Source organism: Mytilus edulis, chromosome 5 (genome assembly GCF_963676685.1).
Source record: "Mytilus edulis chromosome 5, xbMytEdul2.2, whole genome shotgun sequence".
Classification (NCBI taxonomy): domain Eukaryota; kingdom Metazoa; phylum Mollusca; class Bivalvia; order Mytilida; family Mytilidae; genus Mytilus; species Mytilus edulis.
In genome coordinates, this window is record NC_092348.1 from 21,354,896 (window position 1) to 21,499,074 (window position 144,179).

The 144,179-nt window shown below is 31.4% G+C and overlaps 4 protein-coding genes across 11 annotated transcripts in view; 2 read left to right on the forward strand and 2 right to left on the reverse strand.

Annotated features, from left to right (window-relative positions):
- The first annotated feature begins 8,573 nt into the window (after positions 1-8,573).
- On the forward strand, positions 8,574-16,459 carry LOC139523186 (fatty acid hydroxylase domain-containing protein 2-like). Its single transcript, XM_071316999.1, has 5 exons — positions 8,574-8,685; positions 10,088-10,209; positions 12,638-12,843; positions 13,611-13,883; positions 14,771-16,459. Exons 1-5 carry the CDS (start codon positions 8,655-8,657, stop codon positions 14,850-14,852), a joined length of 714 nt encoding a protein of 237 aa, XP_071173100.1. The 5' UTR covers positions 8,574-8,654; the 3' UTR covers positions 14,853-16,459.
- A 1,574-nt stretch (positions 16,460-18,033) lies between these two features.
- LOC139523187 (calbindin-32-like) lies at positions 18,034-79,131 on the reverse strand. Of its 6 annotated transcripts, none has more exons than XM_071317000.1 (12): positions 78,453-79,131; positions 70,427-70,512; positions 47,623-47,712; positions 39,386-39,472; positions 32,663-32,719; positions 31,990-32,073; positions 30,335-30,390; positions 27,787-27,832; positions 27,273-27,323; positions 22,385-22,441; positions 21,511-21,582; positions 18,034-19,392 (listed from the first exon to the last, which is right to left on the reverse strand). In XM_071317000.1, the coding sequence occupies exons 1-12, from the start codon at positions 78,574-78,576 to the stop codon at positions 19,228-19,230; spliced, it is 975 nt and encodes a 324-aa protein (XP_071173101.1). In that variant the 5' UTR covers positions 78,577-79,131; the 3' UTR covers positions 18,034-19,227. The 6 variants fall into 6 exon arrangements, with proteins under 6 accessions (XP_071173101.1, XP_071173103.1, XP_071173104.1 ...); XM_071317002.1 differs by lacking the exon at positions 27,273-27,323 and adding an exon at positions 25,894-25,914 and having other exon boundaries at positions 78,453-79,090; XM_071317003.1 differs by lacking the exons at positions 27,273-27,323; positions 30,335-30,390 and adding exons at positions 25,894-25,914; positions 30,224-30,279 and having other exon boundaries at positions 78,453-78,884.
- An 11,489-nt stretch (positions 79,132-90,620) lies between these two features.
- LOC139523188 (protein-glutamine gamma-glutamyltransferase K-like) lies at positions 90,621-117,113 on the forward strand. Of its 3 annotated transcripts, none has more exons than XM_071317007.1 (16): positions 90,645-90,778; positions 96,613-96,697; positions 101,480-101,776; positions 102,347-102,607; positions 103,221-103,339; positions 103,743-103,856; positions 105,058-105,232; positions 106,873-107,017; positions 107,282-107,385; positions 110,187-110,346; positions 111,346-111,458; positions 112,538-112,620; positions 114,515-114,716; positions 114,900-115,060; positions 116,121-116,260; positions 116,472-117,113. In XM_071317007.1, exons 2-16 carry the CDS (start codon positions 96,613-96,615, stop codon positions 116,611-116,613), a joined length of 2,301 nt encoding a protein of 766 aa, XP_071173108.1. In that variant the 5' UTR covers positions 90,645-90,778; the 3' UTR covers positions 116,614-117,113. The 3 variants fall into 3 exon arrangements, with proteins under 3 accessions (XP_071173110.1, XP_071173108.1, XP_071173107.1); XM_071317006.1 differs by having other exon boundaries at positions 96,613-96,742; positions 116,472-117,110; XM_071317009.1 differs by lacking the exon at positions 96,613-96,697 and having other exon boundaries at positions 90,621-90,778.
- A 12,349-nt stretch (positions 117,114-129,462) lies between these two features.
- Positions 129,463-144,179, reverse strand: part of LOC139525416 (GTP-binding protein GEM-like) — a 19,677-nt gene continuing 4,960 nt past the window's right edge. Inside the window, exons 2-4 of the mRNA XM_071320738.1 lie at positions 142,646-142,731; positions 135,068-135,251; positions 129,463-130,072 (exon numbers count right to left, since the gene is read on the reverse strand). Coding sequence (XP_071176839.1) covers positions 129,810-130,072; positions 135,068-135,251; positions 142,646-142,731 — 533 coding nt within the window. The 3' untranslated portion in view covers positions 129,463-129,809. The remainder of the gene's footprint in view (positions 130,073-135,067; positions 135,252-142,645; positions 142,732-144,179) is intronic.

Genomic DNA, 144,179 nt, shown 5'->3' on the forward strand with positions numbered 1-144,179 from the left:
AAGAGTTGGTATTGCTTTGCTTCGTAAAAAAGAACGGCCAACGTAGATACAAGTATCTTGTCTCAGGGAGGGATAAATCCTACTTTGTAAAGGATCACTCTGATTCGAACAAACAATTCTCTGACACTGATAATATCAAAATGCTTGATTTCTTGATTGACAACATATTTGTTACGTTCGGAGGACGTGTTTTTCAACAGACTTTCGGCATTCCAATGGGAACAAACTGTGCCCCTCTACTTGCCGACTTGTTTCTTTATTATTATGAGGCTAAATTCATGCAGGAATTTCTTAGGAAGAAAGATAAGAAGTTAGCACTATCCTTTAACTCTACTTTTCGCTATATAGACGATGTTCTTTCACTAAATAATTCAAAATTTGGTGACTATGTGGAACGCATCTATCCAATCGAGCTAGAGATCAAGGATACTACAGATACATTTAAGTCGGCCTCATATCTTGACTTACATCTAGAAATTGACAATGAGGGTCGGTTGAAAACAAAACTTTACGACAAAAGAGATGATTTCAGCTTTCCAATTGTGAACTTTCCATTTCTAAGTAGCAACATTCCAGCAGCACCTGCATACGGGGTATATATCTCTCAATTGATACGATATTCCCGTGCTTGCATTTCCTATCATGATTTTCTTGATAGAGGGTTGCTGCACACAAGGAAGCTATTAAACCAAGAGTTCCAAATGGTGAAGTTGAAATCATCCCTTCGTAAATTTTACGGACGCCATCACGAGTTGGTTGACCGTTATGAAATAACCGTATCACAAATGATATCGGATATGTTCCTTACGTCGTAACTACAATCCCCTTCCCTTTCCTCAATGTGACCTACCGAATTAAACTATTTACCGGATTTGTTATCACATAAGCAACACGACGGGTGCCGCATATGGAGCAGGATCTGCTTACCCTTCCGGAGCACCTGAAATCACCCCTAGTTTTTTTGGTGGGGTTCGTGTTGTTTATTCTTTAGTTTTCTATGTTGTGTCGTGTGTGCTGCTGTTTGTTTGTCTTTTTCATTTTTAGCCATGGCGTTGTCAGTTTGTTTTAGATTTATGAGTTTGACTGTCCCTTTGGTATCTTTCGTCTGTCTTTTTTTGACTCCTGTACCCACATTTTTGACATTTTTATCTATCGTGTCTTGTTTTTTTTTTTGCATAACGTTTTAAATAAATTGGACTAATATGCGACTTTTATACAAGTGACAAGTTTGACTAGCTATAAAACCAGATGTAATCTATCATTTTCTGCATAAGGAAATGCATATATACAATGCAGGGTAAGGAATACGACAGTTTGACGTATTTGAGCTTTAATTTTGACAATTGATAAGGTACTTTTCGGTTTAAATTACTTTGCAGTTCGGTATTTTTTGTTATTTCACTTTTAATACATGAAAATGAATATCGTGCATATGAATTAAACCTCAATGAATAGAAAGAAGAAAATAAAATTCTCAAATCCACTCCAAATCAAAACAAAACTATCTTAACATTTTGTTGAAAATCAGTCATGTATTATCAATCTATAAATATTTCGAACTTTGTCCTTGGTTATGACAAAGTGAGCAAGATATACTAAAAGGGCAATTAAAACCCACATCGAAGAAACATTTACCATACTATGGCCAAAATAAGATTTGGAAAAATAAGTCCACCAAAACACTACACATATCCTCCAAACTTTGATCACCATGATCTTTAATCAATAAATCTATGATAAAATGTAACTCATCACTTGAATGTAAATAACATGAGCATGATTACTGAGTATGATGTTAATAGCATTGCTATCAAAGTCAATATTCAAATTCATATTAAGAAATATTTTCTCAATTGTGTAGCAATTCAAGTACCAAGTCGGGAATATGAAAGTTGTTTTTCACTCGTTGCGTAGTACATCAAAATTAACTTTCTTTAAATACATGCACCTATTTGGTAATTATTTATATTAAGGTGTTTTTAAAAGTAAAATAACAAACAAAAACTCCTAGGAAAATCGACAAGAGAAAGTCCGTAATCAAATGGTGAAGTCAAAATCTCAAACACATCAAACGAATTGATAACATTTGTAATATTCCTGACTTGGTACAGGCATTTCCCTACCTAGAAATAGGTGGAAGTAACTGTGCTTAGCTTGCTAACCGTCTCACTTGTATGACCGTTTCATAAAATTTCATTTTATTGACAACGGTGTTCGAACAAAACAAATAATCATAATAGGTAAAAATGTCAAAAAAAGGTACAGCAGTCAACATTGCGTTATAATCGAAATCACTTTAAAAACAAAGAAATTAAACACAAATAGGCATATAAATAGAGCACATGATAAAAATACAAAATTGTACCATAGCACAATAACACACTGACGGGATATAACGAATGCATCAGCTTATAACCCGTATACAATATTCAAGATATCTAAATTCTCGACCGGCAAAAAAATCATGAATTTTTTTTTAAAAACATCCTGAATAACTACTCACACTTATGATGTAACAAGTTAAAGTGATATCATTGAAGGATCTTGCTATTAAAGATAATGGTACTGTTGTTAATTTTGTTAACGTCGAATGGAAAATACAAGATGCATATCAGTAGGAGAGGATTCTGATGGGAAAATAAGCACTGTAATATTATAGACCGACGCTTTTGAAGTGCTTGTTCATCATTCAATAGTCTACAAAAACTGCAAGTCACAAAAACCGGAAACATTATAAACCAAACACACAGCAGTCTAGTATTGCACTCTTGCCTACTATTCGTTTTCCTAAAAGCTGCCAGGACTATGACCGTTGCTATCCATTCGCTTACGTTTTTGATTTTGAGATTTGATTTACTGTTTTGAAATTTCGGTATTTGATTTTAATTTTCGTTTACTTTTTCCATAGTGGGGAAACAGTAAAAAGTAAAATCACAAAAATACTGAACTCAGAGGAAAATCAATTCGGAAAGTAAATGTCAGTTTCAATAATGATTTGACCCGGTCGCGATAGATCCGAAGTCCTACACCATTCGATAAATATCACGGAACCCACAGACGGCATGCAAAAGTAATATGAAGAAGAATGCTGTAGTTTTTAAAGTTTAAAGAAATGATAGTATATTATCACCACAATTTAGCAAACAGGCTTCTCTTTTCATGAAATGCGAAAATGAAATAAAAACAAAAACAGAATTCATTTTGAAATAAAAAAAGGAAAATATACTTGTGATCGTACCGGTACAATAATCTTATTTCCATTTGAAATTAGGTTCAGTATTTTCATCATTAGCCGTTTGTATCAATAAAAACTTAAACGATTTCTTACATTACGATCATATAGATTTCGATATTTTCCAATTCGAGGATTAAAAAATCATAATTTCCAATTAAAAATGAGGATATCACTTGTGTGATTTTTAAAAAGCATTTTCATTTCCATAAAGGCCTTTATTAAAAAAAATCGACACAATTGGTGTTTTATTTAATTAAAGAGATGTTTGTTTATCCCCTTCTACGAATTTAGGCTCGGAAAAGTTCGCCATTTTTTTCGGTCATCATATAGAATAAAGTTAGACAATCTTATTGTTATTTCAATGAAATCGTAATCACTATAACCTATTTTGTTTAGCATATGATTCCAAACTTTTCTTTATATATGTTAAAATATTATATTAGTATTGAAATTGTTCTGTTATTATACGTATAGATTCTAATTCATTACTGAATTTAAAACAGTTACATGTCTTAAATGAAATTAGTCCTAGAGTGGAAATGTGAAAGCTTTGCAAGATATTCTTTTTATGATTTAAATATCTTGATACCAATTGTTAGGTTTTAATACCCACGGAAACAAATCTAGGTGAGTTTTGCTTCAGTCGTAAACAGAATCCCTCATCTTTATATGAACTTTCAGATGTTCGCGTCATAAAATTGTAACAGTAAAATATGTGTTGACGTATTTTTCTTTAACTTTATTAACACAAACATGTAGTGATATATATTTTTGATCATGTCACTAAACAAATATCAATTTAACTTACCTTCAATAAGAAAAATGTAAGCAGTGTACAAATTTAGAATCCACAAATATCCAACATACTCCATTTCATATCAGACTTTTGTTTTCACTTTCTTCTTGTTAAGGAATTGTTTAGATTGTCAAATATCTCGGGACTCTACTTTTAATGATTAACTCTATTCTTTTTAAAAAAAAAACCTAATTAGCTCAATACGTGTTACAATATAACTACATTCGACAATGATACAATGGCAAATATACTTGTATTTTTGGCGAACCCTGATAATGATATCTTCTTAAAATTAAATAATGTACGCTCCGATGGATAATATTAACAATAGGTAGACACCTTTCAAGAAATGACTGGCATCGAACCGATCGATAGCGGAATGGTATTACGGCATCTACGGATAAAAACACTAATAACCATCCTAATTACTACAAATTGATACCAGTGAAACCTGAAGAAATAAAAAAAATAACCGGTTATATGGCTTTGATAATATGATTATTTATTTGAAGTAATTACAAGAAATGACCACTTTTAATCATTTTTCGATTGAAATTTAAAACTCTAAGTTTTTTCTATATTTTTCTGTTTGATCATTGAATATTTAGTCATGATTTGCTGTTTGTTGTTATTTTGTTTTGTTTTCTTGTTTTGAAACCGTTGAAGACCATCAACATTAAATCGTCTATCAGTAATCACGATCATTTATTTATCCGAATTAGACTATTTACCGGATTTGTAATCACATAAGCAACACGACGGGTGCCACATGTGGAGCAGGATCTGCTTACCCTTCCGGAGCACCTGAGATCACCCATAGTTTTTGGTGGGGTTCGTGTTGTTTATTCTTTAGTTTTCTATGTTGTGTCATGTGTACTATTGTTTTTCTGTTTGTCTTTTTCATTTTTAGCCATGGCGTTGTCAGTTTGTTTTAGATTTATGAGTTTGACTGTCCCTTTGGTATCTTTCGTCCCTCTTTTATCTGTTTATTGCAATGAACACCAATCTTTAAAGCTGCAGAATTTACGAAATTCATATTGTGAAAACTGAAAAGCCGTGTAATATATAGATTTCAATTAAATCGAGTTTCCTGTCATTTCCATGATTCTTAGGAGCATGATTAATTATGCAAGAATGTGTATCACGTTACTGTTGACGTTAAAAGCAATGATTTATATACCTTTTTAAAAAAACATATTTACAAATTCGAAATTTAATATAAGTAATTTCAATTTTACCTTTGTATCCGAATTGAATTTGTTTCATTTGCCAAACGGACTCTTTTATTTGTTATTTTTGATAACCAAAAAGTAGAACACACTTTAATAATATCGTATGTAAATAGGTTAAAATTTCCATTTTAAGCATTAAAGTAAAATAACAAAATTACCGAACTCCAAGGAAAATTCAAAACGAACAAATGGCAAAATCAAAAGCTAAAACGTATCAAACGAATGGAAAACAGTTGTCATATTTCTATCAGTCCCCGGTATGGTAACATCGGCTCAGTAATCAGTACCGAATGCTTCCATGATTTATAACAAATCTTTCTTAAATAGAATAGACCGTTTATAAATAAATAAAGTAAGGTTTTAACACTCTCAAGCAACGTCACCTTATATGGATTTGGCTATTTTTTTCAAAGTATTTTTCGTCATAAAGCTGTTCAACTGTTTCGGTATTTATACACCCTTGCCTTTGAAATATTCGGCTTTCTGCGTTTCTGATGCAGATTATTCCACAACAGTGCTTCGAAGGCATGACATTATTTAACGTTTTTTTTTTTTTTTTTCTTGTTTTTCATTTGTTTGGTACAAGCATTTATTTATGTAAATAATGATGAATTAAGGCGGCTCGCGGGTACAAATCTTTTTTTTTTTAATATAGGATTTCGCTATATTTTTCTATAAATGAACTTTATCAAATACTAAATAGAAAACTGAAATAAAAAAATGGGGTTACCGTTCATTTAAGCTCACAATTTGCCTCCGAAAGAATGTGTTAATGTCCTTTTTTTTAACTAATAGGAGAAAGAAATAGAGGTAATATCGAAAAAAAGAACTTAGTTACAGAAATCGCTTAAATTTTACAATTATTTAGTTTATGTACAGCTTATTTGAAAACAATAATAAAAAATATAGGTCACCGATGAGTTAAAAAAGGTATTTCAATTTTAATGCCAAAAAAATGCCATCTTTGCACGAAAGGGAGATAATTTTGAGCTTTTTCAATGATATGAACATCTTAAAAGTCATCTTGGGCCAAACCGAAGTGATTTCTTTGGTTGATATTTGTATCATATCAAAAAGTAATAACTAATAGTAAATAAATTTGTAATGAAAAAACAAACGTTTATTTTTTTGCTGATTTCTTTGTTCCCGCGAGCCTCCTTACGCGGTTTTTGTTATTATAGAACTATTTACAATGTCTGGCAAATATTTAATACCGCCTTCAAATGCATATATCGAAAATAAACTGACGACGCAATGACTGAAAAAGGCGAAGCAACACGACCCCACCAACAAGTGGGGGTGTAGCTTATACAATGAAAAACAAATAATTCTCATTGAACATATTTGTCCAATTCCACTTCCCAAACATTCAAAAAAAATTATCATCATAAGAAATGAAGCTGTGTGGTAACTTAAAAGTAGAGACGATATAATAATAAAAACAGGAGATAAAGGCAGCGTTGGTGTCGCTATGGACAAATGTGATTACATTCTAGAGGCAAAATGTCAACTTTCTGACAAGAGATTTTATTAGAAACTATACTTGGACACTACCCTAAAATTAAACAAAGTTGTCACCACTAAATCGTTACAAAAATAGATTCATGTCTGTTCACGTTGTTATGCTGCACTACTTTTTCATATAAAAATAAAGATTAGCGCATTTTTTAACGTTGAAACCCGCTGCATTTGTTTGCACCTGTCTTAAGTCAGAAAGCAAATTCTCAGTGGTAATTGTTTGTTGATGAGGTTCATAAGTGTTTCTCGTTTCTGGTTATATATATAGACTAGATCTTTGGTTTTCCTGATTGCAATGTTTTACACTAGTTATTTTTGGGGTCATTTATAGCTTGCTGTTCGGTATGACACAAGCCTCCGTGTTGAAGGCCGTAATTCGGCCTTTAACTGTTTGCATTTAACACATTCTGACTTAGATAGAGAGTTTCCGCATTGGCATTCATACCCAATCTTCTGATTTCAATCATATAAGTAGATGTGTTTAGAACGATAAGTTGAAATGTTACGGCATGTTGACGTAAATGATGGATATCCTTAAGAAACAAACTGATTGATAAGATGGACAAAAACACTTTATCTCGTTAGCTTATCATTGAATATCTCATTTCGATACTCCTGATTGTTAAGTTTCGAAAAAAATATTCATTTGCTGAGTTCATTACAAATTTATTGAATACAGTGTCTTCCAGCATACTTTATGTCATTGTTTTGTGAAGTCTATAATGAAGCACATCTACCACAGATAGAGGAGTGTATGACAGTATTTTGTTTTTTTGTATTTTTGTATTTAAGTGCTTTCAGTTTGTTATTATGACTGCAAACATTCTTTGATACTGCATTGTCATTGTTTTGTTTATAGTTTCTTTTATATCTTAAAAAAAGAATTTTTACTTAACTGATTTACTTACTAACGGTGTTTCATTTGGTTTTTTTCTGTTCAAAGGAAGACAATTCAAATGGTTTAAAAGTCGAGACTTCCACATATAATCCATTACAGGTTATAGTATACGTAGGAAATATAGAATATGTGCAATATAGTAAAAATTGGAGATACCAGATTTTAAAAACTGCATGCAACGTATTCTTATTTACATAAATGTTTGATGTTTTTCTACTATATGTTCAATAGTTTACCTTAGTTATAGTTCGGTAGACGCCTAATCAATACTTTTTTATACATTATATAAACTTTAATAAAACATAGAAAAGAATACGGTATTTAGAGGGTAAACCTTGGTTCAGGTCAAATTTGAAACGGTGTCCCAAACTGAGCTCTAATACGAATAATGGGGCACTTTTATAAATGCTAAGGGTACTATTGTTTTATATTGTCATTCGTCTGAAGTCTACGAAGGCGATGGTCAGGATTTGTACGGTACGTTATTATTATAGAAAGGATATTTGAGATTATTGTCTCATTTATAAATAAAGGCAACAGTAGTATACCGCTTTTCGAAATTCATAAATCGATTGAGAAAAAACAAATCTGGGATACAAACTAAAATATATCAAATTTGAGAGGAGAATTACGATGTAAGATACTATTACGCCAAGTATAATAAAGAGCAGGTTTGTGCTTGTCAGTCTTCTGTAATATGCAATTGCATTAATGATTGTAATGCAACAGAGGTCAAGATTTGTGTCTGTTCTTGTAAAATGTGTAGTTTTTGCAAAATATAAGTGTGTATTGCAGGTTTTGATGTTGCACCAGATAAAACATGTGATTATCCAGTTATTAATTTTGATGTAAATCCATGTGAATCGTTCACTCGGTTACTACCTCGTACACAGTGATTGTTTTCTTTCGTTAACTGATAAAGGTTATCATGTCGCATATTCAGTTGAGATATTTAAATATATCACCTATCGTAAAATGGAGTCGGAAGCATTAATCAATATTGTAGGTTAGTAATTATTTATTTTGTAATCATATATAATTTTTACCTTTTATCGATAAATCTCGAAGAGAAAAAAGCGCAGTAAGGGAGTGAGTAAGCAACTATAAACATATTATATAAATATATAATCATTGATGATATGTCATTACAATAATTGATATCATAAAAGAATTTCGACAGATTAATCCCGTTTAATGTATGTTTATGATAGGACAGCTGATCTGATCCCATATATATACATATGTTTAACAGCATTTGCAGTCAGCTGCTATTTGTTCTCCAAATTTGTAACCACGCAATTTGGACTAGTCCTATTTGTAAACGGGCAACTTATCAAAAGAACGACTTGTTTTTTTCTGTTTATATGCTTTTCAAGAAGTGTATACCAATTTTGTACGTCTATTATTATTTGCAGATTAATAACATTTTTATTTGGGGTATTTACCGTCCCATTCTTATTCACCACTTGGACTAAAAATCTCATATTTGATGTTTAACATACTAAAACGTATATCCAAAAAGTCTAAGGGGTTAGATAGAGGTTCAAATGAATACGGATTCACATGATGTCGATTTATTCACTTGCAAGCGAATAATACATCCACACTGTTTTATAAATTATTATGAAATATTTGGGCTAGAGTTATTGCTTATTACGATATATCATTTCAAAATTCTCGTATTATAAATGTTTCCCAAATTCATGGTTAATGAGCATTTTTTTAAAGATATAAGCTGAATCAAGGAAAAGAAAGAATATAAGCTTTAAGATCTAAAGCGCGAGTTATGTTGTGTTTACCAATTACATGATCGGCTATAAAATCAGACCAAATTTTCGGTTTATTTATGAACCCAAAGAAATAAAGAAAGCAAGAAAACTGGTCTACCCTAAAACTACACGGTCCAATGGCAAAACTTCAATTCCGTCGATTGACGAGGTTACTTCAGCTCTACTTTATTATTTAGGAAATGCCATATTATTGTACATGTTTGCCTTGATATATATTTAAGGCGAATATTTAGATTTCAGACAATGCAGATGATTATTCAGCAATACAAATTTATATATATTTGAATATAGTTTACCATACACTCAAAGGCAATTCCTAACCATTTCTACATTATCAAAGCCATATCTTACCCAACAGCCATAACACTTATTGGTCACAAAAATTATTACAAACAAGCAATATGAGCAAACCATACCACATCTTCTTATTTTTATACTTTAATAGATGAGTTTAACTTTTATTGAGGACATTTTATGTTACTGCTTTTGTTCTTACACCTCGTTGGCTTTCAAATATCGGTTTTGAAAAATCCTGCTGAAGGTAAAACCAGAAAAGCGCTTCTGATATTAAAAGTATTAATTAAAATAACATTTATATTGTATTTATATTGATTACAGGTATGAACATAGTTTTTGGGACGTCTTTCCTATTAGTTGGAGGATTTTTCCTATACGCTGATTTATACCAAAAGCCAAAATGGATGATGAAATACAAAGTACAGGCAGGCACAAATACACCGGTATATAGAACACAATACTATAAATCATTACATAATCAAAACGCAAATACATATTATTCCAACGTAATATGAATTACACTTAAAACATATATCTAATTTATAGCTGTAGGTTGCATTTCTGTAAATATTGACATTGCAATTTCCCACTGTTACTATGAAGTTTCGTAAAAAATTATATCCCAAAACGCAAAGTTGAAATGCACTACTATTTTATTCAAAGGTCAAAATATAGGACTGTGCGGCACATTTTCAACATTAGTATTCCCTGAACTTCTAAGAGTTGAAACTTATACTAAAATTCTGTACTACCCCTACGGCACTTTTAGACCTCCTTAGAATAAAAATTATAGGCGCTACCATGTTTTCTATACTGGTAACATTCGCAAGTTTTGCTATGAGATGAAATACAAAGATCATATTTGGAAACCAGTACGTTAAAAAATTAACATATCTATGAATATTATATATCTCCCCAAAAGAGGCGTGGTTTAAAAATCATATGTATCAAAGTGCAACCTGTAGCTTTTAATATACACGGAATAGAGTGTTATTTTTATAGAGATATAAAATATAATAACTTCTGCATTTAAAGTAATATCGTTATTGCCTTCATGCTTCTACATCCCTTCTCATATCACATGACGGTCATAGGTGGCAAACAAATTACGTTACGATAAATCAAATATATATGATTGTTTTGTATTGTTTCCAGCACGCTTTTCTGTACTTTCTTTGATCAGGCATGCATACGAGACAATTAAAAGGCGAGGATGTATTATTTCCTAATCCCTTGAGGAGCTATATTCGTCGTTTTAAAAAAATGTCGAATTTGAAATTGCAAAATTGATTCACAGTTACTTATTCAAACATTCCTCATCACTAGCAAATCAAAGCAAACAATACTAATAGAACAACATATAAAAAGATGCAATCTTGATTATGTCATACAAGAATATTTTGAAACATTTTTTGAAAGGGGGTGCAATATTTTGTCTCTCCTGTTACCATGTTCAGAAGAAATTTTGGGTTATTTAGAAAATGGTTTTCAAGAGTAAAAACGTCTATATACATACATTCTGTGAAGTAATAGATTGTTTGTCAATTTTCCATGTTGTACTTAAAAATGCCTCTGAAAATTGGTTTTCAAAGGTTATAAAAATAACAACCAGTAATGCAAGTCTAAGATAGCAATATATTATGTTCCGCATTTTCTCTTTCTTTCAAATAAACCCAACATGAAGTAAAACCGTTGCATGTTGGTTTACTTTGAACTTATTTTGTTGGTAACAGGAACGTACGTTAATGATATATCACTATGCAAAGGTCTTTCCTGTTACCTTTTTTGTCTATCCTTTTACCGTTAGAAGTATTGCACTTGTAAATGATAAATTGTAAAGATCAAGACTTTATAACCTTGAGATGAGTTCAAAGAACGAAATACTTCATTAAGTGTGCAGCTATATGTTATTCTAAACTTTTTAAAGAAGTTTCTGTCTACTATTGTCTATCCTGTTACTGTAACCATAGCAGCCATTGTAACAGGATAGACATAACAGGATAGACAAATTTCTTCATTTTTGAATGCTTTTATGAGATAATGATTTTCTGTTGTGATTTTGGTTTACAAAACGTTATTGCACTTTTTACAAGTATTACATTTGTGTTATTAATCAATATGTTGGTAACAGTATAGACATGACAAAAATGTACCCCAATGATTTTTCACTTAATGTCTTGAAATATCTTTTATCTTCACTGTTATGCATGAAAAGTGCTGTTTTCAATGTTTAGTTTTCTTTCCACTTTTGAAATCATTACTGTCTAGCTCAAAATTAACACGGAGACCAATTTAACGGCTGATTTAAGTAGCGGTACTTCATGTACGCTGATTGAATTTAGTTTGTTGACAAAATGATACATATAATAATAAAGAAGCTACGATTTTTCGTAGAGTTATTATTAACGTTCTAAGAAAGTCCCTTATGCCGATATCAATTCTATCAGAAAATAGCAAAAAAATCATTTGAAATGGGTTACTCTGACATTGTATGCACACGAATTACCCAAAAATCGTACTTAAATATGTTTGAATTTATCAAAATAGATCTAAATCGTGTTTACTATTAATGTCCTGACTCGTAAATCCTTCAAACTTTCTTTAAAACCCTACAGCTGCAATTTCCATGAGAAATTAAAAAAAATAGCATGGGTGTACTGAAAATTCGACATTTTTTTGAAAATGACACATATAACAAAATAAGGCCTTTGAATAAAACGAAACAGCGACTTCAAATAACGTTCACATGTAACAACATCAAATTTTAATTTTCTTTATTCATTTATAGTGAATGTTGGACCATATCTCAATACATCGCGCACCTTACCGTGCTGATGTCTATTATAACCTGTTTTACCTCTTGAATTCCAGGTCAGCAAAGAAAAGTTAAAGAAACTTATTAACGTGTTGAACGTTAATTACATAGTCATCGGTTTACCATTCAGCATTGTGCATTACTATTTGCAACGTTGGAGAGGATGTGACGTCACGTTGACATTGCCATCTTTAACAATGCTGATTACACATATTGCCCTATGTATACTGATTGAAGAAGTAGGATTCTACTATACACACAGGTTGTTTTTTTGCTTTTTTTTTATATCGGCCCTAACATTTTTCGTACTATATCCTAGAATGAAATTCATAACAGTGTGGTCGACGGTAAAACGTTTATTGGTAATTGTACTGAAAAGTTAACCTATAACTTGTTTGTCGTGGGCGATGATTTTATGCTCACTCAGTCTATCGGAGGCCTTCAAGTGGGGATTTAAATAATCATTTGTTACACATTTTGATACATAAAATGAAACTTTCTTTTCACAAATCGTTTAAGGAATTTATTTTAAATAATTGTTATACCATCACTTACAACAGTTTCACTTTTAAGAATATTAATGTCCAGAGCTGATATCGATAAATAATAATAATAAAAAAAAGTTTATTCATGGTAAAAAAAACAAAAAAAACTTTTAAGTTAATGGGGACCCGAGTTATTTCAGAAAATATCTTATTGATTAAGAGAACAAAAACTTCTACGTTGAGATGCACAATAAATTAGCATCATTGAAGAAAATGCCTACGAATATAAAAAAAAAAGTTTATATAAAAAAAAACAAGAAAAACACACATACATACACAACAAACAAGACAAAAATAACAATCAATTTCTATATATTGTTGTATTGAAAAATATGCGTAAAAAACTCTTATACTTTGCCAGGCTTATGATGCACGTTTCGTATACAAAAGACACATCATTGACGCTTCTAACTTGTCAAAGATGTTTGGCGGAAACTACTAAACATTTATGCAATCAATCAAAATTTCCCTTTTACAATTTTAGGTTACTACATTCGCCTTTATTGTACAAAAACATACACAAGCTCCATCATGAGTGGACATCACCTATCGGTATCGAGGCAGTGTACGCACATCCATTTGAGTACATATTCTCCAACCTATTACCAGTGGCGGCCGGGCCATTTCTCTGTGGTAGTAACCTGGTAACTACATGGACATGGTACATCCTAGCCACTGCTGTTACTATAATACATCATAGTGGTTATCATCTACCATTTTTACCTTCTCCAGAGTTTCATGACTTCCATCATCTTAAGTAAGTTATACTCACACCCGTTTGTTAAAATGTAAGTATATGCACTTGTACACTTTTAAACTCTTGCACATTTGTTGCAGTAACATAGGTAGCGTTTGGTTTTAATTCTAGTTATTTTGTTGCTGTTTTAACGACCAACCATTAAAGTGTTTTAAAACCCTTATAGTAAGAACAAATGAAACAAGTTCTATTATGATTTTAGGAAAAATATATATTGATAATATAAAAATAAGAAGATAAGTAAGATTGTCAATGAGACAACTACATATACACGTTAAACCTAAAGTGAAGACTGCAACTATAGATACTGGGCACTATGCTAGTTATATGATTGAGCAAAACTTAACCGTTTAATAAATCTCAGTTTTACATAAAGTTAAATATTGTTAAAAATTTCGACAGACAAATAATACAACAAATATGTAACGTACATTAAACGAAAAACAAGTACGACAACAACTGGGTTACAGGACTTTAGTAATGGACTGGCACATACTAAAGGTGCGCACATAATAAACAAAAAGCATGAAACTAAATAAGGAATACAAAGAAGTGAACTTAAATATGTACCATGTTGCCTTAATAGTTATGTTCTGTGATTGTTCTGCATGTTCTGCATGTGCATTTGTGGGGCACTCTAACAAAGTGATGGATTCAGAAAATTTTATATTAATTAATGTCAAAATTCTTTAAAAATATCAACTTCAACTAAAACATCGTCGTCTTGATGAAGTCGCTAAAAAAAGGCACTCTTTTTCAAATTATAAAGAAAATATCTTATTCACCTTTATTTGATTGTGTGCACTGTATTTTAGAATTTGAACAATTATTTGATGAACTCGCGGCATATGTACCATATCATAAAATAGCTATTGCATGTTTTTCAGATTTATCGGAAACTACGGTGTTATAGGACTATGTGACTGGATACACAGTACAGACCGAATGTTTAGGAAAAGTAAGCAGTAAAAACGGCATAGAGTTATCTACTCATCAAACGAAATGACACGCATGAACAATTAAAGTATTCATTTGCATGTACTAAAATACAATTGAAAATAGGTCCAAGCTTACGTTTATAATCCAATTGTTAGTGTGTCCAATGATAGTTTCAAAGCTTACAGTTTGCAGTTCATTCAACAAATGAAATTTATCCCACAATATCTTTCCCACTATTAATGATACTGCCCACACTTAGTAATTCCACTGATGAATGTATATAGTCCACATCATAAATTCGCATTAAGACATTAAAATATTTTATTAAGAGTCTCTGTATATACTGAATATATAGAGTTCTAAAATTCGAATATGTTTTGTATCTGGATTAATCTTGAAATTGCCAATGTGATGTTAAATGATACTTTTTAAACATTCTTTGAATATTTTTATATTTCAGAATTGTAAACAATGTCAGTAGAGCATGAAAACTGTATGCGCCATTTTACATTTACAGAAAAATGAGCGAGCTTGAAATCAAATTGCTAATCAATTCCGTCATTTGATAATCAATATGTTTTTGATACTTGTGTCATTTGACATTCTCCAAGATGCCTGATTGAAAAATGTAAATGTGTGATGAAATATTGTTCTGGGTGAGGTTTATAACCTATTTGTCCTTACACTCTAAGTAAAATGTCCAATTTGTATCAATATGTCCATTTCACAATCGTATGAAATAATAGTGACATACCATTATCTAAGCAATCAAGTGAAAGAAAAAAAAATATTGTTTTAAATCATTATTATAACATTCTGTTGTGTTCATTTCTATCAGTTGTTTTCGTATACCATATATAGCTAACAAGTGTTTACAAAATCAATACTTACACATAACTTATACTCTCACATTTTTATTTTGAAAATACCAAGTAATTGTTTCAAGTTAACTCAGAAAATTCCCTGATAATATCTGCTCAAATGTTTTATTAAAAAGAAATTGTACAATCCCCCTTTAAAGAGGGACGAAAGATACCAGAGGGACAGTCAAACTCATAAATCGAAAATAAACTGAAAACGCCTGGCTAAAAATTAACGAAGACAAACAGACAAACATTAGAACACAACATAGAAAACTAAAGAATAAGCAATACGAACCCCACCAAAAACAAGGGGTGATCTCAGGTGCTCCGCAAGGGTAAGCAGACGAGTTCATACGGCATCACTGAACTACCAACCAAGTATTGTCACAGAATGGACGCCAAAGTGTGTCATTTACATATTCGACTAATAGATGGACACCGTTTTTGTTTTGTTTATTTGTTTATTTTTTTTTGGGGGGGGGGGTCACATTTTGACGAGATATAATTTTGTGAACACGTTTTGGGGGAATAGACATACTTAGGGGGAATGACATGTTTGGGAGTGTTACATATTTGTTATTCTTTAATTTGTGTTTGTCTTCCTGACTTGTATTTTCTATTTCAATCTATCTACTGTGTCAACATTTTTCGTTGATTTGTTATACGCATATATTTTGATTATAGTTAGTAGTTTTATTTTAGTTTTTAATTGTTTAACTGCGCCTGTATAATGTATTCTATTATTTGTTGGAGATTAAAGTTATTGCCAATTTACCAAGCTCTACGTTTCTTACAATATCAAATACAGAGACGTGATATGATTGCCAATAAATTATGTAAATAAACAGCTATCCACCAGAGTCAATAAGGCGTATCTAATTGAATATAGGTAAAAAAAGACCTCTTTAACAATTAGCTAAAACATACAATAAAAACTAAAAAATGAAAAGACAGACACTTCCAAAAGATACCTTAGGGACATTCAAGATCATAAGTCGAAAATAAACTCACTACGCCATGGTTAAAACGGAAAAGGATCAACAGACAAACAACAGTACACACAACACATGAGCCCCCAACAAACACTGGGAGTAATCACAGGTGCTACGGAAGGATCACCATATTCAGATCCACATGTGGCACCCGTCTTGGTGCTCATTTAAGTAAAACCATTAAAATTTCATGAGAAAAATAAACAAATATTTGTATCAATTCTAGATCATTATTATTTGAAAACGTTTATAATATTTGCAATTTATTCAACTGCACAAAAGCATTTTGCTAAGTTGCACTTATCGTTACATTACATTAGAAGTATACATAGGGATAATATAATAAATATTCGTCATCGAGCTTATTTCTTTAATTTTTTTTTGAATTTTTGAAATGCTAAAGCTTTTCTTCCTCCTAACTTGATACAGGCATTTTTTTTTATGTAAACGAGGTCGATTGCACATCTGACTTTAGTCATATGTACATCAAGATGTTCTATTTGTTATGTCCGGATCCTTTAAAGTTTCTATGCGGTTCGAATTTTTTTGATGTTGATTTCCATACGTTTGACTCATAATTGCTTACATCTCCATCATTTGATCTCTAGCGGATAGTTACCTTGTAGGTAATCATACGAAATCTCCTTCTTAAAATGTAAAATCGATATATTAGATTGTTAGTTATTAAACATTTGTAAGTTATCATCAGCTGAATCTATTCGAATTTCAACGATCAATGTTTTGCCACGTGATGTAGCTCTGTAGCTCACGACATTGATTTTGTTTTTTACTACTTACTTATTTGTTTATTTGTTATTTTGGTTGGGTATTTTTTCAAAGGTTTCTTTTCGGTAAATTTACTATAAACCAATCTAAGTCTTAATATGAATAAATATCTATACTTCACGAAGTCAAAATTATTAAGAAAATGCATTATTGTATAAGCAGATATCAACAATTTTATTAAAAGTTTATGTAAAGTGTATTTTATTTGAATACGACTTTATCATCCGAACAGTGTTTTTAAAAAAAGTTGCATTAAAAGTCCAATCCCATAATGGACGTATATCTCCTGACGATTCGTAAATTATTAATATTACATTAAATGTATGTGTACAAAAATGTATGTGTCATTCATCGAGACTCCTAATTAATAGGAATTTCTTTTTCTTTCTATTAACATGTTTTGAAATCTCATCATTTTGGAGGTAATGCATCTTTTTGATTTGTTTTCGTCTGTCTGAATTTGTTGTGATTGTATGCTGTTTTTTGTCATTGCAATTATTTTGTATGTTAAACAATGTTCAATCTTATTACCAAGTTATCCCGCAATGCTTTTTTGGTAATTAAACAATATTTTGATAGCTTGCAAAAAGATTTATTTTCATGAGCATCATTTAAAATCTGACAACATATTTCGACAAAAACTTACAATCTGCACCGTTTTTCATTCGTTGAATTAAAGTGCATTATTTTTTTTAGGTTTACGTACATAACAAGCAAGCACAATTTAAAATCAAAATTTAAAGTCTAACAACACAGTACAACAGGTTCTGTAATGATATTATAAAAAAGTGTAGTTTTATTTATCAATTTGTAAATGTAGAGTTATCTCTCTTGAATCGCTGTTGATGCATAAATAGCAAAATATGTTATTCTTTCATTACGTATAAAATTAAAATATAAATTTAGCATAGAACATGTATTAATTTACTAATAATTTTTTCAATTAAAAAATGCAATTTGATGTAATAACAACAAAAGTAAAATTAGCTTTTCAATTAATGTAGTGCACTTTTTTACAAACCAGATGGATTTTTGAAATTTCTCGCTTATACCGACATCTATAGATACGAAAAATATGTAGCTTTGAACAAAACACCAATTAATAATATGTAAAAACCAGACTAATAAATCTATAGATACCAATTTTGATTATAAGTTATCAATCAATATCCTATAAATCTAAAAAAAAATCAAAAAAAATCAAGGTAATGTTGTTTTCTTATACGCAGTGTCAAGTTCCCATCATTCAAAACGTGTGATGAAGAAATGCATCCAATGATTCCATAAGTAAGGACCAGCCTCTCTGTTCTTATAATGTTAATATGAATATTGTTATAAACATAAAAAGATACACGAATATAGTATGCACTATGCAGATGATTAAAAATGTATCGTCTCAATCAATCTTTAAAGCAATTCTGAAATGCATGCCTCAATACCTGCCTTTTTCTTTTAAGTTAGATTAAACACATCAATGTTCATTTAAAAAAATCAATATGAAGAATCTAATAAAAGTTCAATTAAATTGTTTTTTTTTAATCTGTTCAGATTGATATATACATGTAACCATAAAAAATGATATTTCATTCTATAACTATACTGCATTTTAAGTATAGTATTTCTTTTAATTTCTTCTTTTGATCAAAATAATTTTCAAATCGTAACATTCATCTTGACAGCCTGAACAAATTTGACAATAATAAAAATATTTTTAAACATAAAAGAAAGAACAATAAGCAAACATATTAAACAAAAATAATATCTTTATCCCGACTCTTCGTTGAGATCCGGTTCGTCAGAGGTTGGGTTCCGGTTATATGACATAAGAACCATTGCCAATTCTTTTTTGTTGATCTTACCATCGTGATTCAAATCACATTTTTCCAGCAGTATCTCTTTGCATTCAAGAAGATCCTCTTCGTCATAATCCTAGCAAGTGTAGAAAGCAAGGTTAGTTTCATTTATGTACTATAATAAACTAATTTGGCATCAATTTGGAACAATTATCTACATCAAAATATTGTTAAACTGATTTATATATGTTTTGATATTTTCAATCAAAATTGATTTGTTACTCTCTTCATTCAGTTTAAAATTTCATTGGAATTCATAACTTTTCCAACGTACCTGGTAAAAATTTATATTTTTGAAATATATATCATCATTATTATACATGTCCATTTATAAATGCTTTTTGTTTAAGACAAATTCCACCTTCATATCTCTACGTTTGATCTATAAATAATTAAAGGACTTAACTATTGTTAAGTGAGAATTATGTTCATGTGCTTCTTTCGACGCTACATCGATTGCAATGGAACATAATCATAAATATTTATTTCCCTTGTTTTACATATAAATTATCAGATTGCATTTCAAGCTAAAACTAGTGGAGTGAAAATTGAAACGTAAATTAAGAAATCCAAAGTTCCCAATTCTTCCTTCTTTAGTCATAATAACAAAGTTGGTGTATGAACAGGCTGCATCAAGTCAACTAAATTAGGAAGGTCGTAGCCGAAGAAAGAAAAAAAACTGTCACCATTAATCTAATTACAAATAAATTAATACCATACCTTTGGGTTCTGTATCAAATAATCATTTGCAATTATGAAAATATGAACACTTGTGTACCCGAGGTATATACTAGTATAACAGATCAAAATTTATCTATTTTCAATAATTCTGAGTTATATATATTACGAGTTTTCGCATTTTATAACTAAGAAATAATATTTAGTCGTAAAACGGACTGTCTGATAAATTCTCCCGCAATATGGATATGCTCATTAGAAACATGGTCTGACTATAGATGTCATGTTTGATAATCGGTGTTGTAATACTATTGTTTTATTGATAGTTACCGTTACCTCTTTTGTTAATAGAAAATACATTATTTTAATGAGAGATGAATACAAAAAAGTTTTAATTAGCAACTTATACATGTAAAATCTCTAAACAGTATGTACAACACCTATCGTTATTTCAGCATTTAAAATAAGCAGAAAAAAACAAGGAAACAGAAGTCAAAGCAAATGCCTAAAAAAGAATAACTAAGAATTGCAACCAGTCAACACATGTCAGATGACTAAAGATTGAACTATATGAAAGCAAGCATACGACGAATGGTTACACGGTGAGCCAATTCACACTACTAGTGGAATTTAGTCCGGTTGATAATGACAAATCAACGTTTGAAGTTGTGGATACGAAATTGAAACATATTCTTGGTGGTCTGTGACAAATATATTCCATAAAAGTCAACCATATTATGATAACGTCCGAAAACTTTCGAAGATAAGATTCCTAGTAAGCAACAACACTCTATCACGGAGGTCCTGACCAGATGCACAAATGAATCAACTAGGAGATACATACTCTATATGTGGACGCTGGTGACATGTTGTTACATTAGAATGAAAGTTTCACAATTTGAGAGCATCTCCTTTGTTTTGTTTCAATTTTCCGATTAAAGTCAATATTTGCAGCAGACTTAACCATAGTTGTGGAATCCTTTTCAATGAGGATCTAATATATACGTTATCAGCTTCAATAGCATATACAATTTCTCCCATAATACGATGTGTTTCATATGTATACATATTGATAACATTCCTTTCAATTTTATGTCAGTTGAATTCACGTTTTATGTGTAAGCATTTCAAATTTCATGGTACTGCAATATCTAATCACCAAATCATTGTTTATGTATGAAAAGCGTCCTTTTTTTCAAAATACGAATAATCGTAAACAAAATTTGGGAGAACAAAAACCAAAAGAGACATTAAAAGAGCAGCAAATCAAGCAAAGTCAAATGTTTAAACAAAATGATCACGAATTTGATAAGATGTCTAACCATATCACGTGTATAAGACTGATAGCTAAAATTAAGATTTTGTTCACTCTGACTTGTTAACCTTACAAAGCATAAATTGAGGTTTTTGGCATGAACATCTTTAAGTGTTTATTTCAAATGTTCTCTCTTACGGTTTTTTTACATATTGTTTAAGTTTAGAACAGTTAAAATATGTTGCAAAAAGCAATACCTACTTCTTCTACTAATTCCATAAGATCTTTCAAGAACCCACACAGTTCTTCATCTTCAATGTTTCCATTATTATCCTGTATAACAACATTTGATATAAAGTTTTGATCAGAGGTGTTATATCAATGCACAAAATAAAATAACAAAAATACCGAACACCGGTATAAATGGTTAGTCCCCTGGGTAAATGGGAAAATCGAAAGCTCAAAAAATCAAACGAATGTAAAACAACTGTCATATATTCCTGTCAAATAAGACAACACAGATTGATGAGTTTATGTTTCCTATAAAGCAAACCCTAGTATACAATGAATATGAAATTAGAGTCAGTAATTGCCTAGATCTTCAGCTGGATAATTGTATCTTTGTTTTAATAAAACTTGATAGATACAAATGACAATATAACAAAAAGTTCTGCTAATATGACAAATAAATCAGTGGGAACACTATATGATGTCATTTTACGAATGCAATGGAGCAAGATCCTAAGACAAAAAAGACAAAAGCCCTAAGCATTTTTTTTTTTATCAAACTCTCAACTATTATTTCTTATTTACAACACATTTGTACAGCAAATGACAATCAGAACAATATATTTTACTGTTTATAAAACCTGAAGTATACGACGAGTGCTATTTGTGGAGTACGTTCTGCTTTCCTTTCTTGATCAACCCTAGTAAAAAACGGTTTCGTGTTGCTCAGTCTTTCCTTTTTAGGTTATGGTTTTTGTGTACTTTCGTCTGTTCTTTTTTTTTTTTTTTTTTTCCTCTAGCCATGAATATCATGTAAATATACAATGATTCAAATTAGATGTTAATATCAATGTTTCTAATTTGACATTATGTACAGTATAGAGGCCTGACAGTTATTAATACTTACACGATCATATAAAGAAAACACACGATCTATATCATCTGTTGTTAACCTATTGGCGTTCTGTTGAAAATAGAAAAAACACTTACTGTTTTAAAACTTTTTGTTTTTCAAAAATTTTATAGAAATTAAAAACAAAAATCCCCTGTATTCACTTTTGTTCAAATTAACTATGGTAATCGATTTTCAGTCATTTCATGGTAATATTAATTATGATTGCTAGTTTGTTTTTAAAGGTAAATAACATCCGCTTTGATATACATCTTCTTGAGAATTCTACAGATACCATACTCTATATTTCATACTAGCTACAAAATTACATGAATGATTATTGTTTCATTGAGTTTGAACGTGCTTATGGAAACCTGCCTTCATTCATTTAAATAAAATAAATGCTTGAAACGTTTAATACCAAACAATGTATTCATCATCGCTAATTCATATTTGTTTTTAAAACATACAAACATGTAGCATCCATCCTACTGACAGCAAAGTCAAAAGCATTTGAAATTTTGATAATAAATTGCAAATCAATGAAGATATATATAATTATCTGCAGACGATTTTGACACTATATCAATAAATAATTTATTATATAAAATTATAAAAACACCTTTATCCATTCCCAAATATGCAAAACTATGTTCTGCTTCTATAATAGTTTCCTGTCATGGTTAATACAACTATTATTACTATGTATAGTTTTCCATTTTGTTTATTAAGTATAGAAATGGTTATGTAAATGCTTTAAAACATTTATGTAGTCCTTTCCGCTTAGTCAGACAATGAAAATGTGTGTTCAAGATAAACGAAAATATTTGATTTGCACATACAAAAATATATATATATATATATATGTATGTAATATGAATCGATGTTATATTTGTGCACAACATATATAATTGTAATTCTTTTAAAAGAGCTTTCAAACATATGTCAGTGTCCTTTAGGGAACGAACCACTACAGTTCAAAACAAATGAAGCACAGATTGAGGTATGCTATACGTAATAATGAATAAAAACAAATAAATTAATGGAAAACATGTACATAACAGGTCAGTATTTATTTCATACAAAGACCAATTATAAAACAGTTCTTACTTGCAATTAGATTACATAAAGTGTGGTACTAAACTTCAATCTACAAAAAATATTAGCCTACGTACTGGAGGTTACACTTTTGTCCCTGTTGACGTTTGGAAATATTGCAAAATATTGCCAAATTACGTCGTATTTGAAACATCAGTACGCATTGTCCTTTGAAAGCAAATAACAGATGACAAGAGGACAGCTAAGTATGATTTATCTAGTTGTAAAAAGTTGGAGGATGTAATTACTTGATATAATAGATGCGGTGTTTAATAGTATACATACTTTCCGATTTGACATAACGTAAGCACTTGTAGTTTAATGAGATGCAAGTATTTTGAAATGTTCTTGCATAACCTATTTTCTTTGATTCCTGTTGGGTGTATTTAAATATTCGTCAACTGGAGTAAAAAGCTTTTGCTTAGATATTGAGTACCTTCATTCTTTAAACGTAATACCACAGATTTTGTCATTTGACTCCCTTTCACTTGAAATTAATTAGTTTTAAGCTTCATATAAAGGACTTTATATAAAGAAACCACCAAAAATCATTCCTTTTTTTTTTAATAATCTAGACTACAATGTATCGGTCTACCATCAAAATTTTTTAAAACGAGCAAACACGAAATTTAATACCACTACTTTAAAAAAATCATAGAATGTCATCTATCAAACTAACAAAATTATTTCATTCGGTGCAGTTCGTATTTTTTCAATACTGTTTTAAATTTCGTCCAAATCATATATCGTTATATATAATAACCAAAAACGTTATGTAGTATATTCAACAATTTCTCTGCAATTGTATATACTTGAAATAAAATAAAACAAAACCGAAATCTTCCCCTATGAACGAATTGTTGTTTGTCTTCTCGTCGTTTTAAACTTTGTCTTTATATATATGACTTTGAATGTCTCTTTGGTATCATTTGCCTTATTTGTCTTATGCTGAAAGCAACACAATAACTTATATCGAATTAAAGAACTAGGGGGATAATTTACATGCATAAAAAGGTGAAGAAATGTGCAACAATGAAAAAAGTGAGGTCAATTAATTGCAACTCCTGAAAATATATAAAAGTGTGTTTTAAAAAGGTGCTTCATAAAAAAACAACGGTCAATCATTGACCTTTTACAGATCCGAAATACATTATTAGTATCCTATATGGTTACACTATTAAGACAGATCAGTCAATTACTGACAATTAAGGTGCTCAAGACTACAGGTCCTAATTTATGTAGACTTTCTCAGTGAGACCGCAGAGAATATGCTACCCACTGCGATGCTTTGTCTCATTTTCCGTACAAAAGAGTCCTTATTATTACTTTTTTTTTAAATTTACCAAATGGCATCATTTATAAGCCAAGTCGCAAAAGTTTAGGTTTTATCATTTAAGTCAGATGACTATGTATATGCATGTGACTTTCTGTACCAAACTAGGTTTGATATTAGCAAATGAAACAATAGCAGGCTAATTTATTGTTTATAAAAAGATCGAAGATAAAGGTCACAGCAGCTTTTGTTAGACGGGCATGTTGGCGAATATTTGGATAAAGGTGTGAGGTCACTTCGTCAAAAGTAAAGGTTCAATAAGAAATATATTTTCACTTTTATGTACACACTACACTATAATAAAAATGACATTACCCATTGATCGTCACTTATAAAAAGTTTTTGTTTTCAAGAAAAACAAATGTTGTGCCCTTGTTTTGATTTTCCCAATTTTTTATGTATCATACGTATTTAGGGACAATAAGTCTATTGATTTTGAGTTCAACAGGTCAAAGGTCAAAGTCATAACAGTACAGACTGAAATTTGCGTAACAATATTTACAGAACCAATCTAGATTAAAATTTCTGTGACAATTGTAGCATGCGATTAAAATAAATCCTTAGTGTGTGAGTTAATGGTAATGCTTCGTCAGAAATAGCTTCAACAGTTAAATATTCCCTCAGTCACATCTTACAGGGAACATAGATCGCTTTATCATTTTTCGACCTGCTTGTTCACGTAGCTACACAAATGTTTTGCAAAAGTGTCTGTGTGTTAACTTGCTCCAGACCTGATTTTGCAATCATTCATTTTTAAATACAAGAACACTAATCATATACAAATTTACCGAATATTTTATTTCTTTCCTCATGACAATTTGAAACGGAATTCTAATTATTGATCATCGGCACACTTCTGATACTTTCATTCGACGCAATGGAAAGAGCAGGAGTAGTTGTTAAAGGGTAAAAAATGAATGTTGTAACTTATAACATGCATAAGACGAACAGGATATTTTCTTTAGAAATGAAAATGAAAACTTCTCATTTCTTAACAAACGAATAACGTACAGTGAAATAAAATAAATGTTTATAGAATGTAGTTAAATGTAAACAACACAATGTTGGTTAAGCACATGTTCATGCAGCTCACCATTTTCTTCCCCAAAGTGAGCTAAATTTATAATTTGTTAGTATTTATATTTTTTACACAGATTCAATCAATAACAAAAATCTGTAAAACTTTATTAAGACAGGCTGTATTATACTTCTATGTTGCGCTATCGAAACAACGGTCCAGATCTTGCTTTGAATGTGGCTACCTAATAAGTTCTTTGCAAAACTGTTTCTGAATTGTTGGTTTTGTTTCATACTTTACTATTAACTTAAAAGAAATTTTGTTAATATCAAGAAAGCAGTGTTTATACACATGTTGCATTTTGAATGATTAATATAAAATTTTTAAAGCATTTAAACCTTCCAGAAAACAATATTTTTTTGATGATGATTATGCCTCAACATTAATCCAAAACAGTTCTTTAATTAAAGTCTATTTCAATGTCAACAACGAATAACCTGCTATGAAATAAAATACAAAATAGATTAGAGTGCTGGTAGCAAAAATAATCAAAAATGTAGGCAAGAACGTGTCAGAACGAAGACAACTAAGACGTTTTATCTAGACGTATTTGGTTATGTCAAGTACGATGAAATATTGGTCCAGATTTTTTTTATATGTAAAAAAATTTTCATTTGATTATAGATAATAGCAGATGTCTTCATTATACTATTTTTTCAAAAAGGTGTTATGCAGTAACGTAATTTTGTTAGAAAAAGAATCGTAAACCATCAGTTTATTCAATAAACGTATACAACAGAGACTCGTTTTAGCTATATATATGAAATGAGACCCCTGTGACATAATGAATTGTTCAACTCGCGTAAACTATCTAAAGCTAATATGAATAATGCAAAAACAAACTTCAAACTGTTTTTATAAAACTCTGGCCGTTTTGTAATGCAAGTAAAAACATATTTTGTAAACAAAACAGTACAGATTGTTCTGACTAATAATAAGGATTACATAAGCTATTGTCTATACCAATAAGTTTCTTAACCATTTCCAAGTTGATTAATAAAACATTTATTTTGGGGTAAATAACCAAAACATGCTATTTTATTGACCAATATCACTATAGGGTAACCCTAAGGACAAGAACCTGAACATTATATGGACGACAGTTTTTTAGCAATAATAAAGTTTATCTTATTCAGAAACAATTGTCATGGGTTGCCTTTTTTTGAAAACCATGAACCCCTGGAAAGCAACTAACATCAAAGTTATCATATTTTATAGACAATTGTCAAAGGTTACCCCTTACGCCCAAAACCAATATTTGTTTAGTATCTCAAACCCTCGGAAAGCAAGCAATAATATTGGTGTAAACTAAATATATAGTTATAAGCTTTTATATTTTAAACCTATTCCAAAACGCAGAATTATCGGAGCATGTAAGCGACAAACAAACTTACTGGTGTATGGGGACGTAATGGCTTTTTGTTCACAAGTTTACACAGTATTTTCTATAAAAAACAGAATTTCGCACAGCTTGAATTAATGTCAAAATAGTTGAAGGATATGTATATATTTCTTTACAATTTTTGGAAATCGTTCTTTTATAGAAACAAATCTACCAAAGAATCAACTTTACATAACTCTAAAGTTTTGTCTAAAAATAGCTACATGTACGTATATTAATTAATACCAGACGAAAGAGAACAAAATAAAACAAACGTTTAACAATTCTCAACATTAGTGACGTACTTTCCATAAGTCTATTTGCCTTTGTTTTATATTTGGTTGCTTTGTATCTGCTGCCTAACTTTACATTTACCCTATATATCGGTAAAAAACGGGTTAAATTTTACTATTATTATTATATTCCGAACTGAACAAATATCACACAGAACACATATAATTCCTAATAAATGATTAAGTATGAACACAGAATGAACAGCTAAAATAAAACTGGCCGCATCAAATTACCTTGAAAACTGGACGACAAAGGAAATTTTCTTTTACTGGCAGTAACCTAAAACGAAAAAGACAATATCTTAGTGCAGCTTATTTTGCTTGAAGATTTAATGTTTTGTTTATTATAACTCACATGATGCGTGGTATGGGTGACCACGGACTCTTTTCAAGAAATACAGATTTATATTTTATGCATTAATAACTGTATTTCCACTCCAATTCAAAAATAGCCAAAACGTTCAGTTATTGTCATAATTTTAGGTTTAAACAATAAAAATTAGATATTCCTCGAATTTAAATATGCATTTAAAAAGATGCGTTATTTTGGCAAAAGTAAGAATTTTTTTTATGACCTATAAATCATACATCTCTGTTCATATCTTGATGTTTTGCATGTCGTCAATGACTATAAGAATGCATAATTAAAAAGTCCAATTTGTATTTTACACTTGCGAATAGCATTGCCAAACTAACGCAATTGTTTTAATTCTTTTTTAAGTATTCATTATTCCGGCAACACATAACGGGCCACAACTATAAAAGAATGCACTCTTTCAGTTTTGCTTGTGTGTGTGTGATGTATGTTTACACTGTTTTATTATTATTGCGTTAAACAAAATTCGTTGCTATACAGAAAAAGAAAATAAAGTTAAAATCTAGATAGACAAACATCTAACAACAATTTTATCCTATAAGTTGGACAAAAAATAGATTTATATATAGTACATTTGAAACACACACACGATTCAAAATAGAATTTTATCTTTCTTATATGCAAGTATAAGGCGGTAAAGAAGTCAAGTTTTAATACTAATTTATGTGCTGTTTTTAATGAATTATTATTTTTAAATCTACTCAATAAACGCACGCCAATGTTAAATCCAAAAACAAATACCGTGTTAAAAGCAACAAAGTTAGTAGTTTTCATATTTTTTATATAAAAAATCACGGTTTGCAATGACATGACATCATTGTTATATCAATACAGCTTATGTGTTAACTCTATCAAACAAGGAATCAGTTGTTTTATAGGGTTTTGATATTCCGTAATTTTGCCAATTTTTAATTATTGTGAAAAATATTTACTGTTAATTTTAGTTGGCGGAACAGGTTTCTGTATAAGAAATATGCACTGTTCGAGGTACTTCCCATGTGATTACAATCATGCAATGGCATTCTTACCAAAGACAGGACAGACATGTGTTTTGTCCAAAAATATGGTGCACATTTTGGCGAAAGAAATATTTTTCTCAATTATTTTTTTTTGTATAACAGATACACGTGATTAGTTTTTGTCTCGAAACATATGAATATTTCAAGAACATGGAAAGTGTTTAATTAGATAACCATCTGAACAACTTCTATATTGGTTATATGTCCTAAACTAAGTGTTCATGCAGTACTAGTAACTAGCGATATTGGTATGTATAACACATATTATTGTACAGTTATATAATCAACCGTTTATTTGAAAGTTTATATGCGTATAAAATATAAAGAAGATCAGAATAGTAAAGAATATATACATAGAAGACACACGTATAAAGTTTAACATCTATCATGCTAGCAAGAAAAAGATGTATAGAATAATATATCGCGTAGCAGTACGAGAGCAGCACTATCAACACACGCCTCACCAGTAAATCTATTTAATACTGAAACGACCATTTTCTATTCCTATTTTTTACATTTTTGCCTATTATATCTGTTTATCTTGATCACACATCGTTGTCGAAAAAAATGGAATTTGATGCGACTGTCATACAAGTGATAGGTTTATCTAGCTATAACACCAGGTTTAATCAGCCATGTTCTACAGAAGAAAATGCCTGTACCAAGTCAAAAATATGGCAGTTGTTGTCTATTCGTTTGGTTTGTTTGAGATTTTGATTTTACCATATGGTTGGGGACTTTCCGCTTTGAGTTTTCCTCGGATTTCAGTACTTTTGTGATTTTGCTTTTTTTTCATTAAATATACTCGTAGAACGCTGCAACAGTAAATATGTAAGTACCGTATTCGGCCTTTCTGTCAATTTTCAACTTGTTCAATGAATTAAGTACTGTTCAGGCATTTTGATTACTGTCAATTGAGATCTATTTATTCTTTTTCAAAATCCGATGCATCTTTGTAATATCTTTTTCAAAATGCAATGCATCTTTTTAATAACTTTTTCATAGCAATTTAAACTCGATGTTGTTTTAAAATTGCTGGGTCAAACCTAGACTGATTGCAAACAAACGGTTATTTGCACCAAATTAATCTTGAGCAGTATATATATAAATTAATGTGAACAAGACTTAGCATCTGTATGTTCAGATGTTTCAGATGAAGATGAGATCGAAATGGTCGTTCCAGAGTGAAATTTATTTACTAATGGGTGCAACAAGAAATGACAATAGGCACAAAGAAATGCTACAAACGCGACAAAAACGACAACTTTTGGCTTACTTCGCCATTTCGCTAAGCTGCAATTTGCCGTCTTTATTCCTGTCAAAAAGTTGAAGCTGAAAAAAATAAAAGATATTTTGATATTTATGTCTAACTGTAGTAATTGCTTACTTGGCTAATTCACTAAACTGTAGTTTGCCATCGCCGTTCCTATCAAAAAGTTTCAACTGAAATGAAAATAGAAATACAATGTTCAATTTAAAGCCAGATTGAAATCTCAACCGTGATAAGAGCAATTCAATATTTTTTTCTTGTGTAATAAATGGTACCAAAGTATTATTTTAGTTTTCTACAACAAAGAGGTATTCATCCTATATTGATTTTGTACGAGTTTTCAGAAATAGTAAATAATAACTTAATTTCCCTGCATGCAAAGCCATCAATCAAAAAGATAATTGAACTAGAAGAGGTAAAAATAATCATTATTACTATTTGTATGTACATTTATATGATTCATTTTCATTGCTTGACATTATTTTAATTTAAAATCTTTCCTATTATTTTTCTCCTTATTGTGGACCCATGTACTTAATCAACTTATCTTACCTTATGCAGATTTCTCTTTTTACGATTGCATTGATTCCCATTCTGTTTTGGGGTAAATTGAATATAAACATGTGCATTTGTTTGTTTTCTTGAATATGTGAATGACTTCATGAACACATTTCACTTTTTGCGATTGCAATTGATTTCTGTTTTGGGGTAAATTGAATACTAACATGTTCATTCGCTTGTTTTCTTGAATTTGTTTCTGACTTCATAAACGTACTCCATGTCTTAATCTGGAATTGTATGTGTACTTATCCCGTTTTTGGCAGATATAGAGATCGTGAGAAAAAGTAATTGATAGCTTCAGGTGTGTTTAAACATACACATATCTGAAGAGTAATTGAATACACAGAAAATACTATTTTTTAAATGCTGTAGACAAAAGTGACATCACAAAAATACTGAGCTCCAAGGACAATTCAAAACGGGAAGTCCATAATCAAATTGCAAAATCAAAAGCTCACATTAAACAAATGAATAACAACTGTCCTATTCCTGACTTTGTCGAATTCGATCTTGTTTTAAAGCTAGCTAAACCTCTCACTTGTATGACAGTCGCATCAACTTCACTTTCAATATATACACTGGTATCGCATGTCTTTTATTCACTTTTTATCATACGCAATTGGTTTGTTACGAACCTTTGTACCTATATACCGCTTCTTTCCAACGATTCCTGTAACTTTATGATACATCCACAAATGAAAACAAAACGACGTTATGTCAATGGTTTTACGTAATGTAAGTCATTCAGGGAAAGTCACACTTTTTTGTACAGTGTTGATCAGTACTAGCCCTTATCATCGATTTTATTCATTTCAATGACACTTGGAAATATGTTATTAAAATAGTAGTCAAACTTTCAGTTATATCAAATGTTTAAATGAAAAGATTCATGTGTCTTCTCTGTTCTTCGTTTACAGTTTCAAAAACAAATTAAAGAGTACGAAAGTGGTCTTTTCAACAAGAATGCTACTAGAGGAAAACCAGAATAAATAAAATACATACCAATATAAATGCAGTCATTCTTGAGAAAACGAATTATCATACTTTAAAAAAAAATAAAAAGCTATAACGATTTAAAATCAATTTCTGGCTATATTTTCTTATAAAAAAGACTTGTTATTTCCCTTTGGTCATTTGTCATTGTTAAAAGAGTGGAAATCTTACATCAATGGAGAAATTTGTATTCAATTAAGGGTAGATGATTATCTTACCACAGTATCTGTATATGTTATCATTTGTTCTTCGCTGACGTCAGCTTGTCGTTTACATCTTTTCAGAAGATCATAAAGAAAGGTCTGAAAGAAAAGAATGCAATAGTAACATAGAATATAACACCAACCTTGTAAAAAACAATTAATGGTCAACTACTATCTTACTTGAACTAGCAAAAAATACTTTGTCACTTCTTTCTTGGTCATGAGAGTCGGAAAGAAATATTTTAAGTAAAGAATAATTTCGTATACGTTGCCAACTGGAATTTGAAACTTTATTTCCTCGACTTTTTCTCAGTGTTAACCTACGAACCCAATTTAAAGTGATTTATATATTCTTATCAGTTGTTGAGTACTAGTTCGGACACTAAAGACACAGAAAAAATATCTCAGTTCTGTTAATACCTCAGTAAAAATGTGTTTTATAAATTTAAAAGTTATTGTTTTCAAAGATAAATCTATTACCTTCAATTGATAATTACCTACATATACTAGACATTTTTGGTTAAATTTTTAACGAATATCATATTACTTTTATTCTTGATAACTGACCTTTTTGTAGTTATGATTTGTTACGTCAAATGAGACAAGTGTAGTCTCCGATGTGTCTAGTTTGACATGATTTATAAAAACCAGTGTTATCTTAAATATGAATAGCTCTGAACAAACTTACCTTCAACTCGTCAGCTTCTATATATCCACTTCTGTCTTTATCATATTCTTTCCATACCTAAAATTATACAAGAGATAATATATTATTCAAAAGTTAACGATATCAGTTATAAATAATTATAAATAAAGGCAACAGTAGTATACCGATATTCAAAAGACATAAAAAGATTGAGAGTAAAACAAATCGGGGTTACAAATCAAAACGTCTAATATAAAAAGGAAACAAAAGAACAACAGGAACACCAAAGTGCAACAAGAACAAACGCCAACACCTAAGAAACGAACTGTAACAACTGGCATATAAGACATGACCAGATACCGCATCATATCTATTGAAACATATTTCTTTTGCACATGACTTCTATGATCGATGACAAGTTGAAACATACAAAAAAAGAAAACCGGTGTTCCAATCACGTAATATATTGGGAATACAACAGAATACAAATAAAATGGAAATGAAAATGGAAAATCACATAGACTTTACGAAAACAGACTAGGTAAGTTGACATAGTGAGCTTCTAACGTTAAGAATGTTTCACACCCCTTGCAAATGCATGGTCGAGCGCGTTAAGACGTTACTACATCTTAACGTTTAACCAATTAGCAATGTTGTCGTGTGTATATATTTGTTCATCTTCGTCGCCCTGGTGCAGTACTTTTGGGTCATACACATATTCCTGTTGATAAAGTCCGTATAACGTGATACAAGCACGCGCTTCACATATTATATTAATTGAGGTGTTTAAACGTAAAACGAGAAGACATAGCCCTGAGTGAATATATTTGATGCAAATGATGATGTAGGTATACAAAAAGTGTTATATTTCAATTTTTCATGTATCATTATTGTAAAATATTACTAATGTTGATATCAAAATACTAGTTCGCGATTTTTTATTAAAAGCCATGTGTTTTTTGTCGTTATTCGTACAAATATAAACAAAATAAACAAACGGGTTTAATAGCATGACAAACATGAAGATTGAAAATTTATAATTTCAGATTTAAAAATAAGTAGTCAATTAGCTTGACGCTTACATATGTGTGCACTCGAAAGACAGTTCCTACTCAAGAAGAAACTTTCATTGTGTTAAAAACGAGGTTTCACATTGCAGTTATCTTTTCTATTAGTCCCACTTTCAGTAATTAAATGTTTATTGTCATCTTAGTAAGATACTGAAACCAATTATTATCATTTTTACTTCATTTGTGTGGCAGACAGAAATATTTTATGATTGGCAATAAACTTAAAATAGAATTCTGTCCATTTCCAGTTGAGAATATTGACTATTGAGAAGACTGATAAAAACGTATGATTTGTTTAAGTTCTGATGGTAAAATTATCGTTAGTTTTACCAAAAAGTTTAATTATACGAAAAACGCTTTTTAAAAGCTGAGTCTATTAATTACCATTTTGAAAGGAACATCAAAATTAGAACATTTTGATTGGTACGAGCGAATATCGAACTGAGCATTTCTTACTTTATTTGCGTGGCAGACAGAAATACGTTATGATTGGAAATAATCTAAAATTAGATTTCTTTCGATTTGCAGTTGAGAATATTGACTAATGAGAAGATTAATTATAACGTATGATTTGTTAAATATCTGAATGTAAAATTCGCGTTAGTTGTATCAAAAAGTTAAACTCTATGGAAAACTTTTTATCTGAGTACATTGACTACCAATTATATAAGATACACTAAAATTAGAAAATGTTGATTGGTACTAGCAGATACCGAACTGAGCATTTAAATACCTGTTGGGTCATTAAACATTGTCTAGACACTAACTGGGACAATCATATTATTTCATAGCCCATTAGGACTAATATCAATACAGCAACATGCATATTTATCGTCTTTATTACATAATCAATATATCAATACAAACTTCATTCATATTTCTTGTTCATATTGTTATCATTCGCAGACGGATGTTTTTCCTATCATATTTTTTTTTTGAATCATGATCAATGTCATTCATTCTTGTTTCATCATTTAACATAGTAGCAAAATACGCTGTAAAGCTAATTATAATCCTACTGATTCTAATCAAATAACAAAATTGTCAACAGATTATTATAATTTTAACTTTTACTATAAATATTTCAATTCGAAACTATTTGAGTATATATCAAGAAAATAATTTCCAAAATAATTTATTTAACAATTCTGTATTTTCAACTCCAAGGGAAGGTATCTGTAGCACACCCTCATTTCCTAACGATATGTATTCTATATTAAATGATCCTACTATAGATAAGATAATTTTAAGTCTTCAACGTAAATTTCATTTCTGCTAGAAAGAAAATAGATTGAACAGGTTCCGTTTATTTCTTAAACTTACACACAATACCTTCTAATTAAGAAAAAGCTTATAATTTGAAAAGACATATAACACAATTGTTCCAGTTATAAATACAATAGATCAGTGTTGATTCATGAAAAAAAATCATTCGTCCTCCTGGTCCATGGGTTCTTTTGCCAGGAAACAACGCTTATCCATTGTATCTATATAATCCTACATACTGTAATAAAAGTAAACGTGACTGTTGTTTATGTCTCCTTAATGTATTAGTTTAAACAGGGTGTGAATACTTGTGGTTCTTCTGGGAAATTTGTTAGTTGCAGATGTACAGATCGTTATTGAATACCTGGTTTAAATGTTTTAGACATTTAGACAAATTGATGTTCTCGAGGAAAGCAAATGAGTAACGACTAAACGACATTTATCTATCAGAGGTTCTCTACAGATTATTTTCAATTGTAGACTTTATGATTATATTGGACATTTTTTATGCAACGTTTAGATCGAACATTCTTATTGAATGTTTTCACACTAGTCATTTTGGGGCTTTTTATAGCTTGCTGTTCGGTGTGAGCCAAGGCTCCGTGTTGAAGGCTATTCTTTGACCTATAATGTTTTACTTTTTCAAATTACGACTTGAATCTTCTTATATCTATTATATCATTTATGAATTTCTAACAGAATGAAACAAAACTAGATGTAACAATGATTTGAGGTTCCAATAATTAGGGAATACATGTATATTGTATATCATGACACTTTTCCCCCGACCTAAAGTATATGTGCTAGATGAAGTAAATAAAATGAGACATGGCCACTGTCAGAAATGACTTGAACAAGAGATGTTTACGGCTGACACCTAATGAGAATGTATTTAATAAATGTATAAAAGAAATAGACAATAGTTTAGGGTTCCAAACAGCTTGTATTGGAGTAAACTGTTTTTTGTATACCACTCTGTTAAATAAACTCATCATAGATACCAGGACTAAATTTTGTACATACGCCAGACGCGCGTTTCGTCTACAAAAGACTCATCAGTGACTCTCGAATCCAAAAAAGTTGAAAAGGCCAAATAAAGTACGAAGTTAAAGAGCATTGAGGACCAAACTTACTAAATGTTTTGCCAAATACAGCTAAGGTAATATATGCCTGAGGTAGAAAAGCCTAAGTATTTCTAAAATTGTAAATTTTGTAAACAGGTAATGAAATCAGACATGGCCCTTTTTAAAATCAACGAAATTATCATGGGAGTGTTTACTTGCTTACTGGGTGAAATTGGTGTTATAAGTCGACACATTGCAAGATTTGAAATACAGGGGATCTAAACATGTTTCTATCAAAGGCTCCTTGAATTTAATCGTGCGAGGGAAACAAAGAAACTTTACAAAGTTTAAAGTTTAAATCAACTAACGTGATATCCCGAACCTTTGTCTTTTTCATTTTTAGCCATGGCGTTGTCAGTTTGTTTTAGATTTATGAGTTTGACTGTCCCTTTGGTATCTTTCGTCCCTCTTTTAAATGTATAAGTGAAAGTCTGTGAATTCTGCTGACTTTAAGAATGCTGTGAGTTTAATGTATATCATGGATGACTGTAAGTTGATCTGTTCATGTCATTGTGAAACAAGTTAAGTATGAAAGTTTTAAAAATCCAGTTTTTCAATAAAATGTCATAAAATTATTCTTTTAAAAAATCCAGCTACGCCTATGTCATTGACGTTAAGAAATAACATAACACACATTTAGAGGATTTTAATGAGATATTACGAAGAAAATATGATTGATTCAAGCAAACAAAATATGCGTGTAAATTATACCACTGTGCAGGCATGTGTTCTATAATTTGAATTGAAATACAGAGCTAAAATCAAAGTAATCAAATAAAAAGATCCTTGATTATCAGTTAAAACCTTTCGGTAAATTTACTTCGCCAGAATTTGTCATTAAGATTTATATCTGTCAGTACAGTCTATGCTATCATGCAACATTGAATTTAATTGAAGTAGATATTTCGGAAAGATTCACACTTCACCACTATAACTTTTATAATACTAATGATGTCTGGCATTCTGTGTACGTTGAAAAATATATTCTAATAACTTGTAAAGCTTAATTTTCATCGCACGAGCAAATCCTATTAGACAATAAATTGGAATATACAAAATAAATTCAGAACAAAATTGTTTCAGGAAAAGTCAAACAAGAAACATTTAAAATAGTCAGTGCTTGTTAAATGAGTCTGACAGTTGTTTATGTACGGTCAATTAGTTTTTAAAAGGACATTTTTACCGCATGCAACAAAAATCGTATACAGTCGATGTAGTCTAGGAAAAAAACGTCCTACTTAAGTGCTGTGTTCTCTTAGAAAATGCATTAGTAGATCTTAAATCATTTATAATTCGATTAATGACTATGACTGAAATACTGTTCAACTGTCTTTGATTATATATTCGAATAAGTGCTTTAGATAAGAAACTAGATGTGGCATTTTTGGTCTTGTGTCTAGACAAGTCATTTTCTTTTAACAATAGACTATTTTGACAATACCGACTCCGAAGTTTATATTTTTTCGACGATTTACCTACGTATTCCGACTGTTAACTCCGAAGTTCCTATTTTTTCGACGATTTACCTACGTATTATTTGGTAGGACATACCAGTACCAATTCAAGTACCAGCAACGTAAAGAAGTAAAACCAAGCTTTCAATCGGTATCAATCGGTATCAATCGGTATCAATCGGTATCAATCGGTATCAATCGGTATCAAATTTTGGGAAAATTAACTGCTGTATACTTTTTTATACGACAAAATCATTGAAAGCAATAAATATTCCACTCAAATTACACCGATTACATGATTTATAATATTTCGACCGGGTTATCAGAATGTTCTGCCACAGAAAAGGTAATCTGTCGGAAAATTATATAATATAGAATTAAAAGACGATCTATTGTTCCGTTCTGCTTTGAAATGTTACAGTTCTGGAAATCAGAATTTAAGATCTTATAATAAATATATAGTAAAATATCACACAAAAAGAATCTATCATTCTGATCTTTTCAAGTACAAGAGTTTCTTGGTAATACAAGGTGCTTCTTAGCTTCTTGTTTATTGCGTAGTTGTCTTTTTCCCAATATTGTCGCAATAATTTTTACTTTTGACTGATGAGGTTTTCTTTGTCAACTGGTTTTGTCTTATATCTGTATAATGACATTCAACTTTTGTCCCTTCTGTATGAAAACGATCACTTTAACTTCAAATAGATAAAGTATGTGAAAGATATGAAATCTAGGAGCCGAAACAAAAAAAAACTAATCTTTAAAGTTTAGTTACATGAAATAAAAAAGCTATCCTAAATTATTCTATTAATGCTACGAGAATGAACAAATGCAATAAATAATACACTAATTTTACTTTCGCCATTCCAACATTTAATTAACATATATATATTTAAGACATTAGGTTTTTTGGACTTCTTACGTCCATATGACTCATGGGCATACATTGTTATTCCTTCATTCGTGATGAATGGCCTTTTAGAATGGAATCATATGTTGATACATGGAGTGCAGGTGATACTTTACCTATTGATCCCTATTGATACCCAAGGATGTTCGATGAATACTTTAAGCATACAATTTTTGCTCGCAACACAGAATTTAGAACTTTCTTAGCTTCATTTCTGATTCAATAGTCTAACTCGTAATGTGTGTGACTTAAAAGGTTTGTATTACTCTGTTTATGTCTTTCAAAATACATTTGTGTACTTGCTCTGTATTTATCTGGTCTCAAAACACAACTTTTTTGTAACTTGTATCGGAATTAAATAGAAAAAAATAGCAAAAACTCAGTCTTAACTGTTGCGTAATAGTAAAGGATGGTCAAATGAAATTTATAAAAAGGCATATGTCTTTATACACCTCATTTTGTTTTTTCCCAAAACTAAGATAACAAATAATATACGCCCTCGTTTTCGATAACACAAATGCAAAGGGTGAATGGTATGCAGAACGATATATCAGTCTTTCTCAACGTTGTATGTGCTCTATTATTTTTTAAATAGATCGTTACATATTCTATTCCTGTATGAATCTAGAACATACGGAGAGACAAAAGTACCTGTCAAATCCGATTGTTTAAATGTGTCAATATATATGTGAGATAATGTGACATTATGTAAGTCTTTGAGTAAATAAAAACTCATCGAATTTCTTATACCTATTCAACAACGTTGATAATAATTTTAAAAGAGCTATTATCAAATTAAAAATATATATGATAACGGAAGCAGTTATTGAATGAAATAGTTTCCACTTTTAGCTATATGTTTAATATATATCAATATCATATGTTTCGTACTTGCAAATTAACAGCAAGTTTCAAATGTTAATGCTTTGGTATATATTTACCTTCATAAATTCAACACTTGAGTCGAGTGGATTATCTCTTCTAAATAGCAACAAGAATGTTTCTTCTGTAGGTAAAATCTGAGCCAACTGTAAAAGATAAAACAGTAAATGAAATGTTTAAACAAAGCAAAACGAGTTTCATTGTCACAATGATAAACACAAATCAGTTATTTCTTCCATGCTGGACCGAGTCTGAACCATACTCGACCTAGTCTGAACCATACCCGACCAAGTCTTAACTAACTTGACCTAAAAAAAATATCTATCTATTTTATTTCATCAATTTATGAAGGGTTTTTATCAACAGCTATTTCCCCTGGCCAGCAAATTTGAACAACAATTTGAAATTAAAACCAATTCTTCAGAGAACAAGTGAAGGTCTTTCCACCACGATAATAAGAGTGAAATTTAAGAAACGATGTTAGAAAATGTCACTCCGTGTTGATGTAATATGGTAAATCAAACTGCTATAAAAAAAATAAGATTAATAGGTTTATGCAGAAGACTTAATTGTTTTATAATGAACTCTAATAATGAACCAGAAAGAATTTTTAGCAAAGTTCAAAATATTGAACGCCAAATTGACCTTTGACCTTGACCTCAATTTTGATGTCATTGGTGAGTGATCTCAAATCAAAAGACCCTAGGTCAATCACTTGTATGGTTGTGGAGAAATACTGATTTCAAATACAAAAGGGGAGAAAACTCCTATAAGGGTTAACCAAAACACTTCGACTTAAATATGTTGAAGTTGCGCCTTTTTGTAAACAGTTATTTGGCAAACACATCATATCATTTATAAAATTTATTAAATGACCTTGACCTTTGACCTTGACCTCAATTTTCTTCAAATGGACCAAGGACTTCATATCAAAAGACTGTAGGCCTCTACGACTTATAACGTATGAATTATCCAATTATTCAATTTTCAAAGGGAAATAACTCCCATAAGATGTCTTCCGATCAATCCTGTCAAAATTAACCAAACCATTCTTAAGAGTAGACAAACAATTTGGTGAAAACAGTTTGCTAAAATCTTTTACGGTTTTAGAGATATAGCGATAACAAGAAAAGGAATCAGAATAAAAACAAAAGGTCTTTCCATGAAAAGTGGAGAGACCTAATAAAAAATTGCATTAAAACCAAAATATAACAATAAACATAATATAACTGCAATACTTTATTCATAATCACTGACATATATATATATAAATATATATCAGGTCCGAGACCACATTTGTCGTCCCTTGATTTTCGTTGTTCACAAATATAGTTCCTAGTGTTGACAGTGGGTTACTTGCCATTAATTTTTATAACCCTTCCAAATTTATTTCTCCATGTTTAATGCCTCAAATTGCAAGTAGGGGGGTGAAATTATACTGTAAAAATATTTGGATCCAGAATTTGAAAGGAAAGTAGTGATTTGGTCCAGGTGAAAAAGGTTCAAAAATAATACTTCGGAAGCTGTCAAAAGATTTCAAGACGCCCTAAAAATAAAATTGTCCATATTTTGAGTTAGAGACGATGAAGTTTTCTATAATTTTGATATAATTTGTCCCAAAAGTAGTACAACACACTGTAAAAGTTTCTTTGAGAAAGCGCAGGAGGGATTTTTCTTATTTTCATTTAAGTTCTAAAAGAAATGCACTACGAAATAATTGTGTTCTCGGACCATCACCTTGAAAATAAAAAGAAAACGAGATATTTTCAATGTTATTAAAAAAAAATATACTGTTTCAGATATATTAATGTTCATGGTTACTGGACAATTTTCACCATTAACTTAATCTAGTATATAGATTAAAGGTGTCGGTTGAGTTTATTTAATAATGCAGTAAACGTGGTTTTTTTTATTATTACTAAAAGACTAAAAAAATAGTATATAAAGCTATTTTATGATAAATTTAAAAAATGACACCTTTGTTTTGTAAAACCAAGAATTTAATATAATCCTTGATTACCTTTTGAAAAAAGAAATGTGTTCCAAAATAAGTAAAAATTATTTCAATTAAATTGAAATAACTTTTGTCAAAATTAAGGTCATGACATACTAGAAGCACTTTAACAGGTCGAGAACTCTAGATTTCCTGACGTCAGAATATATTTGCATAGTAATTTCCAAAACACAAGGCCAATATGGCCTTGAAAAAGTTACCAATCGACTCAATGAACTACAATGCATTGTGGGCTACTACGAGTTGTAACTACTTGAAAACACATGGAGTTAGTGGGAAAACTGTCAACTAATATAGTGTCTGGGACTCTCAAAATAAATGTTTTTGTTCTGCGAATATATTTATTGTAAAATATATAATACAATCTTGAATTTGCATGCTCAGATTAAAAAAATATGGTTTATGGGCTTCACAATTCCACTTTCTTTTTCGCCATGTAAAAGTAGTTGAACAGGTTTTTTCCATTGTTAAGCATTGTCCTTGTGCAATTATTTCACGGCGTGAAACAGTGAAAGTTTAGATGAATTGTCCACTGTCTAGTATGAACAATTTTTGAACACTTTTAAACCTATCAAATGTCATTCAAAAAACATTTCTGCATCGAAAAACATGAAAACTGGCACCGAATGTGTAATTTTTTTCTCATCAGGACCTGAACTAAAAGTAAGAGCACCACAATATCTAGTATGCTAAAAATAAGTGTTATTAAAGCGGGACGTAAATAGCTTAACATACTTTGTATGGTCTTGTCCATCGATAATGTCCGTCTGTTGCTAATTTTATTCCAAAATAAATATATACCTCAGTGGTATTCTTATCGTTCGGCTGCTGTCCTATAGACGTATGCTCAATATCTCCAATTATTAAAAAGACCTATGGATCATAGTGGGTTTCATATTACCTATTTGGGTGTTTTTTTTTCTAAAACGTGCCTTGCATATAGGAATAAGAAGAAGCTATGAAAGGACCAAAAATAATATGTTTAAAACAAAAACAACAACAACAACAACAACATTTAATACTAGAACACACCCGCGAAATCGCGGGCATATACAGCTTGTGAACTGTTGTAGGATGATTTTTTGTAAAAGATATTATAATATGTATGGAGAATTACATAAAAGGTATCTCCCTTTTTCCAAAGTCCGACATTTGTTTCCTTTCTGTTAAATTCAATTAAATTCGTGTTTCTGGCCTACGACCACAATTATTCTTCTCCTTTGCTACAATGCTTCTTTTGGTAAAAGTAAAATCAAATTAAAAATTTGCACCGTTTCAAACATGAAATAAATGTAACTGCTTATATATAGACCATTATTAGTCTAAAACATATGCTTCTATGACAATCCATCAGTGCTTTTTTTGAGAGCCTTATTAACATGCCAATGGTAGGATTTGAATCAAGTATAAATGACTAATACCGACTAAGGCTAATTTGAGGGGTTGTCGATCGGAGGGGTCCTGATCCCGAAATCCCTGGCTTAAAACCATGAAATCCCGAGATGCAGAATTTGAAGAAATTCATATCCCGAAATCGAAAAATAAATTCCCGGATCCCGTAAGGAGCATTCCCCAAATCCCGAGCTTAAAAAATCCGATCCCGACGCCCTGAAAAAGGTCCTGCCTCCCTCTAATCTCTACCTTACTTTCATTTTTGCCAAATCACTATTTTCCCTTTTAACAATAAATTTTTATGCCCCAATTATGGGCATTATGTTTTCTAGTTTGTGCATCCGTGCGTTCGTTTGTTCGGTCGTCCGTCCGTCCGTCCCGTCCGTCTGTCCCACTTCAGGTAAAAGATTTTGGTCGAGGTAGTTTTAGATGAAGTTGAACATGTTTTATTTATTTTAATATATATGCAAGTGGTATGACCCCTTAAATAGTAAACATTTCAAAGAAAACAGTAAACAGAATCAGGGACTTTCTATACTAACATAGAAATTCCCTGACAGAATACAGAGTCTCTATATATTAAAGTAGTATAATCGTAGTTTACATGTAGATAAAGGCGAAAAATATTTGTCCTCTCTAAGGAGGTATAGTAGTTGTGATTTTTGCGATCTAAACACCATGATATGGAGAACGCTCTACGATTGGTTGTACTTGTGTCACATGTTTTACTTATTTTAATATAAATGCAACGGGTATGACCCCTTAAATAGTAAACATTTAAAAAAAACAGTAGACAGAATACAGAGAGTCTATATATAAAAGTAGTATAATCGTAGTTTACATGTAGATAAACGTGAAAAATAATTGTCCTCTCTAAGGAGGTATAATAGTTGTGGTTCTTGCGATCTAAACACCATGATATGGAGAACGCTCTGATTGGCTTATCTATTTTATCATTTTTGTTATCTATCATACGATTGGTTGTATTTGTGCATGTTTCAAAGAGGAAACTTATCTATGACTAAAAGTCAGTCTGATGACGGAATCATATCCGGACTCCTTTTTGTCGTTTTTCTCCAAAATAACTCAATCTTTATAATCATAAGAATGGATGACAAATGCGACTTTGCATGTTACCTATGGGACACAGAGGCATGATGATTGATTTATTGTGGAAGGAAGAGAAGCGACACCTAGAATGAGGTCTTCTCGTTTAATAGTATAGATACAAAAGAAGAAGAAATGTATCCAATAAATAAAAAAAAATATAATAGCTTTATTTCCAACGCTGCAATTTTCACAAAATATATCAATGGTACCACCATGTCTCACATAAAATGGAGAACATCATTAATGATTTTAATAAGGTTGGTAAATGTACGAGTCCATTACAAAAATCCAATTTCTCCATTAGAAAAAAATCGAACTTTGCAAAGACGAAAAACAAAATGAATCTACAGTTGCTGCTTCACCACCTTCAGAACAAAATGACCAGTTTGAAAGTCCCAAATACAGATATATGACAGAATTTTTGTTAACACTGTCAGACAAGAATTTAAAAAAGGTCTAGTGTAGTTTCGATGAAATATAATGGATGATATAGGTTTTGTGGATGTTCTGTACTTTTTAAATTCTCAAAATGAAAATATTACTTAGCGTTCTACAGACGTTAGTGAATATATTTCATAATGAAAAATTGGACTTTCTCTAAAAGATGTTTGTAAACAAAAATAAGGAAATGTTGTATGATTGCCCATTTAAGCTCAAATGAAGTGGATGTGAGTAGTGATATGCATCTGTAAGGCCTTCAACCATGAGAAATACCCATACCGTATAATCGGCTATAATTGGCTCCGATTGATAAATAATCCTTGCTGTTTAAGACAAAGAAATAAAGTCAATAAACAAATTCTTTTATAATCATAAAAAAGGTACAATATCATAAAATAAATTTTGTGAAATCTTAGAAAGTTTAGAAATCTCATCAGATCTTTAACAAACTCTTAGTCTTTGCCTTTTTACGAACACAAAATTCATAGGATCCTAATTTTCTTTAACTATCTATAGCTACCAGCTATACAAAAGTTGCTGAACCCAATGCATATTAGCACCGGCTATCATCGACGACAACTTTACACTAGTAAATTTGTCTGATGGGTAATTGTATTTTCACTGTCGTTTCGCTACTATCTGGTAGACGAATACCTGAAATCTCCGTGTCATCATCAAACATAAAAATGGCTGTACATCGGGTAATTCAAGCACTTGTTTCTCCACATAGAAACAACTTTTCGTTAATCTGAGCATGGAACGAATACTTTATATCACGAACTATAAATGTGGATACAAAAAATGAAACACTAAGCGAAATTGTTAATCTCGCATTGTGTGATAAAATGTATTGCATTTCAGTAAGTAACACGCTTGTTTGGTTGATTGTAAACACGTAGTAGTCCATCATGCATTGTTACTCATTTAGTGGATTGGTAAAAAAAAACAGGTAAAAATAAGTTGCGTCACACGTAAAGAAACAATAACATGTGCGAGGACATAAGTATGCTAATTCATGCATTTCCATATAAGGTAGTGTTCCCAACCTGTTTAATAAGATTGAATTACCTCAGTATACATGTGTGTTTTACAGACAAACAGAAAATGCGATTTTTCTTAAACTCTTGTAATACTTATTTGCTGAATCCAAAAGGCCCTGTAATTTAAGTTTAACAGACAGTTGCAATTTTTAATGAATCTTATTTAGTAATAATACTCACTGATCAGGTGTGATCCATTTAATGAGTTTGCCCCAAGCGGGAGGTATTACTGTATACTTTACCACTAATCATAAGAACAATTTAGTTCATTTCAATAATTGTCTTTGTCACTTTTTGGTATAAATTACAAATATAATATTCTAAATTATAATAAGAATAGTATATTTCAGTGATTTTGTTGGCTGATGTTAGTTCATTTAAAAGATAATTATATAACTAGTGTATGTAACTATGAAACCTATGTAGTATTTATTTAGGTATTTCGGAAAATTAAAATTGAAAGAAAAAAAAACACATGCCAAAGAATAAGCACCTCAATATGGTTTAGACTGAAAAACAATAGGTCGGGTTAAGGTCGAGAATGGGTTAAAACTGCATCTGACTGGTCGAGTTATACAGACTATTTTAAATGGCAATGATAAGGGTCAAGTACAAGTCAGTACAGTCGAGTATGGTTAAGACTGGTGTCGAGTAATATCGAGTAAAATCCAAACCAATCCGGACTGGTCGAGTAAAAATCAGTACAGTCGATTACATTTATAGGCCATTTCAGACTTTCACTGGTTTGTAGTGATAACAACAAACAGTAAGCCACATGCTCCCAATAAAAGTTAAATGTGACCTATAGCCGCTAACATCCATGTCATCTAGAATCTTGTTGATAGTTATCCTATTGGCAATCTACCACATTTCCTTTTTTTTTTTAGATTTGTGTCTTTATTGTGTCCTTTGAGATCAGATAATCCAATTTATATGCAACAATAGGTATTCTCAATTGTAGTAAAGTAATGAAAATCACGGATTAGTTTTGTTCTACAGACATTTATACATTCTTAGAGTTTCCATTGAGAGTCTGTGACATTATATAAAACATATCATTCATTCACAAGATGGAAGTGGTGCAACATTAAAGAAAATTTTTAAATGATTGAAAAACTGCCTAACATGATAAATACGTCATACTCATAATAGCTAGATGTGAAGGGATACTCTTAAATGGTAGTTTACCCAGATGGATTGATTGAACTTTTTCCCTTGGGTGTAGTTATACATATATGTACATATTATTAGGTAGTAATTGATGTGTAGGTTGGTCATTAATTTTCATCTTTCAATTACATGTCTGCAAAAAACTGTGCAACATTCCTTATATTTAATTAATATGAATCATCCAATCTGGTTCACATCTTTAGCTACTATATTTGTTATTGACAATAGTGATGTAATCCTTTTTAGATCTAAGTAAGATGTCACAGATTTTATATGTGATAACTGAATAATATATGACTTGAACAATGATTTTGCCATGAAATATATCTTTACATATGGGTCGGTATTTCCAGTCATTTTATGATTTGGGATGATTTGTATAGCCGAGCACCAAATCTGTACCGATAATGTTATGTTATGACCCCTATTCCTCCCTCTGTGTAACATCGGCGAGAATATACTCCTTTTTTTTAACTTGCAAATATATCACTTATATCAATTATCTTGACATAATGATAGAAATGTGTATCATTGATTTATTTTCTTCTCCCTGGCTTGTTTTCTTGATTTTTCACTGATGACGACTGGGTTTTTTTTTCTATAATGCAGTCCCCTTTTTCTTGAATGTGAACTACCTAATAATATTTATCACCGAGTTTGATGGGGTTTCTGTTGATCATTTTTTTTAAATTATTTTGTGTACTGTTGTTTCTCGTTCATTTCTTTTTTGCCATGATAATATCATTTTGCTTTCGGGTGAAGACTTTGAGTGTCCCATTGTTATCTTTAGTTTCTTTTTTTTTGCCGAAATTCAGCTTGTCGTTTAACATTTTTGCGTCTAGATTTGTGTTAAATTTGGTAAAATCTGACACGGTAGTTTAATTTCCCGAAAAAAAAGGATCGGTAAAAGCGTGATACAGATACTCCAATTAACATAATATGTCGTTTATCATATTCATTGTTGTTTTCATGTTTGTTTCTCGTTGATGATATCATCTTCTATTTTAAAACATGGTATTTTTGTGGGAATTTCGGATTTACCCTTATCGGGACTCAGGAATTCGACATTCAGCGTTTATTTTTTAACGTCATATAGAGATTACCCTTATACATCCAGTATGGTACTAACCTCAGCAATATCTATTCTTCCATCAGAATTTTCATCAAAGGCATTCAGTACTAATTGTTTTGCATCTTCTAAGGCAGTGGGTGATAAGACCTGAAAATTCATAATGCATTGTGTTAATCATGTGATTTATAATTAGACTGAAGAAATTCAACAAAAAAATCATAGAAATAAAACTGTCAACAACTACAGTGAGAGGTTAACTAGCTATAAAACATACACAACAAACAAATATGAGGTTTATCTGGCTATAACACATACACAATATGAAGTGAAAGTTTAGCTAGCTATAAAACCATATTTAATCCATCATTTTCTACATAAGGAAATGCATGATCTAAGTTAGGTATATTTCATAATGCTTTACATTCATTTGATGTAATTGATCTTTTGATTTTACCATTTGATAAGGGACTTTTATGATACATCCCTGCAGTAAACTTAAAGGCGATTGAAAACCTGGTATAAACGACGTTTGAGCAATATTTCTTGATCACTATATCGCATTGCACGGTGTTATCTTGGTCAGAACACTCATTTGGATTATGGAAAAAGTAACTTGATAATGAGCAGTTTTATTGACTCTAAAGTCGAGTTGACCCAGCTTAATGGTTAAGTGCATTACACATTTACTCTGACATGAAACGAAACGGACGAACGGATTGACTAAGAGACGAATAGACAGGTCGACCAGAAAAAAGAACCTTTTACTATCAAAACGGGGCGTAACAACAAACACCACTCCGTTGCTTGTTTTAAAAATTAATCGTAGCATCCTCCTTTTATCTCATAATTAGAGTATAATGATATAGTTTGTTTCAGTAGTATTCTGATGTTATTTTTCAAATAACATTTTCCTTTCATGTATGAAATGGCGATGTAGTAATATTTTGTTAACCTTAAATTTGAATTGGTCTGCAAACGTATACCAGCATTATAACCATCAGTCAATAAACTCATCATAGATACCAGGACTAAATTTAGTATATACGTCAGACGCGCGTTTAAACCCAATCAATTTCACGTATAATACATAAAATAATTTTGGTAGATAATTTGTATTACTCTATGCTAATCATGGAATCAGAACTTGAAAGAAACTTTTTATCACACATTATTTTGAGTCTTATTCAAGGGAAAGTGTATTTTATACTTCGTTTACAGTGTAGATGGTCCTTAGTCTAGTCTGTGTTTAGAAAAAGGCTAAATGATACTTTGTCAATAGTCCTATGTCTTGATCTCATAGCTTATTGTAAGAAATTGCAACAAATGTAATTTGATTTTAGTGTTATGTTGGCAAGGGAAACTATGCAACTACCACGAACTTATCGTTGCAGTAACTCTCTATCTTCCATGACCGGTAAATAAATGCAATGATTAGAATATGCATATGTAATGGCCTATAGATAAATGGAATACAATGCAATAGATTTTGATACCAATCTCCTTAAAAGTATAACAGCTTGATTAGGTTTATAGATTTTTGTCTGCAATATGATCATTACATATCGAATGATTAATTGCAATATTTGTAGCTGTTTCGAGCTTTGTACGTGACTCTATTCTTGCTACTTCCCACATAATCCTCATTGTTCTTCTGAATTCAAATACAAAACCATAATGACAGTAACAATTGTTTTCCGTTTGATTAATATCCACGTGACAACAATGCAAGGAATATCAATAAGTCATAAGACATAACTTATTTAAACATATATCATTATAAATAATTGGAACAAGAAACAATGATTCAAGATCAGATAGTGTTACTACTAATGAAAAACTATGGGAATAAGCCAAAAGTCACAAAATAACATATCCATAATAACAATAGAAAACCAACAGGCAAACATCTGACTATGACAGTTCAAAATTGGCAAACACTGAGTTATGTTAAAAAATTAAAATCAAATGACTTTTCAAAATCAACATTTTTTTACACAAAACATACAGATCTATATATTGAAATACAAGTAATATTTTAATAAAAACATTTTTTGTGAGTATTAACTATGAATAAAGATACATCGGAATACTTTTCAGACCAATTAAAAAAACAATAACCCAAAGAGATGCAAGAAAATGAGTTATAAGATACATCATAAGACATGAAAAATAGAATAAATGACAACTTTTTCAAAAATGTTCCAAATAATCTATGTTATCTTGAGTTTTTTTACAACTTGGAAAAACTTCAGCCATTGTAGAGATTTTGTGAAGTATTGGATATTTTGAGAAAAACATTTGCTTTAGACATGTCATAGACAATAAATGTATTCTAATGTTTTGAGTATATTTTTTCTTTCCACATTGTAGGGATAGCCATCATTTAAAAACATAACAATGAAACGTACACACACACACACACACACCCTACCCCGACCCCCACATCCAACCCAAAGCATTCTCTGTTAAAAAATCTTGTCTAAGTTTGTCTGGCCTTTGTTCGTATACTCGATCTTTCCAACGGAGTCTGATGTTTTGGGTTGATATGGTATGTTATACAGTCCGATATCATTGTTGATATGGTATGTTATACAGTCCGATATCATTGTTGATATGGTATGTTATACAGTCCGATATCATTGTTGATATGGTATATTATACAGTCCGATATCATTGTTGATATCTGTTATTCATTATATGTATTATTTACCATGCAATTAAGTAGTAGCGCAACAGCTGCCCAATAAACTAATTTTCAACAATGACCTTAGTGATATTGTCATTTAATCAGCGACGAATAAACAATATTGTATTTCTATATAAGTGTAATTACCTATCTAGTTACAACGGTTTATCATAAATGAAAATCTATAAAACTAATCAAGCTGTACTACCCATTAATGGTATAGAAATTATACACTAACTTAATACAGATGTTGGTATTACACGTACTTGTGTCAACTTCTAGTTGAACGACTTGTGTCACTAAAGAGTAAATGTAATTCAAATACAGAAATTCATGTGATTGCTTGGTTTCATTTTATCGTTGAAATTTCACTTAATTGTATAAAATTGAAACACTAATTAGAATTTAAACGTTACTACAAACTGTTTTGAACAAACAAATCATCGTCCTATTTCTAAATCACTCAACATAAAATTTGATTGCTGTATATTGCAGTCGTCATAAATAGTGTTGACTGATCTTGTTTCCTGGTTTTTTTTTCTGGGCTGGGAAATGAGTTGATACAATGATTCGTGACTTAGATTATTCTTGAATAATTGTTAAGTTTTATTTCTTTTTCCATTTTAATTCCTGGAAGATTTCTATCTTTTAGCTAATTATAAAGCTGACACTGACAATTTGGTATTGTCATCATTCAGCATGTCTGAACATGAAATGTTAAACGTACAAATTGTTTTATTTATTATTTTAATGGTAGTAAATCAGCCTCTTTTTTAAATTACTTAACTATAGTTGTCTAAAACATTTTAATATTGTTGTATATTATTAATGTTATAATGACACTTTCATTTCAACATTTTTGAAACAAAGCTTATACATTTAGACAGTTTAAAGCAGGAATCACGACTTCTCCCAAACTATCATATTTCCTCCATATAAATAAGTTGATGGTTAATTGAAAATGTGCAAATGCATATGTTCTTGACGAACATTTAAATTAAAAAGTTGTTAGAAAAATCAATGAATATGTCCTATCATTTGAAAAATAATAACCACATATGTCATATTTGATGGATGAATAATGTGCACTGGTGCCATTAGCGATGTGAAATAAAGCTTATTATTGTAATGTACTCACATATCTATGATTTGTCAAGGGATTGTAAACAGAAATGTAAGATTTGATTTTAGTATATAACATACATGCGCATGCTCCGTAGTATACAATTTATTTTCCTACTTGAATTTCTGGGATTTTTTATAATTATTTAATCGCTAAGATCTGAAAACGAATCCATCACTTTACATAACACTGCTGTCAGTAATTAAGAAATCAAATTAACTTCCTAAATGATTAATTTTCTTTATCTAATGTCGTCACCGTAATTGGATTTTAATTAACAAAACCAACAAGTTTAATTTCTAAGTTGATTCAAACTTCGCTTAAATTGAACGTTAGCTGTCTCGTGCAAATTCATCTAAATTATGTCAATTTTCAATTCAGATTCAAGGTTAAGAAATATGTCACTGCGAAATATCATTACAACTGAGTTGTTTGATAATTCGTACGCAGTACTAGTAACCAGTCCTTTCCCATCATACTACAACAATATTTTCACCAAGTAAAGGTTATAACATTTCGAATACGTACAAGTTACGAAATTATCGTTTCATTCCGTTTTAATCGACGGAACTATCGCGTGATCAAATGCAATACGATCTACAATTAACTCGCTATTTTCAATGTATTCTAAAATAAACACTTAATTGTCTTATTAAGTAATGATCTAAAGCATTTAATCAAATTCATAAAATATTAATTGACTTCGTAATCGTATTTTGGTTTCATTACAACGAACGTGCGGCAATATACGAGTTAGTCAATATATTTAAGCATGCAATACTAAAATAGATGACTAGTCTTATGTAAGGTTATAATTGCTTGACAAAGATAAGGGTTAGTGTTAGAAAAAGAAAGCATATATGATTTGGTGTAGAAAATCCAATGTATAAGGATATATTGTACATGATGCTTTATCGACGTAATAATATGTTATTGCATTCGCCATCTAGTGATACGTATTCTTTTTATTAACGATTAATCATCAAAACTATGATAATCATGCTATTGCAAGACATGATCAGGTATATTTCACGAAGTGTATAATAATGCTAACCTTTGCAGAAAACATAGAAGTCCAATGACAGTTTTATGATACAGTTCCACATATTTAGAAGTGTCTATGGTAGACGACACGCGCTTCTTGCGTACACAATTTTGGTTCTAGCATGTATGATGAGTTTATTTACAACCAATGAGTCGATGCCAATGATAGTGTATGTTTAGGCCCCCAGGGTATCACAGTAAATTGACTGTATAACAAACTTCGAGGTCTTTAGAAAGAATAAGGACTTTCTATCCAAGTATTAGATTAATTTATTCACTTTATTTATCACTTTATTTATATGTCAATTCAACTATGAGATGTACAACTGCGCTAGATATAAATTACATCCTGTGGTTCTTAGAAATTGAAAGAAAAAAATAACAAATGTTAACTGTAGGATCATATTATTACGACTAAATGCATTGTTAATCTGAGTTTATTGGTGTGTAAATTGGTTTGATGAATTTAAAATCTTACATACATTTTTAGATTTTAGTAGTCAATTGTCCAGTTAACACACAATTCCTCTCTAGAAATATTTTATTATGAGTAAGAAAAAATGTTTAAAAGCACTTTTTTAACAAACTGGTTTTTTTTTTCAAAATATAAAAATATTTTAACGCTTTTATTTTGTTAAAATAATTTGTAAATAAAACGTTTAAATAAATAGAAATAGATTTCTTCAAAAAATCACATATATCTGTTTTTCATTTTCATTGTGTTAAATTTTCAATCAATTATATGAAATAAGAACTCAATCTTAAAAAAATCAGTACAGAAGAAGTTATAACAGATTTGCTGACTAAGGTACAACACTTTTCGTTTCTATATACCCTCCACGATGTATGGAAGTTTTATTATAGTGACGATGAGTAAACATGGTCGTTGTGGTAATGCTTCTTTACACACCTAATGGGCTTGCGTAATTAGTTTAAACAATAAGATAGGATTTAGAAAACCCAAGTGACAGCTCTAATCTGATTTTTCGTACATAACACTCACAATGCATAAGTCAAAGCGGTCAATTATTGCGTTCGAGATATAATTAGCAACCTGCGAGCTGTGGAGATATCATTCAAAGTTACTATATTTGTGCATCGTGGGAAAACCTTTCTATTGACAGATGTATACTTAGTATTTATTGTTTTATAAGAAAATGTCAATAGAAAGGCTTAGACTTAAGGATGATCGATAACTATTTGTAAAAAAAACCTCTATATTTATTTCAAGAGCGCATATTTACACGATTACTGTTTGGAGAAGAAAACATTGCCTGATTCAAAATGTTGATAAAATACTACGTTATATTTTTGATCAGCCTGTGTTGCATTATAAGAAAAAGCGTTGGTTTTAATATATCTAAGGATTAGCGCTGGCTACATGATATCTACGAATGTATACATGTTATATCTATAGAACAGTGCCGGTAACGTAAGTCTAAGAAACAGAGCTAATTACACACGATCCGCGAACTGTGCGGCAATGACACATGAAATCTTATACAGCGGCTGTTATATTGTTCTATAGAACAGCGTTGGTATTTAAGGCTTTCGTCTTGTCACACCTGAATTTCTCAACGACAAAAAAAGATGGTCTTGAAGTTAGATTCTAGGTACTGACGTTTTTTTTATCATCTTAATAACGTGTATTCTAGTATTCGTCTAGGTAAATGAGTTCTTTTACTTTTTAATCTTTACATGGTGATATCCATTTGACGTTGCTCGGTACTTATACATCCCGTCATTGTGTTATTGAGCTATGGTAAATGTTTGTAAGTGTCTTTTGTTTTTGACAACACGCTTTGGCTATGTAACTTTTTTGTCTTTTTATACATATACGTTTACTTTATATTGATTATTAACACAATGTAGAATCCGGTACCTCTTTTTTTGAAATGTTAACATCATCTGTCTTTTTGTATTGTTCACAGATCGTTGTCAATATAAGAGAATTTAATGCGAAGTGTGAGGTTTAGTGAGACATGAAACCAGGTTTAATCCACCATTTCCTTCATAAGAAAATGCACGTACCAAGTCAGTATAATGACAGTTGTTATCCATATGTACCGATGTGTTTGGACTTTTGATTTTACCACTTGATTATATATAAATAGGGACTTTCCGTTTAAAACAAAATTTTGGAGTTCCGTTTTTTTTTTTGGTTATCTTTTCCCTGTTATTTCTCGTCGCACGCTGAAATTAATGTAATAGTTAAATACTGTAAACGGACTTTTAGTTGAATTGAAACTTGATCGAGAAATTTTGTTCACCTTAAGATAAATAGGTTGATATTCAATAAAGACAATAATGATACACGTATATTTAATCGTTACGAGATCTATAATTGTGTAACCATGCCAATCTAAATTCGATAATATAACACTAGATAAGCTTACAAAAGATATATTAGATTTATTAACAATATCTATCAAGTTTCAATAGATATATAGGATAACTTAATAATTCAGTATCAGAAGCCTTACAACAATTCTCGTCTCAGTTCTTATAAAAAAATATTTGAGCAATTCTAAAACTGAAAAAAAAATGAAAAGATTACGGGGCCGGACAAGCTTTGTTCAAAGCTAAGACTCTTTGATTAGAAATCATTCTGATATTTCATTAGTCATTTCGTGGTCTTTTATAGCTGACTATGCGGTATGGGCTTTGCTCATTGTTGACAGCCGTACGGTGAGCTATACATATTATTTCTGTGTAATTTGGTATCTTGTGGAGATTTTGTCTCATTGGAAATCTTTCCACATCTTTTTTTTTTACTTAAATATTTATATGCCAAGGTTAAGCCAAACCTTATATACAGACAGTAGTATCTTGGCAACACTTTGAATGCATAACTGAACGTTAATATTTGTAAGGTAAGGAATGGCATCCCTTTTCAAACTTTGTGGTTTTACTGTATTAAGAATTAAAAGTTAATTTGTTTCACCAAAATTCGATACAAGTAGTAGGATGTAAGAATACAGACATTAGTTAGTTTTACAATAGGGCTGTATCTTGAAAACTGTAATAGACATGTACAACTGTAAACATGAAGAACCAACTTCCTCTAACAATTTCTTTGTTGAGCGACGCAGCTTTCTTGAAGTATCTGTATCCTTTTTTTTTATATAATATCGGTCGAGTTTACGAAAATAGACATTGTGTTTTATCTTTGACTTTATTGAATGTAGACAGCTATAAAAAAAAATGACATCATTTCAAACAAAGGGAAGATTTTATTATTTCCTTTATTTATTATTTATAACGTATGTATTTCATTCTGTCTTCTGTGTTCATATATCAGATTGAATAAACTACAACTGTCGATGATAATGGATACATCAATGATTGATTCTTTTATTTCAAGCTATGGATCTAGATTAACCTATATATGTTACTTAACACGATATCAAAGTTCTTTATTTAAGTTGAAATGGCAATTTGACACGAAGAAAGAAAATCGTAACCAACACGTATTAAAATGAGTTAGTTGTTATAAAAGACCGCATAGAATCGAGTATACAAAACTAAATTTCACTTTATCGGTCGGAAATGATGGATATTCTATTAGGGGTAACACCTATCATTGTCTATTATTATTTTGTTGTCGATACTATTTGATTATTCTTACTCATGATTAATACTCATTATGGTGCATTTAGTGTATGTAAACATCTTGAATTGTAAGTTCCAACTTGTAAGGTATAATGAGGAAGAAAAGATGGAATGTTCAATGTCCTTAGAAAAAACATAGCATAGCTGTTTGGATTTGGGGTGGGTGATTTGTTTTGTGATATTTGTTTTCAGGGGCAGAAGAAGATCATGTATGTCTGATAGAAATTGTGTACCAAATAATTCACAGTTTGATCAAAATGATTCGCCAGCTTAATATCATATTAAACCATTGAGTTTGCTATAAGGGAGGTTGTAGTTTGTTAGATTATTCATTTCTTTCTATGATTTCTCTTCTCTTAAAATGTTATCGTGTCATCAACTGCTAACAACGTATTCTTACATTTAACTCTAATGTACAGGTATCTTCATTCTTCAAAAGGCAAACCAAATGGTTTTCTTAGTGTTATGCTCCTTATTGAATAAGCAACGTATGTCTAGTGCGAAAATATTTCCACGTAATGCTTGATCAGATTATGAAAGAAAAGATCAAATATCAAATTCTTTCCATTTCATAGATCACCTCAAAGCAAAATTATTCCTACCTCAGTAAGCAATTACATGCAATAAATTTATTTGAAATTATCGTGTTCATCACACCACTAGAAGTTGATAACATTATAAGATGGTCTACTGTAACATGCTCAGGAGTAATCAATTAGGAACAATGCGAAAACAAGCGGTTATTAAATAAATGAAGACTTATTTAATTGTAATTCTTCCCTGAATTTCACTCGAGAAAGAAATCTTTTCTCGACATGATGCGACATAGAGCTTGGCATATTATATGACCGCTCGTCTATTGTGGAAAATCGTGCGTTAGCCTCTAGATGTTATTTTTAGTTGCGATTCTTTATGTTGCTGTCTGATTGTTTAGTGTTTTTTCTTGAGCGCTTCTGGAAGAGTTCAATCAAGAAAAAGAGTTTTGAATGCACTTAATTTGTAATGTTATTTAATTGTCTACCACTAGGTTGATAATGCTGTAAGTAAACTGTTAGATCACAAGGTTATCTTGAGGGCGGTTGTCTGTTCATTTGTTGTGTCATGATATTTAACATACCTTTCGGAAATTCTCTGTTCATAACTTATGAAATTATTTTTAAAAAAAAAGAAGAATTAAATTCCATCAGGGAAAAATACCTTAACTCGATTTGGCTTTTGGTCATGCATGATCCTGACGCAATCAAGAAATTAAACATCTTTGCATTTATTTTTTTACGTTTGAGCGACATAGATACATGTGAATTGTGAACGCTCTTCAGATGCATACAATTCATAAAGTATTATTATTCATTTAGTCATATTTATATATAAACTCGTCAATAATGTCTGAAATGTCTGTTTATGAAGTTGTAAATTATTAAGAATCTGTAAGGTTTCACCTTTGTCAGCCAATATTGACCTTAAATGTATTTGACTATTATTTATATGTCTTCTTTGTGATACAGCTCTTCAAAAGAGGGACAAAAGATACCAAAGGGACAATCAAACTCTTAAATCCAAAACAAACTGACAACGCCATTGCTAAAAATGAAAAAGACAAACAGAAAAACAATAGTACACACGACACAACATAGAAAACTAAAGAATAAACAACACGAACCCCACCAAAAACTAGGGGTGATCTCAGGTGCTCCGGAAGGGTAAGCAGATCCTGCTCCATATGTGGCACCCGTCGTGTTCAACTGTTTCGTTTCTTTTTTATCCTTTGCTTAGAAACTTGAGGCTCCGAGCGTTCACAATTTTGTTGATACAGATAAACGCTACGTTATCCTTTGCTTAGAAACTTGAGGCTCCGGGCGTTCACCATTTTGTTGATACAGATAAACGCTACAGACGCATTAAATGTATAAAGAGTTGTTTTCATTTTATAAATAGATAAAAGTAATATTTGACAATTTTAAATTCCTGAAAATATATTCAAAATTAGTATCACTAATTTTATTTATTAAAATAGATAAACTCATTTAAAATCGTTCAAACCCAATTTCCAAGTTAAATAATTGACTATTCCACAAATCTTAGAACGAGCATTTGAAATAATTTTCCATCATTAAAATATAAACATTTATTCAAAAATCAGTAGAAATTTGAATAATCATATGAAAAACCAATATGTATTTAATTTTTTTGTTAAATTGATATATGTTTGCACCTTATTAAATTTATTAGACTGACATGAAATCATAATTACAATGAAGAAAATCCTACTGCCTTAACCAAAATAAAAATGACTTGATAATATAAAAAAAAATATCATGATACACTATTTTAATGAACCAATTTTTGCAGACTTTGTCATAAACAATTTATCAATACTCCTTAATTAGTAAGATCCTAACCGCCCTCAAAATCCGCCAACCTTGTTTAATTTTAAAATATCGACCCCGAAAACATGTATTGTGAAAGAGCAAATTGCTACCAACCTCGGATTATTAATCAATTAAAAATACCATTCAGCTTTCTCTAATGTGGACCATAACAAGCATGGATCTTACTGTTGCGTAAATACTTAAGCTGATTGTCAAACATGCAAGCAAGATACTTCTATTCTAAAAGGATTTAAAAGGTGAATTGTAACAAGACTTGGTTAAATGATACAATAGTGTTTTCTGTTAATCGGATGTATCATAAAATGCATAAACTATTACACACAACGTCGTCGTTACATAAAATAGAAACACTACAAGGTAATCAAAATCATACTAAAAAACATTGTCATACAATAGTACACTAACAGATAGTCCAAAAAACAATTAAAAAATAAAACAGTTTCATTTCTGTGGTGTCGCATCGACGATTAAGGTGTTACCCAACACTTTCACTAAAATTTATTTGGCTCGTTTAATTTTCATAAAATTTCGTCAAAGTATTTACTTTGACCCTTTAACGAAAATTACACTGGTTATATAGCAGTTTAACAAACACCAATTTTGATCATTGCCAAGCTTAACATTCCTTTTACAACACAACGTAATTAAAACGTTTAGCTGACTTTACAGAGTTTTCTCCCTGTAGTGTTAGGTACCACCTTAAAATAGATTGTGACAAAGGGAGATGAAAGATATTCTGGGTTATATAAGCGGTATTGCATAACATAATGGTGCTCGTAAAACAAATGAAGAGACTACTTTTGAAATATTACAATTGCGAACACTCCACATAATGGCTACCTTGTTAGAATCAACTTTTCATATAACCACATATTAATTAGACAAATTATGCGAATTCATGCTAAGTTTTAATTGCATTCACAATGTGGTTGCACAATGCAATTTATTTATTAATCATTTATGGTTAGTGGCCATTGTTGTTAATAATATCAATAAAATAAGGAGAAACAAAACAAATCATAGAAATAACTAGTTGTTGACCAGGGTTTAACGTTTTGAATGTAGATTTTAATACATATTGGAAGCCATTAGAACAAGAAGCAAGATAATTGCAATGTGGGTTTTTTTTAAGACAAGCAGGTATTATTTCATGTATATTTGTAGAGTTCTACAATATGACCCCATTTCCCGTTATAAATATTTATTAAAATTACATACTTTTCCTCATTTCTATTTAAAAATATATCCTATGTGTTTCTAAGTGTTTACTTGCGTATCTCTTTCGTGTATTAGACCAATTTTTCTATGTCTTATTAAGTAACTAGTATTCATTATGTATGTATTATTGTCATTTTGTTTATTTTTTCTTTGGTTACATCTTCTGACATCAGACTCGGACTTCTCTTGAACTGAATTTTAAATGTACGTATTGTTATGCGTTTACTTTTCTACATTGGCTAGAGGTATAAGGGAAGGTTGAGATCTCATATACATGTTTAACCCTGCCGCATTTTTGCGCCTGTCCCAAGTCAGGAGCCTCTGGCCTTTGTTAGTCTTGTATTATTTTAATTTTAGTTTCTTGTGTAAAATTTTAAAATTAGTATGGCGTTCATTATCACTGACCTAGTATATATTTGTTTAGGGGCCAGCTGAGGGACGCCTCCGGGTGCGGTAATTTCTCGCTACATTGAAGACCTGTTGGTGACCTTCTGCTGTTGTTTTTTTTCTATGGTCGGGTTGTTGTCTCTTTGACACATTCCCCATTTCCATTCTCAATTTTATATGTTTTATGACTGAATATGTGTTCATCAAATGTATCATGTTCAATATTAACCCGAATCAAGATACTTAGTGAAAAGAATTCAACAGTCTTCAAAAGATTTGTCTTCAAAATCGTAATCCTTATATTATATAGTTTTGTGTTCTTAACAGCAGAAATACAGTTAACAAATATTGGTAGGGATCCGAGGTTTATAAGTCACTGACCTTTTTTATTGCTTGTCCTATTTATCCTATTTATATTTTTTCGACCTTCAATCATTTTGTAGAAATAAAAGTACGCCATTTCTCAAATAGAAAAGTCTTTGTGCTTTACAGTTAAAATCAATTTGTCTCTTTGAATTTAAGTAGGTTAATCAGACAGGCGACGAGCTTTATCAAATGAAAGGTGTTTTAATGTAAACGATGTTAAAGTCGCCGTTGCCATTCGGCTAATATAGTCTAACATAAAACCATCAAAGAAAGTCGGATTAAACCTTTTACATAGCTACTTGAATATGAAAAGATTAATCGATCTTCTATTGTAAATCAATAAAAAACACTTGATGAAAAGCTTCAGTTTCAAGGATATTGTCCAACGGTAGCTCTGAAAGGCTGTTTGCTTTACTTCCTTTTCTCTATAATTGCCATACTAATTTCTTTATGGCATTCGGAGATGGGGGAAGTTACAAACGTCAATTACTACCTGTTAGTCAATATGGCATAAGTTATTGTTCTACCACACTTGTCAATGTGTTTTTTTGTAAATTTAAGGGGGTACTACTCAAGTAAGACAAAACACTTCCTGCGTTGAACTGGAAACAGTAAACCATAAACAAGTGTAGATTTTATCAACAAGTTAATATAAACAACATAAACATGAAAAACATCATATAAAGGATAACTTTCAATACCTATGCATGTATCATTAAAGGCGGTTGCCATTTGTAAATAATTGTGGATATCTTTAATGTTCAAAGTCAGTCCGTAGTTCAAAGCAGTTGCAAAGAAAAATATATGAGGATTGTCAATAAATGGGACTCATAATTTTCGTATCCAGATATGGTTCGATTGAGACAACTATCAACCATACACTTAAGGACTCTGGTGTCAGCCTTTAAACGACCTCATTACAACCTTCCACAATCAGCTATACATGCAACAATATTAGTATTTTGCTTTACGGGAAGTGAATGACGAGTCTTTTGTAGTCGACACGTGCGTCTGATGTACACAATTGTAACCCTGGTATATTTGATGAGGGTTTTTTTTTTCACTTATTCAGACATATAAGATCCAAAAATGTATTACCTAAAACTGCAAACATATCTTTTAATTCAAAAATTGGTTTCATTTTAGTAAAAGAATTAAAACATTTACAGTTCAAAAGTACTTGACTCAATACTGAATTGTCTATTTTTATCTATTAAAACCTTTAAACTAATGTTATGTCGCTTCCGAAGTTGAGAATGAAAACTAACGCCATTGTATGTTGTAAATAAAAATGCGAAGCTCAATATATGAGCAATGTGGTCTTATTGTTAAAAAACATAAGACCGAACGGCTTCATTTTAACAGCGGACCGAAATATCATTCTCAAATTGCTTTGTCATAATTTTTTTGTCATCAGCGACCACATTTATACTGCAATCTTAGTGCAAGTTGTTGATTATCGTATTGAACATTCTGAAGTAATGTTAATGGCTTTCTTATCTGTACTGTCATATCATTAGAAGGTAATTACAAAATTTTCAGAGAGTTCCACTATCGAGAGTTAAGAAATAAAAACGAAATACTCTCGGAATATGTTTGGTTTGCACAAAGAAGCAAACACACTGATCTTTATTTGATGACAATCCTAGTAGGCCCGAGAACACAGTTATTTCGTAGTGCATTTCGTTTAGACAATAAATTCAAATTAAAAAAATCGCATCTGCTCTATCTCAAAAAGGTTTTTACAGTGTATTGTTCTACTATTAAGACAAATAATATCAAAATTATAGAAACTAATATCAGCTTTAACTTAAAATATTGACAACTCTGTGTGTATGGGGAGTTACAATTCAGTTTTACAGCTTTAGACGAACTAATTTTTAAAGTTTTTTAACTGACCAAATCACTTCTTAACATAAAGCTTCAGCACCCAAATTTGTTTAACCATGTAATTTTATCCCTCTTCTTAATATTTCATGCATTGTATATCAGGAAATAAATTGGGAAAGTGTATAAAAAAGTGCAAGTTATAACACTGTTCACACTAAGAACTATATTCGTAGACAATGAAAACCAAATGACGATAACTGTGTCCTTGTACCAGTGTGCTGATATACTGAAAACTGGGATTTAAGTATTTCCATATCTTCTACAAATACAAAAGAACATACTGTAGATGTACACGTTTCCAATAAAACTGAATAAAACCTGCTATGAATCTAGTCGGTATTACCTATTGTTGGAGTGTAACAAAAACTTCTTTAAGGTCTTTGACGGTTGACGTTCTTTTAAGGAACAGTGAGCTTAGTTGATTTCTTTACAATATGGAGGCATATCCAGCAGATTTAATTTGGTCCAATAAATGCCTTTTTTGTATTCCATTAGAAAAACTATAAATCAACGTTACAGCTTTGTATATAGTATTGGCTGATAAATTCACATTAATGTGCTGATTAACTTCAGTCTGTTCCTTCTTTCCTACAAAGCCTATTTTATCTTTTAAATTCTAATGAGTTAATTGAACGCATATACGTTAACGTAGCCAAAGTCATGTATAATTAACAGGAAGACGGGCTGTTGTCATTCGTATACATTTTATATACACCTATTCAGTCGTGTCATTTGTAAAGAAGACATGGTGTCAAAGTTGCCTGAAACTTTTCATTCATTTTCACGACTATCTTAAGTCAATAGCCATGTCTTATTGATCCACTTTTTTATGTCGATGACAATGAGCCAATGAGAACCATTTTAGTTAGTAACTACTTATATCGTATTTGAAATGTGTAAAGCGTCTTGAACTTGCAAAAATTGTCTTATCTAAAGGTTGGTGATAATCTGTAACTTTTGTCAATACGAATCATTTGGTGTTTTTTTTTTATAGAAATCATATAAATTCCTTCCAATGATATATTCAAACATATCTTATTTCTACATTTACTATTTCATTATTGATCGGTCTTCATTGAAATTTCTTGATTATTTTTTTTTTAATTTATCATTGTTAAAATTCTTCTTTTTTGGGGGTTAAAATTCTGCTTATTATACCACGAAATGTCTGACAAAAAATAGTTGCCCGTCTTCCTTGTAAAATATTCTGAAGAATTTGATTGTTTAAATCATGTCATTTAGTTCAAAGCATCATTTCGTGTATGACAATAAAGCAATGCAACAGATTTCATTAACAAATGCTAGGTAAAAATCAATCGAGAATATCGGATTTCACCTGAAAAAAATGGTAAATCTGTAATCTGTAAAATTACAAATCAGCATGCAATAAAAATTTCATTTCTCGGTGTTTACAATAGAATAAACATGTTAATACTAAGGATAACTCCGATTATTAAATTACATTATCCGAATAAGGGGATTGAAAAAATGACTGAGAAATTATTTTTTTATATTACGCCAAAGCAAATAAGTGTTAAAATGATGAATTAGTAGTATCAGGTCAGGAGACACAAAAATGACAAATAGAGAAAATGCTACTAAGTTAATTGAATTCTTACTTCTATATATTTTCATTTTAAAAAAATGATAACATTTTGTGTCAAATTTATGTTTTATTTTTGTACAACTTTTCTTAAATTCTCGATGGATAAATTCAGAAAGAATCATCACACTGTGACCAAATCTTTTGTTTATCGAAATTTGGCTGGATGATGAAGTTAAATCCAGAAAAGCTATCTGGGCAAACAAAATTTATAAAAGTAATAAACAGCACTGAGTATATACCGTTCTTGGTGGACAGATATGCCACAGTTAAATTGACGGGTGCCTCATGTGGGAGCACATTAGATCACCCCCAGTTTTTGGTGGAATTCGTGTTGCTTAGTTTTTAGTTTTCTACATTTGTATGTTGTGTCTGGCGTACGATTATTTGTCTGTGATTCCTTTTCTTTTTTTAGCTATGGCGTTGCCAGTTTATTTTCGATCTATGGATTTGAATGTCTTTATCTACCGGGTAGCTAGGTTGTTTATACCTTTTCAAGTTTACGGTAAGTCTTTTTTTTAAATGCCTTCAATTAACTCTTTGATAGGCTCGTCATGATTTAAGTTTTAGGCATTATTTAATTTCTAGTTGTCAAGCGTACTTAAACACTGTGTATTATCTTAAAAACGTATCCAAGCATTCTTTTATTTGTCTTTGTGAATATACCTGTACTGTTTATTCTATTTGTGGTCATATTCATTTGACGTGGCGCAGTACTATTACATCCCGTCACTGTGTTATTGTGCTATGGTAAATATTTGTATTCCTGTCTTTCGTTTTTGCTTATGTGTTTGTCTGTGTTCCTTTTCCTGTTTCTTTGTTGACCAATTTGTTTGTATTATAGTGATTGAAATTATAACGCAATGTTGACTTCTGTATCCCTATTTTTGACATTTTTACCTATTATTTCCGGTTTTTTTGTTCACACATCGTTGTCAATATAATGGAATTGAATGCCACATTCGTACAAGTGAGAAGTTAAGCTAGCTTTAAAATAAGGTTTTGTCATTTATCTTCTACTTAAGAAAATGCCTTAGGCAAGTCAAGAAAATGACAGTTAGAGCTTTTGACTAAGCAATTTACAATGTATAAACGCGATATATTTAATATGCATCAGCAAATCGTGTGTATCTAAGTCAGGACGTCAACTACCATTTCTTTCTTGAAATGTCCTGTACCAAGTCAGGAATAAGGCAGTTGTTATCTAACAGTTCCTTTTTATGTATGTTGTATTGTCGTATGTTTTATGTTGCATTTCAGTGTTTCTCTTTTTCGTTGTTTTCCTTTTATAGTTAATGTGTTTCCCTCGGTTTTAGTTTGTTACCCGGATTCGTTTTCTCTCAATCGATATAGGACTTTTGCCTTATATATACATCCCGTAGCTAATTCCCTTAAAAGATATGCATAGAAATTTACCAATTTGTGCTTTAGAATTATAAATATTGATAATTATTAAAAATCGTGCTGTAAGACTGTTCATAAAGGAGAAAAATAATTCTCACACATCAATTATTCAGTATCCATCACACGTATCTCTAACAAAATATTCAATTTAACCTTTGTTTCAATATAAAATCGATTAAATTCAATATACTAAAACAATGCGTATTAATTCTAATGTAGTGGAACACATTTGCAATGAACATTTTTGACTAACAATTTTTGTTATCTTTTCAGCTGTTGATTTCTTGGCTTGTTAAAAAATAATATTAAATGTACTTTAATCCTTAACGTTGTAACGAGGTTCTCACGTACGACAATTAAATATCACCAAAAGAGACATATGTATTTCCTTTTGGTTATATATTAATCCCCGCAGGAGGTTTTTAAGTAACTTTTAGCACTCTGATGACGACGGTATGATCCATTAAATGTCCTTTGACTGTTTCTAAAATCATAATGTGACAAAAGTCATGATAAATGATTTCTAAAAAGAAAGGCGTCAATTGCAGAACACATTTTAAATTATTCGTTTTTATGATTGTATTTCCAATTTCAAAATACGCGAATTGAAACAAAAGCAATTTTAACATTTACAGAGCATTTTATTCCAACATAGTGAAATAGTATGTTTATGTTCGGATCATATTTCTACATTTGTTATATATAATGTTTCTACATTAGTAAACGATCATATTTCCACAAAATTAAAATAGCAATTCGCCAGTGTTTTGAAATGTTATTGTTGTTAAAATTTAGATACCAGTAAAAGGATATGTTGGATGTTATAAAGCAATGCAACATCAACCAAACAACACTGAGTAGCTCTTAGAAGTCAAAACTTATATATGGTCAGCATGAATAGACAGTATATCATTTCTAAAGCTCTCAGTTGGTGTGGGTCCAGAAATGTAGTGAATGAATTTAAGAAAGACACCACGAAGTAGACATATCTGCTATCATTATATATACAAGCACTAAAACGGTCTTAACTAACCATTTTTTCCGTATTGACAACTATAACTATATCTACCAAGGGTTATGTTATAGCGATGCACATATAAAGATTATATTTTATAGGCTTACAAGAATCTTTTAGTGGACTAATGACTAGAAAAATGACATATAAAACTAATTAAAATAACATAGTTCCTGAACAATAGAATTCGAAAAAGTACAATGGACTATAATTAACCATTGAATTTGCGGCCTGCCATATTGATATGTTTGTACGGATGCAGCAGAATATACCCGCAATTTCACATTTTATACTAAGGTTTTTAGTTTGTGAGACACATTAATCAAGCCTTTGGGTTTCTCCTTTAAATTATTTTTTATTTGTCATTTTGCGGACTTTTATAGCTTGCTATGGGGTATTGATTTTGTCCGATGTTGAAGGCCTTACGACGTCATTTGTTCTCTAGTAGGAATTTGTGTCATGGACAATACCACCACATCTTCTTAACTTTATATAGCAAAAAGCTAGTTCCCCACACTGTTAACCACAGAAGCCGTTCATCTTTTGAGAGTCTACCGAATGCCATACAAAGCAAGCACTATATAAAGTACTATTATCGTACATATCATATAAACGTCCATCATTTTATTGAAGAACCAGAATAATTACTCAACATAACATAAATACATTTTATTTCAATAGGAATTTGATATTTGTTTTATTGTTCATCCTTTTTAAAAATAAAATATAAATCCCATTCCAATTTTCCTGGAGCTAATAACTAACTTAACTATCCCCACAAGAACCATATTGAAGTTGAAATTTGAGCTGTGTCGTTAACCTTTAACAAACAGCCTTAGTAATTATTGTACAATATAGCAACAAGCACACTTAATGGTGTCCATAATTAGAATGACTTTTGAGGAAAGTTCTTAGCCGGTATCGATTGACTTATCATTATTGTTTAAAAGAACTAGGCAATTATCTCTCTACGAATAAAGCAGTTCTTTGATTCCTAAAAGTGTCAAGATTGATAGAACGGGTTTTAGCTCTATAGCAATGCCACAATCTTGGACGTTCTCTACAGAAAGCTTTAGTTTTTTTACGGAACGGTTTTAAAATAATGTTTACGACTATAAAACATTGTTCAATAACCGGTTACATCCAGATGTACCTAGGTTATTTATGTCATTTTGTCTCTAACGCATTTACGCGTACTCCACATTAATTTGTATTGATGTATGTGGCTCAATATTACGATTGTTTGTGTTTGTTTTGTTAAGTCAATACAAGTATTTCTATTTTTTCAAATGTGAGGGTTAAAGGGAAGAGGGTTTACAGGATCAATCCTGACTATCGGTATTTAAACATGCATCTTAATTAATGTACCATGAACATGAAGGATGAAATCAACACAGTGCTGTTTCTTTTTCAGTCACTGGTTTACCGTTTATGATCAAGCAAATATTCTGCTTCTTAGCTCAATGATTTCTAATTGTCATATTCAACCCAAAACCAATTAGTATCTAAAAATTGAGCAATTTTTGTTTAAAACTTAGCTGAAATATACATGTACGCATTATTTCAGGGAATCATAGTAAAATCGTCTATGCAGAAATAAAATCTTCGTACAATTTTATTATTTTTTACATCTCAACTATAAGCATATTTACTTATAACAAGAGAATATGTTACAGGCATGATTAAAAAAATCATCTGATATTATTGATACAAAAACATGTACTTCAAAAGATGCCATTCTAACACGTCGTGTATATCAATTATATGGGTTCTTCCTAGATAAATCATGAACGTATTGAGGATGATTATTATATGAAAGTTAATGCAAAGAGATCCGTGATACCTGAACATGATTATTGTCCCCTATTGAGCATATATTAATCATTATATCAGATCACATGTCACTAATACTATCAAATATGGATTCTAGAACCAGTTTGTATCTATTGTATGTAGAAGCATCGCATCTATTTTGTTTTTGCACACGATAACACTTCACAAACCTTTATAATAGGTCTACTATAATATGATATTGTTTTGTGGTAAAAGTTCAGATATTATCACTAATTAGTGCAGATTCTCGCAAACTATTTTGATTGTATTGTCTTCATTATACATTTCTTGTCATCAGCATCACGATATGGCAATTTAATTTTGATTTTATATGATCGCTTTGGCTTGCACAGAGTACATGAAAGGACTCTAAATCCCATTAAAAAGATGGCATGATTATATCCGGTGGCAAATGTGCTTTCAGTTTTTTGTTGTTTTTTTTTTACATTGTAATAAATTAAAATAACAAATAAACCGTACTCCAAGCAAAATTCTAAACGGAAAGTCCCTAATGAAAATGTCAAAATTAACAGCCCAAACATTTCAAACGAATGGATAAAAACTGTCATATTCCTGACTTGGTACGTACATGTTCTTATATAAAAAATGAAGGATAAACCCTGGTTTTAAAACAAGCCAAACCTCTCGCTTGTATGACATTCGCATAAATTGGATTATTTTGACAACGATGTGTGAACAAAACAAGGACATAAACAGATAAAATCAGGGGTACAACAGTCAAAATTGTGTTATAATCTTAATTATGTCAGCAAAGCAAAATAAGCCATGTAGACAAACCAAATTAGCAAAACCGAAAGACGTGAATACAAAAATGTCATTGTATGACAACACTATTACAGGATGTACAAGTACCGATCTACGTCAACAGTAAAGCGACGATTAAAAAAAAGACAAATAAAATAGAACAACTTATTATTAGGAAGATACATAACGTCAAAACCATGAATAAAATTGAGAATGGAAATGGGGAATGTGTCAAAGAGACAACAACTCGACCACAGAAAAAATAACAGCAGAAGGTCACCAATAGGTCTTCAATGTAGCGAGAAATTCCCGCACCCGGAGGCGTCCTTCAGCTGGCCCCTAAACAAATATATACTAGTTCAGTGATAATGAACGCCATACTAATTTCCAAATTTTACACAAGAAAATAAAATTTAAATAATAATTTTAACAAAGGCCAGAGGCTCCTGACTAGGGACAGGCGCAAAAATGCGGCGTGTTAAACATTATACTTCAAGGTCATATTGTATAATTTATGAAGTTGATACGGAATATTTTTCAACAAGGTCTTGGTATCTCCGATGAACACTCGAGACGTTCTTTGACATACCCGTGGTTCGCCAATTTTCTGCTCCGATACTGGTGACATTTTAAACCTGCAAGGTCTTGAATACCAAATATCAAACAATCATTTGAGCAACAGAACGGTTTGTCTACTTATTTTTTTATTATCAAGTATTTATAAACCAATATGTAAACAATGTAGCTCGATTACCAATCACAATACCAACAGAAATACAACAAACACAAAAACAAACTATATTTGTAATTGCTAGCAATAACAGATGGCACCCTCCGATATTTATAGGCAAGCAGCAGCCCTTTTGAAAATTCCAAAGTCAAAGAGCGCATCTACAGATATATATTAACATTAAAAATTTCAGAAAGTTTGGAGCAGTTTGAAATTTTTAACACTTTGGCTGTTTCCATGGTAACGGCGGCCATTTTGAAAATTCCAAAATCATACATCAACTCTGCACATGCCAGTCAACATAGCTATGAATTTTCATAAAGTTTGGTGCAATGTTTGTAGTTTACCATTTTCAAAACTCCAAAGACAGATACCCCTTTGAATTATTACATGTTCTGTACCCATAAAGTTTCTATGTGTTTAGTATTATATTCTTTAAGAAAAAGCAGCTTTAATGTGTTTTCCCATATTGCCAATGCTAAACTTTCGCCCAGTTTCAATGACAATGGTGGCCTTTTTTGAATTTCTAAATACTAACTTATTATCTAGCCATACCAAGTAACATTTTCATAACGTTTCATCCAGTTGACTTTTATAAAATTTTTGGATTCTAATTATTTATTTACATTTTTACCGTTTCGATGAAAAACTCCGTTAAGGAAGCCATAATTTAGATTTACAGCAATGATGAAAATGATGATGATAATAATGATGGTGATGACGACGACGACAAAAATGGAGATGACGACAATATAAATAATGATGATGATGAAGATGTTGATGATGATTTCCTACCTCAGGACCGACATCTTCATTGTTAATACTTGTAACAAGTTCTACAAGGAACCCATCAAGTTCTTTTCCTTCTATGTAACCATTTCCTGAAATATACAAATTGTACAGTAGCCTTTGTTGTATTTGTGTTCAAAACTTGTATATGTACAGCAATTTAGATTTGAAGGAAAGATATGAAGTTTACTCTGTACTCGACAAATATATCGATGGTCCATTGTTTTTTATTACTGTGCTACCCAGTTGAACTAGATTCAATCCAACATTTTCTACAAATGTCTGTACCAAGTCAGTTATATGACAATTGGTATCCATTTGTTTAATGTGTCTGAGAATTTGATATTGCCTTATGATCAGGGACTTCCCCTTTTGAATTTACCTCGATGTTATGTATTTTTGTTGTTTGACTTTTTTGTAGAAAGATCGTTAGGATCTAAATTTGTCGTTGATATGTATGTATAGCGCATTATGATTCTTCAGTATCTAGCATAGGCGCATTACATGCAACTACTTTTCTATAATGTAACCAAGTTAGGTTATATGAGGTTAAATATTCATCAATAATCACTGAAATGGGGATGTCATATTTTGATCCGACTTGCTTTTAAATGACCGAACAATAAATAATTTTGTCCAGGTAAGTTTGGTCAATTGTCAGATTTATCTTCTGCAATAAATTAAGCACTGTTCAGACAGTTCGATTACAGTCAATTAAGACACGTTCAGTAGTTGCTACTAACTTTTACAGATAAATGAAATACTGAATCGTCTGAAAAACTTCCGAACAGTACTATTTTGCATGTAACCTGAATGAAAAATGTCTACACAGTCCTGAATTTACAACAGGAAAATATGTACGAAAACAACACAAACTCTTAACATTATCTGGTTCAGATTTTTCACATGATGTTAAGAACGAAATTTCAGAACCACTCTCAAATGCGCTTTTTCTTGATAGATAGCTGATGTTAACTACTAACATTCACTAGCTTTCATTAACAACACTTAGAAATTATCAATTCAAACCCTATATGTAGTGTATCTATTTCTTTTATACTACTTGTGATATATCGTAAAAAGTAAAATCACCAAAATACGGAGCTCCGACGAAAATTCAAAACGGAAAGTCCCTAATCAAATGGCAAAATCAGAGATAAAATACATCAAACGAATGGACAACAACTGTCATATTCTTGACTTGGTACAGGCATTTTCTAATGTAGAAACTGGTAAATTGAACCTGGTTTTACAGTAAAAAAAGGATAGTACATTAGCATTGTTTTTGTCAGACGTATATTCCTAATTCATTTGTTTTTATTAAGTACGTCTATAGAAACACAGCTAATCCTTTGATAAATAAAGACTTTAAAAAAAAAGCTTTAATCATAAGCCTATGTTGAGACCGACTGGTATTTTGGAATAACCTTTACAAGATGTGATCGATGCAAAACCGTTGAGGAAGTCCAAAACATAAGATATTTAGAAGTACATAAGATTTATAACAACCTATTGGTAAACATAGCAGCTAAATTAGTTAACACGGGACATTTTCTATAAAACCTTAAAAACTTTGGGTTTCATTTTTTATCTATGTTATCTATTTAAACAGATGCGAATCTTTCAAAACTGTATTGGATATTTATGAAATATTTATTTGAGTTCTATCTGTTTTACTTTAAAAACAACTAGACTTGTCAGTCCACTATTTAGCAGCATTTACTGGTAAGAATATAACGGGCCCTATTTCAAAAGTACATATTTCATTGCAGTTCACTCTTATTTCAAAGAAATTCCAAAAGATTTTCGTAAAAACAATAGAAAGTATTGTTTTTTTGGAGAGAAAACACGTAGTGAAATAACTAAAAATGTAACAGTTTACTCATCATGTCTCAACCCATATGCGTGATCTTTTTATATATTGCTTATTAAAACATTTTACAGAACATGATCTTGTTATTGAACACCGGTATACTACTGTTGCCTTTATTGAATTTGTTTGCCTAAAAGCATTCTTTTTTTCTTCAAAATCAGTATATACACGCTTTGTCTTTATCACTTAGATGAATTGTCTCTCAAGTTATAAATATTTCATTAAATTCTTGTATTCTGATACGAAAATCATAATTCATAGAAAATATCGCTGGATTTCTACACTGAACAGCTATTAATATATTGATTAAAATAATTCAAAGCATCAGGTGAATCACGTTTACCCTTTATGAAATACAGTAAATTGTAATTTGATTCCGTCGAATGAGCAAAACATTATGTCGTTTTTAAATGCAAGATTATTATGCAACAGTATAGTCAATTTGTACATGTGTAAAAACGTGGAGAATCTTCCGATATTTTTAGTGAAAACACTAACTAAATATGCAATTACACGATTAACTCGACTTCTTGTTTTATGCTAATGTGTATCTTTGTTTAGAGATAAAGTATGAATGGTAGAACGATACATCCTAACTGGGTCCCTCAATAACATATTTGTATCTTAGTTATAAAAAACACAGTTAATGGGAACGGTGATTTTATATAAAAATTTGAATAAAACGATATAACCGTTTTCCTATTGTTCGTTTTCCTTCCCTGGTTGGTTTTAAATTGCTATTGGTTGGGTGTTCCTGATGTCTTCTTAAGGAATATAACTATTACAATTGGTGTCATTGACTGTCGCATTGAAATGTGAACTTTTGCTTCGTGTTGAAGGCTTCAGTTGACGATGAGATAACGTACCCAATAAACGCAACTGGATAGGGGTTTGGTCATCAAATACTATACAACCACTGAAATACGTTACCGGTTTTATTTTACTGCACGCATTGTTTTACGCCTGGTTAAAACAAAGTATCTCCATAACGCGTTATTCTCGAATTTCAATGGTAGAAGAAAGTAGACGGATATAATTAAACCAGAGTACGATCCTAATCATTAATGAGTTTAAATCTTGTATTCATTCATTATCTCTTTTGATCTTATAGTTTTCCTAATATCAAAATTGATTTACTTTTTGCTACAAAATCGACTTTTCTTTTCAGGTATAAACAATATTTACGTTTCTCTTACATCAAACAAGCAAATCTTTCAGAAGTGCTGTTGTCTTTGATTTGATTCTGTTGTATGATATTTTAGTTCGTCAAATGAAAGACGTTTGTAAGAAGTTTGAAAGATGAGTATCTTCGTCCTATCTATTTTCCTTCCATAAACCTGGCCTGATACATAAGAGTGGTTTACGCATCCTAAGCTCAGTAGAAACTGTCACAGGTAACTGTCTTATTGAATTTGTCAAACTAGAATTTATTTGGAAGTTTTTTTTAACGTGTACTGTTTCTTTACGAGTTGATGATAGAATCGTTAACTAACATCACGAGTTGGTTCATTGATACTATTTGTCTGCGTCTTTCATCAATAGCGAGTTTTCGCCGTCTTATATATCTTGAAAAGTCGTCTTGTCGGAAAATTTACTCTTATTTCCTATTGTGACATTTGACTTGATTCGCATGACGATTGACCCCTTTTAGATTTCACAGGATTCCCTTAATTTTTGTGTGTTACTCTGATTTAGATTTATTAGATTTAAACATCAGTAACCTACTATTGTTTCGAATGTTTGTGCCTTTTTAACACAATCAAGCAGCGATCCAAACATTATTTTTTAATAAATGCTGCTTAATATTTGACAGCAGCTTAAAACATATTAGAGTCAAATTCACAAACCTACCAGAAAAAATGATGCAATTGAAGCAAGTTTTTGGACATTAGATAAAAAAAACCTTCTTCATTTTTTAATTCAGAAAAAATGCAAACCAACCAGCTGGTAATTAAAGCACAAAACTTCCAAACTGGTTAGATTTATGACAACATCAGCAATTCATCTTCCCCTTGTTCTTGTCAAACAAAAAATCTATATTTTATTCAGAAATCCTATTTTTCTATTCATGGGCATATTTTACATTTGGGTTAAACATAGATCAAAAGCATTAGAATACTAAAACTATATATATAGGATTTTCACCCTTTACACTCTTTGTCGATATGCTTTCATAGAACTCCTGTTGATTACATCGTAAGGTAAACTAAATAAATGTTAATGGTATTTTATAATAATTGCTTGTTAAATATTTAGAAATTTCATTAAAGCATTTACCTGTTTTAAAATTAATAACTTTTTGATGGGATTACATAGTTAAAACAAATTGATTAATATTTCACAATTCATAACGGAGTCTGTATACTTTAAAATCAATATATTATCATAGTTATATATCAGAAAATACACGTTTATAATATTTATTTGTTTTCAAGTCAATTCAAGTTGAACAAAAAACTTTGTAGATCAATTTACAAAAAATATGTATGACTAAGTCATTGATAAAAGCGTATGAAAGTACAGCTTTCAACAAACAATATTATATCATTTCAAATATTTCAAAAGAATAGTCAAGGAAAATAAAAGAAATAAAATAGATAAAACGTAATGTGATGTTCTATTGATAATTCCGACAAAGAAATGATAAAACTCAGGAAAATCCTGCAAGCTGCTGGGTAGATTTTGAATACATTGCGGTTAAAAAGTTACCAAATGAGTCAGAAAATAGCCATGACAGCTTAAAAACAAAATTCATACAGTAATAAAAATACATGTCAATTATACAAGATGCAGGGTAGGTTTCCTTTGCATAGTGCAAGGAGTATTTTTACAGTGAATGTTTCCTTGTATGGTGTTCAAGGTGTAACTTTACTGTGTATGTTTTTCTTGTATGGTTCTATGTTATCAAGATGTAATATTTCAGGGTAGGTTTTCTTTGTATTGTGTTCAAGGTGTAACATTGCATGGTAAGTTTCCTTTATATAGTGTTTAAGATGTAATATTACAGTGTAGGTTTCCTTTGTATGGTGCTCAAGATATCTCACTGAATAGTTGTATTCTCTGTGCCTTCATTTTAAGCTTAAACATGTGTACAAAAAATTCATATACATGTATGTTCACGTCACCATCACAAACACACAAGAGCAAAGCTTTTTATAGAAGTTTAAATTTTCTGACCTACTTTTTTTAGTATACAATTGAGAATCTTTACACATGCACGCAAATGTAGCGCGTATAAAATTATAACAAATACAGGAACATCGATTTTGTCATTAGCAAATTAAAACATAACTAAATTGTATCTTCTTTTGAGTCGAGATGTATAGAGACACAGACACGTTATTTTTTTTTATCTCTATAGAAGTCGCTCCTCACTATCCTACTACCTGTCGATACATTTATTTTTGGCATTGCACAAGTCATGTCTTCTCTGACTGTTCATGACGTTAAAATACTAAATCCCTGGGATGTGTTTTAGTTGATTTTAGTCTCTGATGCATGATTTTTTATTATTAATTGTTTTTGGCTTTTAACTAGCTGTCAGTAATGCGAGTACTACTCAAATCGTATTTTCTTGTTAATTCGGCCTATTGATACTGTTTATAATGCTTTTTTGATATTTTATATTTATATGGATCTTGTCTATATACCAGCTTTGATTATTTGGAATATCTTCTAATTTTCACTTCTTCTTACTACATTTGCATAAACTTCAAAATTTACCTGTATTTTTTAAAACCGGGTTTTTTGGGGTTTTTTTCTTTCTAAAGTGAATATTTTCGAAGGGTTACATATTTCGCAGTGGTGTCTTGCCATGGCTTTGTTTGGACTTGTTTATTTGCTTTTTGGCCTTGAATGTTTGTCCCTAATATTTTATTTTTTAGTCAAGACAAGTTTATTAATACACTCAGGCACATATTGTGTGCAACAATAGCAGCATTATGTAGTATACAAAATAATAAATTGCTCAATAAATATTACAAATAAAAAATAACGCAAAGCTTTTATCACTACGGGTGAAAAAGAGGTTTTCAGTTTCTGTGAAATAAGTTTAGGATAGTACTAGCGTCGAATTAATTTTTCAAGATAAATTATTGATAGAGTTCATGCACTTCGCACTAATTTGTATAGGCCAGGCTTTAAATTACGTATCAGGTTCGTCAGAATTAATTCTATTCCGCTTCAGCATTTCCCGCAGATTTGGTATCGGGCGATTCCATAAGTTAAATCAGTTATTAACTGTGCATTTGCATTCAGATATCACAGATCAAATTTATTCGTTCATAGTGTATTAATTTACTTTTTTTGATTGAGTTAAGCCTGCCAATTGATATTTTATCGTATTTTTTTCTATGGTGTGGTTTTATGCTATTGTTTCAGAAAAAGGGGGAAGGTTTGGATCCATTAAAACGTTTAATCCCGCTGCAAATGTTTGCATCTGTCCGAAGTCAGGAATCTGGTGTACAGTAGTTGTCGTTTGTTTATGTAATTTATATGTGTTTCTCGTTTCTCGTTTTTTTTTATATAGATTAGACCGTTGTTTTTTCCGTTTGAATGGTTTTACACTAGTAATTTTGGGGCCCTTTATAGCTTGTTGTTCGATGTGAGCCAAGGCTCCGTGTTGCAGGCCGTACATTGACCTATAATGGTTTACTTTTATTTTAAATGTTTATTTGGATGGAGAGTTGTCTCATTGGCACTCACACCACATCTTTCTATATCTATATACATTTGTTAATATAATTTAATATCTGTTGTTTTACGTATAGCTTTATTTATTTTCGTAAACTTTAGAAATATCACATCATAAGCTTAAATAAAACATTGCATTTACATCAAACAGCTTAACCTCTGTTGTATCGTTGTAAGGGGTTTATGAAAAAAAAAAAGTCATCGTTGTTTCTGATAAATATCAGATTCGACTAAAAGCGAAATTATTTTAAACCCATGCAGTATAATCTGCTATTATAAGGTTAGAAAGACTTTTACTAATGAATCTATCATTATTTGATGACGAAAGTGACTCATATTTGTGCAATTTGATAAATAGTTGCAGGGATAACTCCATATATTTGTAGTCATAACTTTATACTTCACACCGGGGATGTTATTCGGTTGGATAAATCGTTGCAAGGGTTACTCTATATTTCACATATGGGTATTATGGAGTTTGATGAAAAGTTGAAGAGATAACTCTTTATTTCACATCGGGGTATTATGCAGTCGGATGAATAGTTGCAAGGTTAACTTTAATTCCATACCAGGGATATTTTGCAGTTGGACGAATAGTTGCAGGGATGACTATATTTCACGCCGGGGTGTTATGCAGCTTGTGTGAATCGTTGCAAGGCTAACTCTATATTTCAAACCGAGGTATTATGCAGTTGGATAAAAAGTTGCCAGATTATCTTTATATTTTACACACGGGTATTATGCAGTTTGCTAAATAGTAGCAAGGTTATATCATATTCCACACCCAATAATGTTTTGCAGTTGGATGAAGCATTGCAGGGATGATTCTATGTTTTACACCGGGGTGTTATGCATTTTGGTTGATAGTTGCAAGGTTAGCTCTTAATTTCACATGGGTAAATTATGCAGTTGCATAAAAAAAAGTTGCAGGGTAAACTCTATATTTTACAACGGGTATTATGCAGTTGGATAAAATTTGAAGGGATAACTCTATATTTCACGACGGTTTGGTGAATAGTTGCAGTTTAAACTGTACAGTTCTCTTCGTTATATCATGTAGATTGATGAATAGTTGCAGGCATAAATACTTCACTCCGGGGATATGCTGCAGGTCGATGAAAAGTTTCCAGAAATAACGCTTTAACTCTGTTTTTTACTTAGTTGGAAGAGTAGATGATGCGATTACCCTTAAAACAGATTATATTACTTTTATTAAGAAAATAATCATACAAAAATTTCATTTTGTGTTATATGTGTAATGATTTGTATTTATTTATATATATATAAAACCTATTTTCCCTGACATAGAACATATCATTATGTGTATTAGTCCTCGCCAACTGTTACCTATATAATATGTCAATATTTATTTGCAAGGTGAACAGAGACATCTTTATTGACTTTAGATATCAAATAATTATAACTGGCTGAAAATAACTAATTTAAAAAATTAATAAAAAGACCTACCATCGTCATCATAATGGTTCCAAACATCCATAAACTGTGCGGCTGTAATTTGTTTAAATTCCCTAGTTTTCAAATCTCTAAATTGCCTAAGAAAGTTTGTTGACTTTTTGTTTGCATCAGCCATGTTTTGATGTTCTGTCACACTTTTGTAAAAGTCACTGGTTGATTTCTCAGAATATTTGACGCATGCGTTTGAAGATTGCTATTTGAGTAACAGGTGTCATTAAAAATTGCAACATAAGTAACTTCCGGCGCGGCAACACCACAAACTTTTTCCCAATATTTTTATTGTCAACTAACAATGATATTGTGGGTCGATGAAAAGCGATAGTGGATATTACACGTTGTCATTAATCTCAAGACGTCTTATGTTACTTTTCGTAATTCGATGTCGTTTTCACAGTGGATTGTCGTCTTAGCGCGCTTTCCAATAATTCCAGAAAATATTTCTCAGGTGTGACACAGCTAAATTACAAATGTATTGAGTTAATAGAAACACCTGTTTGAATACAATTAAACCGTTCTATACACTTGCATATTTTCGAAATGAAATCAGACAATTTCTCGATATTGATAAAAATGTCATTTTCATCACGACAAGTTTTTTCTGCCAGCAGTTTTCAGGTATTTCATATTTTAACTATTGATCTACTAGATATGTATAAGCCGCGGCGATATTGATCAACACATATGGTAATCTACTATTTATATATTTAATGTTTCAATAAAGTTTATAAAGATTCTGGACTTATTAATTATTGATAAGACGACGGTTGCTGCAGTAGAACGATCTATATAATGTGTACCTAAGTTCTTATCTTATACAAATTACCATTACCGTGACGCTTGTTTTCCTCCCTTTTTTAGCGTGACACTTAATTAATTGGATTTAGATACAATCTAGTATTTCATGGCATGCTGTAGCTGGTATAACTTTAATTCTTTAGAAATTAACCATAAGAAAATTTATTCTCCAAATCATCACAAAATATCTTGTTACAAATATACAAAGATGTGTCTCGGTGGCCAAATTGTCTAAGCAGTTCATACAAATATACCAAGATATGTCTCGGTGGTCAAATTGTCTAAGCAGATCATACAAATATACCAAGATGTGTCTCGGTGGCCAAATTGTCTAAGCAGTTCATACAAATATACCAAGATGTGTCTCGGTGGCCAAATTGTTTAAGCAGTTCATACAAATATACCAAGATGTGTCTCGGTGGTCAAATTGTCTAAGCAGTTCATACAAAATACCAAGATGTGTCTCGGTGGTCAAATTGTCTAAGCAGTTCATCTACTGTATCACAAGCATGGCGTCATCAATGAGGTTGTGAGTTAAAGGGAACGGGACAGGTGCGATGGACTCCAATATTACTTAACTACATGTATGTTCATAAGTTTCTTGTCGAAGGTATGTGGTTTTCTCCAGCACTCTGGATTCTTCCAACACTGTCAGTGTATTACCAACAGTCCTGCGAGTGGCGTTGAAAACCAATAAGCATTCAATAATAGCATAAGGTACCAACGCAATTGTGTTGACGTTTTAAGAATGTTCAATGCACGGGGAACTGGATATGTTTGTATACACTATTTTCTTACTAACAAACCATGTGTGCGTTTAATTGTAGCAAACTCATTTTAAGAGGATAAAAAAAGACCCGATGTAGACTATTAACCTTATGTTGTAATTTATTTTACAACAGTTGAAACTGAATATAAACCTGCATGACTAATCAATGTACTAGTAAGTGAAATTGTTGTACTCACTGTAGTGCAAACAAAACGGTACCGCTGTCAACCGAACTGACTGTGATAGGTTACTGTTATTTATCAGGGAAAAACACAAATATTTATAAACTTGTCAAGTATTTGAGTGTTTATTTCAGCTATGCAATACCTGTCTGAGGCTTTTTGTTACATATATACGTATTTAAAATTATCAATTTATTTAATTTATCCGTTATTACTGATTATTGATAATATGGGGAAAACAATATCATAGATCAAACAGCTGGTATAGAGATGAATAAAACAAGTCGTATCGAATGAAATTGTTTCTTTTCCCTATTTTAACGGAGAGGAGAAAAGAGGGACGAAAGATACCAAAGGGACAGTCAAACTCACAATTCGAAAATAAACTGACAACGCCATGGCTATAAATGAAAAATACAAACAGACAAACAATAGTACACATGACACAACATAGAAAACTAAAGAATAAGCAACACGAACCCCACCAAAAACTAGAGGTGATCTCAGGTGCTCCGGAAGGGTAAGCAGATCCTGCTCCACATGTGGAACTCGTCGTGTTGCTTATGTGATATCAAATCCGGTAAATAGTCTAATTCGGTAGGTCACATTCATGAAAGAGAAGGGAATCCACTCATATCCGATAAATATTAGAACATAAATTATATTAATTCTATAATGATATTGATAATATGTCTTAATATTAAAACATATATAAAAATTTTAGGTATTTATAATTTGTCGCGGTTTAAGTAATAACTATGACGATTTAACCTTGAATGAATGATGTGTGAATGCAAATTACATTTACTAGTAACTTGTGGAGGTTAATTCAATTGTAAATGGGGAAAACGGGAATAGAAAAATAAACAGTTTATATATATTAGTGGTATAAAGTACTGTTTAATAATTCATAAGGGGCCCACAAACAAGTACAATATACCTATAAAAGCAGCTAGTATCAGGCTAGAATTATATAACAGTTGGACCAAATATTCTGAACATGTTTTTTTCGTATGAAACAAATTTTTTAACCCTACCCTCAGTGGAGACAATATTACAAAATATTTTTCCAATTTATACCTAATATTATGATAGGCAGCACTGAATATTTCGCTGCAATCTATTGACGGTTAAGGACTAAAATTTAGAAACCTGTTTTCCGAATCCAATTTAAACTATTATCTTTCCCTCTGACACTATGATGTCTAACAGAATCCCAGGGTGGAATTGGGTTAGGGTTTTTTGTTACCTGGAATCATCTCGTGCAGACAGACTCATGCTAAATTCAAGAGATATGATGTATGTAATGAATACATGTACGCAGTTGGGTCTGAATTTGGACGTTTATTCTCATGTCTCGTTAAGTTGAGTGTCACGCTCTCCACATATTTAGTACAACTCTCAGTTTGATCCGTAGTTGGTCTGTAAAGAAGATCCACGTTATATGAACTCCAGTGGAAAGTTTGCAATCATACCACATCTTATTTTGGTGTAAATTAAAATCAGTATTGCTTAACCTCTCATATGTAACCATATACCGAAGAAAGGAGACTTTGAATTATATATAAACATGAAATCAATCAGTAATGTAAATTAAAGTTACTATTTGTGATTAACAAATATTATACTTTATTATGTATTTTAAAAGTAAAATATACTATTATATTATTAAAGCTCTTTTTATACACAAACAAATTCAAAAATCAAACAAGACGCATTCATAGAAAATATCATCACAGCCACTTAACAAAAACATTTATTATTGCATGTAAAATATGTTTTTGGGAAACATAAATTCACATTCAAAAGGTAACGAAACGGTTCATTTTTAGCCATGGCGTTGCCAGTTTATTTTCGATTTATGAGTTTGACTGTCCCCGTATCTTTCGTCCCTCTTTTTAAATAAAGTACTTCTCACAGCAAAATAAAACACACTCAAAACAAGATAAGTTGACGAGAATCTTGACAAAATAAAATTGAGAATGGAAATGGGGAATGTTACAAAGAGACAACAACCCGACCATATAGTACACAACAGCAAGCCGAAGGCCACCAATGGGTCTTCAACGTAGCGAGAAACTCCCTCAACTGGAGGCGTCCTAAAGCTGGCCTCTAACAAATATATATACTAGTTAATGATAATGGACGTCATACTAAACATGATCTAATTATACACAAAAAAACTAAAATTAAAAATAATACAAGACTAACAAAGGCTAGAGGCTCCTGACTTGGGACAGGCGCAAAAAAGCGGCGGGGTTAAACATGTTTTTTGAGATCTCAACCTCCCCTTATACCTCTAGCCAAAACCATATGTGAACTCAGTTGATCCGTTGTGTGTGTAGTTCCTGCTCTGCTTTTCCTTTAAGATTCCTCATATCACCGCAATTTAGAGTATCTGTCGACAATGAACCAATTAACACAATCATTGTAAATATTTTCTCCACCAAAAGACAACCTGGCCGCCTATATATATATAAACCCAATGTCGTTGAAAGAGGCGTTAAACGGAAAAGAGTTTAGATATAGAATGATTAAAGATCAATGCTCATGCTTAAAAACCTGGCATACGAATTGAATTGTGTTATATTGGAAGTTTTGGGATGGATTTTATACTTTCAAAACTAAGAAATTGCATCCTGTCAAAAATGAAATAATTCTATAAAAGGAATGTACGACAAGAACTAACTCACCATAAAAGACAACACCTTAAGATGATCAAAATATCTTGAACAAAACACATTTATCTATCTGGAGGTTTTAATACCATTGAATGGAAAAGGACAATGTTCAACAGAAATAATTTGATAGCGTATACGACCTAGATCTATTTATTTTTATCCATTTGGGACATTTGTAGATAAAAGAGGCAGTACATACCAAAGGGACAAAAATTATCCTTCACCAGTAAAACTTAATAAAACAGTTAATGGCTGAAATGTTTTAACAACTGAATGCTCAAATACACTACCATAAGACACACTCATGGGAATACTCCACAGACGTCAAACATGTAATGTAAAAAATTAACTTGACTTATATCTCATTATTGTGTTTGGTATAAAAATAGTATTTATTTATTACATGTACCTGTGAACTAGCTTTCAGTAACAACGATTAAACTAAGATCGGTACTTTGTGTTTTTTGTCTTCTTTTTTTCTCTCTCGTGCTTCCTGTCTATCTGATGGTTTAATTCTTTGCATCTAATTTCTATCATTTGGTATTATGTTGTGCTGTAACATAACTGTCTGCAAAGGATTGAACGCTCTTAGATATTTTAACCCAACAAATCTGTTGAATTTTAAGTTTGCTTTATTTTATATTTAGTCCTGTCGGGACATTTTCAAGATTAAAATACAAATGTAGGTCTGGTATTGGTTCATTTCTGAACGCTGTGCAGTGAATCTATAGTTGCTGTCGTTCTCATCCTTTGGTGCCAGTAGGAAAGAATTATACTGGTCTCAATGGCAATCATCACACAACACATCACAATTGTTTTATATTGCACATAAAAACATGAACAAGTGTCAACGTATCTATTCAACTCTTGAAGCACAGAAAATATGTAACAATATACACTCAAGCTGAAAATTTAAAAAAAAACATTTGAAACTACAAAAAAAGATACAACTCTCTTATAAATGAAAGAATTAATAAAGTATATGTAAATTAAACAGCAATCTGTCGTTATAAATCAGCAAATTGACGATTATCTAACATAAAGTTGACCAAACGCATTAGTTAAATTAAATTAAAAACATTAGAATGATAACATCTATCAACAAATCTAACAAACCAAAACGAAAAAATGTGAAGGAATATTATTAAACGCTTTACAATTAATATAACTGATAAAATCTAGATGCCAAATACTGCATTTATCAAAACCCTCCCATGTAACCATACTTCCATAATAAATCTTTATATTTCTGATGAAATTTAGTTTTAACCAATTCATATCAATATGTTGAAAGGTATTTGCTGATAAATGCTATTTTCTATAATTAACTGAGAATCAATGGAGAGTAAAAGAACTGACTCATTTTCCACTCAGACCTAATTAAAAGTATGTATAAAATAAGGAGGTATGATTGCCAATATAATTATGTTCTACAGAAAGCAGATTCTTTAAAAGGCATAAAACAGAACGGTTTGCCTTAATTTGCAGTTTATTGCATAGAGCACCGGATGTTTAGAGCTTTGGGGTGAATACTTATCCATTTTATTACATATATCTTGTATGCATTGAAAGGATATTCAATTTAGTAATACTTTCTTATACATTTTAGAAGGAATGACCTTTTAGGCTGGGAGAATATGATTTATTCAATAGTAATAATTGGCTTGGGACGAGCTTTCAGTAACTGCGAGTACTCTAAGTTTCTGTGCTTATACATTGTAAGTTTTGTTTGTACATCAGGGGTACCGATAAAGACAATACCCTCAAAAGAGAAAAAATAACTCATCGCAAAGACAGAATAGCCCAACAAAATAATTTGATAAAAAAACCATGTGAGTTTGTCCAATTCCCCGTTTCAGATTCTAATGCTTTCTTGGTAAATATTTTCAAAAGCGTACACCAAAAACGTGGTGATTTGTTTAAAACGCAATAAACAATGGAATTCCATTCCAAGAACGTTATTTTCATTTTGGTGTACGAACAATGAAATTACCAATAATCCTTTAGATTCAAAGATTGCGAATTGCAAGCGATTTTTATAATTCTCTTGATTTACTTCCTATGTTTTCATTTTCTGAATTGCTTCTTAATATTTCTCTTATATATGTAATACAGATCTGATTAGAATTATGTAATCATAAATTTGGTATTTGCATGTCTGAAATTTTATTGATTAATTATATTGTATCTTAGGAGAAGACGGGAGAGATCCGTTTGCGCCAAAAATACGTCCTTTTGCGCCACAACTTTTTTTCTCTAATGCTACGTTTGCGCCACCACAATCTAAGTTGAACTAACTTGTGTCTAATCCTTTTGTTATATTTTGAAAATATACAATGTTAGTATACTTCAAACATAACAAAACAGAAAAGATTTGTCACAAAGAAAACCAACCCAGATAACCCAAACAAGTGCAGTTAGAGAACATAACATAATAAGTTCAACGGTACAGAAAATGCAAAAACACAAAAATTAAATGGCAGGTAAGTTTCAAAAGAGACAAAAACATCATCTATTTCTTTTTGGATAACGAAGTTATGAGTGGTTTCATTGGAAAATTTGTGTAACAAAATATTAATAGCATTCATTTGGACCTTTGTTTTCCCTCAAATCCGTTACTAGCGTTGAATAGAATCCAAGCAAACCGATATTCCTAAGACTCGCTTGTTATACAATTATATATCTCAAAATATTAGCTACTCTTTGAGATTGACTGCATATTGATTGCTTTTTGTACAGTGGCACTGTCTGTCCCGGGACCTTTCAAAGCTTACTCGCAAAGTATGGGTTTGTTCATTATGTATAACCGCACAATGACATGTAGTTGCTCATTTACGACAAATTCCCAGACTTTGTTGTTGTGGATAGTTGCCTTCGTCAATCAAACCACAGTATTCTTATTTTTATTTTATTTTTTTTTAAGAAAAAAATAATACAAATGATATTATCGTGAACTATAATACATTCTTTTCATTGCAAGAAAAAATAATGAATAAAACTATATATCGATCATTTCATTCATGTAATGACAATTGGAAGAAACAAGCAAATAATCAATTCTTGATGTTTATTTTGACCTTCAACTGCTGAGATTATGAACAGGAATGAAAAAAAAGAGGATAAAGTTGTTAACATGTCAAGCGTTAAATCGATGGAAAAAGAGATTACTAACATAATGACAATTTAAAACGCTCCAAAAGATAATGAATGGATCTGCGCAGCATGTCGTTGATTTGTTTTAAGAGCATTGTCTCTTATAAAGTTCGATACAGATTAGTAACAGTCGAATGGAAGTATCCTGAAATGACTTTATAAGTCAACAATTACACATCTCATTGTTGAAGGTCGTACGGATGCCTGTAATATATTACATCCACTTCATTTGAACTTTAATGGATAATTGTATCATTGGCAATTATACGAAAACTCCTTATTTTTTATATCCACACATGATGGCAAATGCTGAAGCGTATTTTTATTTTTTTATATAAATTGTCTATACCTATTATAGAGTTGAAGAAAAGTCTACATATGCGATAGTTTGAACACAAAACGGGTATAGTTGCATAACTTAAAATTTTGTCCTTTAGGTGTTGAACTAATTTTTGTTCGATTAATTCATGAATTGTCTATAGACTAGGATGGTGCTCCAAAGCTTTAAAAATTGATAGATATTTGGCCCCATTTTGACTTTTAATGGTTTACTTTTTACAAGTTTTGAATTGGATAGAGAGTTGTTCCCTTTGCACTCATACCGCATCTCCTTATATCTGCTATTATTTGGATAGTGTTTATGTATTTTGATTAGGTTTTTCTTTTTTTTCTTTTGGTTATTTTCTCAATGATATAAACCCAAGATTTCTTTTATACGTATTTAGTGAAAAAACCTTACCTAGCAGACCTAATTTCGAATATCCAAGCATTAAAACAATGGGAGACAAGTGCGGACTCCTTAATGGAGTTACATATTTTATCAATCCCTATACTGTTTACTTGTTCAACTCCTGACGTTGCCTAAGTTGCACTTCTCCCTTTTCAAAATCTTTGATTCGTGTATATGATTTATAATATAATTTGTGAAGAAACAAAAGTAAGGTTACATTATTTGTGATTTTTCTTTGTATACGTATCCATTCATTCAACCACTGAACAAGAAAATATAAAAGCTTTTCTTTTTTACTTTTTTTTTTACATTAAATATTGATGCAGTGCATTGTTGACTAGTATGTCTTACTTTTCTTTTGCAATTTGATAATTGAGTTGCCACACACGTATTCAGATCAATCAAAAATAGATTAAACAATTAAAAACATTTTAAAAAAAGCCTATGACCTGTAAACTTGCACTTTGAAGTGAGACTTCGACGAACGTTTTACATAAATATGCCCCCAGTATTTTACCTTATTTTCAAAGGTTAATATTGTATACATTTAAGTACAAAAGCAATGACGATGTTGTTGCTCTTTACGCAACTAAAGAACTAGTATTTTGTTACGCCCTGCTAATTTTTGACGAGATAAAAATGTAATAAATTTAATACTATTTCTTATTGTTGTTTCTTTTCATATGCACATGTAGATTACACAATGCAAGTATAGGACAAATAAACTGCATTGAGGTAAGGTATGCATTTGTGCATCATGTAGTCCAAACATATTTTAACATTTATATTATCAGATTGTATACGTTATAGTTAAAATATTATGACAAGGCCTTCGTTATTCTAAGAAGCCAATAAATCGTTATTCTGAAGTTTTATTTATCAATAGCTTAAGATTTCGACCATAAAATCAAAATTAAGAGTTTAAATTCAAGTTAAATTGAATAATGCAAGTTAAAAAAAAAAAATTGTATGTCCTTGAATTCTTAAACACGCAGTTATTTGCCATTCGGAAATTTAATATAACCATCAGAATAAAATACAGATTTATGCAGAATTTATATACTAAGGATAAAAAATTCTGAAATAAATATGCTAGTTGCACCGAACGATCTCAAGACAATATCATTTACAGCAGTGTCAAGCAGTTTATTTTATTTATCTAGTACAGAAAATACAACAAAAGATGAGGTATCATTCTATTTGAGAGGTCAGAGCTTTTCTGGGGATGTTAAACAATGTTCAGTGCTCAGAAAAATACTCCAAAAAATATCATCCACTTATATAATTCATATGTAACTCGTTTTGTCAACAGAAACGGTGTGAGGGCTTTGTCGTCACTCGGCATTATTTATTTCGGTGTTATAATTCTTTTTCTCATAAATCATTAAATAATTTGCACCAAATTATTGCCATTGATCGAGTTAATTTTCTGAAAAAAGTTTTATTCTATATGCAGTAGGCTGACTTTGCATGAGTAGTTAAACGATCATCGGTTTTAGTTGCTTTCTGTAATATCCGCAAAACAGTCATTTATAAACACATTCATAATGACTTTTAAAAACTGTTAAACTGCTTATACACATAATACACATGTAACATTCATCATTATGCTATAAGAATTCGTCACCTACAATTTGTTCGCTACATATTTCATATGAAACATATGTTGTCATTAAATTTAGATATAATGTGCATGCAAAATTCTAGGTATTCTAGAAAGCAATTTATGAAGCAAACATAGTCTTGTATGTTTTATTTTAAATATAGATTCATATATATATATATATATATATATATATATATACAACTCGTCTAAACATCAACCCAACAATGTTAGATCAATTTGCTTTCGCAAATTTTTGGTTCTTTCCTCGCCGGGATTCGAACCCATGCTACTGTGATATCGTGACACCAAATCGCCTGCACTGCAGCCGTCCCGCTAGACCACACGACCACCTGGGCTCTCAAAAAAAGAGCTTTCGCTGGCCGTGTGTTACCTTTCTTCGTCAGTTTTAATCTAGCGGCGTACTACAGTACATGATATATAAGGCATGAAGATGTTATTGTTACAGATCAGCTAAATTATCTATAGTAAAGGATCCTACAAATTAATGTAATATGCAGTCACAGAAAATAATTATATTTATAAGTACGTCTAAGTCAGTGACAACTCTACAACAGATGTATCCATCGGATCGCCATCAATGATGGTGATACATGGCTGTGTACATAATGTATATACAACTCGTCTAAACATCAACCCAACAATGTTAGATCTGTAAATTTGCTTTCGTGTGTGTGTGTGTGTGTTTCGGAATTAAATGGGACGTTCATTCTCGCTGAACTTGTACAGATTTTGTTCAGGGGCCAGTTGAATCCCACCTCTGTATGAGGTATTCTCTCGCTGTATGTGAGATCCTTTGATGGCCTTGTGCTGGGTTTTATTTTGCACTTTGGTCTCTTTGGCACATTCCCGGATTCCATTCTCAATTCTATCCATGGATCAGAGTCCGCTGTGACACATCTAGACAGTACTCCCACTTATAGAAAGAGTTGTTGCGACATAATCAAAAGCAGTTAATTGGAGGACTTGCAATAAGTATTTAATAGGAAAAATGACAAGTTCCGATTCCCTGTTACATCATTCCGACTGTGTAATAATTAAATCGGATCTGAGAATTATGGATTATCAGCAGATGTTGTCCTGCAAGATGACCAATCAATCTTGAAATTGTGAGGCGGAGATATTTGTTTATTTGGCCAGCTGAAGGGCGCCTCCGGGTGCGGGAGTTTCTCGCTGTATTGAAGACCTATTGGTGACCTTCTGCTGTTGTCTATTCTAATGTCGGGTTGTTGTGTCTTTGACACATTTCCCATTTCCATTTTCAATTCTATTAACTTGAAATGCTGTATCTTTATAACAACAAAATTATAAATATTTATATTTTCATTCGATAGCATTAAGTTACTATATATACCACTGCTGATTTACTGTTACAATGCAGTACCCGAGGGTTTGATCAGCTCAGTGGTCAGTGCTTCGATACTGACATGATTTATAACTTACACGTATTTAATACTTGTTCTAAAAAAAATCAGTTTGAAAACTACTTCATGAGAAGTTGACCATAGATGGATTTGACTATTCTGTTAACTGTACATGTCTCGTTTGGTCATACGGCTTCTCACGTGTGTGGGTTTAAGCGTTCCTGATTGATAAATGTCAAAATCAGAAAAGAGCTTCAGCCGCACGAAATGTATAAAGTGTTATTTCCGTCTTTTATATTTAAGAGCGGTGTAATGTCAGCCGCAATTAATAATACAAAGACCTTTTTTTTTATTTTTCAAACCTAAATAAAATTATTTTTAATACTAAATAACTGTTGAAATATACCACTATGAATTATTATATTATCAAATAAAATAATTCAATATAAACTTAGGAATACTAACTAGCAGTCATGCAATTGTATCAAATTTAAAGTACATATGTGTATAACTAAAAACATTGTCTATGACATTTCAATTTAATAGCTGTAGTAACTTCTTATTATTTAAAATATGTATCAGTAAAGCTTATCAAAGATCACCGAAAGCATAGTAGTAAAATAACCCAGCCCTTATACAATGCATGATAGTATAGTTAGCAAAATGTCATAGTCCCTATAAAAATGCATGCTTGCAAACAAGAAAATAATTTATTCGTTCGGTATAACGTAAGACTAACATATCACATGCACAGTATTAGCTGCAGGTAAAGTTGGTCACTGTTTCATCAAAGGGTGGGATATTTATATGTTAAACGAGAAAATATCCGGGAGATATAGATATATACTGCACGTTCCCTATAGTTGACAAATGTGTTTTTTCACCAAATCTTCAAATCTTTGTAAGATAACCTGCCTACATTTCTGTATACAAGGACGGTTTATCACTTTGTTAAAGGAGATTTTACATGAACTTTAAATTGCTGAAGTTGGACGATACTTGCCTTGGATCTCCAGAAAGTAAGCGATCTTTAATAAATGTTATGCCATTAAATTGCATGTTTTACCATATTAAACGCATTGTTATTATAAACCACATTTTCATTTTATTGATATGTTGTCAGGTATTTGCATGTATATATAGAAGAAAGAGAGACATTTGTACCATGTTCATATAAATTTCCGCGGTAGCAAGTTTTTAAGATTTTTCATGCTCTAATATATTTTTTTAATTTGTTTATTTTAATTAGTTTAACTGGCCCGGGACTATTTTGTAAATTGGTGTATACCTTTAGAAAGGAAACATTTGCACTCGGCAAAGGGTACGATAGTAGTAAAAATCAATAAGCTCAAAACAGCAAAGGAAATAACTGTTACATATTGATTTCATGTGCGTATGCCATCTTAAGACCGAAAAGTTTTTAAGAAAAAATCAAAACATAAAAAAAAAATCTAAAAAATCTTTTAAAAAATCTAAATTGACTGACACGCAAAAATGCTGCTTGTGGACAGTTTGATCTTACTTGTCGAATGTAATCATCTGTGTATCCAAACAAAACCACGTAGATTCGGGAAAAAGGGAATTTGTAATGTCCTATATTCTGTATTACAAGAGTCACCTTTTCAACACTCCTTTTAATTTTTTCACTAGAGTATATAAATAACTGTTAATTTTACTGCAAGGTAACTTGTTACACAATAAATGTAAATCATCTCGAATTTCTCAAAAATAAAACAGAAACACTGGGATACATATTATTAGGTGTCCGTAAATATTCTATTGCAAGACAAAAGTTTCAAGTTAATCAAAGGCAATAACTCCTGAATAACCAATATTTCAGACAATTTACCTTGCTTAGTTACTTCGATGGTTTTTGTCCTATTAATTGGTAGTTGCTTATAGACCTGGATTGATTTATATCTTGACGTATTGTATGACAACTTACCAATTGTGGATGATTGTCCTATAGAGGTCCATTCAGTTGTGTTCTTTAGTTCCTATTAAGCTGACGTTTACCCGTTAGAGGTTTGTTCTTTGCATTGCACTATACCGTCCCCTAATAAAAAAAAATTGACCTAGTTAAATTTACTATAAAATGCAGTCTTCGATGTTAGATGGTTTTATTTTTCTTTTTTCTAGCTTTTTTTAGTATCTATTACAACATAACATATACCGTTATATGTGAACCTTTTGTTAGTCCACTGTAGCGGTATGTTGAACCCGTACGGTGGTCTATATTTACTTATTTCTTAGACTACGTCCTTTGGTCTCTAGTGAAGAGTTATATATCATTACAATTAAACCACATCTTCTAATTTTTTATATTGACGACAAAAAAAAAACTTGCAAAACACAGCCACTAGTTCTCGTGTTTGTCCCAATTCGTCTGTGGTTGTATTCTGTCTTGTATTTATGTGGTTTAATTCTTTTGTGCTGAAAGCATATCTGTTATAATATCTGTTATTTTTTATAGACTATAAATGTTTTAGAGCTTGATAAGATATATGCCTATCCGGTTGAAGACTGATCCTTGATCGAAGTCATGAATTTTGTTTGGGTTTTTTGGAGGACGTTGGGTTACTATCTCTTTGACATTTCCATTCATTCATCTCAGTTCAGATTTTGTTTTGTTGTTCAGTCTAACAGAATAGTGATGAAACAATGTATACCTTGTTTCAAAACATGCATGTACATAGATATAAGAAGATGTGCTATGAGTGCCAATGAGACAACTCGCCATCCAAATCACAATTTGTTTAAGTAAACCATTAAATGTCAAAGAACGGTCTTAAACACGGAGCCTTGGCTCTCACCGAACAGCAAGCTATAATGGGTCCTAACAATAACTAGTGTAAAACCATTCAACATAAAATTGAGAATGGAAATGGGGAATGTGTCAAAGAGACAACAACCCGACCAAATAAAAAACAACAGCAGAGGGTCACCAACAGGTCTTCAATGTAGCGAGAAATTCCCGCACCCGGAGGTGTCCTTCAGCTGGCCCCTAAACAAATATATACTAGTCCAGTGATAATGAACGCCATACTTATTTCCAAATTGTACACAAGAAACTAAAAATTAAAATAATACAAGACTAACAAAGGCCAGAGGCTCCTGACTTGGGACAGGCGCAAAAATGCGGCGGGGTTAAACATGTTTGTGAGATCTCAACCCTCCCCCTATACCTCTAACCAATGTAGAAAAGTAAACGTATAACAATACGCACATTAAAATTCAGTTCAAGAGAAGTCCGAGTCTGATGTCATGTATACATTTATGCTTTGGTAAATTTGTGTTGATTGGTAGCAGCCTTATCGAAGTAAACGCATTATCTTAAATGTTCATGTAAGATCTGGAAGATATGTGTGATGACATATACTGCTCTTATATCGGTATTAACCGACTGTGTTTAAAAACGTTGCAACGACTTTATAAAAAATATCCGCCATTAAAAGTAAATGGTGTATATCTGGAAAATAATTTTGTCGTTTGCAGTCTCATGGTCTCCTTTTTACACTGAACATCAGTAGAACAAATGTTATATCTGAAAGCTTAAGGTTTAACTGGTCTGACATTCAGCATTGTAATCTTGACTTATCCTTGGTTATAGCGTAATTCCCAGAACAGACCAGACTAGTAATTTATCTGCAGTGACATTCGACAGGACCACAGTAGACGTTACATTCCATATGTTATTTGCTGTTTTGATGCATGTCTGTCGCAATCCTCATCACTTGGAGACAAAAACTTACTTATCGTTGTAATTACCTTCTTAGAATCGGCAATCTTTTCAATTATTTCTTGGAATTCTACTGATTGATCACGGCCGAGATTTTCTCAGACTTTGTAATACATTTCTTATTATATTTGAAACAAAACCATTTTTGATCTTAAACAAAACGTTGATATGTAGACAAAACGTTGATATGTAGACAAAACGTTGATATGTAGACAAAACGTTGATATGTAGACAAAACTATGTCTTGATGTTTCAATTTCGAAACAAGATACAATTTATATAAGCTCATAAAGGTCACAAGGACTAGTAGATAGAACCATAGTTCCTTCAACTGACAAGGACTAGTAGATAGAACCATAGTTCCTTCAACTGACAAGGACTAGTAGATAGAACCATAGTTCCTTCAACTGACAAGGACTAGTAGATAGAACCATAGTTGACAAGGACTAGTAGATAGAACCATAGTTCTCCGATTCATCGACAAGGACTAGTAGATAGAACCATAGTTCTCCGATTCATCGACAAGGACTAGTAGATAGAACCATAGTTCTCCGATTCATCGACAAGGACTAGTAGATAGAACCATAGTTCTCCGATTCATCGACAAGGACTAGTAGATAGAACCATAGTTCTCCGATTCATCGACAAGGACTAGTAGATAGAACCATAGTTCTCCGATTCATCGACAAGGACTAGTAGATAGAACCATAGTTCTCCGATTCATCGACAAGGACTAGTAGATAGAACCATAGTTCTCCGATTCATCGACAAGGACTAGTAGATAGAACCATAGTTCTCCGATTCATCGACAAGGACTAGTAGATAGAACCAGTTCTCCGATTCATCGACAAGGACTAGTAGATAGAACCATAGTTCTCCGATTCATCGACAAGGACTATATAGTAGATAGAACCATAGTTCTCCGATTCATCGACAAGGACTAGTAGATAGAACCATAGTTCCTTCAACTGACAAGGACTATATAGTAGATAGAACCATAGTTCTCCGATTCATCGACAAGGACTAGTAGATAGAACCATAGTTCCTTCAACTGACAAGGACTATATAGTAGATAGAACCATAGTTCTCCGATTCATCGACAAGGACTAGTAGATAGAACCATAGTTCCTTCAACTGACAAGGACTATATAGTAGATAGAACCATAGTTCTCCGATTCATCGACAAGGACTAGTAGATAGAACCATAGTTCTCCGATTCATCGACAAGGACTAGTAGATAGAACCATAGTTCTCCGATTCATCGACAAGGACTAGTAGATAGAACCATAGTTCTCCGATTCATCGACAAGGACTAGTAGATAGAACCATAGTTCTCCGATTCATCGACAATGACTAGTAGATAGAACCATAGTTCTCCGATTCATCGACAAGGACTAGTAGATAGAACCATAGTTCTCCGATTCATCGACAAGGACTAGTAGATAGAACCATAGTTCTCCGATTCATCGACAAGGACTAGTAGATAGAACCATAGTTCTCCGATTCATCGACAAGGACTAGTAGATAGAACCATAGTTCCTTCAACTGACAAGGACTATATAGTAGATAGAACCATAGTTCTCCGATTCATCGACAAGGACTAGTAGATAGAACCATAGTTCCTTCAACTGACAAGGACTATATAGTAGATAGAACCATAGTTCTCCGATTCATCGACAAGGACTAGTAGATAGAACCATAGTTCCTTCAACTGACAAGGACTATATAGTAGATAGAACCATAGTTCTCCGATTCATCGACAAGGACTAGTAGATAGAACCATAGTTCTCCGATTCATCGACAAGGACTAGTAGATAGAACCATAGTTCTCCGATTCATCGACAAGGACTAGTAGATAGAACCATAGTTCTCCGATTCATCGACAAGGACTAGTAGATAGAACCATAGTTCTCCGATTCATCGACAAGGACTAGTAGATAGAACCATAGTTCTCCGATTCATCGACAAGGACTAGTAGATAGAACCATAGTTCTCCGATTCATCGTTCTTTAGTATGATTATCAAAACTAGTATACATATACATCACCTCAAGTCATCTTGATAGCCGTTTTTGGAAAGACTGTAAAAGTCTTAATAAGAAAATATCTAAAAAAAAATCTAAGAATGCTAAGTCAGAAAGAGTTGCACATAACGAAAATACAGCATACACATATTTGTGTGGGAGAGAAGCACCGACCTTAAACAGTAGAGCTGACAATCTTGGTTATCTTTGATTGGATTCTAATCCACATACTACGTAAATGTTGAACAGGTTAATGATGCAGTAGTTGGACTACTTGGACCACCCACGGAAGTATTATATTGACTATATAATACTTCCATAGACCACCGAACCCTATGAACCTTTTTATTCAATCCAATTCATGATTCTTACTATATTTAACAAATGCTGCAATATAGGGAATAATGAAAATGTTTCGCATTTAAAGAGAAATTATGTATACAAAGGATTGGTAATGTTTGGTTTGTTAAGTACAGAGGTTTAATACCGATTACTACTGTAGAGTCCTGATGAGAACAAACTTTTGTAAAACTGGAATTGTATGTTATCTTCTAGTATATAATCACCAGCTTTATCACCACACATTTGAACAATTTTTTATCAATTTGACTCAGACAATGTTTTCGCTGACAGAGATATGTTATATAGCCAATCATTTACAGGGAATATCTTTAACTGGAGTCAAACTATCGCCATATTTTTTTCGCAAACGGATATTAATCGGATACATCGTACGTTTATATTATACAAAAATAAGGAGATGAGGTATGATTGTCAATGAGCCAACTATCAATCAGAGTTCAAATGAAGTGTATGTTAGCAATAATAGGTTTTCGACAATGAGAAAAACTTTTACCGTATGTATACATTTATAGTTGGTAATAAAAGGCTCCGACATTAAAAATGTGAAACAATTCAAAAGTAAAAACAATGTACGCTCTTAAACTTTTTTACTTTATATACACTGTGAGTAATCAAAAATATACTTCCGAAAAAAATGTCGAAGGGAAAAGATTAATACAGTAGTCATGGTAATTAAAAAAAATGTTTTATAAAATGAATTAAAAAGAGAACCTATTTTATCGTTCTAGATGTCTCGGTATCATCGTTTTCCTACAGACTCCATCCTAGATCGAGCAATAGACATACACACAAGATCAGTATCTAATGGCATAAGTGAGTCAGGCTGGAATAACCCCACACGAACTGTTACTTTCTCCGGTAATTGTTATCGCTTATGTTAAGAAACAATATATAGAATCTAAGGCAAAAAAAATCCCCTGTTTCTAACCAGACTATTAAAGAGAAAAATTCTGAACTTGAACGGTGCTTAACCAAAACACATCTCAACTTTAAAACAGTGCTTAACCAAAAATGTCCATAAATGTGTTATATTAGTCATGGAAATTTGGGGTAGGTGGAGAGGCAGTCAACAGAGCCAGTATTTTGTCTGCCTATACGGAGGTACATGTGTAAAAGTATAAACAAATTCTTTCAGACTTGTTTCAAGCCTTCCCAAATATAGCTTATATGGTGATATTTCCATAATTATAATAAAAGGTATAGCATGTTACTATGCTAAGTGTCAAAATGCAGGATGTACAACATTTTCATGATTTATTAACAGTGATAGAACAAAAATTTCAAAACATTTTTTTTTTAATCAGAGAACTCTTTAATACTTAAAAAAAGAGAAGTGAAAAATGACCATCAATCCGAATAAAACACTGAATGATCACTTGCATAATCTGAATTAAGCCAAGTTTATTTGACTTCAGAGGTTTTGATCAGTCTTTTCTCCGATGCATGTTAAAACTTCCGTACATGTAGCATAACAAAACAAAGGATACGATTTGTGTTCAGGAAAATTACATTCTTGCCGTCCTTGCCTAGTACATCCTCAAAACCGAACAGTTCTCTAATGACATCACTACTCCAAACGAAATAATATTGGGAAATAAACACTTTTAAAAACGATATTTTTACATGTAGATAATTGTGCCGATTGCAAGGAATATATAAATGAATTCAAGAATTCAATAGTTTATTAAAGTCTCACCACATACATACAAGTATAAACACAATATGATATCAAGTACACAATATAAAATTTAGAATGCATGTGCCATTCTTAAAAGAACTATGAGAGACTTTTATATACAATTATAAGACAACAGAATTAAAACATAGTTTTGTTATTTATACAAAACATAAAAGTGCAATATCACCATGCACATCCAAGGAAAAAACCTGATACATGTACATAATAAAAATAACTGATTTTTAACAGTATAAGATACTTATTCGTCGTAATGAAATATTATGGCAGGTTTTGGCAACAGTACTACAAACATTTTCATTTTTTAACAAAAATATAAATTTTTCATCATCTGACAAAGTTAAAAACATATCATTTTGTTGAATTATATCAATAAATAAAGACTGCCTTAAATCTTCATATAATCTTTTATCTAAATCTAATCTTTCGTAACGACCAGTTTCAATTTTTAAAGGTGCTACTCCACATCTAAATTTCGCATATGCACTGAGATATCAAATAGGTATATTTTGCAACAAATATTGTTCAGTAGAGTATGAAAATTTAAACAATTTATAAGTTTTCTTTGACCATAAGAATCAAGCCTTGTACTCCATTCAGTTTTATAATTATCAAAAATAGGTCACCGTACGACTGCATCAAAGCAAAAGGCACATACTTTAAAGTCAGTAATGAAAGGCTTGAAATGACAAAATTTAATGTAAAGTAATTCAACAACGAGAAAACGGCTTAAAAGAGGGACGAAAGATACCAGAGGGACAATCAAACTCATCAATCGAAAATAAACTATTTTTATCCAGTATATAATAATCATCTACATTACAAAATCTGTCCACATTGTAAAATTTCAACATTTCTATCACTTTATAACTCCAATTTCTAATTTTATAACTACTTTTTCTAATTGACCATATGAATACTTTATAATTTATCCTGTCTTTATCCATTTTTGTACATCTTGCTCAGTGTCTAAAAATATAAGACCCCAGTTTAACATATGGAGGCTTCCAACCCATGTCACCTGGAACAGCATCATTGGGGGTATACTTAAATGAAACTGGAAAAAAAACTCAAACAAACGATATACTCAGAATAACAAAATTGTTAATCAGCTCCAACATTTAAAGTGGCGTATTCATTACATAACTACAAAAACGCAGTGAACAGAGAAGCAAACACTTCCAACAAAAACAAAAGTAAATTCAACTTTTTATAACGTATCATAAACACTCCACAAAAAAATAAAATATTAGGACTACATAAAAGATTGACATCAAAACGAATAAAATTTCGCAATGACAGGTCAGGTCAATATAAAACACAAACCGTGAATACATAAAACAAAAATCGCTCGTCCAGTGTATCAGTTTGCTGAATATATATCATCTGTCTGTACTTGACAAATGAAATCAACAAAACATCATCCCTCTAGTCAGTTGTAAATGAAATAAACAAAAAGTAATTATCTTCACACAAGTCCATTGTCCCCGGGGGACGTGTCTGTATTATGTTATCTTTGTTCATTTAGACCATTTTTTTTTAAATATACTGAGGGATGGGAAATATCCATGTTATATCTTCGCTCCAATGGGGCCTGATTTATCTATATAAATACAGCAAGTGTAATATCGGTAATACAGTACTTTTTGTGGAAAAAAGAAACTTTGAGAAACATCTGCACTATCTCCCACCATATTTAAAATTAAAAAAAAAAACAATAATTGAAATTAAAATTCAATTATGAATTCAATGTCTAGTTATTATTTAAAATTGAATTTTTTTTTAATTAAACATTACCATTGTATGAAAACATGAAAAGTTTTAATTATTAGAATGGAATTATTTGTCTGTTATTTGTATTAACGTGCCAATCAATGATTTTATTGTAAGTAATGTTTAATATTGAATGACTGAATTCTAATTAAAATGTACGTAAACAAACTTGGGCGCAGGACATTTGAAGGGAAAAAAAACTACTAGGGGACATTTGAGCGCCGACATTAAAGCCCATTTAAGCGCCGGATTAATCCGCTCAACTGTATTTTCGATAGCCCATTTTAGCGAAAATTTACCTGGTTGAACAATATAAAAAAGAAGATGTGGTATGATTGCCAATGAGACAACTGTCCACAAGAGACCAAAATGACACAGACATTAACAACTATAGGTCACCGCAAGGCCTTCAACAATGAGCAAAGCCCATACCGCATAGTCAGCTATAAAAGGCCCCGATAAGACAATGTAAAACAATTCAAACGAGAAAACAAACGGTCTTATTTATATAAAAAAAAAATGAAAGGAAAACAAATATGTAACACATAAACAAACGACAACCACTGAATTACAGGCTCCTGACAAGCTCACCTTATTATATATAGCATGAACAGTAATTTATATTGGTCTAATGTTTAAATTGTTTATATTTTCATCATGGAAATACAAGTTGTTGAAACGAACAAAGGAAAAAAAAGTTTAATTTGTTATGGATTCCGATATAGGATAGACAAAGTATTGAAACACGTTCTCTAGGTTATAAATTCCAGGCTAGAACAGACTTTTAACATTTGATTTAACCTTTTAGACTTTTAGTGCTGTATTTTAATTGAAAAATTTTATATTGTTTTATGTCGAACTGTCTTAAGTTTATTGTTTTATATTGTGCTGTCTTGAGTCTATTAAAAAAAAATTTAATTTATATTATATATAATTTATTTACTAAAAAGGGTGAAAAATATTTCGCTAAAATGGGCTTTTACAATTTTAATTTTCGCTAAAATGAGTTACAATTCTGGCGCTCAAATGGGTTCTACTTTGGCGCTCAAACGTCCTATTTTGTTCGCTAAAATGTCCTATAAATGCTCTCAAATGTCCTCCGCCGACACTTTGAGAAAGGGTCCGTGTGCACTACTAGCATTCATTCAATATTCATTTTGAAAAATGATATAAAACGAAGAACGGAAACTGAAACTATATTGACGCCAAAATTAACAGTAGTAGCATTAATAAATACTTCGTATGCGTCTGTCCTAAGTCAAGAGCCTGTTGTTCAGTGGTTGTCGTTCGATGGTATGGTTCATTAGGGTTTTTTCCTGTCTCGTTTGTTATATAGATTAAACCGTAGGTTTTCATGTCATTTTGGGGTCCTTAATAGCTTACTGTTCGATGTTAGCCAATGCCCCGTGTTGAAGGCCTATAATTGTTTACTTTTTTATTTACTGTGACTTTTGCATTCAATTTCTATTTCCGAATCAAAATAATGAGACCAATGTTGTCATTTCTGCTTTTATCAACTAAGAGGAAGGGGAATATTTTAAGGGAATGTTTTGTCGCATATTTTTCCAAGTACCATCGTGAATATCACTCTGACTGGAGTATGAAATGTATAAGTGAAACAACAAATACGTAATTTTCATAGAATAGAACCCGTTTAAACTTATGAAACACAAAAAAGGCATTCATAATTGGCAACAAAAAGTGGAATACTCCCAACTGATATCTCAATCCGCCATTCTGCAGTATCAAATAGAAAATGCGTAACAACGAAACAAGTTTTTCACCATAGAAAATAATTTAAAAAGTAAGAATTTGATATTGAGAAAAGATGTAAAATTTTGGTAGGATGTTTACGAAAATTACCAGTCAATTGCAATAGACGCATACTTTCCCGACCTTGTCATATCATTTAAATCTTATAGTTAATACGAACAGAACTTAACATTTGTCTGATGATCTTTGATTCTCTTCCCTTAATAGCCAAAGTTAAAGTTAAACACATTAATGTGTATCAATAAAGAAATGTTTTTTACACGCCAGTGGCTAGTATTATAGCCATATTCATTTTTGATTTACTCGTATGATCTCAAGCAATCGATTAATGTAAATAAACTTGATTATTCTAGATGAGGAAAAAGATGAGGAAAGGGCCAGATCTAATAGCCATGGCCATAAGAGGGATATTGAAGATACACCAACAAGACCAGACAGACGTGGACATTACCGGAGTGACAAACATGTCACGGTTGACTTTGTGGACACTCTGAGTAAACAAAATTCAAAAGAGCACAACACCCACAAGTTTGACCGAGTGTACACAGGTGGACTGGTTATCAGAAGAGGACAACATTTTGATGTCATACTCCGATTCAATAAAAAGTTTGATCCAGCTGCTACCACTGTACGTTTTGTTTTTACAACAAGTAAGTTTATTATAACACAATCTTGACTGTTTTACCCCTTTTTTTTTGACATTTTTACCTGTTATGTCTGGGGTTTTTTTTGTTCACACATCGTTGTCAAATATAATGAAATTTTATGCGACTGTCATACAACTGAGAGGTTGAGCTAGCTATAAAACCAGGTTTAATCCAACATTTTCTACATAAGAAAAGTTAACGTCTGTACCAAGTCAGGAACATGGCAGTTGTTATCAATTCGTTTGATGTGTTCAGCTTTTGATTTTGTCATTAGCTTAGGAACTTTCCGTTTAGAATATTACTCGGAATTCGGTATTGTTGATATTTTACATTTTATATGTGATAAAATCCGGTTTCATTTAGAGTTATACAGTTTATATAGCATTAAGATTCAGGTTAAGTTCATGCGTATACTACATAAAGAAATATTACATGTATCATATGCATAAATCTTGTCATACGAAACTGATTTACGAAAACTGGTGAAAAAATACACAAATTGTTCTTTCCAATTTTGTGTCTTTTAACAAAGTTTTATGCTGTATTAAGAACACTATTATTAATGTTTGGCAGGTGAAAACCCAAGGCCAGGAAATGGTACACACGTCGATTTTATATTGGGTAAAGAGCTGAAGCGAAACGATTGGTCTGCAGTGATAGCAGAGAAGCAATCAAAAACAGAATATATGATAACCATATCAACCCCAGCAAACTGTATTGTGTCAAACTGGCAACTTGTTGTAGAAACTATATCAGCAACTGAAGGTCAACCAGTGACCTCTGTTTACGTTCACCCGACCTTGACATTTATACTGTTTAACCCTTGGTGTAAAGGTAAGTGCAGTGTACAAGTTTTAAATTTATGATAAGATATAAAAATCATTATAAGTACTGTTTTAGTTTTGGGTCACGGGAATGTGATCGCCGTCCAATGGATGTTATACCCTAATTCTATTGGAGCTTTTCTCTCAATAATATTTTAAGAGAGAAATTAAAGGAAATGTTTTTTTTCTAGTTCTAAATGGAGAGGTTCTCAGCTCAGTGTGATTCTTCTTTCCCTCTCGGATTATAATGATAGCATCGTTTCTTCCATCATAAGAAATAATTTCCTGAAAAAAAATATAAATTTTGGGTTACATTAAATTGTATGTTGGTTTTTAAACGTCCAGTGGCAAATGTTCCATTCAATACATTTTGTATGGGGCTAAAGGGATGGAGCGATGTTCAGGGTCCTCAACTCAATATAAAAAGGTATATGTATCAACCCTATCGGTATTTCTTTCAAGGATGACAACTGATATATCTAATATAAACACCAAATTATAAGTACTATGGAACACATGAAGACATTAGTGATTTGATACAGATATATACATATGAGTTTAATTGATGATAAAATTGGGAGTGCATTAATTTAATTTTTATATTATTTACTTGTATTTATCAGATGACGATGTGTACTTTGAAAACACCTCTCTCCTAAAAGAATATGTCCTCAATGACAGTGGTGCAATATTTCATGGAAACTATAAACAAATTGGCGCTAAACCTTGGTTTTTTGGACAGGTTGGAATTTATTTTATTTATTTAGGAACAGTTGCATAAAAAAACCCAGATAAAACAAATAATACAGAACATTAAGATTGCTTTTGTATTGACATTCACCAATAAATTTTGAAAGAAAGAAATGATAATTATGAGTTTTTACTGCCATTTACTTGATTTATTGCTAATAGGATATAATTTGTATTATTTCAATTTTTCTTCTCATTGGAAAAAAAGCGACGATCTTGCAGTGAACGATGTGATTTCTAATATTTGTTCATGTTTTTTCAATTTTCATTTCTATTTGACTTGGTGACTGTTTATCAATCACGGGTTTCATTGTGAAGATGGCATTCTAAAAGTATGCCCATGGTGTGTCCAAAACGGTTTTAACAAGAATTATATTTTAACACATATTTTTTAGTTTGAGGATGGCATTTTAGAAATATGCCTGTGGTGTGTCCAGAAAGGTTTCAACAATAACATATCGAAGTCTATGGCAGATCCTGTTAGAGTGTCCAGAGCTATCTCTCAAATAGTATGTACATATATTTAATGGATTTAAATAAAATTGAGAATGGAAATGGGGAATGTGTCAAACAGAAAACAATCCGACCAAATAAAAAACAACAGCAGAGGGTCACCAACAGGTCTTCAATGAAGCGAGAAATTCCCGCACCCGGAGGCGTCCTTCAGCTGGCCCCTAAACAAATATTTACTATGGTGAAAAAAATGCTCTTGAACTAATTCATTTTTTTTTTATTTAAATAAGGCCGTTAGTTTTCTCGTTTGAATTGTTTTACATTATATCGGGGCCTTTTATAGCTGACTGTACGGTACGGGCTTTGCTCATTGTTGAAGGCCGTACGATGACCTATAGTTGTAAATGTATGTGTCATTTTGGTCTCTTGTGGACAGTTGTCTCATTGGCAATCATATCACATCTTCTTTTTTTATAAGAATTATCATTGGATAAATATCAACATGGCCAATGGAGCAACAAAACAAGATGATAGATTTAAAAATCCAACTTATTATAGTCTTCAACTGTAAACGAGTGTTAATACCTTTTTATACCAAGATCTTAATCTCCAAGTGTCTAGACAAATTGTGATTGATAAAGCTCTGACATTATCATCAAATACTTTAAAGGACACAAACACTAGGGAATGGTTAAAAGACTATCACTGATGAGTTTCCTGACGTTGAATACAGTATTATAAGGCACCTTATCTACATTTCGTTAATTTATTTTGCATCAATAATGCTAGAAACTAATTATGAAACATGCTTTAGGATAAATGATTCAATATGAAGCAATATAGAATAAAGTAGAAGAACTTTAATTAAAACCAATTTAAAGTTAGCATATAACTTACTAAGTGTCCGAAAATACACATATATATACATGAGACAATAATACATTTATATAACAGTTTCACATTATATATTCAGTTATTTAAAACAAGAGGCAAAAATAATTAAAATCATACTTTCTTAATTTCCCACATATGTTTTATTCAGAAACGTCATGATAAATGCTGAAAAAAATATTATGAGATGTCAAAAGCTAATTTTGTACAGAATTTCAATACATATATTAAAAACTGTCATTCAATGAAACTAAATTTACAAGTCAACAGTATTTAACAAGAATAGTTGAAAAAAGAACTTATTCCAAATGTCTACTCTGCCAAAATAATTGATACACAATTCATAAAATACAATCTTTTATTTAGGTAAACTCGAATGATGACAACGGAATTTTAACTGGTAAATGGGACTCCGATTATGTAGACGGGATAGCACCACTCAAGTGGAACGGCAGTGTCCGGATTCTTAAACAGCATGTCAATACCAAAAAGGCAGTCAAATACGGACAATGTTTCACATTTTCTGGAGTAGTCACTACAAGTATATATCACTTTTTCTTTGATTTCATATTAATATGAGGTTTTCACTACTTTCATGGTTCTTGCATTTACTTGTTTACTAACGATTAGAAGATTCTAACGAGAGAAAATGGTGATTCGAAAAAGGTTGACTAGAAGAGAGAGTTGAAAATATTCGCATATTTTAATAAAAGTTCTAATTTAAATTGTTTTATTGTAAAGGTTGAAATTTCCAACTCCATCAGTTATAACTCATTTCCATTTGAATTGAAAATTTGCCGGGCCTTTTTCTAATCGAATTCCTGTGCCATTTAAAAAAGAAATTCCTTTAAATTCTTTTGAATTCCCAGATATGTGAAATTGTTTTCCATATGCAACACCTTCAGAATGTTTAATATAAAAAAGAAGATGTGGTATGATTGCCAATGAGACAACTATCCACAAAAGACCAAAATGACACAGACATTAACAACTATAGGTCACCGTTTAATATTATGTCAGTTCTACTTGAAGTATCAATACGTGCTCCTTGTATCATACCAGTAATGAAGGTGGAAATCTATGCTTTTATAAGAACATAATGTACAGTAAACAATATTTAATTAAATAACTTATTCAAATTAAAATCCACTAAAAGAAACCAGTGCATACATGTATACCTTTAACCAATAGGAATTCGTGTCGCTACTAATATTTTGCTTCAGTTTGATTAATTTAGATAGAGTATATGTTGAATGTTCGTGTCAATTTTGAAATATTTTAATTTCAAAAGCAAACAACAAAACTGATTTTCCAGAACCAATTAAAGCAATGTTTCTCGAGAGGTAAACATCACTGTGTTATCTGATAACAATTATACCACATCAATTTGTGTTATATTGTACCTCGAAAATAAAAAAAAAAATCCTAATTTGCTTCGTATTATTTGTAAATATTGAGCTATTATTTTTTACACTTTTTTTATAAAATTGAAATTGCCTCAAACCACAAAAATAGTTAACACTGATATTTCCCCCAATTAATTAGATTAAATTAGCTAGAAGTATATGTGCATGTCAATTTTGATAGATTCTGATTCTAAAAATCTACATTTTTTTTCTGAAAACTAATTTAAGCAATGGTCCGAGAGAAAGTCAATATTTGTTTTGTTTAAAAGTCCATATTTTTCACAGTAAGGGATATCTGTACTCGGCATATGTTAAATGGAAGTAAGACTCAGATGATAATTATAATCTTAAAGTAACTATGCAATTAATGTGTGATATAGGTCTATATTTTCTTAGTTTGAGACATGAAATCTTTTTCATACTCTTATTATATTTCAAAAGCAATTCTTAAAGTTTTCCATCTTCAAGCGAGTTTTCACTTTCAAACCATTATTAAACTGTACTCAGCACATTATAGTTATTTTTATAGTGATAGTGGATCGGGTAGGTGTACATGTATGTATAGTACTTGTTTTTACTTCATCAGATTTATTGCACGAAATATTACCTAGGAATACGATTGTTTTCTTGATCAAGCCCTTATGGCGTAGTTGGCTGTACACTTTTGTAAATTTTATGTTTTACAAGCGCATTCAGAATATTGAAATTTTGATAATTGAAATTTTTAAAACCAACAAAAGATTATTGAATAATGTTTGAAATCATATCCTATCAGTTTGTAGAGCCCTTGGACTTCCATGTAGGAACGTGACTAACTTTTCTTCGGCTCACGACTCTGATGGAACTGTAACTATTGATGTATATTGGGATTTAGAAAGAAAGGAAAATGTTGAAGGGATAGGTAAAAGTGATTCTGTATGGTAAGTGAACAATGTTTTATACTATATATAGTCTAATGAGATAATGTGATTCGGATTGGATCGTGAGAAACTATAGCGTACAAGACCAAATAAACTGTGTGGACTCAAACACAGGGCACCATAGATTTAATTCGCATTGAAAGAATGAATTTTTAAGGAATATTGTTGTGGTTAGCAAAACACTATGCGAAATATGTTACAAATATGTTACACATACACTTGTTGTTTGTTGTTAAGAAAGTTTATTATTTATTTTGATTAAAGGAATTTCCATTGTTGGAATGATGTATGGATGAGACGAAATGACCTTCCATTCGGAAACAATGGCTGGCAGGTGATAGATGCTACTCCCCAGGAACGCAGTACTGGTATGTTTACATGAAGCAACTGATGATAAACAGAAAATAATCCTTGTAATTGCAACAAAAGGATGTATTGCTTTTCCTGTACCGATTTGTATTACAAGTCTGTAGTACCATTTGTTTGTTTTCTTATCCAGTGTAGGTGGTTAAGATCTCAAGTCTTAAAAAAAGTAGTTTTCTTACGTCAAATATTTGATATCTAGAGAACTGGTGTTGACAATCGGGAGTATTTGAGGCCTATTTTATATAGTTTCTGATTAAATAATTCAGAAAACCTTCAATCTAATTAAAATTAAATCCTTTAATTAGAACAGGAGCAATTAAAGGATTTAATTTTAATTAGATTGGAAAACCTTGGGACTATTTGGTAAAGGCATCGTTCTTATGGTAAAGGATGCATGTTACGTTTCAGATGAATAATTAAATATACCTATTAAGGATGTATTCCTCTGACTTTTCAGTCTCGTTCAGTCTCGTTGAAATCTCGTTCTTGAATTATTTCCAAAACATTTGATACAAGTGGAAAATATCAATGAATTTTAAAAACATTATAATCAAACATAACTCTGTGAAAAATTGTGTATTTACAATGAACGGTTTTTGAGTAATCCAGTTTTCAAATTTTACGACCAATCAGGTCAGTATTTTTAGCCAAAATTTTGTGAAAATGGGTGAGGGATACAAAAAATGATTTTACAAGAATCATGCACATCCCATATCATTTTGGTCTTTTCAAATTTCTTCGATATGTATTTTTTCAATCATTTATAACAAAAAAGTTGATATAATATGCACAGGTATTTCACATCCAATTTTTTATGGAAATATTCTTTATAAAGCACAAAAATGTCAGTATTCACCTCAGAAACTAACAAAACCTTTAAATAGACTTATCAAGAAGGGATATAGTTACGATACTGTTGTCAGGTCACTAAAGATTGCTTATTTTGGCGTTGATATTGATTCACTTATATAGGGTCTTTGCATCGGAACTAAACACATTTATTAAAAAACCAGTTGTTGGCATGACACGGGTTATGTTCTTCTCATATAATGTTATGATGGTATAATACTAAACCCCTAACGGGAAGGATTGTGCCTGATATTCATGTGATGAAATCATAATCTTTCCATCAGTTTAATTGAAGTCTGGAGCTGGCATGTCAGTTAACTGCTAGTAGTCTGTTGTTATTTATGCATTATTGTCATTTTGTTTATTTTCTTTGGTTACATCTTCTGACATCAGACTCGGACTTCTCTTGAATTGAATTTTAAATGTGCGTATTGTTATGCAGTTACTTTTCTACATTGGCTAGAGGTATAGGGGGAGGGTTGAGATCTCATAAACATGTTTAACCCCGCCGCATTTTTGCGCCTGTCCCAAGTCAGGAGCCTCTGGCGTTTGTTAGTCTTGTATTTTTTTAATTTTAGTTTCTTGTGTACAATTCGGAAATTAGTATGGCGTTCATTATCACTGAACTAGTATATATTTGTTTAGGGGCCAGCTGAAGGACGCCTCCGGGTGCAGGAATGTCTCGCTACATTGAAGACCTGTTAGTGACCTTCTGCTGTTGTTTTTTCTATGGTCGGGTTGTTGTCTCTTTGACACATTCCCCATTTCCATTCTCAATTTTACTTTGTTCTTAACACTGAGAAAAATCACAAAAAAAGAAAATTGACAGCATGGTAAATTTTACACAAAAAAGCGTCAAAATATGATAAAACTTTCTTATAATAACACCTACCTATAGTTTTTTTTAAGTAAAATTTATTTAGATTGGTCCACTTCATCTTTATAGAAAGTATGAGAAGAAGTTTAATTGTGGAACTGTGATCTTTTTCACGATAATAGCCCAAAAATAGGTAAAAATCTATGAAAAATGGGAAAATCATCAAATTTGGCCATTTTCAAAGGGCCGTAGCAAAAAAGAAGTGCACCACTATCGGATTTTTTCGTCACCAATTATTTTGTTACAGTCTTATAAACCCAAAAATCAGGTTAAGAAAAAAGTTTAGTTCTAGAAAGTTTTGGCTTCTCAGAGGTGTACATCCTTAACATCATTCATAAAGCAGAATACTTAACATATACGTGGCGGTTGATACTTTATCAAAATGTTATCGATAACTTATTATCTCGTTCGTACCAGTAAAGTTCACAGTGGCTTCTTATGTCACAGATTGCAACAATGGTACGTCTATGTCACATGTTGCAACAATGATGTCTTAGTACCAACGGCTAACAGGTGATATATGATAACTATCAAGAAAGCAGATGCTGTGTTCACAATTACAAGTAAACTGATTTATACTTATGTCTGGGTCAATGTTTTTATTAGATATAGTCCAAACAAAGAAGCATTATCATATCCCATTGATATCTTCACCAAAGATTACTTATTCACATGCTGAATGTATTTTATCATTATTCTTTTGTTTGATAGAAATCTTTCTCTGTTGATGATTACCTTATATCAATCACTTTAATACCTTCTTATGTACTTGAACATAGTATTTATAGTATCAACTGTTTACCTTGCTGTTGTTGACTATCAAATCTATTTATATCTTTCAGGCATGTTTTAATGTTACCCTAACCCTGTTGTTGTTTCTTGATAGTACCAATGTTATTGATATTATATTCTATAGACATTAACTGAATATTCCCTAGTAGCTTCATTTACAAATGTGTTTCTATATAGAAGATTTTCGTATATGTTATGCATATTTAAGGGTGAGCATATGTCTCTTGAGCTGTCAAAACCGATCGTTGTGAGAATTTATACGACGCTAATTAATTTAAATTTCAGGCATGTATCAGTGTGGACCTATGTCTGTTGCTGCTATCAAAACTGGTAATTGTGAGTTATTATATGATGGCCCATTCGTCTTTGCTGAAGTTAATGCCGACAAAGTTAACTGGGGACGTGATGGAGGACAGTGGTTTATTTTATCATTGGACAAAAGCGCGTAAGTGCTATTGCTATATAACATATATTTATGTATTGTCTAATAAACTAGCACACAAGTTTTTATGTTGAACGGTTAAGTTTCATAACAACATGTACAGTGTGTTCAAACTGTATCAAATACAAAAAACAGTCTGTTCATTGCGTCTTTTTGTGTCGGGATGTATAAGTACCCGGCCACGTCTACTTGTATTTTTGTCCATCTGATGAGTTAAGCCTTTTTCAACTGATTTTTATAGTTCGTTCTTATGCTGTACTGTTATACCACTGTCCCAGGTTAGGGGGAGGGTTGGGATCCCGCTAACATGTTTAACCCCGCCACATTATTTATGTATGTGCCTGTCCCAAGTCAGGAGCCTGTAATTCAGTGGTTGTCGTTTGTTTATGTCTTACATATTTGTTTTTCGTTCATTTTTTTACATAAAGAAGGCCGTTAGTTTTCTCGTTTGAATTGTTTTACATTGTCTTATCGGGGCCTTTTATAGCTGACTATGCGGTATGGGTTTTGCTCATTGTTGAAGGCCGTACAGTGACCTATAGTTGTTAATGTCTGTGTCATTTTGGTCTTTTGTGGATAGTTGTCTCATTGGCAATCATACCACATCTTCTTTTTTATATAATGGATTTTTATGCGACTGTCATACAAGTGAGAGGTTTAGCTAGCTACAAAACCAAGTTTAATTCAAACTTTTATACATGAACAAATGTCTGTACCAAGTCAGGAATATTACAGTTTTAATCCATTCGTTTGGTGTGTTTGAGCTGATGATTTTGCCATTTGGCTATATGGATTTTCCGTTGTAAATTCTATTCTGTATTCTTGTTATTTTACTTTTTATTACTTATTTCCGAATAAGTTTTACGGAAAATATTAATTAACTGTAAATGAATTCAAAATTTATATGATTTCATATATAAAGATGTAGTTATCAGAGCAGATGTACGCCTTAACACATTTAACTTCACATTGTAACAAGTGATGCCTTTTGTTTATTAAAAGCATTGGTCAAAATATTAGTACAAAAGTACCTGATGGAAAGCCCGTTAGACCACACTTGACAGACACGTCAGTAATTCGGCAGGACATCACAGACGAATATAAGTACAAAGATGGTAAGTGATTCATCACGTCTTGGAAGTCTATCATAGATGATTATAAGTAAAGGGATGATGACCTTAATTACATGTCTGAAACAGAACTTGTAAGTAGATAGTTTGACGTCTCGTCTGATGCAGAGTTTATAAGATAAAAATCAGAAATGTAAAAATGATTAGTTTCAATATTAATAGACATATTATACATCAGAGAGAACACCACCTTTTTGCACAAAAAAAGGCATATTTTACACCAAAGGGAACACCACGTTGATCCTCAAAAATAGATATGTTATACACCAGTGAAAACACCTCGTTTACCTGTTCACCAAAGATAGTCATATCATACACCAAAGAATGCACCACGTTTGTCTGTTCACTAATTTAAACTTTCCATTGATGAAAGATAAGAAACAACAGAGATAGCACCACGTATGGCTGTTCACTAATTACTAACAAATTACATATCATAGAGACGAATTACTATTTACACCACTGGGTCGATGCCACTGCTGGTAGATGTTTCGTCCCCGAGAGTATCACCAGCCCAGTAGTCAGCACTTCGGTGTTGAATGAATATCAATTATGTGGTCATTTTTTATAAATTTCCTGTTTACAAAACTTTGAATTTTTCGAAAAACTAAGGATTTTCTTGTCCCAGGAATGGATTACCTTAGCCGTATTTGGCACAACTTTTTTTGAATTTTGGATCCTCAATGCTCTTCAACTTTGTACTTGCTTGGTTTTATAACTATAACGCGTCTGGCGTACCAATTTATAATCCTGGTACTTTTGATAATTATTTACGACGTTAAACTATAGATGTAACATACACCAGAGAGAACACAACATATGACTGGTTACCAACTTTCATCTTAGAGAAAACCACCCATGGCTGTTCATCAATATAAGACATATTATAAGTCAGAGATACTTAACACAATTTTGATTTTTCGCTAATAAGAGTACACATTTGATCTAAAGAATATCGAATACGTGATAAGCAACTCGATATTGATATTTACCTTTCCTATCTATATTTGTATAATGTATTGTATCAAACATATAGTATATTTGTGTTATTTCTTATTGCCCAGAATCTGAAAGGGAACGATTAGCTGTGATATCTGCCAGTAGATCTGCCGTTGTTAAACGACCGGTTTACAACATCGGTTACCAGGTGGGTTTACTTATTGTATTATTGCTTTCAATTGTTTCTTGTCCGAACAGTTTTGATAGTGTTCTAAATATCATTAATTGTAAATATCATTTTGACCCGTTCACTCCAAATTTATCTGTTTAAAATTATTATTTCACAACCACAAATCACTAGAGTCATACCTCAAACCTACAGCATAAACTCTAAGACTACAATAATATCAAATTTTATTTGCACATAACATGCGACATTCACTAGGATTGCAAGAGTTTGAAAACCAAGGAAATAAAAAGGCTAAACAGGATATCCACGACTGAAGATGACTTTTGTAATTACCTCATAATGAGTTAAAACAATGCACGTGATTAGTGACCCAGTTATGACACACGCAAGTAATATATATTAATAAAGATAAAATCTCGCTATATTCATACAATATAATAAGGTTTTGAATAAAAGGTTGACGGTTGGATTCATTAGGAGCAACATTGTGCATTCGTAGTGCACGTTTCCATTTCATTTCAAATGTTTGATTTTGAATGTATGTATGTATTAGAAAAAAAGAAATACGACTGTGTATTGGTGCAAAAAAAGCTATCAAACCAAGAGTTCTACTAGTAGAAGTTTAACTCCATGCAAAACACTTTAGGACAGCATCATGAGTTTATGGACTATGCTTTAATGTTTTTCTCAGATAACAACGAACATTTTGCAATCCCGTCCTCTTTCCCTCAAACGTTAGATCACCGAATGTGTATTGACGTTAGCAACACGATGGATGCCACATACGGAGTCGGATCTGCCAAACCTTCGATCGTCGGTTTTTAATGTTGGGTTTGGTGGACTTTTTGTGTGTCTTTTGGTTTGCATGGTATTGACATGGCGTTCTCAGTTTGTCTTCAATTAAAAGTTTTAATATCCCTTTGTAATATTTCGTCTCTCATTTTGCTTTTCTTGGATTCGAGCGTCACTGATGAGTTTGGTGCAAATACAAAATTTCAATAAATTATGTCTCTATTTATCTCATACATGTTTATGCTATAACAGTGGCAATACGAGTAAATCAAGACTTATTTTTATTTATAATGGTTAGGGCAGTCAAATATGTTGCATTGTTTTTGGATAAGGCAATTGTTGATATTGAAAGCATCACAATTGCTCTCTGCAAATAAAAATAATGGGATCTTATAAAACATTCATGTAATGTGATTATTCATAGATAAACGGCTAGTCAATATATCTCCTCCTTTTTTGCCGTCAGGGAACGATTTTTCTAAATGACTTTTGGATTTTCTGATGGACTCTTTCCTTCTCTGATTGTCCTAATGTTTGATCTGAACGTTTTAATATAGGTTGATGTTAATCCTGTAGTTCATGAAATATAATAATATTAAACAGAACATATTAGTAATACCTTGAAAAATTACATCACATTGAATTTCTTTAAGTCTCAGACACTTGCATATTAACATAGAATTTTTTAAAGTAATTACTTTGATGTGATGTCTGTTTTTTTCTGTTGTGTTTAATAGTTTAAACACTGCGTATTTGTATCAAATGTGGTTGAAATGAACTCCGCAATTCGGTATATGGAAGTGCATTTATGTTATGTTTTATAATCCATGTTTCAAACAAAATTGATGTCAATGAACGAAAAATGGCCAATACAACCACATGAATTATCGATTATGTAACTTTTTATTAAAAAATAAAAATGATGTACACGATCTTCATTATCACATCTTACAAATTTAAGGTAATTCTATAATGTACAGCAATGTCAAATACTAATACTTGACAATGTGCAAGTTTTGATCAATTATTCATATGTTTCCCGTTTTCTACCTTAATCTTTATTCAGTAAATCTTTGGATATTACATTATCTAATTGTTTCTTTTTTTTCTCTCTCCATAGGATGTTATATTTGGTGGCTTTGAACACAGAGATTACATTTTAATTGGGAAAGATTTTAAAGTTTCATTAACTTTCCGCAATATCGGCGATCAAATGAGGACTCTTAAAGGGAAAATTGTATGCGAGACCGTGTCGTATATTGGTGTCAAACAGGATGTTGTGAAGGAATATTCCTTTTCTACGCAGCTTGCCCCTAGAACAGGTGAGATAACACAACATCAATATGTGAAGGTAAACAACAACATTCAACATAAATAGAATATTCATAAAATATATTAATTTAGTTAAATTGGGAAATTTGAAAATCACAGAAAAAAAAACAAACGTTTTCCTTCTTTTCTGTGCCGTTAGCAATATGTTTTTAGATAAATTTCCATCATTTTAGAGGGAGAATCGTCGTTGGAGGTTAAATGTTTGGATTATCTACCGAAAATTAGTGAGCAAATGGCCATGAAAGTGTCAGCAGTTGTTCAGGTAGAAGAAACAGGTCATATACAGGCATTCCAAGACGACTTTAGACTTCGAAAACCTGATATACAAGTAGAGGTATTATTAGATAATTTAAGATTATTTGTAAGGTGTAGTTTGAATTTCCCGAATATATATTACTTGTAAAGAGTAGCAATGTAATTTAAAATTTCAATCCTGGTTTCTCTGATGAGTTTATTTCCTGAAAATTCTGTTTTCCAAGACAAGTCAAACAAACCGTGCCTTCTGGTAGAAATTGATAAAATGTTAAATTAAGTACATACATGATGTGGTCTTTTGTACAGTCCTTTTAGTCAAACATATCAGGTACTCAACCAGCATTTTCATATTTAATTACTTTGTCGCACAGTGTTTTAAAGATGACTACGCAACAATAGATACCTACAATAATCAGCTATGTACAGCTAATGCTCAATTCAGGAAACTCGACAGCAGTTGTCATATCTTAATGTTGGTCATTGTGTGAGATACTGAGTGTTGATAGCAGATCTTTGATTGTTTCTGTTCCATTTATTCACAGCTTTTATAGATTTGGCATACTTTAAAGATTGACATATTGTATTGATACCTCTCTATTGAGGAAGACTGCATATTGCTCTATATATGTCTTTTTTTTTATTTTGTTGATGTATCACTGTCTCATTGCCGTATACGCCACATCTCTTCTAATTCATAGGCATATTTTTTTTTTCATAAACTATAAAATTATTTTTCTTTCTTTTTAATTATTCTTTTAAAACAACATAAGAGTTCTTAAATTTTAAGTGAACAACTGCTGTAATATTGATCTTACAAATATTGCGTTAAAAAGTGAAGTAACAAAAATACCAAACTCCACAAGACAAATTCAAAACGGAAAGTCCCTAATCAAATGATAGAATCAAAAGCTCAAAGACATCAGACGAATGGAAAACAACTATCATATTCTGACTTGATATAGGCATTTCCTCATGAGAAAATGGTGGATTATATCAGGTTTATGGCTTTATTTAGATTTCGCTATGTTACATAGTGTATATAGATATAGATTTTAGAGTGTGCGACGTCAAAGAGGTCTTTGTGCAGTTTTGTCTCATTGGCAATCATACCGCATTTTCTTATTTTTATGTTAATTCAGGTGCTGGATAACAACATGCGTGTAGGACATCCATTTAAATGTCGATTATCTTTTGTCAATCCATTGCCAGCTCGTCTAGCTAACTGTGTTTTAACTGTGGAAGGACCCGGATTAGATGCTGAAGAACAATTCAACTTAAGGTAAACACACATACTCTAACTTTTCAAAAAAAATTACACGTACACATACTTTATGGAACGAAATGAAGGCACTAAACACAGTAGGTTAATATGTATAGATTATTTGGAGATGCTCCATTCGATGCTTAAAACGAAGGGATGCTAATTAAGAATTTCAAACTACTTTTTATATAGTTGTGGCAGTGAATTAAATTTTCTCTAAATATTTCAGCAATATTGGTTCACATCAAGAATGGGCAGCTATTTTAGAGCTGACGCCGAAAAAGCCTGGCAGACGACAAATATCTGTGTCACTGGACACACATCAGATACATGATATATCTGGTGTTGAAGAAATCAAAGTCTACCCATGACGTAAAAATGTTGACCATATTTCATATAAACTACTCAACATATTATGCTTGAAATATCCCATGTGATAGTGTCGAACGCTTACTACTTCGTTATATTATAATGGACTAAGAATTAAAACGAATGCTGGAATAAAAGATGTAAAAAAAAAATTTGTATCTCGTATTTATTGTTCATGTTTCATCAAATGCCGGTATTCAATAAAGATTAAAAAACTAGATGACCGTCGTCATTATCAAAATCAATAAGCATAGACTCATTACTGTCGTTCTTGACACTAAATGGTCTTTGTTTCCATGCATGTATATATATATATATATTTTCAATACCTGCAAATTAATGAATTTTGTACATTTATTTTTAGTAAATTATTAAAATATTAAGTGAAACATGTGTTATTGGTTTTGTTTAGAACTGAATGCTTCTTTTCGTGTTTTCATTGGGATGTAAATAAAAGCATTTAAGAAATTTAACAAACAGATGAATATATTTTGAATTTTTGAGTGGGTAAGTTTTAGTATAAATTAACGGTATTTGGATAGTCTTTCAACACGTTAAGTTCGCAATGCTCATTTTCTTTTTATTGCCTTTTCATATTTTTTATTTGAGCGTCACTGAAAAGATATTTTTGACGGAATACATGTTTTGCTTATAATACTTTGACCCTGGTATCTATGATGAATTTATTGTATAAATGAATTTTTTTAAAAGAAAATGCTTTATTACTCCAAATCTATAGAAATGAAAACCGTTTGAAATAAAGTCTACCAATATGTATTGAATTCGCATACATGTTTTCCGTATGCCATGACCATAGCCTTTGCACTTCTTGTAAGAAATTCCATGAAAGAACAACGCATTGTTCATGAACTTCAAGTGGATAAATTTTGACATCATATTTCTGCATACGGATATTTTTGGTAATGCCCTTTATGAATTGGATACCTTATATTATGCTCAATTAAACGGCATAGTGATAACCAGTTAATGTGATGCCTGAAATAACAATTCAAAGACAATGTTAAGTATGGTATTTTAATGAATTTGTACCTTTTTAATGTCCTTGGATTTGTTGCAATATACGTAATACTTTGTTATGATTATGGCATGATTTTTTTATGCTCAATTATTGGATAAAGTAATATCAAATATTTTGAAATAGAAGAAAACAATACAACACATTTATTTATTTATATTTCTTGCATCTTTTAATCTATTCAGTAATTCAGTCACCGCACATTCAATGATTAAACTGTGATGTATCTGTATTGACAATGTATTTTCTTTTAATACTTATTTTAAAAATGCCAAGAAATGAGAATCAATTGCTCTCTTGGCCATTCAATCTTTCATACAAACATTTAAAAGGACCATTTCGAAACTAAATTAAATTCTATTTTGGATGACATTCAAATGGAAAAGAGAAAAACAGATTTTCCCTAATCTTTTTTTTTTCACAAAAAAAACATCTACAATGAAAGAAAACATTTATCAAGATGATGTACATTTTAAGAGAGTAAACAAGGAAACCTTTCGAGTAACACAATAAACTCAACTGTGCTAAGATATTTCATTAACAAAGCTATTAGGGAAGTTCGCTACTCAGTTTAAAAATAACAAGCTTTTCATTACACTAGTATATATTGATAGGGGTTAAATAAAGGAACCAACAAATCTAAAAAAATATAGATCAATGAACTTGTTTTCGAGATATTAACCATTGAAGTTTGGGCTGGAAAATGTTCTCTCTTGATTTTGTATAGCTTTATCATTGGCAAGTTAAAGTTCTCAAAAACTATTAAAAAATAACAAAGATTTTAGGAAATTTTTGTAGATGGCTTATAATTATACATATAAAAGATTTATCAAAGGAAAAAAGGGGGTTAATGGGCAAAATGTTAATGCATTCAAATAGATCAAACCAGAGGATTCAGAAAATGTTACAAAAATTCCAAAACATGGCAAGCGAACATCCATCCTTAAGTTAATGTTGAAGGTTTTATTTGTGAATATGAATATGTAAACAATGAATAAATGAGACAAGAGGTGCACAGCAATGGCAATATATAACACCAAAAAATATGGTACGTCCGAGACGCTTTTCTGAATTTAGAAATGGTTAAACCCAAATATCTTATGCTCGTGATGGTTAAATACTGAGCAGCTATATTGCCATTTTTAGAGACTTAAACATTCATTTGTAAAAGAGGTGCGAAAGATACCAGCGTAACAGTCAAACTCATAAATCGAAAATAAACTGACAACGCCATGGCTAAAAATGAAAAATACAAACAGACAAATAATAGTACACAAGAAACAACATAAAAAAATAAAGACTGAGCAACACGAACCCCACCATAGACAGTTCCTTAACGAAATAAAAAAAAATGCCCCGAAATTACCATGTGTATTGTCTAAATGATTCTAAGTCAGAGTTCTAAAAAAAACTCTAAGTTCTTATACATTTCATTTTTTTGTGGTTTGTTTTGTATTTGCGACTTTTTGTATTTCTTTTGTTCTTATAACGTGACTCTGTACTTTAAAAGATCCCGTCAATATGATATTGTTCTATTATATGTCATTATGATATATTTCTATTATGAATTACAATAAACGTTGAACCACAAACGTCAAAATCATTCAATCGCGTAGTGGAATTAACTATTTTTGGATTCTTATAAATTCTATATATAACTTTTGGACTAGTTTTAATCTCGGTCTATTTCTTAAATTTATTCTTACATACTTTTGATTTTTTAACTTTTGATTTTTTAACCCTGTATGCTAACATTCCCATGAAAATTTTAAAATTGTTTGTACGCACATTGAACGACAAATTTATGTGACGTATAAAATTTTCTGACGTCAGACACTCAAATCAATAAATGTGTTCGTAGATAGTAGATGTTTTTGTGTTCTGTTCAATTGTTCCTTTTGAAATTGTTAAACGATGATGACTGATGTACCCATATTTTGACTATTTTATTTATTGTGTCTGTTTATTTAACGCATCAATGTAAAAATATCGGAAATTGATGAGACTGTCTTTAAAGTGAGAGGGTTAGCGCTATAGAACCAGGTTTAATCCACCATTTTCTACATTTGAAAATGCCTGTACCAAGTCAGGAATATGACAGTTCTTGTCCATTCGTTTTTGATGCGTTTTGTTATTTGATTTTGCCATGTGATTATGGACTTTCCCAATTGATCTTCCTCTAAGTTCAGTATTTTTGTGATTTTACTTTTTACACATACCTCTATGTTCCGTCCTAGCTTCTCAAATACATTGGAAATTTCATGCAAATATTACGAGTTGTTTTCGGCATTCGTATTGTTCCGCATTGGTGAACAGATTTATTTTGAAATAAGGAGGTGTGGAATGAGATCTAATAAGACAAAGAATAAATACGTACCAAATGACGAGAAGTTATAGATTCTCATTTTTTCATAAAACACTCATTCTCTATTTAGAGAAACTATTGAAAGGAATAAATAAATTGGTGCACAATCAGTTTGTTATATGTATGAGGTAGTATCTTGGTTTTTTTTTTATTTCATGCCTTTATTTACTTTATCAGCCCTCAAGATAACTTGTTGGCTTCATTACTGCCTTCGAGGTATAAATTCATTTCCAACACTAGCGGTAATTATCTATATAGATGGTCAAGTGTAGGAATACTCCTATAAGTATTTCTTTATGGTTGAAAGTAATAATTAAGGTTAAATTCAAACAGTGTTGACGACATTTTTAGCCACATACATTTGTGTAGTTAGAAATTAGAGTATTTGTTATCTGTTCATTCTTGTTCTTTAATTCATATAAAACAAGTGATTGATAAAAGGCAGACAACTTTAATTTTCCACAGATACTTTACATTATTGTAAGATTGAAAACTACTGTTCAAATCAAGTTTATATTTGACATTATTAGAATACTAATGTTTTTGAGATAATAAGCAAAAACAATTAAAGTCGGCCTTTAAGGGCTATAATATTGAAAGTTTGATCTGGCAATATGTATGGACGCTGTATTCAACATTATAAAACACTACACAAATGTTGTAAGGCCCAAAAGCTCTAAGTACGATTCATGAATGATGAAAATGTGAAATAGAAAGAAAAAAAATACCGAACTGCAAGACGAAACGAAAAGGTCCTTTACAATGAAAAAAAAATCCAAAACATATCAAATGCATGGAAGACAACAGTTTTTATATCTGACATTGTACAAGCATTTATGGCTGCATGAAAGATGTAGAAAATACTTACACGCTGCAATTCGTTAGTATCAATTATAACGAAGTATAAATTGATTTCCTTAAAAAAAAATCACCTAAAATTTGTTGAAAACATGAATTAACGGACGGAAAGAGTCGAGCGGTAAATAATTCAGCTTTCGCCGTCAGCGACGCAACGAAAACTGACTACAAGATCCTGGGTTGTTTGTTTTTGTGTATTTTTTATAGATATCTTGTGAATCGTTTGTTTATTGTCGCTTTTTTTTCACGGTGTATATATTTTTTTCCCTTAATGAGGGGATTTGGCCTGCTAGAAACATGATGCGGGGACCAGTGAAGTTTTCCTTATATTTTACTGTAGAGTGCACTTATTAAACGGTGTTTATTTCAATACAAAATGTTTCCTCGACATTAACCATGAGATTAAAAGGAATTGAAAGATGCAAAGGTTTATCAGGCGAAAAGAAGTTTAAAAAAAAACGCACACTATTTTTGTCGGTTAGGTAGCAATCGGAGGGAAAACATTAACTATTGTCGTTTTGCATGTAAAACGAAATATGACGTGAAGTCTTTTTGTTATGTTTTTTGCTTCTGCGAGGTATCAGCATTTTATAAAAAAAATTATACTCATTTATAATAATGATAAATTTGTGTTAAGCATTGACTACGAGAAAAAGTATAAAAAGTAGAATCAGTTGATGACATAGTGTGTTTTTGCTTTTTTGGGGGTAGTTGATGTTGTTTGTGTTCTTTTTATTATTTGTGTTGTCTCAATTTTTACACTTTAACATCATCGATTATTTATAAGCCATAAATCTTAATACAATAGAAAAACTGAACGTATGACATTTTTATGTTATTGTTATAAGCAACCATCGGAAAGGCCGAAGCACTTTTGAAACAAATATGCTTATTTGCCTTTTTGATATGTTATTACTAAAACAAAAATGAAATATGAATTTGATTTTAAGTTATCAAAACCATTTTATGGTCAGAAAATGTAACTAGCCAATGCACAATATTATAAAAAGACTGAACGTTTGTTTCTCGATCGCAGTCTAAATTAGGTGAACTAGTTTTAAAATATTCAAGATGCAAACAAAATCAATGTATGATATCTAGCTATTTATGAAAATGTACAAATTAAAGCGATATTATTACAAAAGCATTTCATTTTTTATTATTGAGTTATTTCTCTTTTCGTACTACAGGTTTGAAGCAACAGCAGTTTTCCTATCTTGAAATTTCGTGAATTCATTAAATTGAACTTAATAAACGACGGAATTGCATCAACAATAACTGAGTGATTTTGGATGTTGCTCTAGAGATATCCTCAAAACCTAAAAACAATTTTTTTTTCTCTGATTGAGAAACAATCAAAATGAAGCAGGAAAGTATATATAGTTCCGCTATATGGATGCTGTCCTGTCATTATAATAATTCAAAGTTTGCTGACTATATATTAACGCACCTATCCCATCGGTATCCAAATAAAGGGTACCACAGATATAAAAGGTCTTCTTAGAAATTGACAATAGGGTAGATTGAAAACGAACATTTACAAGAAATGGGATGATTGTTGAAGCACCAAGCGGAAAGTCCCTAATAAAATGGCAAAATCAAAAACTTAAACACATCAAACGAATGGATAACAACTGTCATAAATGGTATACCGGACTTGGTACAGGAATTTTTCTTATATAGACAATGGTGTATTTAACCTTGTTTTATAGCTAGCGAAACCTCTCACTTTTATGATAGTCGCATCATGTTCCATTATATTGAGGACGATGTGTGAACAACAAAACATCAAACTATAGACTAAATGCCGTCTTGCCTATTGTTAACTATCTTAATATCTAAGAGAATAAATGAATATATCTTTTAATACATATGGAAATAACTATACTTATTTTAATAAAAAAAGATCATTAGAAGGGAGGTTTGGATATACTTTATCAAGATATGTTTATTACAGCACTAAAATCAACATTGAAATTAAGAAGACATTGTTCGTAAATGGCATAATATATTCATGTCAAAAGATAAGAAAACGTTGTGGTTTTGGTTATATAGGACAACTTAAAATGACAGTTAATAATATAAAAGATGTACTAAGATCCTGAGAAATGATTATTTAATCAGAGAGAAACGTCACTTATAATTCATTTTTATCAAATCCACTGTAGCTGAGAAATAGCATTACGAATGGCAATAACTCAGTATTTTATCACGAATGGTTAAAAAAAAAGTATGAAGTTTGTAAATAATCTAATAAACTCAAATGGATCTTTGTTTCATTTGAGCAATTTACACAAAACTATAACATTAACACGGATTTTCTGAATATTAAAGTGTCATTTCAGCAGTAAAAGAGGAATCAAGATATATTACCTAAGGATCATACAAATTATTTTTACTTTTATACCATAAATCTTCCTAATTTTTCAAACAGACTGTCTTTTGCTGTTACAAAATAAAGTAGATTACAGTGGTTCCAATACAGAATTAACAAGTGAATCTGTTTAGCAACTGCTCCCTCATGATACACCCGACTGTTGAAACTTTATAGTAAAAAGGAAGTTGTAAATTATTGAATCTGAAAACACATCACACGATATAGCTTACTTATATGAACCCTGAATTTCAGAAATCCTTGTATTGTAGTTCCTAAGAAAAATGTTACGAAAATATCCAACTTGGTTATCATTTGTAAAATGATGCAAGTGTTCGGTAAACACATCACACGATATAGCTGACTCATATAAACCCTGAAAGCAAATTAAGAAATCCTTTTATTGAAGTTCCTGAGAATAATGTGACGCAAATTTTCAACTCGGCTATCATGTGTAAAATGGAACAGAAAGTTGTTGAGTGCTGAATCGGAAAACGCAATTCACGGTATAGCTGACCTATATAAACTCTGAAACCAAATTTTAGAAATCCTTATGGGCTAGTTAATGAGAAAAATGCGATGAAAAATATTCATGGGACGGACTGATGGATGGTCAAACAGACAGATGGACGGATGGTCGAAATGACGAATAGACGAATGGACGGACTGACGGACAGAGGTAAAAACAGTAAACCCCCATTTGTTTTAAAGGGAGGGTACTACTATTGCATTATTTCAGCAAACTAGTATTTGGTAAAAACAAAAATTTACCGTTGATCCATTACGTACATTTGATAAAACAGAAAACGTGTCTTTTAAAAAATCTCTATTTGGAAACGTATTACTGTACCAAATTTTACGACGGGAGTTCCTTCCGTTGGAATAGGTGGCCCAATGAATTAACTAAACTTTCTTTTGGAGACTTATCCCAGATTTTCCCCAAAAACCGATGCATACAACATGATTAAACAAAATATGTATAATTCTATATGCGTTAAAAAAAAAATCTCTCATTACAGGTTATTAAAATAAAGCTCGAGGTATGTGAACATTTTATATAATGATAGCTGTAATAGAAACTAGATAACTGAATTTGACAGTGTATGGAAAGTTTTCAATAACCTGTTATTTAATACACGCTATCTTATTTATTTAACTTATGACTATAAACCAATAATACATTTTTAAAAATACATTATTGTTTTGTTATAAACCTGACCTGTGTTGCTCGTTTTACGAAAGAAAAATGTTTTGTTAGTGCATCATAATAATGTTAAACATCATGAATATGTTACATAAAATAGTTTAAGTTATAGATAATGCATATTTTAAGGTTTTTCTTGTCGTAGAACACACCGAGGGGTGTCAGGATTGATCAAATGGAAGACCGACCGGAGGGAGGTCTTTCTTTGAACAATCCTGACACCCCGAGGTGTGTTCTACAACAAGAAAAACCTTAAAATATGCATTATCTGACTTATATACCGTCAAAAAAATATTAATTTTATAAAGATTTGTAAAATTTAGTGTCCTATTTTACCGACAACACTAAAGTGGGATATTCCTTTCTAATGCGTTCAGGTTTTAATACGCCCTGCGGCTCATGTAGAATGTGAAATAAAACTCACTAAATAATTTAGATATAAACCTTTTAAAAATTATTATCCATACACGATAAAAATATTACTGTAACTGCATGAAGTAAGACACAAATGTATTGTCATCATCCGATAACGGTGTATGACAAATACAAGACACATTGTAAGTAATTTATAGTACCACTTAGCTTATGGAAAAGGGGGAGGGGGTATGTTTTTTTTTCTATTTGTTATGTTATTTCTATCACGGAAAAGTGGTTATTTTTTTTAACAATTTTACTTGAATCGAATGAAAAATTCAGAAAGATTGTCTTTTGAATAGCAATACATTTTATTAAAAGATAATCAGGATATAATTATATACCCTCCGCACCCGACCCTTTCGTGAGTTACGTTAATGTTATTCAATAGAATATAAGATTATCTTATTAGTTGATCATTTGATAGAGTAAAAGGTATACATAAATTTTAAAAAGTTAAGAACTGACACGAAGACGAATATAAACACATGTAGGTCACAGTATGATTTCCTATTCATTGTATATCGTTCAGTGAACATGCATGAAATATTTGCCTCTGGACGTTAAGCAAGCAACCAAAAATCAATCAACCTATTCAGTTTGACTCAATAAGATTTTCAAAATCTTACACACGAATATGTTAAATCTGGATTTATTTTATGAAAGTCTACATTAAAATTCATCTGAAATATATGATAATGTTTCTTTATTGAAGCGATAAATTAACAAAACTTCATGTTATTTGTTTCTAAAATTAAAATGCGGGACTACAATGACGGTTTCTTTTACACCCATCATCGATTGAACTTTAAAAAATAAATTTCCAAATCGAAAACAAAAAACTATTAGACGAATAAAGTTTTGAAGTAAATCATAGATTGCATGTTTATCAAGGAAAATAATGACCTCACACAGATCATTATTTTATGCCTTGGAGCATATGAAACATGGCATCGTCCGGGTTGATTCTGAAAAAGAATGACCTGTCGTTCTGAAAGAAAATAACTCCATATAGGTATATAAAACTGTACAGACAGGGATGTAACTGGATAATTCCTTCTAACTTCGTTTTAATTTCTTCATTTTCCTTCAGGGTCGAAACGTCCATCATCAGTTATATTGACCCAATGGTTGTGAAAACTCATTTAAAAACGGCAATTAAAACAGTTGAGAGGCTTAAATAAATGAAAAGTTGAAAAGCACTAAATACCGAAGGTTTCGGAATGTTATGTTATTCAACATGAAATCATTTCATGTTGAACCAAATCAACATAGCATTGTTCGACTAATTATGTGGTCATCAAACATTAAATAACAAAAACACCGAACACCAAGGACAATTCAAAACGGAAAGTCCCTAATCAAATAAAAAATCAATAGCTGAGACACATCAACCGAATGCATGGATAACAACTGTCATATTTTGGACTTGGAAAATGGTGGCTTAAACCTGGTTTTATAGCTAGCTAGACTTCTCACTGTCATGTCAGTCGCATACAATTTCATTATATTAACAACAATTTGTGACCAAAACAAACAGACATAATAGATATAAATGTCAAAATTAAGGGTACAGTATTCAACATTGTGATATGATCTCTATAAAAAAAATGACTTCTGAAAATGCGATAAATTCATCCGCCGCTCATATATACTATAAAGTCACCCATAAATTGTCCATCAGGGCTTTGCAATATTTTGCTAAGATATCCTGCGCCCTAAACAATATAGCCAATCGCAGCGTTCATTTCCTTGTTTCTTTCATCTAGCGACAATATGCATTTGAAGAATGAAAATTCTACAGATATAGTAATGTCTGTCATAAAATTGAGAATGGAAATGGGGAATGTGTCAAAAAGACAACAACCCGACCATAGAACAGAAAACAGCATGTATGTTAAATAGCATTTACAATGTATTAGTGATGGTTTGTTGAAAACTTATTACGATACAGAAGATAATTTCAATTTTCCCTTTGTGAACTTTTCATTTCTTTGAAACTATATATACATCCGGAGTTCACTCAATCATTTGAAAAAATATTCTAGGCATGCGATTCCTACCACAACGACTCCGACGACGAACACAGCCACGCCGACGATGATATCATAGCATTATACGAACCCCAATTTTTTTTGCGGTCGTATAACACTAATCAACTAAATTAGTTAAATCAAATAAAAATGTTGAGAATCTTCAACCCCCTTAATAAAAAGGTTAAAAGATATATTTAGATAAATTGTATACTAGAAAGATCATTCGGTGTAATTTGAATAATTCATATTCTGTTTCCCAATATCTTCAGAAATAAAATGTTAATTGCTCCCTTCTTTTATTGTACTTTGGCATTTGGTTTTATTGACTGAATTATAAAATGAACTCTTATAGCAGTAGCAAATGAGTACATTTCATATAGACATCGTTGTTTTATTGCTTTTCTATAGTTGTTTTCTCTATTTATTATGTTGTTCGATGGTATTTTTGTGTCATTTAGTATAAACTAAGATTGTTTATTGACTACCTTTGTACATTTGTAATTACATGAGGCTATCTAAAGCAGTAGTATTTAGTGAACTAGCTGACATGTACTTTCTAAACATTATAACAAATAATCAAATGCAGGATTCCTGAGTACATTTTGTATCCCAAAACATGAGAATATTTAATTCGAGTTAGGGCTTATTTCTTCCTTGACCTGTTATTCTTCATTTTGTTCGGAATATGTGATTCATTATGGCTTCCGTAGAACCCTCAAAACAGAATGTAACTCCAATGCTATAACACTTACCATACCTATCTCCTGACTGTTCTGGCAGACTAAGTGATACAGTATACACATGTATCATTGAGATCACGACAGGATCACATTAAGGCAAAGGAACAGCAAATGGGGTATGTCACAGATTTGCTAAAATTTTGCATTCAACCTTGGCTCGTTGAACCACAGCTGAAAGTCAAATATAATGCATTTATCTCTTTTATTATCTGAAATATTACTGATTAACTTTATCAATATTGGTGAATTGTTATATAGAAAGCACATATATCGGCAAAATAAATTATAAGATTGTCGTAAAATCGTCAAATCTCGAATTCTACTTTAAAGATTTTTCTTTAAAAAACTACTTGTTGTTGATACAGAAATTTCTGTTTCAATGATATATAATAATCATATGGTCTCAGACTTCGTTTTTGGTCTAATGTTCTAATACGGAAATGTATATATCAACAACATAATATAGTTTTTTAATAAAAATCTTTGGAGCAGAATTAGAGATTTGAGGATTTTAAGACAAATTTTAGAAGTTTTTTTGTCGATTTTATTTGCTTTTTATACAAATGTTTACCCATTTTCTAATAATTCAATCAGTAATATTTTAAATAATAAATGAGATAAATACATTGTTTTTTCGATTTTCAGTTATAGTTCATCCATTCAGAGTTGTATGCAAAATGTTATTGAAATCTGTGACATAGCCTATTTACTGTTACTTGACCTTGAATGCGTTATTCGTCGTGTTGTTCATTCAAGTACATACCGGTATTAATTTATAAACCTCATTCGCTGATTATATTATATACAATTGAGGAAAAAAGAAAAGAATAGACTGTCTTCTCATTAATTCAGGCGACAGTAGTTTACCGATTTTCAAATGTCGTTAATCAAGTCGGAGACAAACTAAGGCAACAAAAATAAACATTAGGAATCGCAAGAGTTCGGGTGTGCGCACAGACTTAGTGTATACTGTTAAACATGCATCACCCACCAGGGAAATTCACCCTCAGTCTAAATGTCAAATTCTAGAATAGGTCAAATAAAGGATCAGGCCAATATACTGATATGTTCAGATCTAAGACCACGAAAACATGTCGATAGTTAATTGATACTCTTACACATTTAAATGGTAGTTTCAAAATTTTGACCACAAAACTACTGTATTGTTACTCTTCCTCGTTATTCTGTTGGGACATCTTTTGTGTATGGAGCACACCTCTGTGATCGAAATCTGTATAGTGCGAATATGCAAAAATGTATTTAAAAATGTATAACCCGATAGGGGTAAACGCCATGCGATTGGGCAGAGTGTTTGCTACTGCCAAAAACGGAAATTTGACAACTGAAAAGGTAAAATCATCACGATTTGTTTTCTCCTAATCGATTGATGACTTTTGAACAGATGTCTCCTACTATTTTCCTTATTTGATATAGATTCTTGATTAAAATTGACTATCTGTGTCAGTATCTATGAAAAGAGTAAGATGTGAAACAAACCTCCGATTTTCTGTAGTATCCTTAATTTCAGTTTCATCATTATATAAACCATTTATGAAGGAAGCACATTGTACTCTATGAATATAACAGACGTGACTCATACATAGTGCTGTCGTCACACTGAGATAATTAAAACCGTGGTTTGGCATACACAATTTAAATAGTATCCTGACATAGAAGCAAATTAAAATGGATTATGATTAGCTGCAATTAACATGTTGAAACCTTTGAATTCTAGTTTTACTTAATAATTGCATTAATTTTATTGAATTATTCATAGCAACTATGGATTGTGTAAGTCTTGCAAATGAAAGAATGACAATCTTCTTCTATTTAGCATCAAGTCGTCATATAATTTTGACCTGTGTTTTATTGATGGAACTGTTAAGGCTAGTGAAAGTCAAGCAATATATGAATACTATGTATATCTATTTACATACTCATTAACTCTGCATATTCAAAATGAGTTGTTTTTTCACAATATCAATTTACTCAAATGAACTTTATCATTATTTGTATAATCATTATTGTTGGGTTTTTTGTTCCCATTTTTGTTACTAGAGTATTTTTCAAAATAAAAAAGATAAAACCTATTTTGTCAACTTTTAAAAAATAAGACTTCGTATATTTGAACATCTGACATGTTTATAACAGTTAGGCAAGTATATATCAATTCATTTAGTCTTTCGCGCAGGTCTAAACTTATCGCGTGCTAGTTGATACATCCGACTGAAAAAATCTATTGGTGCTTTAAAAGAAAATCTTGAAACACCAGGCTTCTTCTTGTCTACCCGTAGTGTTGGCGGTGGAAGAGACGGATTGAGTTTATATTTGATTAAAGCTAATATTCCAACCAATAGTTCATCAATGTTATGATTTATTCCAGCAGACACTTCCATATACTTTGCATCATATACTGTGGAAACATCTTGTGCTTCTGGAAAGAAAAACATTGTTTGATAAGATGAAGCAGGCCTATTGAAATATCCTTTATACTGACTTATGCATTATTGTGATCTAATCAAACATTATAATTGACGAATTTACCTTTCAAATTGTCTGTATTAATTCAAAATTAATAGTCTATCTTCATATTTGTTTTGTGAAAGTGACTGTGATTAACATACTTTCGATCTTGCTACTTGTAAACGTTGCAACATTTTGGTAAACAGTCATTCCATTATGCATTTAACATTCCTATGTATGTAGCAACATTTCAATAGCGCCAGAATATTGAGTATATAATATACATGCCAATAGCTACAATATTACAGAGCTTTGTTAACTTTCAATATTTAAGGTTTTATCTTCAAACGAAACTATTAAATTTTTTTTTTTGCTTTTTTCTAATGTGTAACAAAGGCAACAAAAATGTTCAAATTTTCGTAGACACAAACACATCATCTGCTCCCCAGTTCGTGACATAGTCGAATGCGGCTGATCACTCAATACAATTTGAACACTGTTGTTCGTTTTCCTTTCTTTTTTTGACAATGGTAGTTGTCTGTTGTTCTTCCAGTGTTAATGTTTTTATTGTCCCTTTGCTTTCTTATGTATCTTTTTTTAAATTTTAATCAACCGAAATATCTTGACAAAGATCTGTTTGATTTGAAATGCTACGAAAAATTTGGAAGACAACAGTGTATAGTTAAAGTCAAATTGGGTTTAGTTTCGGTTTCGGATTTGAATGTTTTAATTCACATTTGCGAAAGAAAGTTCTGAGCATTGAGCGTTCCTGATGAAGGTTAATCCATAAAAGTTCTGAGCATTGCGCGTTCCTGATGAAGGTTAATCCATAAAAGTTCTGAGCATTGCGCGTTCCTGATGAAGGTTAATCCATAAAAGTTCTGAGCATTGCGCGTTCCTGATGAAGGTTAATCCATAAAAGTTCTGAGCATTGAGCGTTCCTGATGAAGGTTAATCCATAAAAGTTCTGAGCATTGAGCGTTCCTGATGAAGGTTAATCCATAAAAGTTCTGAGCATTGAGCGTTCCTGATGAAGGTTAATCCATAAAAGTTCTGAGCATTGAGCGTTCCTGATGAAGGTTAATCCATAAAAGTTCTGAGCATTGAGCGTTCCTGATGAAGGTTAATCCATAAAAGTTCTGAGCATTGAGCGTTCCTGATGAAGGTTAATCCATAAAAGTTCTGAGCATTGAGCGTTCCTGATGAAGGTAAATCCATAAAAGCACTTCGGGTGCATGACATTATAACGTGTTGTTTTCAGTTTTTCTTATATTGGTTTGCTAATCTGTTCAAACAACACATGATTAGAAACGTTTAAAACACAAATTTTGGGATTTCAAGAAACAATTATAAACCACTTTTCGGTTTCGAAATAGCTCCCAATCGGTGAGAATGAAGGAAATGAATAGAAGTTTTATCGTTGAGATTGAAGGAAATAAATAGAAGTTTTATCAAACTTATCTGAAACCGAAACCAAATTAGAGGGTACAAATATGTCCCATGTTTGTTGTTTCTGCATCTGTTCGAAAACAGTTTTATTTATAAAGATGAAAAAAATTAAACATGAAATGTCAGGTACAGCAGTGTATATAAATATATAAATTTCGTAATCAGCAACTTAATATTAATTGCTCCAAAAATTTTAGATATGGTTTAAATATATTTTTTTGTAATAATTTGCTGCTGTAAGGAAAGTACTATCTGAGTTAACTCTTAAGGTACATATGGTGGGACTAGCTAAGTCCTAGGTTTTCGGTGTACGTGTAATTACTATTGTCAGAGAAAGTCTATTTAGAAGATATCACTTTAAAAACAATCCGACATTATGTTGTCTCATTTTTCATATTACATCATTGAATGATCTCTTCGTACTTCATGCATTACACATCAAAACACACGTAAACAGAAAAGAAAATCAAAGCAGTTTCTTTTTATATAAAATATTCTGCTTTTTAACCAACAAATTGAATAAAATATGCCAACATCAATCGTTTTGAAGTAAACAAATGGAATGTCCTGAATGGTTTTATACAGACAAACCAGACCAGACAAATTTGATAAAGAATAATTTTGATAAATGGTACGAGATATAAAACGATTGTATCAAACTCCTAATATTTTTTTTAAATTACACTACACACATTGCCTTCTTCGATTAGCACCTGCTGGTTTTAATTATAATTTATTAAAAACAACATTTTGAGCAGCATATGCCTGTTCATTCGAATTTAATTTACATACAACATAAAATTATGCAAAGAAGTCTTTTAACAGTTTTTATACATGTTGAGACTTCACACACATTAACTTCTAAATTCACTAACAAGATTATATATATCTCATCGATTTAATAATAGACTCTTAAGACGATGATGTTCGCTATTTGCTATACGCCTTAACGCAAAGATTGTATTCTAGTCCAGGATGAAAACATAAATCAGATTGGTTATACCGTAAAGTGGGTCGACTCTGCTGAAAGACAGAAAATGAGCATTGCTACAATAGCATAAGAGGATGTGATATGTAATATAAAAATAAAATTGAGGGAGGGGGAGTCATTTTGCGCTGCAAGAATTTCTTAAACGTGAAAAGTGCGTGACACATGGGGCACTGGAATTAACTTCCTCGTTTAGATCGGACGTGACTATATTCATGGCCGGCAAAAGTCATCTACCCAGATCGATCCTTGGATAATTAGACCAATTACAAACAACTAACGCACGTACGCCGTTATTAAAAGAATTCGATCTATTTGCTATTATTATGCCATTATTTGCTCTGATTGGCTTCTTCTGATAATGAATTGTTTCTTCTCAGCTCTTACAAAATTAAATGGGCTTATATGTTTCGTTGAAGTATACTTCTAATCAGCTTTAATTGATAATTATCAAGGAATTTGTCTACAAAATTGAGTTGATACGTTAAAGAGAATCCCTCTTCTGAGAAAAAATAACCTTATGCTGGTTTTTTTAATGCTTGTTTACTTTTGTATCCTTGGGTTTAGACTTTTGTCACCTTGAACTTCTCCCATCCTGCGATGGAAATACCCTGATATAGTGTGGTGAACGTTTGATTGTGTTGAATACATATAGATAGAAGTACAAAAACAGAATCACGTGCGCTTGGAAATGGATCGTTAAATCCGATGTCTCGTGTGAGGAGAGTGATACGCTTTCTGTGCGTTTAAGAACCCTTTATATATAATCTTTCAGGAATCCTCAAGTGCTTGTTGTAAAGCTGGTTTTCGCTCTCGATTTTATACTTTTTTTCAAAAGAAGTCTGTGAATAAGGTGTTTCCAGGATTTCCAGACAGAAACACGTGTAATACGTAAATGGAATCAACACATTCAAAACGAGGAAATACATATTAACACTATTTAAAAGGATTAACATGTAACGTGTTAATTTAGAGTTGAAGGTGTTAATATAATGGTGTTACATTTGAAATACTTTTTGGACAGCTGAATGTTGTTTTCCTCCTGATCAACACACTTTGCAGAACCTGCCACTTGACATTTTCAAATATGAAGTATTTGTTACTGGACGTTAAGCGAACGACAATCAATAAGAATTTGAAATGAAAAATTTAGGATCTCTTATAATCATTTGGTTTTTAAAATTTTAATAATTTAAAACAGAATTTGTCCTTCAATGACATAAAAGTCATTTATTATTCTGGTTTCCCCATCTATAGCTTTAATAAGCTTCCCATTGAGACGAGAGACGTTTAACACACGCAGATTAGTAGTTTATAGATTGTTTAGATTGGTAATTACTGGTATACACATGAACCAAGGGAACTAATAACTTTGTAAGATGTAGTTTTCCTGAAGGCTCTAAGTATTACAAATAAAGACGGATAATTACTTTTTAATGAGCTTACATTTGCAGACGATCTTCCTTCATGCATATTTCCATTTTCATTTGATAGAAGAAGCGACAAAATGGAACTGCTTTGTATAATAGTTAGCTCCAATGCTTTGTGTGTATAAGACGATATCCCGACGCGTAATTTGTAAATAAAACATTTTTTGATTGTGCGGTTTTTATGAAAGCTGATGATTATGAATTTTCTTATCCTGATTGTATCGTAGAATAAGAACTGGTGTCAAGCTGCCCATTATTCATTAAGAGGCTTATATACGCAACTAACATCCAGAGGAAGTAGGTATGCTTCGATACAATGAAAGTTGTAAGGATAGTTTATAAAGAGTGTTTCTATCTTTTCTTTTCAAAAATCAGTGTGACAGCCTCTGAGGTGACAGCTTATTCTGACAATTCTAAAGAGAGCTTGCTATAGTGACAAAACAAAGCCTATAACCCTTAATTTTTTTGTTATCATATTTTTTCATAATACATTCACAATTTATTTGGTTAAGAATATATACAACATTATTAGTAGAACTGAACAGAATGTTTGGTCTTTAAGCATTAATGTTCACATGACCGCTTATCCGTCCGGAGCACCTGAGAATACCCCCAGTTGTTAGTAGGATTTGTGATATACAGTCTTCATATTTCTATGTTGTGTTTTTGTACAATTGTTTGTTTGTCTGTTTGTCTTTTTTAGCCATGACGTTGTCAGTTTATTTCTGATTTATAAGTTTGAATTAGAGTCACTAGTCTTTTGACAAATATTTCCTATGCACTTTAATATTAAGGATTATTTTTAAGAAACAAGTGACTGTGGTTTTAATGTCCCTCTGGTCTTTTTCTTAGTTTGACGTCACCAACATGACTACATGTGTACGTTCATTCAAGTCAATATTACCCCCTAAATTTCATATTGGTAGACAGAATCCATATTAGATGATGGATAGTTTATCCATTTACACACATAAACTTGGGATAAAACTGGATGGTCAAAACTATTCAGTATCCAATAGTTTGTTTGACATGCAACTGCAACACTTCTACATTATAAAAAAATAAAATCTTTTCAAAGAGAACATGACCCAGATCTTACCTTCTGTGTTGACCTTTCGTTTCCTGACTAGATCTAGTTTATTTCCCACCAAAACAATAGGCCTATCGCTCCCTAAATCCACCCTTAGCTCGGATAGTAGATCTGATGCTACATCAAATGTATCTCTGTGTGCTATAGAAAATATAACTAGGTATGCATCTGCTTGGATACTCTCTAGATTGATCTGAAAGAACAAGTCAAATATGTTATAAATTTTTAATATTTTATTTGCAGATATATACCTACTAGTGTCTTTCTGTATGGATGTTCACATCCACTATGTGTTTTTGTTAAATGTATTGCTATGTGTATCCGTCTGATGAGTTAAGCCTTTTTCAACTGATTGTTATAGTTTGTTATTATGTTTTACTGTTACACTACTGTCTTAGAAAGGGGAAGATTCTCGTCTTCAAACGAGTATACCCCTGCCTCATTCTGTATCTGCCTGTCCCAAATCAGGAGCCTGTAATTTGGAAGACGCACTTGTTGCTGTGTTTTTCGTTCATTGCTTTTCATTAATTAGGCCGTTAGTTTTCTCGTTTGAATTGAAAACAGGTAAAACTCATGGATCACGTATCCTATAATTTATACAAATCAAGAAAAGAGAAGTAGCTTATTTCTTTGATGTATAACATAATTTAACCGATACGATTGTATCTTAATATCACATAGGTTACCTGAACACACCTGTAGAAATACGTGCAGCTGATTACACGTCGTAATAGGCTTCAAAATGTAAACAGATATAAAAACCATTAAATAACACCTATAGATGGGAGAGGGGCCTGATGGGTTATTTTTGTCCTTCGTGATCGATGCATTTTCGCTATCATGATCCGTTTTCTAGGTTTTTTTTTATATTTTTATGATCCGTGATCATGGAAATTTATTTTCTGTGAATCGTGATTGACAAAAAATTAAACTCGTGAATCGTGATGAAATCCCCCATCAGTTACGAATGATGCAAATATCTGCGGACTTGGTAAACACCTGCTGGATTCAATTAATTTATTATTGTACGTAATATAAAGAGACCCTTGAGTAAATGTACAATGTTGATTGTGTGTTTACTTTATACACAGCACCTGCATAAACTGCGTAAATGTTTAATTATGATATACCCCGACTGGTGAAAACGTAAAAACTCTAATATTCTACTTTTATATAGACGAAATGCGCGTCTGGCGTACTAAATTATAATCCTGGTACCTTTGATAACTATTAACAGTGTAAAAAGAGAGAATGATTTCCATCTTATAATGGCTTATAACAGATATGTATCCACCTTAAAATATGTTCTGTTAAATATGTTCGACATTTAACAATTGTTAAATAAATATATATCCAGGTATCTCCAACTATTTTCCGCATAAAAAAATGCCTATATCAAGTCAGAATTATATGACAGTTTCGAACTTTCCTCGGATTCTGGATTTTTGTTATTTTACTTTTCCCTCACTCACATATACAATTTCATCTAAATTTCTCTTTATTAATAACACGACTAAAACTGTTACAGAATAAATTGGGAGATAAATATACAGATTGTAGCAATACATAAATGTCTTTACAAAATGTCAACTACTTAATGGCCCTAAGTCCAGAAAATATTGAATACAAAATAAATAAGTGTCTTATATACATTTTGTCAAGCTCTTAATGGTCGTAAGTCATGAAATCCTGGAATAAAAAATAAATTAGTGTCTTGTATGCAATTTGTCAAGCTCAAAATGACCATAAGTCAAGAAAGTAGGGATTAAATATAACAGTATATATCATACAAAGTCATCTAATATTAACACCAAATCTGAAGTCACTATACTGCAGTCTTGTTGTAAGCGCCTCCACAATGGCCATGTGTCATAAATATAGTTCAGATTTTGGCAATTAAACCAGAAAATGACAAGATTGTATTATGAAGGCTCACATTGCCATACAAACGCAGTGATAATGTATCAATTTGATGACAGAAAAATAGACAGATAACTGTGGACCGTCTTCTAGAATGCATCTTGATTTTTTTTCGATAATGACACTATTCCTGTTTTGTTAAAACTAATTGCTCTTACAAGAACAAGAGAAAAGATAAAATAATTATTTATTACTTCTTTGTAAATCATATTAAGTCGTCTCACATCTTTGGGGCTAATTCCCATTCAGATATCAGAACCATTATCTAACATATATAGATATATACATTTTTGAAGAAAAAAATCAGTTGATAAAGGCTGTAACTATTACAAAATTGATATTCAAACTCCCTTTGGCAAAGCTTTTTACAATGTTATGGTTATCTCCGTTTTCAGCTATGTTTTATATCTCTTGATGTCAAATACTTAGTAACCATAATGTTTGTCTCAGATAACGCATAACAATAAGTTGCTAGTTAGTATTGAAGTTTACAATTAAATATATCTTGAAGCTTTTCATATAGCTTTGGATCGAACTCTTTCAAATGAATATCACATCCTTTCTAGATAATTTAATTTACTTGCTAGTCGTACCACATCTCTGTTGATTGAATTAAATAAAAACTTTAATTATTTCCGCAATAAGACAAGTTCAACGAACATGCATCATATTCGTTTCCTCTTGTGGAATTCGGAATCTCATTTACATTTAAGTTTTTAGATTGTTGCAAGGGAAATGTAGAGGAACTCTAGAATTAATCAAAATCACAAATTTAATTCATTTGTTAGATTCGCATGCGATCGGAACTGAAAATTGAAATCCTCAAGAAGATTTTTTTTAATGAACATCAATACTGCATTGTGAAAGTCTAACTGCGTTAACTTTAGGGGATATAAAGAATAATAAAATATCAAGGTATTAAATAAACTCATCTTAGATTCCAGGATTAACATTTTATATCAAAGCCAGACGCGCGTAAGAAATGATAAGACAACATATCGTATTGTAACAAACCAAATGTAAGTAGACATTGGGTATACGACAAAAAGACGACAACTAAACCTTTAAAAAAAGAACAAATCTTGGGCGTCATGGATTGGTTAAAAAGTGATGCACAAGTTTACAAAAGATAAGGACATTAATCAAAAGTAAAATTACAAAAATACCGAACTCCGACGAAAATTAAAAGAAAAATCCGTAACCAAATGACAAAATCAAATGCTCAAACACACCAAACAAATAGATAACAACTGACATATTCCTTACTTGGTACAGGCATTTTCTAATGTAGAAAACCTTGTTTTTTATCTAGCTAAACCTCCAATTTATATAAAAGTCGCATAAAATGTTGCTATATTGACAACGATGTATGAACATAACAAACAGTCATAATATGTTTCTGTATATGTACTTGCCAAAAATGGTAAAAAAAATATTTTAGTGGGTAAGGGAAATATTTGTTGCATTTCCGATATCAAACATTATCAGTTTAACCAGAACAATACTGTTTCAATGTGCTTGCATTGTATGCATAACAGGCAGAACCAGTATGTAAACTTTTACACAAATACTTTCGGATTCCTGGAATTAGTTCGTTATTAGTCATTTCCTATTCTTAATGATGACATCAACTCTATGAAAAAGTTATGTTCTGTTCTATCCTTTGTCTGTTTTATATCCCACGTTTTATTGTTGATCCATAGATGATAAAAACAATAAATATACGAATTCCAACGAATAAGTTCAATTGTTTAATGCATGTCAGTATTTTTTATAGTTCATCTGTCGGTCAATGGAACTCTCAACCTCGGCAACTTAAACATTTAACATGGTTAAAACAAATAATTATTGGTCGTTATATCCTGAGCTAAGCGAAATTCTCTAGGGTTCTTTATTTTAACATCATGCAAGAGTTTACGCTTGAAAATAATGTAAACAACATTAAGTTTTCACGATATATTCATTTCCTTTTTTATTATTTCAAATCTTTCAACAGCAAATGAGCATGAATCCCAATTTTTCAAATTACCCTTATTCCATATGTTCGCATTCCGCCTTGCTTTAAGGTGACTTTGTTAATTGCTTTTAATCCATACATATTGTCACGCCTATGTCATGGCTTTGTTTGCTTTTACGAAAAACTTTGTTAGAAATTACCACAGTCATTTTTTTCCAGTTTTTGTAGCGACAATCCCGTTCCCTTTCTTTCGTTTAAATAAAGACAGAAGTAGTATACCGCTGTACGAAAGTCATGAATCGATTTAGAGAAAACAAATCCAGGTTACAAACTCAGACAAACACATTAACGATAAGAGGAAAACAATGAAACAACAGAAACACTGAAGTGCAACATAAAAGAAAAGACGATGCAACACATACAAAAACGAACTATAATAGTTATCAAAGGTACCAGGATTATAATTTAGTACGCCAGACGCGCGTTTCGTCTACAAAAGACTCATCAGTGACGCTCATATCAAAATATTTATAAAGCCAAATAAGTACAAAGTTGAAGAGCATTGAGGGTCCAAAATTCCAAAAAAATGTGCCAAATACGGCTAAGGTAATCTATGCCTGGGATAAGAAAATCCTTAGTTTTTCGAAAATTTCAAAGTTTTGTAAACAGGAAATTTATAAAAATGACCACATTATTGATATTCATGTCAACACCGAATTGTTGACTACCGGGCTGGTGATACCCTCCGGGACGAAACATCCACCAGCAGTGGTGTAAATAGTTATCAAAGGTACCAGGATTATAATTTAGTACGCCAGACGCGCGTTTCGTCTACAAAAGACTCATCAGTGACGCTCATATCAAAATATTTATAAAGCCAAATAAGTACAAAGTTGAAGAGCATTGAGGGTCCAAAATTCCAAAAAAATGTGCCAAATACGGCTAAGGTTATCTATGCCTGGGATAAGAAAATCCTTAGTTTTTCGAAAAATTCAAAGTTTTGTAAATAGGAAATTTATAAAAATGACCACATTATTGATATTCATGTCAACACCGAATTGTTGACTACTGGGCTGGTGATACCCTTTCAGGACGAAACATCCACCAGCAGTGGCATCGACCCAATGGTGTAAATAGTTATCAAAGGTACCATGATTATAATTTAGTACGCCAGACGCGCGTTTCGTCTACAAACCTAACTACCACTGAATAAGACATAAGTTCACATCCATTTTTGTATGGTGCATGTTGTACAAGCTTTGTTTTCAATGTTCACGAAAGAGTTGATAGACAAACGTTTCGTAAATATATGAATGAACATGTCGATTTCAATGGGTACGAATATTATTTCTGGAATACACTTCATTTAATAGGAGATCAAAATGGAATGTTCTCAGCATGCCACAGGAACTGTAATCGTCTAAGGCCAACTAAAGCGATTCAACAAGCTTTAATGTATACGTGAACTTCATCAAGCAAGGTGTGTGTCTGTTACGTTAGCTAATAAAATGAGAAAACCAAATGGATAAATTAATAAAGATGTCAAATTGTAAAGATCTATAGTCTTAAGTAATAATGCTTCAGCTTGTTGTTTTTCGGTATGTGACATGCGTTGTACTGCGTGGGTGATATCAAATGCAATTAACATCTTCTAAGATTTCCACGTTACACAATGTTTGTAAGTAAAAAGTAAAACAGAAGATGTGAAAAATTTCTTATGTTAAGGATTCGCACTTTCTGGGGCCAATATAATGGACAGGGGTTTCATTTATATGTCCTTTATAAATTAAAATTCAACTTCTATAGTACGTAACTGCAGTTTTCGGCTCTCCCTTGACACCATTTGCGTGTATAGTCTTTAGGAAACGATTATAGTCCGGCAGAAGGGGACGATAAATGGCTGAAACGTGTTAAGAGAGAGCCATATCTCTTGCACGTTTAAAATACCCTTGTAGATTTAGAAAAAAGAGCAAGCTGATGCCGCTACAAGGCAGCACTCGCACCCGCAAAGTGGAAAGGGATTAATATAAGTTGCAAAACTTGTTTCCCAATCCACTATAAATAAATATGTTTAAACTAAACTTAATTGTATTCAATATAAGGTGTAAGAATACAAAATTGAAAATTAAATATTTAAATAGTGTTTCGACATAAAGGAATTAAGATTCCGTCATGTATAGGTTCTTTTCAGACCAATGTTACAACGTATTTAAGAGAACCGTTCCTGTCATATGTGTAAATAAATTGCAAAATACATGGTTTTCTTATAGTTGATGTGTTTCACTCGGTTAAAGTTTGTAACCCGGATTTGTTTTTTCTCGATCGATTTATGACTTTTGAACAGCGGTATATTACTGTTGCCTTTATTTCCATTTAAGTTCTGAAGGATCGTAACCTGATATAACTGTAAATATCACAGCATGTAACATGAGTAACACGACGGGTGCCACAAGTGGAGCAGAATCTGCTTACTCCTCCGGAGCACATGGGATCCCACCGATTGTTCTGTGGGTATTGTGTTGCTTAGTCTTTAATTTTCTATGTTGCGTTCTGTGTACTGTTGTTTGTATGTAACTTAGTCTTTTTCTTTTTGGTCACGGCGTTGTCAGTTATTTTTGATTTATGAGTTTGAATGCCCCTCTGGTAACTCCCATCCTTCATTTATGATAAACAACAACATTTCTGCAATTTGAGATACTTTTAAAATGCATCCATCCATATATTCAAATTTGTGTGGAAGCATTTTGTCTCATAAGTTATCCTTATGCCTACGTTTTTCGTGATTTTGTTTAACAAGTTTACATACATCATCCATAAAATATGTAATCTGCTTTATATGAAGCTATATCTGATAAGAAATTTGCAAGTCTATGTTTTTGTAGTTATTTTTGCAACGAATGAAGGTCACCAATAACCAAATCAACTTTAATCAAATCTTGCAAAGCTTTTACTTTCAGAAGAATTTTGTTTTTAATTAAAAACATGTTTTAATTATTATCTGTTGGATAAAATTTTGCTAATTCTGCAGTTTTGACTATCTTCATTGATAAGTTTAGTCATATATAAATCCTTGGTATCTTTATATACATTTTTAATTTGACTTCCTGATCAGAAACACAACAAAATTTTGTAACAACCCAAAACGGTGTTTTTTGTAAATTTTAACAGAATAGAATATATGAAAGTCGTTTGAAAAATTGTACTAGTTCGAATTCGATCCATGATCATTTTAGACATGCCAACAAAATTTACATGTGCATCCTACAGTTTATGAATACCTCGCGAGTGATAGAAACTAAATAAGAAAAAAGCTATATACCAAAGAACAAAACAAAACTAAATTCATTTTCTACAGAAGGAAATACCTGTATGAAAGTCGGGAATATGAGTTGTTTTCAATAAAGAATTTGAATTTGAACATTCGTTCAGTGTGTTTGAGCTTATGATTTTGGCGTTTGATAAGGGACTTCCCGTTTTGAACCTTTCTTGGAGTGCGGTATATTTGTTGTTTTTCTTATCAATAACACTCGGTACCAAACATTTGGTATGAACGTGTACGAAATCCTTCTATTCTCTATGGAATCAAGGAATGTTTGCGATTATCTGGGCCTTACCTCATTCTCTATAAAATCAAGGAATGTTTCTAATTTTCTGGGTCTTACCTCATTCTCTATGGAATCAAGGAATGTTTCTGATTTTCGGGGTCTTACCTCATTCTCTCTGGAATCGAGGAATTCAAGAGTAGATTCTTCGCCGTTAAGCTGTACAGGAACAATGCTGTTTCCTTCACCATGATCTAAAAAATAATGAAAAACATTTAGAACCTCTTTCGTAATTCCACTTAATTTATTTTTCTCAGGGACATAACTCTAATAAAAAATTATTGATCTGCACTGAATTTCGAGCTGATCCAAAACATTGCTAATACATGTATAAACTATAAGTGTCATAAAATTCTGGCCTTAGAGGCGCAAACGGTAAATTTTCCATCAATTGATGCTTCCAGGGGTCATATTTTTCCCCATAGCTGATATAAACCTAATTTAAAAGATATTAAAATCTGGCAAGATTTGTATACGTGAAAACGCTAGAAAGACCGGACGGACGGACATCTGTTATTTCCATTCCCCCGACAATAAACTTCAACAAGATTTGATTTTTGTACATTGAAAAAGCTGTTTCTAGTTGAAAATTATCATGTGTGAATGTTATCAGAAAATATGCTAATCTAAGCATGGTAAATTTATAATGCATGTTAACTTTACGATAAAGATCGAAATGTCAATTATAATAATCAAAAAGTATGTTTATTCATCTGAATAAAAGATATGAAACAGATGTATAAATATACAAGCTGGAATTTACTTAGCAGATGTAGATTATTTCCGTTCTGACTGTTTATACATTTTGATTGTGTATAATATATCTAACAGAAAGTTAATAACCTAGTCCGTATGAAACAAGATTTGCTTTAAATTTTTATTGTAAATACTTTGTAACTATTTCAAAGTGTGCAAATTGTTATTATGCAGTGGCGGATCCAGGAAAGGGTTCCGGGGGGGGGGGGGGGAGGGGGGGGGGGGGGAGGGGGTAGGAACACCACTTTTTTGGGACGATCAATGCATTTGAATTGGGACATATAGTCGTATTCCCCCCTTATCCTGGGTTGGGACGCACTTTTTTTAATGGATGTAGCCGCCCCTGTTATGGAACAACAACGTACGTTTTAGAAAAACAAAGCTTTGACCTTTCCTTTAGGAATGTATTGATCAGTAACACCTATCAGAACATCAATTATTAAGGGTGATGAAAAAAACAAGAAAATCATTGTTTCTGTCATTATAGGTTATAGCATTATTTGTGAAGTGTTCACTGATCATTATATAGTCTTGATAGCTTTAACATTTTAATGATTATTTTCCTGAGTGGACCATCACTACCATGCTATATTACCTCAACTGTTTCTGATTATTGGGATAAAATATAAGTTATTGTGCTATATGAGTTCATGGTCAACTAAATTCAATTTCAAAGTATATAAATTATGCCTGCTATTGATTTTCTTCTGGACATATAGATCTATGTAAGGGCACTTGTCAAAGCAATCGTTTAGTTCGAAAATGAGTTGACAATGTTATATATAATATATTAGGGGAGTATCGCCCTTGGTTGTTTATCAGACTTAATATTTTGTCATTTCGAGAATTTGGTATTGATGTCTTTATGGTATGTTTTGTTGTCTTT

What these genes read in the sequence shown, in the direction of transcription:
- LOC139523186 (XM_071316999.1), top strand. Translation starts at nt 8,655, where the DNA reads ATGGAGTCGGAAGCATTAATCAATATTGTAG. An exon ending in AGGCAGGCACAAATACACCG is followed by an intron (nt 10,210 to 12,637) that starts GTATATAGAACA and finishes CTTGAATTCCAG; the next exon opens with GTCAGCAAAGAAAAGTTAAA. An exon ending in CATGACTTCCATCATCTTAA is followed by an intron (nt 13,884 to 14,770) that starts GTAAGTTATACT and finishes CATGTTTTTCAG; the next exon opens with ATTTATCGGAAACTACGGTG.
- LOC139523187 (XM_071317000.1), bottom strand. Translation starts at nt 78,576, where the DNA reads ATGGCTGATGCAAACAAAAAGTCAACAAACTTTCTTAGGCAATTTAGA. An exon ending in TAGAAGCTGACGAGTTGAAG is followed by an intron (nt 32,074 to 32,662) that starts GTAAGTTTGTTC and finishes CTTTTCTTTCAG; the next exon opens with ACCTTTCTTTATGATCTTCT. An exon ending in TTATGGAATTAGTAGAAGAA is followed by an intron (nt 19,393 to 21,510) that starts GTAGGTATTGCT and finishes TACACTTGCTAG; the next exon opens with GATTATGACGAAGAGGATCT.
- LOC139523188 (XM_071317006.1), top strand. Translation starts at nt 96,613, where the DNA reads ATGTCTCGGTATCATCGTTTTCCTACAGACTCCATCCTAGATCGAGCA. An exon ending in ACGTTTTGTTTTTACAACAA is followed by an intron (nt 101,777 to 102,346) that starts GTAAGTTTATTA and finishes AATGTTTGGCAG; the next exon opens with GTGAAAACCCAAGGCCAGGA. An exon ending in TTCTGGAGTAGTCACTACAA is followed by an intron (nt 105,233 to 106,872) that starts GTATATATCACT and finishes ATATCCTATCAG; the next exon opens with TTTGTAGAGCCCTTGGACTT.